Source organism: Martes martes (assembly GCF_963455335.1).
Source record: "Martes martes genome assembly, chromosome: 6".
NCBI lineage: Eukaryota > Metazoa > Chordata > Mammalia > Carnivora > Mustelidae > Martes > Martes martes.
The window spans coordinates 55,216,486-55,360,664 of record NC_137893.1 but is presented as its reverse complement, the minus strand read 5'-3'; the positions used below and the strand labels follow the sequence as shown (position 1 = coordinate 55,360,664).

The 144,179-nt window shown below is 40.7% G+C and overlaps 1 protein-coding gene across 1 annotated transcript; it reads left to right on the top strand.

Annotated features, from left to right (window-relative positions):
• Positions 1-41,739: 41,739 nt before the first annotated feature.
• Positions 41,740-94,415, top strand: SAMD5 (sterile alpha motif domain containing 5; the record flags this gene model as incomplete). Its single annotated transcript, XM_080805790.1, has 2 exons — positions 41,740-42,195; positions 94,353-94,415. 2 exons carry the CDS (start codon positions 41,740-41,742, stop codon positions 94,413-94,415), a joined length of 519 nt encoding a protein of 172 aa, XP_080661916.1.
• Positions 94,416-144,179: the final 49,764 nt, after the last annotated feature.

The window sequence follows — 144,179 nt, the reverse complement described above, 5'->3', positions numbered from 1 at the left end:
GTGACCTAGACCAGACTCACAGAGACTCAACTTCTTGGATTCCACAGTCTTCTGGCAGGACCCCTATGTCACCTCTGTCAGTGTGTGCCCTGCTGGCCTAAGTGGTGAGAAATGAAGTCTCTGCTCCCCACGGCACCCACCCCAGGCCTAAGGAGGATGGAAGGCAGCCTCTGGCATCACTTGGGTTTTGCACATGCCTTGTGAGTCAACATTCTCATTGTAAAGGCCCATTGTTCATGATTTTAAAAAGGAAGAAGTCTGTGCTTAGTTCCACTTTTGGAAGTAGAAAGTGTATCTTTAATCAGGCTAAAAATAAATGTGCAGGTCTGATCTACAGAGGCTTGCTAACAGTAGTCATGAGGAGGCCACATTTTCACATGGGCTTGAATGAAATAGACCAAAGGGTTAAAAAAAAAGTCAGAATCATCTGGAATCTGACAATATTCTTCAAGGCCTTTTTTTAGGTCTTATTCACATTTGTTTGGCTTTTTTGTAGTTCCTGTTTCCCCCAACTAATAGTTTTAGAACACCACTTTTATTTTGACCTTTGTAATTTCCTGAAGCTTGGTAGGGCCCAGTCCTTTGATATGTAAAATGGGATCCTAAAGGCGGGAGGTGGGAAGTGAAACCTGGCCTTGTTCAGTGTTCAAAGACCAAGAGTCTGCAGGAAAAGACTTCCTAAATACCTGGAGTTTTCCCTTTAGGCCTTTGGGGGGAGGAGTCAGGAGGGGGTGGGGATTTTGGAAGGAAATGGAACATTTAACCTCTCTCTATGTAAATGTTCTGCTCCTCCTCAAACTTTCCCTTGCCATTTTATTTTATTTTTAAGATTTTGTTTATTTGAGAGAGAAAGTACAAGAAGGGGGATCAGCGGAAGGAGAGGGAGAAGCCGACTCTCCGCTGAGCAGAGTCCAATGTGGGACTCCATCCCAAAACCCTGGGTTCATGACCTGAGCCAAAGGCAGATGCTTAACCAACTTAGCCACCCAGGCATCTCATAAGAGACTCTCCACTCTAGGACACAAACTGAGGGTTGCTGGAGGAGAAGTGAGTGAGGGGATGGGGTAACTTGTCAATGGGTATTAAGGAGAGAAAGTGATGTGATGAGCACTAGGTATTCTATGCAACTAATAAATTATTGAATACAACATCTGAAACTAAAAGTATACAAATAAATACAATAAAAAATAAAAACCTAAAAAAATACAACTTTCACATAGGGTTGGGTGCTCGAAAACTCCTTTTTAATAAAGATGAGTGATAACAAGGATTAGCGCTAAAAACTGGAAAGACATTCAAATTAACAAGATGTGCTTGCAATTTCAAAAACCTGACCACATTTAATTTACTTATATATTCAACCTACTTATATCAGAGTCCCACCCTTTGGGAGTTCCTGGGCTGTCTGTTGCCCTCCACATGAACTCCCAGCACCCCCCACCCCAGATGCACCCACTGCCTGGGAGATGTGCCCCTGAGGAACAGACACCCGCTCTAGAGTACTGACACAGCCTCCTGGTTTCTGGATCATTAAGAAATCATTAGTGAGGAGGGATTGCCGGTTTAAATTAGAATGACACTGATAGATCTATAATTAGTAGAAATGAAAATTGTTAATTAAACATGTATCTTATTTCCCCCTGGTGTGATCTCTATTTGCCACTTGGTTTCAACCAAAAATGAAACCATTTGATTTTTCTCAACCCAAAACAAACATTTAAAAAAATAGAAAAAAAAAAAAAAAAAGCCTAACTTTCTAAGGCTTAAACTTTGTCCCCTCAGAGCTCATTTTGAAATTAGACTATAGTGTGTGGATTCTGAAAAAAATTTTTTAAATATTTTGCTGCCAATTGTTATGGGCTGAATTGTGTCCACTCAAAATCCATAAAGGGCCAAAAACCAGGGGTGAAAAAAAAAACACAGTTGGGATAGGCTCAGCAAATTGCATTTATCACAGCAGACAGAGGAAGCTCACAATTTCAACTTGATCTATCAGTAAAGTGACCCATAATATTTTGCATAATTGCTTCTGATATTGAAAGGGGTTCAGTTACTAATTACTCCAGGAAAGAGGTACGACAAGTGGGTATTCTATCCATTACCATGCCTGGCCCCAGCACACTCTTGTCTATACCCTCCTACACCCCCATGACTGTTCTTGAATCCCTTGATCTTTTCACTGGATCTGAACCTTTGCATCCTCAGACTTCAGTATTGAGATCGGGCTCTGCAGCAACACAATGCTTATGTGTATTTTTTGTAGTTAATTCTACGCTGAATTGTCAAGAGCTGTCTGAATAAATCATAGACCAGAAGCTTTTCTCTCAATAATAAAAATGCTGGTCAGACAATATATTCAGCGATAGCTATAAAAAGCTTCATAAAATGAAGACATCCTGAGGTCAAATAGAAATTGTGTTTTTCAGAATAAGCACTCAGAGATCTCTGTGCTGAGATTCAGGCTTTCTGAGAAAGGTGACTAGGATGTAGGACCATCCATTAAACTCATTAAATTAAATCCAAACCTCTTTGGCTCAGTCGGCTCTGAATGGGTAGCTTTGATTGCTTTCCAGAAACTCTTGGCACTCACTTAGTAATATAATAAGCGAGATTTTTTTTTGGATGACTTTCGTATTGCTTCTAAGAGAAATTTTCAAATATTTTCCCCCAACAACAACAAAAGCCCATTTCTGGAAGGTTCCCAGCTTATTTATTTTCTTGTTTGCTGTCTACAGTCTCACGTTTACATGGAGCAAAACCAGTCTCCTCATAGGTTCCAGAACTTGGGATTTCAAAGTTTCATATAAGGATATATAATCCGATTATTTCATCTGGGGTCAACGGCAAATTACTTCGTATAAATAATGGTTTCCTAATTTTGATAAGCTTTCAATTTCACAATGAGCTTTTGTATGCATTATCTCACTTAAGTTTTACAACAAACCCTCAATGTGAGTCGCTTTAACACCATTTCAGGGCTGAGGAAAACGAAACTCAGACAGGTTGGGAAATTTGCTCCAGACTAGAGTCTGCAAATGTCCAAATAGACCTACACCCACTGGATTTGTACCCATTTCATCGCCACAACATCACCATTGTCTCCTGACATTTCATCTCAAGAGAAATTATAGCTCCTGAATTTAGAATGAGCTGATCCACTTCACCTCGCCCAATGGAAATCTCTCTGGTTTCTGGATTAGGCACAAACTAAACCTACTATCTTCTTTCTAATTTCTCTGTCTCCTCTTTCCTTTGAATCATATCATTTTTCCCTGGCATTTTCATGTTTACTCCTGCTCTTCAGAAAGTCTCTACAACAACATAAACGAGTTACATCTGGATCTTACCAAACAGAGCAGTGGGCTGAGCCTAGGACACTCATCTTCTGGTTTGGGGAAGCACTTTGTGAAGATTAAAAGGGGAGAGGAGGGGCACCTGACTGGCTCAGAGGGTTCAGCCTCTGCCTTTGGCTCAGGTCATGATCTCAGGGTCCAGGGATCGAGCCCTGCATCGGGGTCTCTGCTCGGCAGGGAGCCTGTTTCCCCCTCTCTCTCTGCCTGCCTCTCTGCCTACTTGTGATCTCTCTCTCTGTGTCAAATAAATAAATAAAATCTTAAAATAAATAAATAAATAAATAAAGGGGAGAGGAGCCTGTATGGCGCAGTGGGCTTCAGACTCTTGGTTTAGGCTCAGGTCCTGATCTCAGTGTTAATAGGATCATTGGGAGATCGAGCCCCATGAGATTTTCCCTCTCCTTCTGCCTCTCCTGCTCACGCACTCTCTCTCTCTCTCTCTTTCTCAAATAAGTAAATAAACCTTTAGAAAGAGAAAAAAAAAAAAAAAAAGCAGAGGCGCCTGGGTGGCTCGCTCAGTGGGTTAAGCCTCTGCCGTCGGCTCAGGTCATGATCTCAGGATCCTGGGATTGAGCCCCTCATTAGGCTCTCTGCTCAGCGGGGAGCCTGCTTCCCTCTCTCTCTGCCTGTCTCTGCCTGCTTGTAATCTCTCTTTCTCTGTCAAATAAATAAATAAAATCTTAAAAAAAAAAAAAGGCAAGGTAAGGAAAATCTATTTAGAGAAAACAACTTTTCTTTATCTAAACTCTTCCCCCGAAACTCCTTTTCAAAAAAGAATTTAGATTTTAAGTTCCTTGCGTAGAAGTTTGCTTTGTTTCTTTTTCTCCAAAGGACACAGTGACATGGTCCAGTGACTCATCAGCAGTATATTAATACAGTCTGTGCTTTTACTATCCTTGATAGTTTAGTGTATTCCAAACAGATCATCTGCATCAGAATGACCTGGAATGTTTGTTTTAAGTGCAATTCTTGGGCTCAATTCAAGACTTAAAAAATCAAAATATCTAGGTGAGCAGCTGGGGAATCTGCATTATAAACACAGACCTGGGGGATCCTCAGGTCTGAGAAGTGCTGTGGAAGGAACTCAGGCCCCCCATACAAGCTGCAGCCACCAGCATTCTCCTCGAGCTGGGACATCATGGCACTGAGACTCCCACCTTCTGAGAAAGGTGCCTGGGATGGTGGACCATCCATTAAACTCATTACAGTTGGGCAGACCTCAGTGGGATTATAGTACGAACCCAAAAGGCAGTTAAGGAAACTGAAGCCCACGGGGAATAAGTGACTAAGGAAAAGTCCTTTTCAATATTATTCACGGTTCCAAACAAAACAATGAATCAAGGGTTTCTGTTGTCTTTAAATCTCTGTGGGCCTGAAGCACTCCTCCAAGGAGATCTACCCCCCCTCAACCTCCAAACTCAAAATATGAAGTCTCCCTCTTTTAAAAACAACCGTAAATGTTTCATGGTATTGAGAAAAGTTCATCAGCCCCAAATACAATGGATTAAAGAGCTCTGATGGTCAAGGTGACCTTGGAGGCCAGTGGAATACTCCTTGTAGACTAGTTCTCAAATTTTGGGGGATAGAAACGGCTTAATCTGTTCACCTAGAAGTGTTCGGGTAACGGTACTGACAAGAAATGGAGTTGTAAAGTGGAACCATGATGGGATAATTTACAAAATCTCAATAATCAAAAATTCCCAATGTTCATGTCATCGTTGTAGCATAGAAGCATCTCTGGGAAGAAAAGGACTCAATGAGAATGAGTTGCAAAGTCAGCCTACGGGTCCTTCCTCCACAGTGAGACTGAAGGCTTCTTGGTTACCTGTCCTTATTCGGGAGCATCTAGTGGTTTGATTGCACATTTGTGTAGGTCTTCTACAACAGTGCTTTCCAGCATTTCACTTGGCATTGCTGGGGTATATAATATGGGTACGCTGAATGTTTAAAAAAACTACCTACTTGTTTTCCAAAGTGGCTGTGATATTTGGCATTTTTCTCAGAAATGTGGAGAGAGTTCAGCTGGTCCCCATCTTTGTCAGCACTTGGGGCTGTCAGTCATCTATAATTATAGCCATTCCAGTAGGTGTGTGATGCTACCTCCTTTTTACTTTAATTTGCATGTCCCTAATCACTAATGAGGTTGAATAAGTTTTTATGTGCCAAATTGCCATTTGTATCTCTTCTGTGATGAAGTCATATTTACCCTGTGTTTTGTGGTAATCAGCAAGCAGATTCTGTGTCAGTTTTGCTAGATCTATAGCTAAAGTTTTCTTTTTTGTTCTTTGGAGCTATTGTAAATGGTACTTTATTTACTTATTTTTAAAGATTTTATTTACTTATTTGTCAGAGAGACAGAAAGAGAGAGAGAAGCACAAGGAGGGGGAGCAGAGGCAGAGGGAGACGCAGGCTCCCTGCTGAGCAAGGAGCCAGACACGGGACTGGATCCCAAGACCCTGAGATCATGACCTGAGCTGAAGGCAGATGCTTAACCGACTGAGCCATCCAGGCATGCTGTAAATGACACTCTAAAAAAGTTTTTGACACATTGGACCCAATAGATTCAACAGAAATATGATTCAGTTGTGTGTGTTGACCTTGTATCCTATCTTGTGACTTGCTGATCTCCCATATTAGTATTAGTATTAGAAGTGTTTTTGTAGATTCACTGGAGTTTTTTTCTATGTAGGTAATCATGCTTTCTGCAGTTAGAGATGGTTTTATTTCTTCATTTCTAATGACTATTCTGCATAGGTATCTATCTGTCTATCTATCTTCTGTCTATCCGTCCATATTTTTTCTCATTGAGCTGGTGGACTTCCAGTACCATGGTCAATAGGAATGGCAAGAGTGTACATCCTTGCCTTTTTCTTGATCTTGGTTATTTTTTTCAGTTTAAAAAGTTCAGCTTGGTTCTTCTTTATATTTTCTGTTTCTTTGCCGAGGCTTTCTATGTTTCCATTTGTTTCCAGAATTTTCATAATTGCTGGCTAGAATATTTGCTTAGTAGCTGCTCAAGTCCTTGTCATATCCTTCCAACATCTGTGTCATCCCAGCATTGGCATCTGTTGATTCTCCTTCCCTGTGAAAGTTGAAACTGTCCTGGTTCTTCATATACTGAGTAACTTTAGGTTGTGCCCTGGACATTTTAATATTATCTTATAAGACTTTGGGTCTCATTTAAATCCTATGGAGAGTGTGGCCATTTTTGTGGTAGTGGGCGGTTGACTTGGTTAGGTTCAGGTGACAAGGTCCAATCTGTCTCTGAGGGGTGAGTTCCAAAGGCAGCTCTATCTTCAAAGCTCTTACAGTTCTATTCACATCCATCTTAGATGTATGCCACCTTACTGTCAGTTTGGGAAGTGAGCATGATTGAATGAAGTGAAGAAAAATAAATAAATATGGCTCTACTCCTTCTGCTCTCTGAGACAGAATTAGAAGCTTTCTCCTGGAGTTCTCCATCTGAGGCTCAGTTCCCGATTCTAGGTTTCATGCTGCATTGCATTCAGGCTGGAAGGTACCAGCAGAAAAAAAGTTATAAACTGTTAGATGGTAATACCCTGAGTTCTGTGTTTTTCTCCAATACACCTGGCACCCTTTACTTTTTGGAGTCCTCAAATGGATTCTTCGTGTAGGTGTTTCGGTGGCATTTAGTGCAGGACAGAGAGTGGCATGTGCTTCCTTCAACCCGCTTGGAGCTGGATCTTCTTTGCCTTTCCACATCCACTGGATTTTTAAAACAACTTTATCGATAAATAAGTTGCATACTGTAAAATTCACCTAGTTAAAGTGTACAGTCCAATGGTTTATATATATTTAGAGTTTGCAACCACCATCGATTTTATAACATTTTTATCATCCCCCCAAATGAACCCATGCCCATTAGCAATCATTTCCTATTTCCTTCAATCTCTCCATCCCTAGTCCTAGGCAATGACTGATTTACTTTCTGTATCTGCAAGTTTTCCTGTTCTAAGTATTTTATAAGAATAGAATCATACAGGGGCACCTGGGTGGCTCAGTGGGTTGAAGCCTCTGCTGTTGGCTCGGGTCATGGTCCCAGGGTCCTGGGATCGAGCCCCACATCGGGCTCTCTGCTCAGCGGGAAGCCTGCTTTCCTTCCTCTCGCTCTGCCTGCCTCTCTGCCTACTTGTGATCTCTGTCTGTCAAATAAATAAATAAAATCTTAAAAAAAAAAAAGAATAGAATCATACAATATGGTCTTCTGTTATTGGCTTCCTTCATTAGCATCATGTTTTTCAGAAGTCATCCATGTCATAGCACATATCAGTGCATCATCCTATGAGTGCTGCGTAATTTTCCATTGTATGGATATAACCCATTTTATTTATTCATTCATTAGTGATAGACATTTGGGTTTCCACTTATTGGCTCTTATAGATAATGCTGCTATGAATATTCTTATACAATTTTTGCTGTGAACATGTTTTCATTTCTCTTGGTTATGTACCAATGAGTGGAATTGTTAGGTTGTATGGTAACTGGATGTTAATATTTTAAGGAACTTCCAAACTCATTTCCAAAGCAAGTGCATTATTTTTCAATGTCATCAGCACTGTATTAAGTGTTTGGTTTTCTCCACATTCTCACCAACACTTGTTATAATCTACTTTTTTAAAAAATACGTAGCCATTGTATTGGGTATGGAGCTGTATATCATTGTTTTGATTTCCATTCCCTTGGTGGCTAATGTTTTTATGGAAGATCTTTTCAAGTGCTAATTGGCCATCATACACCTTCTTTTGAAGAAATGCCTATTTAAATCTTTTGCCCATTGTCATTTGTCTTTTTATTACCGAGTTGTGAGTATTCTTTATATATTCTAGATACAAGTCTCTTGTCAGATAAATGATTAGCAAATATATTTTTCCCATTTTTTGTTGTCTTTTCATTCTGTGGTATCTTTGAAGCAAAAAAATTAATTTTGATGAACATATCTATTTTTTCCAACTTATCCAACTTATTTATTGTTTTCTTTGGTTAGTTATACTTTTAATGTCATATGTAAGAAACCATTACCTAAACTAAGGTCATGAAACGTTTACACCTATGTTTCATTCTAAGACTTGTATAGTTTTAGCTTTTACATTAAGGTGGTTAAACAATTTTGAGTTAATTTTTGTGTGTGGTATAAAGCAGGGGTCTAATATCCCTTGGCATTGGATATTCATTTGTCATTTATGCATTCATTCATTCATCCATAACTATTTGTTGAGAAGGCTATTCTTTCTCCACTTTCTAAAACACCTTGGCATCCTTGCTAAATGTAAATGTGAAGATTTCTTTCTGGACTCTTTAGTCCATTGATCTCTGTGTCCATCCTTATGTCAGTCCCACCATCTTTATTAATATAGCTTTGTAATAAGTTTGAAATCAGAAAATGATATTTCTCCAATGTTGTTCTTTTTTTTTTTCAGGCCTATTCTAGGTTCCTTGCATGTATCTACCAAATTTAAGATCATCTTGTTAATTCCTACAAAGAAGCCAGCCATAATTATAATTGTGTTGAGTCTGTAGATCAGTTTGGGGAATATTGCCATCTTAACAACTTCTGAACAATGTACATGGGACATCTTTTCATTCATTCAGGTCTTCTTTAACTTCTTTAAACAATCTTTTATAGTTTTCAGAGTAAAAATTTTATACTTCTTTTATTAAATTTATTACTATTTTTTCTTTTGCTATCCCAAATATGACCTTTTTTCTTAATTACATTTTTGCATTGTTTCTTTGTGTCCATTGAATTTTAACTTCAAGCACTATATTTCTAATTCTTAGAAGTCCTGTTTGTATCTTTTTTCATATTGGCCTAGATATTCATGATTTGATATATATACCTTTTAATGTTTTAACCTTAATTCTAGTTAGTTAACATACAGTGTTATATTAGATTCAGGTGTACAATATAGTGATTCAACACTTCCATATACCACCTAGTGCTCATCACAAGTGTGCTCCTTAATCCCCATCACCTATTTCACCCATTCCCCCCAACCCATTTCCCCTCTGGTAATTACCAGTTTTTTCTCTATAGTTAGGAGTCTGTTTCTTGATTTCTCTCTCTGTCTCTCTCTCTTTCTCTCTCTCTTTCTTTGCCCTTCCCTTTGCCCATTTGCTTTGTTTCTTTCTTAAATTCCACATATGAGTGAAACCATATGATATTTGTCTTTCTCTAACTTATTTCACTTAGCATTATATTGTCTAGCTCCACTCATGTTGCAAAAAGCAAGATTTCATTTTTTTTATGACTGAATCATATTCTATTATATCGAATCATATTCCATTATAGATATACACCACTTCTTTCTCCATTCATCAATCAGTGGACTCTTGGGCTGTTTCCATATCTTGGCTATTGTAAATAATGCTGCAATAAACATAGGGGTGCATGTATCCTTTGAATTAGGGTTCTTATATTCTTTGGGTAAATACCAAATAGTGTGATTGCTGGATCATAAGGTAGTTCTCTTTGTAACTTTTTGAGGAACTTCCATACTGTCTTCCACAGTGGCTACACCAGTTTGCATTCCCACCAACAGTACACAACTGTTCCTTTTTCTCCACATCCGCGCCAACACCTGTTGTTTCTTGTGCTATTGTTTTTGCCATTCTGACAGGTGTGTAATATATTTTTTAACACAAAAAATTGTCAGATCCAGAACAATCAGATACAGAACTTACTCTGTATCTGATTATTCAATATCTGAAGTCTCCAGGTTATGTTTTCTCCCCTCATTCTATTCTATGTCTCTCTCATGAAGATTTCTTTCTTCCTTTACTTACTTCTTGATTTCATTTGCAGAAATGGTGTAAGGCTTAGATTGGAGGTGGTCATGTGTTTGCTTGTGCCAGATCCTGTGATCACTTGGATCTGAATTTTCAGATGTACTTTTACCACACTGGGAGTATGCATTCCTGTTCCCACCTATCTGAATGTTAGGGATTTTCTGGGGGACATCTGTGTTTTCTCTGTCACTCAGCCAAATTTGAGATAAATTTGAGGTAAATTTGCTAGATATTTGAGATAAATTTGCTAACTCTCTCCCTTCACATGGGGATAATTTTCTATTTTCTCCGATTACTGAGATCATCAACCTTTGTAAGCTGTCACTTTATATGTGGGTCAACTGTCCAACTCTCCACTCCGCTCAAGCTTCAGATTTTGTATGTGGATCTTTGAATCACAAGTTCTTATCCCCCAGGGATGGCAAATACCATGGACAAACACCATTCCAGAATTTACATGCCTCTTTAAAATGTGTACTTTCTTATCATTTTGCCCTTACTATTAGTAGTTTTCTTCCCACTCAACCATGTGTTATAAAATATTTCAAACAAAATTATTCAGCAATTTTCATTTCTTCCGAAAATTTCATCAACAATATTGCTTGCAATGGAACTTAATTAACGTCTTTTTAATTTCACTCCAACTGAAGTTAAAAGGTGTGGAATTTGATCCTGGTTCTAGCAGCATGACCTTTGGTAAGTCTTTTCGTTTTCTCTGTTCTTTAGTGACTCCATTTGTGAAAAATGAGGAGATTGGACTAAATTATTTTTATGGAAGCTTTCAGCTGTAGAAGTCCATGACTCTTATGTGCAATAATTCCTAATTGTACAGGAACTTCGATAGTTATTAATCATATTCAGGGAGTTCTTTCATATCAGTGAGGATGAGATAGTTCTACTCAAAAGTGTAGTTTTTCTCTGACCTGAGTGACTTATTCATTTTCTCTCAGATAGTGGGAGTGCTTTTAGTGGGGCCTGTACACCTGATTGATTAGTATCATAATTCTACTTTAAAATTTAAGAGTTAGACAAAATGTACCAAAGTAAAATTTTGTTATTTTTCTTCACGTGGATTTTAATAGTAGCCAGAAAAGGTAAAATAACAATATCATACCCTTGAAAGTAAGATATTTCAAAACTGTACTAATCTTGTAGTTGTGTTTTTGTTTTGTCTTTAAGATACGGTTTGGATTTTCTTTAAAAAATTCTTCTAAAATTTCTGATAAAACTCAGGGATAACTATGTTTTTAGCAGATTCAATATTTTCAAAGGCTTTCAATAAAACAAGCCATAAATTGGCAGCAGGTATCAAAAAGGAAAAGTCCTCTGAAGCAAACATTCTGTTTACTGCTGAGAACCCATGAATCACAGAGAGCAACATAACCTAAAAGTGTGTTTTCTTTCTGCTATTTCAAGTTGCAGGAGCAAATCTGTGGCCTTAAAGTAATGGAATGCACTGAGATAGTACAAAAATACATTATTCAGTTCCTTGCTACATAATGTGATTTAAATTGTTTTTCATTCCATTATCCTCGGGCTCTTGGGCACTTAAGTTGAGGCAGATTTATGAGTATTTCATAATTAACAAGTGTTCCTCTCTGACAAAGAAAGTAATTTGGTGGAGGGTGGGAGTCCTTGCTCTCTGTCCCTGCTAAGCTTCTCCTTCAACACCTTTGTTTCCTACCAGTCTAAGACTCCATTAACTTTAAAAGCAAATTAGAATCTAGCTTCTTTAACGGTTCTCACTTTGCTCAAATCAAAAGGCATTTAATTAGTTTGGTTCTAGGATATATTAGTACAATCACAGCATTTAATATAAATAGTTTAACACGATGGTCTAATACTATGAAGCATCAGTGAAAGACTTTGAAGCTGAATTATGGCCAATGCCCAAAGGACATCCTGGACAAAGTCTATGACTCTATTCTAAATTTGTAAGACTGTCATCCATATATAAAGCCTTAAAAGACACATTTCACCATGTTGGGAGGCAGTGAGTCCCTTGACAAAAGTAAAAGTTTGAAAGTTCTTTTTTCCAAAATGATTTTGGCAGAGCCTGTCTGTTCTCAACAAATATGAGGGGCTCTGGAAGGAAAGTAACTGATCTACTTTTCTGGCCCTGCCTCCAACACGCCCACCACTACAGGCCTTGAGGACTCCTTCCTGCTGTTGGCAGGGCCATGCCTGTTTCACTGAGCTACTCAAGAGTCGGCACAATCTTCAAAATTGAGGATGAGAAATAGGAGGTCTTCTGGCCTTCCCGATGTTGACGTGCTCTGTTCCCACACCCCACAATCACTTGAGGGGAAGTGACGTGGACATTTCCTAAATTATATCCCTCTTTGCCCAGATTTGGAAAGCACAATGTACATTCTACTGTATATTTCCCAGGATGGTTTAGTGAAACCAGAAACCAAGAAAAGAAAGTATAGTTGACCCTTGAACAAAACAACTTTGAACTACTGCAGGTCCACTCATATGCAGATTTTTTCAATAAATACAGAACACTACTGTACATGTATTTTCTCTTCCTTATGATTTTCTTAATCCTTTGGATTTGACAGTGAAAGTCACTGGTGACCATTCAAAAATGTAGAGAGAAAGATGTTTGACTGCAAGGAGCTGAGGAAAGATGAAGAAGTGGAGATCATGTGCAAAGATAATGGATAAGTTTGCTGTATAGAATAATAGGAAATCATGAGTTACCTACAGAGGGCCATGGGGTCAAGGAAGTGTTCTTAAGAAGGGAAATAGCAGAGAAGTGTGTGTGCAGATGAGAACAATCTTGTGGAGATGGGGAGACTGATACGGGAGGGAGAATGGACAGTTGCAAGGTCAAAATCACGGACAAAGTGGAGGACAGGGATACTATTGCTTCCATGGAAAAGTGGGTGGAGTGCCAGGCATGACTACTTCTCCCACTGAACTAGAGGGGCGGGTAGGTAGTTGGGTACATTTTGTTGTGTGAGGAGGTTCTCAGCTAATTGTATTAATTCACAAAGAATTAATGAGAGCAAGGAACACACCTATACTACTTTAAACTTTAGTACTTGAGGCTTATAAGAGAAAAAGCAGCCACTACTTAAGAAGGAGAAATTAATTTATAGTATAGATTAATATATTATTATAGATTAATATGATATAATATTAAATAAATAATTGGTTACTATCATTGACAAGAGCTCTTTTTCTATATGCAAAGGACTAGGGGCAAAGAAATGAATGAATCTGAGATAACACAGTAAAATAAATTAAGTAGTGTTTGAGGGTTAATATTTTAGGGAGGTTGCTTTTGCTGACCACAGAGAAAAATAGCAAGATGGTAAAATCAATTCAATCCAGAAATTTTAGGGAGCCATATGAAAAAATATATTCAAATGTTACTGAAAGTGACTAAAAGAAAAAGTGAGATAAACATATTCTATTCCTGAATTACAAGACTGATTTTAAGCAATCATATTCAGAAATCTTACTTTTTAAGGGAATTTAACAAAATGATTATAACATGCATTGGGAAGAATAGATAGGCTTGATTAAAATTTTCATTCAAAAAGAGGCCAGATTTTAAGCATCTTGAAAGATTATGAAAATTAAGTTGGTGTTGTATTGGCATAGGAAGAGATAAACTGAGAAATGGAACAAAAAAGAATGTAGAAACAGACCCCTAGATTTGAAAGTGTGGCATCACAAACTAGTGGAGAACGAACTGGCTAGTTATTTATTTTGAAATTCATATTCCCACTTCATAACATACTATAAATAAATTAAAGATGAACTAAAGAATCAGATCTAAAAAAATCAAACCATATAAAAATTAGAAAAGATTCTTTACCTGATTAGCTCATCTTTGATTAGTAAATCACTTCCTAATCTTAAAGCAAAGAAGGAGAATGAAAGATTTGAGAACATAAAATGTTAAATTTTCTGTTTAAAAAAATTAGAAACATATTTAAAAGACAAATGGAGAAACACTATTATAAACAGAGTACTCATTAAAATCAGTAAGAAAATAGTAAGTCCCGATAAGTAAATGAACCAAGTATATGAAAAGAAAGTTTACCATGAAAAAACACAAATTATTATAAAATAGCTGAAAAAAAAACTTTAGTAAAGAAATGAAAATGAAAATAACACTGATAAGCTAATTTCAGTTGTCAAAACAGGAAAAAAATCTTTATATGACTGATAACTTGGTAAGACACATATAGCTTTGGTGAAAGGGAAGTTGGTAGAATCTTCATGGAAAGTAATTACAATAGTACATATTGATGACCACTTTAGCAATGGATTGCCTCTTCCTGGAACCTGACCTAAGAAAAGGTAAACAAAGAGGAACATATAAAAATGTTCATTGGATGCCTGTTTATACTAGTGAAAAAAATTTTTATATGTACATATAAATGGGAAGGAAATGTGTCAAAGTGTTAACAGCTGTTATCCACAGTTGATGAGATTATGAATAAGTACTATTTTCTTCTTCATTATCTAATTTTCTAAATTTTCAACATGAATATAAATTTCTCTTAAACTCAAGAAAAAATACTTTTTAGATAGTTGAATGTGTCAAAAGCCCCATCAAACATGTGAAGATATCATTTCTCATGATAATCATCTAAATATAGTTTGATTAAGGAAAAGGATATTCTTATATGTGGTTGGAAGCACAGTATAGCCAAAAAAGACAACTGTCTGTAAGATTTTCTATTTTCTAGATTCACCATTTTAAGATAAGACTATTTATTCTCAGACCTAGTGTATAATTTTAAAAATTTAAAAATAAAATTTACAGGCCATATCTATTTATTTTTTTTAAAGGAATGGTATACCTCTCTCCTAGACCTACAAGCATTACATATGGAGCCACAATTCACTCAAGTGAGTGAACTGCACGTTTACAAAAATTGCATTAGAGGGGCGCCTGGGTGGCTCAGGGGTTTAAGCCTCTGCCTTCAGCTTGGGTCGTGATCTCAGGGTCCTGGGATTGAGCCCCGCATCGGGCTCTCTGCTCAGCAGGAGCCTGCTTCCCCTTCTCTCTGTCTGCCTAGCTCTGATTTCTCTCTGTCAAATAAATAAAATCTTTTAAAAAAAAAAAATTGCATTAGATGTATGAACTATGATCAAATAAGATTCCTCGTGGTAAATTAAGTGTATAAGCCAAATGTTTAAGAATACTTCTTTTTATATCTTAAGTGTAATAATTCTACCAGATGCAGGTTGTCCAGCTTTAAATTCGTAATTAGAATCTAGTCAAGCCGATGACAGAATAGATGTGTAGAATACAAATGTCCAATTTATCCTTGTATATAATTAATTTATGATATTCTCTGCTTTGCAAATTTTGAAAGAAGCCTCTGTATATCTCAAAAACTTATTTCTATTATAAACATTTTCACAAAAAACGTAATGATTTTATATTTAATTTAATTTTCATTATTATCTCCTAGAACAACTGTTTTTTCCCTGAAATATTAAAGAAGAAAGATGTTATATTGGGAATATAACTTACTTCAACAGCAGGACCTGCTACTTTATTTTTTATAAGGTATTTATTTTCTTGTATTTTTAAAAATTCACATGACATCAATTCATAGGAATGAAATATTTTTACATCCTCAAAGCACTGGGTATAATTTTTAAAGATCTGGTTGTGTCCCAATTCATAACATGCATCCATTATTTTTCTGAGCCTTGGTTTCAGGTATGATAACCAAAAACAAAGCAAAATCTTTCTAATGTTAAAAAGCACCTGAAATATTTCATCAGACTGTTATAAAGAAATAACACAATAGATTAGATTGTGACATTATTAAGACTGCTTCACAACCAACCGTGTGAGGGTCTCCCTGAACTGTAAGCTCTTTCTTACGCCCCTTGTAGTAACCATGGTCAATTTTGGGGTGATCGGGAAGTTCTTCAGCCCAGCAGCTCTCCTGTCCCCCATGGCTCCCTACAAATGCTCATAGTACATGGAGGGGCCATTTTAACCGGTTCCTCTAGTTTTTATTTTATTTTGACCTTGCCTTTTTTGTTTGCTTGTTTGTTTTACGATTTATTTATTTATTAGAGAGACAGAGATAGAGAAAGGGACAGAGGGAGAGAGAGAAACTCCAAGCAGGCTCTGTGCCGAACATGGGGTGTGATCTCGTGACCCTGAGATCACAGCCTGAGCCAAAATCAAGAGTCGAAGGCTGAACTGCCTGAGCTACCAAGGTGCCCCTTGACCTTTATTTGGATACATACTAACTGCTGGTTTACTTACTGCATCTCAACCTCTTTCTTTAATTAAAAAGATTATGGAAGATGGACTCTAGGCAAAGTCTTACGCCATGTCTCTGGCACGGGTGCCTCAGGGATATTTTTAAAAATCCATTTATTTCAGGTGCTCTGATAATTTTTGATCAAGGACCAATTAATATGTTCACCTGTTGTGGTGAAAAAACCATAGAATTTAGAGTTGTGAGACGTGGGGTTGATAATCCTTTGTCTGTCACTTAATAGTTAAGTGACTATGAATGACCACAGCCTCTCCAAGCCCTGGTTTCCACATCCTTAAAGCGATAAAAATAATCATTTCAAGCTTGTAATGAATGAGGTGCATAAGAGATAAAGTTCTCAATGTGCTTTCTACAGTGAAATACTAACGGTAGTACTATTTTAAGACTAATGTTTCTGACTTTGTCTTCCTTTTCCTCACAGTGTCTCTGAGGCTTTCCACATCTATAATTGAATCTGCTGTTTTTCTCTTTGTTAATATTCTAAGTTTATGCAAAAACCTAAATGCCACCATGCTCGGGAGCCCACACATTAGTACCCCATTCTTTCCCAGTTTATCTATAGGGGACAGGCACTGTTCTAGGCAGAGGAGCGTGCAATGTAGCACACGAGACTTCAAACAATGGGTGGACTGAGATAAATTAGCAAAGTGCTCAGAAGAACAAGTAAGGATGAGACCAATTTTCATTTTATTGCAAAGTTCTTTGAGGCTGTTATAATCATTCTGCTATAAATCTGCAAACACAGTAGACAGTGAATGTTTCAAAATAAAATAACCCAGAGGAACAGCCCAAGGGAGCCAGATAACTTAAATAGAGGTCTTTAAAAATCTTAATAAGTGTCTTAGAATTCCGCTGTGTATGTGTTTCCAAATAACTAGAGTAATGTATATCATTCCAGGGATGCACATAATGAAAAGATTTTCTTTACCAAAATTTGGCAAAAATGATGCAGACTCTTGTAGATGAGCTTGCTAGGTCTAGAAGTGCCTTGTGGATTTTTCCACCTTTACTGTCTTTACTGATCTTTTTAAGAACATCTCCCACTATGTATCATTTGTTCATTCATTCCAAGAATACTCATTAAACACCCACCCTGTGCCAAGCAGTCTAGGCAATGAGCAGTGCACAAACTCCCCACGCCATCAACGCTCTCGTTGGATCGACATTAAATCTTATGTGTGATGATAGTAAGTTCTTGGGAGAAAAATAGAAGCCAGGGAAGGAGCAAATAGAGGGAGAAGGTTTATCTTCTTGATCAGCAATTAATTTTTTAATTTTCAATAAACCTTGCTACAAATAGTTGTTTCATGAATAAGGAAAAATAGGGGTGCCTGGGTGGCTCAGTCATTAAGCTTCTGCCTTTGGCTCAGGTCACGATCCCAGGACCCTGGGTTCAAACCCTGCTAGTGGCTTCCTGCTCCACGGGAAGCCTGCTTCACCCTCTTCCACTCGCCCTGCTTGTGTTCCCTCTCTCGCTGTGTCTCTCTCTGTCAGATAAATAAATAACACTTTAAAAAATGAATAAGGAAAAATAGATTACTTCAATTTCTTTTTTTTTTTTTTCCCACTTCTGGCAAGACTGTGCTTATCTTTACGTAGTGACTCAACACTTCTATACATCACCCCGGGCTCATCACAGCAAGTGGCATCCTTGCTACCCATCACCTATTTCACCCATCCCCCACCCTTCTCCCCTGTGGTCACCAGCAGTTTGTTTTCTATAATTAAAAATCTGGGGCGCCTGGATGGCTCAGTCATTAAGCATCTGCCTTTGGCTCAGGCCATGATCCCAGGGTCCTGGGATCGAGTCCCACATCGGGCTCCCTGCTTGGTGGGAGGCCTGCTTCTCCCTCTCCTACTCCCTCTGCTGTGTTCCCTCTCTCGCTGTGTCTCTCTCTGTCAAGTAAATAAATAAAATCTTTTAAAAAAAAAATCTGTTTTTCAGGTTGACTCTCTCTCTTTTTCTTTCCCTTTGCTCATTTTTTTTGTTTGTTTCTTAAATTCCACATATGAGTGCCATCATACAGTATTTGTCTTTCTCTGACTGACTGATTTCACTTAGCAGTATACTCTCTACCTCCATCCCTGTTGTTGTAAATGGCAAGAGTTCATTCTTTTTTATGGCTGAATTATGTGTATATATACACCACTTCTTTCTCCATCAATGAGACACGTGGGTTGCTTCCATATCTTGGCTATTGTAGATAATGCTGCTTTAGCACAGGGGTACATGAACCCCTTTGGCTTAGTGTTTTTGTTTTCTTTGGGTAAATACCTAGTAGTGTGATTGCAGGATCATAGGATATTTCTGTTTTTAACTTTTTGAGGAAACTCCATACTGGTTTTCCACTGTGGTTCACCAACAGTGCACAAGGGTTCCTTTTTCTCTGCATCTTCATCAGCACTTGTTGTTTCTTATGTTTTTTATTTTAGCCGTTGTGACAGGTGTGAGGTGATATCTCATTGTAGTTTTTGATTTGCATTTCCCTAATGATGAGTGATGTTGAGCATCTTTTCATATGTCTGCTGGCTATCTGGATGTCTTCTCTGGAGAAATATCTGTTCTTGTCTTCTGCCCATTTTTTAATTGGATTATTTGTTTTTGGGTATTGAGTTGTATCAGTTCTTTATATATTTCGGATATTGACCCTTTGTCAGGTATGTGATTTGCAAATATCTTCTCCTGCTCTGTAGGTTACCCTTCAGTTTTGTTGACTTCTTCCTTCACTGTTGACTTTTTCCTTCACTGCAAAAGATTTTTATTTTGACCTAATCCCAATAGTTTACTTTTGCTTTGGTTTCCCTTGCCTCAGGGGACCTATCTAGGAAAAAACTTGCTACAGCCAATGTCAGAAAAACTACTGCCTATGCTCTCTTCTAGGATTTTTATGGTTTCAGGAATCACATTTAGGTTTTTTTTTTTTTTAAGATTTTATTTATTTATTTGACAGACAGAGATCACAAGTAGGCAGAGAGGCAGGTAAAGAGAGAGAGGAAGGGAAGCAGGTTCCCTGCCGAGCAGAAAGCCCGATGTGGGGCTCGATCCCAGGACCCTGGGATCATGACCCAAGCCGAAGGCAGAGGCTTTAACCCCCTGAGCCACCTAGGTACCCCCACATTTAGGTTTTTAATCCATTTTGCATTTATTAATGTGTAGAGTGTAAGAAAGTGGTCCAGTTTCATTCTTTTGCATGTGGCTGTCCGGTTTTCCCAACACCATTTGTTAAAGAGACTGTCTTTTCCTCACTGGATATTCTTTTCTACTTCGTTGAAGACTAGCTGATCATATACTTGTGGATTTTTTTGCCAGTATCATACTGTTTTGATTACTACAGCATGTGTTATAACTTAAAGTCCAGATATTATAAACCTTGCTTTTATTTTTCAAGATTGTTTTTGCTATTTGGGGTCTTTTTGTGGTTCCATACAAATTTCAGGATTGTTTGTTGTAGTTCTGTGAAAGAGGCCATTGATATTTTGGTAGGGATCATGTTAAATGTGTAGATAGCTTTGGGGAGTGTAGACATTTTAACAATATTTGTTTTTCTAATCTATGAGCATGGAATGTCTTTCCATTTCTTTGTATCTTCCTCAATTTCTTTAATCAGTGTTTTGCAGTTTTCAGAGTACAGGTCTTTCACCTCTTTGGTTGGGTTTATTTCTAGGTGTCTTATCAATTTTGGTGCACTTGTAAATGAATGGGATTGTTTTCTTAATTGCTCTTTCTGCTGCTTTTCCTTATTAGTGCATAGAAATGCAACAGACTTCTGTATATTGATTTTGTATCCTGTGACTTGACTGAATTCTTTTATCTGTTTTTTAAATCAGTTTCACCAGTTTTTTGGTGGCATCTTTTGAGTTTCCTGTATGTAGCATCATGTCATCTATGAATAGTGAATGTTTTGCTTTTTCCTTACCAATTCATATGGATTTTTTTTCTCTTTACTGTTATTGTTGTCTGATTGCCGTTGATAGGACTTCCAGTACAAGAGAGTAGACATCCTTGTCTTGTTTCTGACCTTAGGGGAAAAGCTTTCAGTTTGTTGCCATTGAATATGATGTTCGCTGTGGGTTTCTTATATATGGCCTTTATTATGTTGAGGTACGTTATCTCTAAATCTACTTTGTCAAGTGTTTATTTTTTTTAAATATTATTTATTTATTTGAGAGAAAGCTCGTGCATGCAAAAGCAAGGGGAGTAGCAGAGGGAGAAGGAGAAGCAGTATCACTGCTGCTGACACTGATGCTGATGTAGGACTCAATCCCAGGACCCTGGTATCATGACCTGAGCTAAAGGCAGATGCTTAACCAACTGAGCCACCCATGCACCCCTTGAGGGTTTTTGTCATGAATGGATTTTATACTTTGTCAAATGTTTTTCCTGAGGCTATTGAAATGACCATAGAGTTCTTATCCTTTCCCTTATTGATGTGACACATCATGTTGATTGATTTGCCCTATTGAGCCACCCTTGTAACCCAGGAATAAATCCCACTTGATCATGGTGAATACTGGTTTGCTAGTATTTTGCTGAGGATTTTTGAATCTGTGTTCATCAGGGATATTGACCTGTAGTTCTCTCTCTCTCTCTCTCTCTCTCTCGTGTGTGTGTGTGTGTGTGTGTGTGTGTGTGTGTGTGTGTTATCTATACTGGTTTTGGTATCAGGGTATTACTGGCCTCATAGAATGAATTTGCAGTTTTCCTTCCTTTTCTATTTTTGGAATAGTTTGAGAAAAATTAGTGTTAATTCTTCTTTAAATGTTTGGTAGAATTCACCTATGAAGCCATCTGGTCCTGGATTTTGTTTGTTAGAAGTTTTTTGATTACTGATTCAGTTTCTTTTTTGGATATTGGTCTGTTCAAATTTTCTATTTATTCATGCTTCTGTTTTGGTGGTTTGTATGTTTCTCGGAATTTATCCATTTCTTCTAGGTTGTCCACCTTGTTCGCATATAGTTTTCCCAATCTTCTCGTATAATTGTTTGTATTTCTGTGGTATTGGTTGTTGTTTCCCTTCTCTCATTTGTGATTTTATTTGAATCTTTTCTCTTTTTTTCTTGATAATTCTGGCTAGAAGTTTATCAATTTTATTGATTTTTTTCAAAGAAGCAGCCCCTGGTTTCATTGACCCATTCTTCCCCCCCCCCCCCCCGCCGGTTTCTGTATCTTTTTTTTTTTTCCTCTAATCTTTATTCTTTCCTTTCTCCCGCTGGTTTTAGGTTTTGTTTGTTTGTGTTTTTTTTTTTTCTACCTCCTTTAGGTGTAAGATTAGGTTGTTTTTGAGATATTTCTTACTTCTTGTATAGGCCTGTGTTGCTATAAACTTTGATTTTAGAACCACTTTTACAGCATTCCAAAGGTTTTGGACTGTTGTGTGTTCATTGTCATTTGTTTCCATGTACTTTTTAGTTTCTTCTTTAATATCCTGGTTGACCCATTCATTGTTCAGCAGTGTGTTATTTAACCTCCAGGCATCTGTGGTTTTTCTAGACTTTTTCTTGTGGTTGCTTTCTAGTTTCATAGCTTCGTGCTCTGCAAAGATGCATAGTATGACTTCATTTTTTTTTTTTTAATTTGTTGAACCTTTCTTTGTGGCCTAACATGTGATCTATTCTGGAGAATATTGCACGTGCACTTGAGAAGAATGCCATTTTAGGATGGAATGTTCTGACTATATCTATCAAGTCCATCTGGTTCAGTGTGTCATTCAAAGCCATTGTTTCCTTGTTGATTTTCTGTTTGGATGATCTGTCCTTTGACATAAGTTGGGTGTTATAGTCCCCTACTATTATTGTATTATTATTGATTAGCTCTTTTATGTTTTTATTAACCATTTTTCGTATTTGGTTAATGACTTAAATTTCTTACCCAATCTAAGTTTCTGCTGTTAGTACTGCCATAATAGAGAGAAAAGTTAGCATTTATTGCGATAAGTAGTATCATTTAGGTCCAAGTTTGCTATTTTGCTTTATATATTGGAAGAATTTTCTTTCTGTTCAAATTTTTAAACTTAGCTTTTTTCAGGTGTAATTTATAACCAATGACATTCACTCACCAGAATTGTCTAGTTCTACAGATTTCATTATACATGAACCATCCTTAAACCTGCACCATGATTGAGATATAGAACATTTCTCTCACCACAAAAGTGCCTCCTTCTTCCTTTGCAGTCAAGCTCTGATCCTCTCCCAGGCCCAGCCCACCACTGACATGCCCTGCATCATGATTTTGCCTTTTGTACAATTTCATATAAATGGCTCAAAAAAGCAAGGGAAAGAGGCTGGCTCTGGGCTTTTATTGTGGTTGTTGGGTGGGGGGCTGTTGTGAGAACTCTTGCCGGAGGGCAGGGGTTTGTGTGGTTTAAATCTCATGCTGGATCCAAAGGAGGGAGCACCTGCTGTTACTGACCAGCTTGCCAGGATGTGGCTCACAAAGGAAGGAAAGGTGAGGCCTAAAAGCTGTGGGCAAACATCAGAACTGGAGCCTGACTATTATTAGAGTTACAAATTCAGTTTTAGAGGAGTAGGGCCCTCTAAAGGTTTGGAAGCTTTCCTATGGAAGGCAATATCAGAGATAATATGATTATTAAGAAAGGAGAATTTCTTTTTCATTTAGTATTTATTGTTTGTGTCTGCTCATAAATACACTGTAATTGTAAAAAATGGAAAAAATATAGGAAAGTATAAAACAGAAATTAAAGTTCACTTACAACCTCATCATCCTAAAGTAGTCTCAGTTAATAGGTTAATGCTTTTGCTGTCCCTTCCTCTATGGATTACTTTAATAACTAGAAAAAATAAATTATCAAATAAATGAAAACATGAATGTTTTTCTGGTGTACCTTTCAGTACGCTTATCCTTTTCTCATCAAAGTCTTGGTATAGTCGTTATTTTCAAACTTTTTAATAGAAAAATTAACATTGTTTTTTTAAAGATTTATTTATTTATTTTAGAGGGAGAGAGTGTGCATCTGCATGTGAGCAGAGGGAGGGGCAGAGGGAGAGGAAGAGAGAGAGGGAGAGAAGCAGACTCCACACTGAGCACAGAGCCTGGCACAGGACTCCATCTCATGACCCTGAGATCATGACCTGAGCTGAAGTCAAGAGTTGGTTGTTTAATGACCTGAGCCACCCAGGTGCCTCAAAAAGTTAGTATTTCTATTCAATTTTGCTTACTGTCTCTGGTGATGCTTTTATCCTATTTTCTTGTTTTTATAAACATGGCAGATCTGAACCTACTATATTTTTTATAAGTTTACAAATTTAGAAGTGTGTTTCTTTGTTAGAAAAGTGTTCATTTTACCACATCTCTTTTCATTTTGCTGTCAAGAAACTGCTGGGATTCCAATTTGACCTTTCCCATTTGGTGCTCAGAATCAACAAAGGACCGAAAAGTTCTACACAGCACCCCAAGGAATACACTGTGCATTTGGATATCCACAGTCTCTCACCACTTTCATCTTTCAGGTGCATCAAGAACTTGTCAGATTTGAAGGGAAAACCACAAACTTTCATGTTTCAAAGATTTCAAACAGGCTTAGTGATGATGCTTCTAACGGCTGACAGAGTAGCCTCTATTTATCCCTGTTAATTCTACCCTTTTCAAATTCCTTCCTGGTATACCTCAAAGTATTTTCATTGCCATCACTCAGGGGAAAATAGGAAAAAAGAGTTCTATCACATCTTGTCTGTCACCTATCCTTCCTTCATACTGTTTTGCTGTATCCTGCTTAGTGAATATCAAGTCACACAGTTCAACTATAAAATGAATGAAGTTAACTCTACCATAAGAACAAAAGCAGACATGGTCTTGGGTATCGCAAAGAGATGTCAAATATGCAAGGACTCTGGTTCTCAGGGTGGTTCCCTGTAAATCCCCATGTGGCTTTTCAGATGCAGGCTGATGGTGGTCATGGAAACTCTGTGACATGTTGCCCCTTCATACACATCAGACACATCTGTCCCAAGTACACAGTATAAGTGTATGCAGACTGATGGTTTTTTTTAAAGAGGGAAATTATGGACTCTGTGGAATCATAGAGCTGAGTGTATTTGGATACTTATGTAGCACACAAAGCCTAAAACTTTTATTATTGTCCCTATACAGAAAAATTTGTTAATTCCTGCCCTGGTCATCCATGTTCCCATAGAGAGAACTGTTGATGTCAATATTTGTTAAAAATTGGTGGTTAATATGACATTACAAGTAAATTTTTGATTGTTATGGACTCATAAAATAATACGATTATACACACTACAAAAATGTCTAGGAACAGGGAATATCATTCCAGGGCAGGACGTTGAAATTACATGGTACAAAAAATGAAGCTGGTAACTTTGGAAGAAGGCACGTAGGCTTGATGTTTAACTTATTCTTAAGGCCTCCTGTACCTAGACTGTATTGTGAGAAAAATAAGCATAAATTCTATATACCATTGGGGTAATACACAAATAAGTGTAAAGTCATCACTAGATGTTGAGTGACCTTGACTTTGTGCTCTGTATACAAAGATATGTATGAAATAATATTCACCAACATTTATGGAACTCTTACTATGTGCCAAATGCTATTCTAAGTACTTTATCTGATTTATCTAATTTAATTCCAGAGTAACCCTATGAAATGGGGACTATAAGCATTATCTCATCTTAAAAAGGAAACCCCATGGCTTCAAGAGGTTCAATAACTTGCCCGAGGCCACGCAACCGTAGAGATACATGGAAACCAGGCAGTGTAACTAAAAGCGCAGAGGCTTAACGGATCTGTATACCACTTCCCCAGAGATTCCAGTCCTGTGGGATAAGGGCTCTGAGCCGGGCCCCATAGTAAAACACCGTGGTATGGGCAAGGGTTTGCCAGAGAGCTGAGTCTGGAAAGACAAGATTTGATGGTAACGGAAAGACGCATTTCAACCTTCTCAAGTAATCCTCAGCTTTAGCCCTGAAGATTTTGGGGCCACAGACTTACCTCTACCAAGTCTCTGAACAAATCCTGTTCCAATTGGAAGGTACCTTAGGCTATAGTAGGCTCCCTCTCTCCACTCTCTCTGTCCTGAGCCTGTATTAAAGATGCCTCTTCCTCCTCCCACTTCTCCAGTGAGCCTTCCATTCTGGAGAGCACTGCAACCCTACTTCCTTGCTTTGTGTCTCCATTATATGCTGTTGGACCTCGCAGCTTCTTACCTTCCTCCCCTCCCAATATGAATAACAGGTTGCTCCCAAGGCCCTATCATCACAAATAACATTGCAAGGGACATCCTTCCAGACCTCTGTGAGAGTTTTTTTGGGGATACACACACTGGAGTAGAAATGCCGAATGTTTAAACTGATCTGTGCCCTGCCTCCCAGCAAGGCATGAGGACTTCTATATACCAATTAATAGCAATATATAGTCTAGGTTTCATACTTGACACTTTATTTACTTGGTGAGGTAATACTTGGCATTTCCCCGCTGATTCCTCACCTTGTCTAAAGTGTGTCCAGGCCTCAAGCCACGAGTGAGAGAGCTCATCCTCACCTCTGGCTGCAGGCCCAGCTGCTCAGCGTGGAACTGGCTAGGCCCCTGTAGCTCTTCTTTCTTACAATCAGCTGAGCACTTATTTATTATATTAATGTCAGCATTTAAGCCTCTGTGCTCACCATAGTGCAACAAGGCCTCCAAGGTAGTGAGTGAGTATCTTTTATGCCCCTAGGGCTTTTCATCACCCCTGGCATAGGGATACTTAGTACAAGGTTGTTGACTCAAATAACAGAAGAGAGGACAAAGAACTAACTTGCAGGGGCGCCTGGGTGGCTCAGTGGGTCAAGCCTCTGCCTTCAGCTCAGGTCATGATCTCAGGGTCCTGGGATCGAGCCCCGCATCGGGCTCTCTGCTCAGCGGGAGCCTGCTTCCCCCTGTCCCTCTCTGCCTGCCTGTCTGCCTACTTGTGATCTCTCTCTGTGTCAAATAAATAAATAAAAACTTAAAAAAAAAAAAGAACTACCTTGCAAAGATGACTCTCTTTGTAGCAGATGGAATTCAAGATCAATTTAATTGGTAGTGGGAGGTAGGTACTCTTGTCCTTCAGGGGAATCTAGAACTTTGGATTTGAAGCAAAAGAGATAGGGACACCTGCGTGGCTCAGTCGGTTAAGTGTCTACCTTCGGCTCAGGTTGTGCTCTCAGGGTCCTAGGATTGAGCCCCGTGTGGTCCTCCCTCCCACTTGTGCTCTCTCTTGCTCTCTCTTGCCCTCAAATAAGAAAATAAGATCTTAAGAAAAAAATAAAGCAAAAGAGATAATTTGGGGATGGAGGTGAGGATCAGTGAACTGCATGGGATAGAAGTATATTGAGTGGGCAATGGAGCACAGGTTTATTTGGGAATCAGGGAAGGGTGGTGGCTGCCAAACAGGGGCCAGAGGGGAGGCTCAGTGAGGGCCACCAGTGGAAGGGAATCAGTGCAGTGTTATCAAAGCCACAGCGGTGCCCTTTAGGGCAGGCAGTGGGCTCAAAATGAGACTAAGCAGGGGCTGCTGGGTCTAAGAATTCATATTTCACCAATATCTTTGATAAAGTTCGTTAATTTGTACTAATATTAAGAAACATATGACATGTTCCCCTACTTATCTACAGAGAATATTCTGAACTTCCTTTTGTCTTAACTATTGTACGACACTTGAGATAGCTATATAAAGGAGAAATTTGGAATGCAATATTATTACAGGGAAAATGGAATTTTACTAAAAGCAGTCATGTTAAAATAATTGGCTTATAGATTACTCTGTATTTTGTGAGGCCCTTAAAAAAAAAAAACCATTAACTAGTTCCCTGTTTCATAATAGCACATTAGAGTTTCTTTGAAAATATAGGAGATCTGTGTTTTTTAATTTAATTTAATTTTATTTTTTTCAGTCTTCTAGAATTCATTGTTTATGCACCACACCCAGGGTTTTAAAGAAAGGCACTGTGCCATCTTTCTAGCACAGGCTACTATTGACACCACTGGCCTCACAGAAATCTGCCCTTACCTGAAATCTAGGAAGTAGAAGATAATTTATTGTTACATACTTATCATCTAGTATTCTCCTCATAGACTTTCCAGGTTTTAATGGACACGCTGAGATTTTTGTCAAAAAAATTTAAACACTTTCTCCGTTAATCTCATAGAACTTGTTGGAGAACGTAGTTTTTTCAAAGATCCTAAATTTCAGTGTCTTTGGAAAAAGCCTACTTTATAGCCTTATATTTTATAAATCTTTCATGGTATTTTTTTGTAAGTTATTCCCCTTCTACCTTTCAAAAGCATAATCTTTCAGACTTTTCTGGAAATAAAAAAATTGCCTTAAGTCATTTTCACTATTTCTAGGTATAGAATGAAATTAATGCAGTAGAATTTAAAGAAGAAACTCTTCCTTTCATGTAGCTTTGCTGCTCACTTCTTTTATTTCCTTTGTGCCTGAAATTTATGTCTCGTTGTGCTCACAGTGACTTGTAAATCGTCTTTACTCATCTACCCCACTAATCTCAGGCCTTGGAAAAAGATTTTTGAGTCCCGTGATTTCCTTTCCTGCAGTACTTTCAGGATGGGAGGTTATATTAAGGAATTTCAGTGAGAATGTGAGTTGGGTTATCTGGAATTCTATCAAGTATATCATCTTTTCCTCGTCTCTCTAACATCAAGGCTAATACTTCTTTTACTGATACAGTAACTGATGCTCATAGTTATAACCCCAAGGTACCACATTGGCTTATGAATCAGGAAGGTTGCGGGGATGGTTGTAGTAGATATTTTATTTATAATAATCCACTAAAAATTTATAATCCTACACCACAAAGTTTTTTATTAGTCAGATCATTTGATTAGATCAATTCTTTCTTGCTTTATACCAGATAACAGAAAGACGGTCAAACTTCTAAATTTGATTGTCCCAGTTTCTCTTATATGTAAAGCCCGTCTTGCATTTCACTCTGTGTTTTTCTTTAAGTCTGGGTTTGGGCAAAGCAAACCCCCAGCAGCTCCGCACCTGCGCCTAAGCATCTCCACCCAGCTGAAGGAGAACGTGCAATCCTGCTGACTGGTTTCGTTACATTTATGACCATCGGGCTCCAATAGGACCCCGGGATGGCTGACCTCCCTGTGATATTTCTCTGGTCATTTCATGCTCCCGAGCTCTAGCCTGACTGAGTCTACAGCATTTCTTAGCTCCCGTGCCTTCCTCCTCTTTTTCATCAGATGACCTTGCTTTCTGTCATCAGAGTAGAACTTTCACCTCCCCTCATCACCAATTCTACTCACCTCCCTGCCTCTGTTCCCACAGATGCTGCTTTCACACCTGTAACAAATAAAGTGAACCAGCTGGGCTCCCGCCCGAGGTCAGACTCTTCGCTCGTGGATTCCTTTCCCTCCCCCTCAGCCACCCAAGGGCTCTGTTCCAGCATCACCTGCTTCCCTCTTGCTGGACCATTTTCTCCATAGCCCCGCATGTAGCAATGTCTTCTGTCACGAGCAAGACCGTCCTTTACCAGGTATCCCGCTCTAGCCCTAGCCCCATTTGTCAGCTCCCTTACAGTTACACTCCTGAAGCCACTGTTTACCTTGCCACCTCCACTTTCTTCCCTCAGTCTCTCCAGAGCCCACTCTGGCTGACACGGTTCCCAAGAAGCCAGAAACCAGCCTCCCAGCCTGCACTTGGTTTTGGTGCCCACCTCTCTGGATCCCTCAGCCACAGAGCACACTGTCACTCAGTCTCTTCTTGCAGTGGCTTTATTCACAGCTCCCAGAGCCCCACCTAATGCTTCTCTCCTGTGGCTCCTCAGAGTCCCTTCCAGATTCTCCAGGTTGGGGGGCCCTCAATGTTCATCCTCGGCTTTCATTAATCCAGTCTCATTTCCTCTTATGACTTTAAATACCTACTACATGCCGAAATATCCTGTTTGCTTGGCTTCCCTGCTGTTCTCCCCCAGCTACAGACCCCCCCTTGACAACTCCAGTTCGATGTGTTAGGCCTCTAAAACTCCATGTGTCCAGATGAAGAGTCTTGCTTCCTCTCCACCACCACGCCCAGACTCACGGCTCTCTCTGTCTTCTCCATTTCAGAATGTGGCTTCTCATTCTCTTAGTTGCTCATGTCAAAAATTTAGGAGTCAACCGTGGTTCCTCTCTTTTTTGTCCACATCCACCAAGTGCTACTAGCATATCACAGATTCTAAACACTTCTGACCATGTTTGCCCTGGTGGTGGCCCAGCCCAAGATCTTCCCGGACCCCTTGAAGTAGCTTCCTGCATGGCCTCACCTCCTCTGCTCTTGTTCCCTGTGGTCTCTACTCCACGGGGCAGCCGGAGTGGTCTTATTAAACCACTAATCAGCTCAAGGTCCCCTGGTCAGAACCCTCCACTGGCTCTCCATCACATTTGGAACAAGCTCCGATATCCTTATTGTGATTTGGTCCTATCTCCTTTCCTATTCCAATGGCCACCACTCTCCCCCACTTTCACTTTGCTCTAGTACGCAGACCTTCTTAATTCTCCCCAAATGCAGTATGCTTGACTGCCTCAGTACCTTTGCGTTTGTGGTGCCCTCTACTCTGAACACTCATGCCTCCAGGTATTTCAAGATATTTTTTTCTTCCTTTCTGTATTTTTCTTCTTATTATTTATCTTCATCTGAAATATAGAGCTACCGATTGAAGCTTCATGAGGACAGACACTCTGTTTCTCTTGGGCACTGCTGTATCTCCAAGTTTAGAACAGTGCTTGATTAAGAAATATTAAATGACAAAAAAAGTAGCATCATAAGGTATTTTTCTAATTTTTAAACTCTAGTTCTGCCCTGCTGGTACACCGAACATGGACTGTATATAAAACTCCTTTCAATAGTTCTGGTTGTGGCCCTCGACACATCTAACATCTACATAATATCTCTGATCTCTGTCGTTGTCATTGTCAACCTTACCCTCTGAGAGATGGTAAGTGTTGTGTTTTAACTGCAATAGCCATTTTGTGTCAGTTTTCAGGGTTGCAGTTCTTCCCATAGGACAGTGTGGAGTTTGCATCACCTATGTGATTTTGTTTTTGTTTTTTGTTTAATTTGTTATTATGGACACTTGAAAAAATGTAAAATAGAAAAGAAAATAATACAATGAGCCAAATTTACTATCAACCCAGCATCAACAATGAACTCACGGCTAGTCTTTTTTCATGTATTATCATCTCTTACCTCTCCAGATTATTCCGAAGCCAGTTCCAGGCTGAATATCAATTCATCTCTATAGATTGTCTACATTTAAAAACAAAAGGAAGGGACACCTGGGTGGCTCAGTTGGTTGGGCGGCTGCCTTCGGCTCAGGTCATGATCCCAGCGTCCTGGGATCGAGTCCCACATCGGGCTCCTTGCTCAGCAGGGAGCCTGCTTCTCCCTCTGCCTCTGCCTACCACTCTGTCTGCCTGTGCTCGCTCACTCTCTCTCTAACAAATAAATTAATTAAAAAAAAAAAAAAAGGAAAACACACATAACTACAATACTGCTTCCACACCTAAAATTATCAATAATTTCTTAATATCAACACATTTTTAGTCCGTGTTCACATTTTTCTCATTTTCATGTAACAATTCTTAACTGTGTTTATTTGAATCAGGTTCCAGAAAAAAAAATCCATATTTTAAAATTGGTTGGTCTGTGTCTTATTTCTCATGGCAAATCCTCTCTTTCTCTTTCTGTCTTTCTCTCTCTCTCAGTTCTTCTCCCCACCCCAACCCTACCCTGCCATTTTTGTTCAAGGAAACTTGTCTTTTTTTTCCTGTAGAGTCTCCCTCAGCCTGAATTTTGCTGATTGCATCTCCCACATTTTCGTCTGGTACATTTCTTATAAATTGGTAGATGTAGAGGCTCTGATCAGAATCAGGCCCCATATCACTTTTGATAAGACTACTTCATAGATAGTGTCTACTTCCAATAAGAAGTAATAATAATGTCTGAATGTCACTCTTTCTGTGATGCTGTCAGCCATTGACATTACAGAGCTTCTGTTTATGTGGATTTTACCTACTGATACGTCACATTAGAAATTAAAATTAAGAAAACTTTAAAACAGTAATTTTTAAAAATAACAATAATAAACCTTTACATGCTAGCACAAGTAATATAATTTCAAGGGAAATAACTATATTTTCCAAGATAAAAAATTCATAAGAAAGAGAGCATTGTTTTACATTTTTGCAGATTTCTTTAATGTCTAGTTTAAAGAAATAGAAGACAGTATTCTTCTATCTGCTTCTGTATTCAATCTGTTGCAATATGTTCCTTTAGTTGAAGCACATAAAAAAAATCTAACATCACAAAGATGTGTTGTTGGAAGTCAAAGGATTATTTCAATACCCTTTTCAGATAGTTGTAGATGTTCTTCTTGGATACTATACCAAAACTTGACAAATGGCCATTTTCCAAATGTTAGTTACAGTATGAAATCTAAAACCATGTCAATGAGATTTTCATATTCTGTTATATTAAAATCCATTGGTTTATCTTGTTCTTTTCATAGATCTCTTATCATGCATGATTTTATGATAATATTTGGAAAATACTGAGTCACTGATATATGTAGATCTTCTAAATGTGGGCATATTTCATTATTCAATATCAAAAAAATTTATTAATAACCATTGATGTTGGTTTTTAAAAGTCTTTAAGTGTTGGGAAGCTGTCAAGCTTATAATGGCCAACTCAAGTTTCCCAAATTTAAATTGTTATTGAAAAGCTTGAATCTTACCACTGGCAACAGAGTCATTGTTTTGACAACCACCTGTCTTTCCTTAAAGTGAAAATCGTGTTCCATGAAGCAAGTGGCTAGTTCAGCTGGCAACTCAAATTATCACACAGGTGGTTTTTAAGGTGATAACTGTCAGAGATAGTATTGAGCCCAAGTACTTTAAGTATATTTCCCATTTATTACATGGGATACTTCTTTTAAATACTCAAAGTCAAGATTTAACACAATTAATTTTTATGCTTCATTAGGACATTTTTAAATGAAACTGGCTTATTTTCTTCTTTTAATGTGTGGTCATAGAAAATGCATGACTATTAGTAGTAGAGTTGGTGCCACTTCCTTGATAGGTAGGTGCTGAGGCACCAATAGTTATGTCCACTGTTATGTTTGGTACCAGCAGTGTAAATATGAAGTTAGTGAAAAAGGCCAATAATGTTTTTATATTACCATGAAAATAATTGTGAATTTTTGGTGCCCCTAAAAAAGTCTCAGGGAATCTTTGAAATTTACTGGTGAATATATTACTTTATTTGTAGTTACATTGGTGATATTCTAAATTTTCAAGCAGAACACTAGATTCATTCCCTTTTTGTACCAGTTTTTAAAACAATGAAGTGCTTTTCTAACATCCTCTAAAGGCTATCAATTAGGGTTTTATTAAAATATAATAGAAACTTATGAATTTAAACATATTTGATCAGTTTCAATTCATTACACTTATGATCATGATTGATAATGCTGGAATTATCTGGTACGAGCTTATTGAGTTAGTTGCTGAGTCCTTTTGGCATGTCTAGCATTCTTTGATAGATACTTGCCTTCTGATATGACAAAACTCTCCAGAATAATCTTGATCATTTCCTTCCCAAATCTGGAGTCAGGCTTTTGTTGTTGCTTTGTTTCATTTTGATTTTCATGCATTTCTTTAAAGAAACATTGTTCTTTTTAGTGAGAAACAGTATTAGAAAATACAGCTTAGGTTTTAGAGGTCTCATTACTATAGGGTCAGGTTTTTTCTAAACTGTTTTGTATACAGAGCTAAGAATTTTTTTTTTTTAAGATAAAATACACCATGAGTTCATATTGACATTGTAGATTAAAATTTAGGACCACAGAGTTCTTTGGGTTTGGTTTTTTGCTTTTTTTAAAAAATTTATTGATCTTATAACTCATTCTCCTTTCAGTTGTGCCAAAAATATTGGATCTCAACACCAGAAATTACTTATTTGATTTATGCCACATTATATACATAACAATCTCTGCATAATAATTCAAATACTACCAACAACAGTCTCCTAACGGAAAATAATTTCCTATCTGTCGCTGTTCTTTTTTCCAGGGTAATCCCATCAGATGTGTATGGTCAAATTACTACTTTAAAAAGACTCCTGTATAGCTCCTGTCTATGTAGTTATGCCACTTTATATATAAAACAAACAATTTCATTTATTTTGTTTATTTCTAATTTGGGGAAGTTACCTTTCAAAATTTAATTTTATGATGATGTTTCATGGTTTCACAGTCAAATCTATGAAACAAAATTATTTACAGTCCAAGTCCTATCCCCATCCCTTCCACATTTTTCATCCATCCATCTCTAACTGGGTAACCGTTTCTGAAATTATAGGGCATATACTCATACTGCCTCTTCCTTAAATAAAGAGTAGCATGCTATAAGTACTTTCCTCCAACTTGCTTTTTTTTTTCCTTCCCCAAATAGTGATATATCCTGGAGATCACTCCATGCTAATGCATGGAGATAAACTTCATTCCTTTTCACAGTTGCCAACTATTTCATTGTGTTAGCTTATTCCATAGCTTATTCTGTCAGTCCCTTATTGATGGACATTTGGGCTGGCTCTAATACTTAGCTAATGAAAGGAGTGTGGAAATGAATAGTCTTGTCTGTACTTAATTAAAAATATTTTTTCGCTAATATTATTTTTGGGACAGATTCATTAAAGTAGGATTGCTAAATTGAAGGGTAAAAAGAACATGAGATTTGCTGGATATTGCTAAATCCCCCTCTATCGTTTTTTGTTTTTGTTTTTGTTTTGTTTTTTCTCATCTCTCCACCCAGCATTATATCCTCCACTTTGAGATGCTGACAGTGGAACTCAGCTCACCACATTTCTGCTGTCCCAATAAGCACCCTGTTCAGTTTTGGTAACAGTGTGGTAGAAACAGACTACATGGCAGGAAAAAGGAGATCCTCTTCCTGTCAGGTCACCCCCAAACAGTTTTTCATCCAGTAAGGGTAGGATACACCTTCTAACTTTCTATACTCCTAGAAACCTCTCTGAGTTTTCCACTCCAGCCAGTCTCCAACCAAACCTTGGCTCTGTGGGGCATCCTTTGAACTGCTGCAGTCCCTATACCAACCAGAAAGTGCCCTTTCCTCAAATGTCTGATCCTAGCTCACAGGGTCCTTTCTCCTAACAAATCAGGTAGCACACTTTCACACCTTTCTCCTAACCAATCAGGCAGCATAACTTTCTCAGGCTTCTGGGTCCCAGCTCAGCAAGGCTCCCTTCCAAGTTTCTGCATTCTATCAATCCCAACCTGTTTCCTCGGTTCCTCAACTTTCAGGGATAATAGCTACTTCCTGGAATTACTACATTATGATACTGCAGGATATACTTTTTGTCTTTTAGATTCAATACTTGGTTAACAGTTCTCTTTTAATTAGATAATGTGAACTTTATTTTTCTGAGTCCGACTAGCATAGAAGCCTTATCATCTTGCATTTTTACTCTCAATCCGTGAGAATGTTTCTTTCTCTATAGCTTGGCAACAGAGTGTGCTGCTAAACTTTCAGATTTTTGCTCATCTGTTAGGTAAGCCATGGTTTCTCAGTATAGTTTGAATGTGCTTTTCTTTTATTTGGGGAAGGTGGAGAATAGGTCAAATGGATATCCATCTGCATTATTACTCAGAACTATCTGTCCCACTTTCTCATAGGTCTTCTGACTTTTTCTTCTCTATTTTTAGATGCTTTTTTGATATTAACTCTATCCGTCCTTGATTGTCATATATGTTATAAATATTTTCCTACAGGGTGTCATTTGTCTTTTTATTTTGCTAATGACAGTTGATTTTTAAATTTTTATTTTATTTGTTTGCCATGCATTTTTTATAATTATGTAATCAAAGCTATCAATTTTTTCCCTGTCACTTCTGGAAATTGAAGCAAAATTAAGAGTCTTTCCTATGCCTGGGTTATAGAGGAATATACTTATGTTTTCTTTTAATAAGTATATCGTTTCATTTTTAAGTTTCTGGTCCACTTGGAATTTATCCTGGTGTACAATATAAAGAATGTTTCATTTATACTTTTTTGGGGGGCAGATCCCTGAAGACCCCCTTTCTTTGCCCATGATTCTAGCAAGTTCTTCGAGGTCAGAAGACCCTAAGAGCATGCTGCTAAGACCATGACCATCCAAGGGGGTCTGGGCTCACTCAGACAAGATAGCTGAACAACCCCAAGGGAGAGTCTGAAATTTGACTTTGGTGAAACTGATATAATTTAAAGTTTTAAACTTGTAGTCAGAACATGTACTATTACTGGATTTGCCAACCATCCTTTTAGGAATGGGGTTTTGTTATTCTAAGGATCTGATGCGCCACTCAGCATTCATAAATAAAAGTCTAAGATTCCTACATATATCACAAATGATCTCAAAAGTCAGAATTTCAAAACTGCAATGCACACTACCTATCTCCAAATCTGGAAAAGTGACAAGAAGTTCTAGCTGTGTGCCAATGTCTTCTAAGTAAAGGATTTAAGTGTTTCAGAGTATATATTCCGAAACCAAAAACTTTTTTTAATATTTTATTTTTCAGTGATCTCTACACTCAAACTCACAACCCCAAGATCAGGAGTCACATGCTCTACCAACTAAGCCAGCTAGGTGCCCGCCCCCCATGGCAAATTTAAACAAAATAAGAAGGGATAACGATTTTTTAAAAACCACACGGAATTCTTTTGCCTCAGAAGAGATGAAATACAACCTCTCAGTCATCAGGAGCCAAGTAGATCTCAGGAAGTAGTCTCCATCAAATTGTTTGCCCCAGCTCCTGAATGGAAGCCAACTGTTAGATGGGAACAACTTATATTTATTCAATTTGCACACCCGGTCATACATTCATTGTTGTGATTACATAAAGAAGTTGCATTTGTCTGAAATAACTTTTATTAATATAATTTCACTTGTATGAGATTCTCCAACCTAACTCTAAGGTAATTTTGCTAACTTGGATTAAAAAAAGAAGAAGAAGAAAGAAAGTCCTAAGAGCTGTATATTGCTACTTAACAAAATACTCCACCTATCATTTTTACCTTAGGAGACACTGGACTAATGCTTTCCCCCTCTTTGTGGGTGCATTAAAAAAAAAATAGACCATTTGGGGATTACCAGAGATTAGAGGATAAGAATTTTTAAAAATGAATCTCATTTTATTGTCTACCACTATTAGCTTCTTGCTTGGCTCTCTTTTGGTGAGTGACCTCCTGGTCTCTGACTTCTTGAACATTTTTTTCTTTTTGATCCTTTGTTCCTTTCTTAGAGAAAGAAAGGGCCTGTTATAATAGAAATGAGTAATCCAGTGGTATCCTGCTGCTACTCCCTACTGCTCCTTGTCTCTCCTTCTTGCATATACGTGTTGTCACACACAGTATAATGTATACAGCTCAGACATTTTAACAGACACCTCCACCCAGCCTGTCCCTAATGCAGTTGCCAACCCAATGCCTCACTTCCAGCCGCTGGAGAACAGATGGCCTGTTACATCACTCAAGCGTATTGTTCTCATTTCTCCCTATAGCATATGTTCCTTCTAGATGCTTTTTAGCTCATAGTTGGGGAGAGGCAAAACATACCCTGCATTTTGAGATTAATATTATATATCCTTGACTTTTACAAAGATAGACACCCTAGGAACTGACGTTTAATAGATGTTAATGGAATTTAATTTTTACACACCCTACGTAAGAACATTTATCTTTGAAATAAAATGCTATGAAACCTTCCGTGGTACTAAGAAAATTTCAAAACACATTATTTTTCACTCTATATCCTTAAATCAAGCTACAGAGTTTGAGCAAAGTGGAAAAGCTGTTTCTTGATATTTAGAATTTAAAACATGAATATAATTATCATTAATTTATTACACTGAGAGTATCAATGGGCATTTTGCCAGAGTTATTACCAGCACAAAACAATTCTAAAGTGGTGCCTAAAAAAAACTTTTTTCACAACCTACTTTTCCATTGATTTTCATTAGGCAAGAAGTTCTTTCTGCAGTAAATAGATGAATAAATAAATAAATCTGGCTCCAAACATATTAAATAATAAACAGCATGATAAATGTTGCATAAATTTTTATGTAAGAAAAAAAAAACTCTAATAAAGCAATACCACTCAGAAGTACTTGTAAAATTATAGGTACTTGACAGTGCGTGTTGAGTAAATTAATTTGTTCTAAGGCTATGCCTAGGAGCATAATAGCCACTTGTTTTTATAAGTACATTTTTGTCTGGATGTGAAATATAGTTCAATTTTAGATTTTGGTTAATGTTATGATTCATAGAGTTTAGATAATTAAAGATATTAGAAAATATCACCTTTGTAATCTTCCTAATTCATGAATGAATATATAAAAAACTATCCATTTATCCTCTACATATTTAAAATGCTGAAACCTCTCCAGTTCCAATTAATGAAGAAACCCCTCCTCTTTTTCCTTCAGTGACTGGCACTGGAATGCCAACCTAATAAACATTTGATGAGTAAATGAATGGTTTTGACAGAAGCCAGGCACTTACAGAAAAAATGAGGTAATAGGGCAACCTTGCAGGGAACATACGAGGAAACAGATCCTGTTCTTGTCCTGGTTCTGTCACGGGCTAGCTGTGTGGTCTTAGGTGAGCAACTTGACCCTCTTGAGCCTTGATCTCTTCTGTGTAAATGTGGATGTCTGAGATAATCTTGAAGGGCCTCCTACTTTTCAAACCCTAGTTTGAAATCTTAAAATTAGCCAATCATTCTTGCCAGTTTGACTTTGGACTTTAGCCATAGGTAGAGACACATTTAGGCTATAAAACCTCAGCATTTGAAATCACATTAGTAGCCTCTAGAACTAACTCTCTTTAGGTTCACTGGGCTATGGCAGCAGTAGAAAGACAGGAGGCTGGGTGGCTCTGTAGGTTAAGGGTGTGCCTTCAGCTCAGGTCATGATCTCAGGGTCTTGGGATCCAGTCCCACACTGGGCTTTCTGCTCAGCAGGGAGTCTGCTTCTTTTCCCTCTGTGCTCTCCCTCTCTTTTTCAATAAATAAATAAAGTCTTGGGGAAAAAAAAAAGACAGAAGCCTGAGGGTTCACACATAAAAGATGTGAGCAAGTGTAGAAGACAATAGAAGTAGAAGGATATCTACAGAAAGCATCATAGTTCACAAGTCTTCAGATAGCAGGTTTTCTCTAGAGGTAACAGTAAGTTTTATTTATGTCTGATTAACAACTGATTAATTTATAAAAGGTTTCCCTTCTGAAGAGAGCACCAGAATGCTTTATTTCCTAATTGGATGGTGACTTAACCCATAAATAAAAGAGAATCACTGCTGCTTATTGGGGAGACAGTTTGACATGGCAGGTTTGTTCTTGTCTCCATCCTGATTTACTGTATGACCTTGGGCCAGTCATTTATCTTCCCCCAAACCAGTTTCACTAATTATAAGATGGAAATAAAAATACTTGCTGCCTTCACAGAGGATTAATGAGACAAGGTGAATGTCTAAGCTCCCTGGGGGAAAGGCTGTATATAAGTAAGCAGATAACGGCTAAGCAGAAGTGCAGGGCTTTCCACAAAACTTGGGAAAGAAAAAATCCACGATAAAACCCCGGGGCTTTAAGTTCCCTAGTCTACAAGAAAGGGGGCTCTCCTCTTAGAAACGGTCCAATTTTTTTCTCCAGCATGCCCTGGAGCCTGGGAAGGTCAGTTGCCAGGAGACAGGCGCTGAATTTATTCCTTTAGAGTTCTAACCCTTGCTCCTTTGTGAACAGAGACATCCTGGGAGGCAAATTAGTGTTCTGCTTCCTCAATTTCTTCTTCTGTAAAATACCGGTTATAATACTTAGTCACAGACAAGGAAACGCAAGCATGGATGCCTGACATACACTGAGTTCTAAGTAATTATTTCCTAGGTCTTCAGCAGCAGAATTCAAACTGCTGGAATATTTTCCTCCTAAAAATCAAAGGCTCTGATGAAAGAGAGTTGGGGAATAAAGGTAGACATGATGTAACATTTGTGATTTGAAAGGGACTCAGGGAACTAATATAAAGCTTTGATTCAGCTCACTTATGGTGAATAAAATGTTTGGACAACGCCTTAAAATTCGCGTGTGCGACCGCCAGGGGGCACTGTGAGTCTGCTTTGGCGTTGGAGAGGCAACAGCAGCGCGGGGCCGAAAGGGCTGGACGCTTCTAGCATCCCAGCACCCTGGAGAAACACACCCCCTGGTTCGGGCTCGGGAAGGCGTGGCCTTGATGACCCAGCGTGGGGTGGGGGTTGACAGCTCTACGCTCGGGTTCCCCTCCGACTCCGCAACAGGTTTTTGCTGGCAGGTTCTTCCTGGCGGTTAGCGTTCCGAATGTGGGATCCGCTAGTGCCTGAGCTTGAGAACCCAGACACCCTTCCTCTACCACTCCCAAACTGTGGGGGACATTTGGGGTGTGCCTCTGCGTCGGGTGCAGGCGAAAGAGTCAAAGCTGTCTTTTGGTTCTTCAAGAGATCTGTGTCCCTAAAGGGGTTAAGCCCTTCTGATTCAGGAAAAGAGGACCTCCTCTCCCTAAAACAAAACAAAACAAACAAAAAGCCAAAAGCGCGGTTTTGGAAAGGACTCTGAAATCACCGGTTGTCCGTCTCCAAGGTCCGGGCCCCGGGATGGCACTCCCCACCGGGATTCCTTCAGGGACAGCGCCCAGTTTAGGTCCTGAGAGACCTCAGGTGCGAAGTTGAATCGCCCTTCTGCGAAAAGAAGACAGTGAACTTGCCCCACCGAGTACCTGGACCAAAATGATCTTAGCCCAAGAGGTCAGATGATTAAGGAAATTTAGGCGATGCACTCTATCTGTTCCACCTGCCGCTCGGGTCCCCACGCCCAGGCGTTTGCCCAGGCAGCAGCAAGACAGGCGAATTGGGTTGATTCTGTTTCCTAGAGAGAAAGTGCCGCGGGTGGAGATGTCCGAGCGTCTCTAAAGCGAGGGGATGGTAGCGTATCAATGTCCCCGCGATCCCGGGCGGGAGGAATGAGCTCTTCTCCCCAGGCTCCGGGATGGAGCGCCTAGAAGCGACCCTGGGGACAGCTGCCCGGGGAGCCCGGGCAGAATTCCCTGTGGGCGGACCGGAGTGGAAGCACAGTGGAGACTAGGGTCAAAGAACCTGGCAGATAGTACGGTGGGGGGGGGGGGTGGCGGCGGGCGGAATGCGCCTGCCGAGGGGAAAGTACGACCCATCCCAAACTTTCACAGACTCCGAGAGCCGAGGAAAGGCGAGCCAGGTAGAAGCACTAGCTTCTTCCGCCGCCCCGCGCGCCCAGCTGCAGTGAGAAGGGCGGCACGCAGCGCGGGCTGGACGCGGGCGGCCCCCTGGTTGCGCCCACCCGCCGGGCTAACGTGCTACCGCGCGGGGCTCTGGGCCGGCGTCCACGGAAGAGACCAGACCGCTCCCGCCTGCGCCCCGGCTCCGAGGAAGGGGAGTGTAGCTCGGCTTGGGCGAGGAGAAGGGAAACTTGGCCTCGCAGCCTCGCCCGACCAGGTCGGGCGGCGGGGACGTGCCCTTGGGCGGCGGGCGAGCCCGCCTGCTGAAGTCGGAGAGGCTCGGGAAGAAGTGAGCGCAGAGCTGTCCACGAGCTGGGGAAATCGGCTTAAAAAGAAATGTACAAAGCGATCCAAGGCCGCCGCGGGAGCCCGGCAGCTTAGAAGCCACCCCCCGCGCACCAGGAGGACGGCAGCGACTCGCCCTCGCGAAGACGAGGCGCTCCTGGGCGGCCGCGGGTCTGCGCGGAAGAGCCGCCTCCCCAGCGTGGGGCGCGCATTCAGACGCCGGCGGCGGCCAGAAGCCGAGATGCGGCGCGGGGCTCCCGGCCCGTCCCGGGCCAGCAAACTCGCGGGCGGCCCCGCGCGCCGCTGACCCCGCGCGAGTCCGAGGGCTGTGCCGGCCCCGCCCGCCTCCGCCCCCTCCCGCGCCCGCCGCGCGCCCCTCCCCGCGGCGGCAGCGGCGGCGGCGGCGCATCCAGGGGCGGTGCGGAGCTGCTCGCCCAGCCACCAGTGCCTGCGAGCTCCAGGCTGCTTGGGGAATTCACTTTGCCGCTTGGACGCTTCTCCCTCCTAGGGCTTCTCCTGGTGGCTCTCCGGCTTCGACCCTCCCCTTTTCCTTTAGACGGAAAACTTCGCTGCTGTTTCTTTTTCCCCTTGGAGGACAGGATTAAAAGTTCCCAGAACTGGTGCCGCCCGTGCCGCTCGGGCGCTGGAACAGCTCTTGCCCGTGGGGTTCCGGTGCCACCATGTGCACCAACATAGTTTACGAGTGGCTGAAAGCGCTGCAGCTCCCGCAGTACGCCGAGTCCTTCGTGGATAACGGCTACGATGATCTGGAGGTGTGCAAGCAGATCGGGGACCCGGACCTGGACGCCATCGGGGTGCTGGCGCCCGCGCACCGCCGCCGCATCCTGGAGGCCGTGCGCCGGCTGCGGGAGCAGGACGCCGCCGCCGCCGGCCTCTACTTCACGCTCGAGCCGCAGCCGCCGCCCGCGCCGCCCGCCGTTGCCGTCCCCGTCGGCCGCCGGGGGGAGCCGTGCGGCGGCCCGGCCCCGGGCCCCCGCGGGGACCTCCGCGGCCAGACGACCGCCCCCCGCAGCAGGGAGCTGGTGAGCTACCCCAAACTGAAGCTGAAGATCATGATCAGGGATAAGCTCGTCCGCGACGGCATCCACCTGAGCAAGCCCCCGTACTCCCGCAAGGTAAGGAGGCGCCGCCCGGACCGCGCGGGGCGCGCGGCGGGAGGGGACACAGCCCAGCCGCTGCAGCCCATTCCAGGTGACGACGGGGAGGCCAGGATGCTTGGGGGTACTTGGGATCTTGTCTCTTTCTGTGTTCGCTCTTTATGCTTTCTTTCCTGGTGTCACCAGCGGCTGGTCAGGCAAGATCCCACACCCAGGAGTCAGTTCTAAACTAGGACCAAGACTCCGCTTAATGTCTGGTGCTCTACTGTGGAGAACTGGACGAGCGGCCCTACTCCAGGAGCAAAGGGCAACTCCAGATACCACACGCCCCTCCGTGTCCCCCGTAGCAGTGTTTAGGTCTGAAGGGTACTGGAACGGTTAGTACTACAGGCGTTCCCTATCTTTTTGAGAAACTTCAAAGGGAAATTGGCAAAGTCTTTGAAAGTGGGAAATCAGACCGTGTTGCTCTCAGTTCCATACAGTCGAATGCCTTCACTGCTGCAAATCTGAAAAGTGAACCACTGACATGGACATTCTGGGGGAAGAGTTAAGTGTCAGTCCATTGGGATAGTTTCTTCAACTTAAATACAGGGAGGGAATCCGCGCTGAAGACATTGGACGTACTGGGGCCAGGGAGGGAATCCGCGCTGAAGACATTGGACGTACTGGGGCCAGTGAGGGGATACTGCTGAGCTCTTTGCTGGGTCACCAGTTTAGTTGACTCTTAATCCAGATGAGACGAAGGAGGCACAACTATTCTAGAAAGTCTTAGTGGACTCCCCTTTGGGAGGAGAGCGCACAGCCCAAGGAAATGAGGCTTTCTGTGGCCAGTGAGGAATCCCTGGGGAGGAATCACAGGGAAGGAGCTGGGGAGTTTATGGAAACTACTGAAATATGGACTTGGGCGTAGAATAATTAAGTAACAGAAAGTCCCGTTTTCATGTAAGAGCTGTCCCTCCAGATAAGTGTTTAGGTTTCTGGAGTCGTCCAAGTAGAGAGTCCTGCCTTGAAAGGGAGAACTAGGCAGCACAGGTAATCCCCAAGCCTGCTTGGAGTTTCCCAGGAAAAGGAGCCCCTCAGCTGGAAAGCATATAGAGAAGCCCAGGGGGAAAGGTGGTGAAGAAAGCTACAGCTGGGGGTGGGGGAGGGGGAGAACAGCTGTGAACACAGCACCTGGACAGGGAAATTCGGATTATCGAAATGTTTTGTGCTCATCTTAGTCACCTGAGTTGCCTTATATTCTTAATTAATGGTCAGAATGTTTGGATTTAAGGAAGGGAAGTGAAAACTTTCTAAAAAGTGGTTAGGGGAGATAAAAATGAAGGGTTTAATATTGTCCATATGTTATCTTGCAAGAAAGGTAAGCAATTCAGATATCGTGCTTGAGAGTATAAATTTGTTTTATAAAAATAAATAGGGCAGGTCTGAAGGACAGTTTGCCTCAAGTTAAACACACATTTTCAGTTACCCGCTCTGTGTTACTGATGTGTGGCCCAAATGGGAATAAAGCACACTTTTCCCAAGCAGGCAGCGTTAGTTACGTCTGGTGTGGATAGGCGGGCTGGATCATTAGTATAAGGCTCATTCCTGGAGATAGCAGGTCAGAGGAGTTCAGCCCGGTCCCACTCTTGTGATTTGCTTCCCAGGAAGTGAATTGGGTGTGAGCTGAGAAAATGTGAGCATGTGGGCACACGGTAAGGGCTCAGGTCAAGTTCTGTCCAGAAAGGGCTACTGAGAATAAGGTGTGTCCCTAGGGCTTGCTTATTTTTCAGGAACAGAGCTGTGATGAGGCAAGAGGGCAGAGGAGAGGGTGGGCTGGAGCGGAGAGTGGTGTTCAGGAAGTATCATGTTTTGGTTCTGGTACTTAAAAACACAGGCATAGATAGCAAACTTTAGAAGCTGAGAAAGATTCTTGTATGGACATGAAATGTGTGGGTGTAGGCTTCGGACTGTACCTGCCTGCTTAGATCAGCGTGTGATATGGTAGTGCGTTTGAGCAAGTGCGATTTACACAAGAAGATTTCACCTTGTGTCGTAATACTGTTTTCTTTCTGTGTAAATGATTACTTCAGTCAACTTCTATATAAATCCTATAACAATGTTTGATAATAAAGGTACACCTCATTCACTTCCCGTACACATTTAATTCTGGGTCTTGAACAGATGAAAGAATAGAGTGGGGGCAGAAGTGGTTTTGTACCTCCATTGGTATTCCGCCTGTGAATAAAAAAAAAAACAACAAAAAACAAACAAACAAAAAAACCAGAGATGGCAAATTAAATTGTAAAAAAAAAGAAAAAAAAGTTCTATTCCTGTAGTTTTCTATATCTGTTATAAGAAAAACCCAGTTTGTTTCAAGAAAAACACAGAATAGGAACTGAAATATAATTACTGTATCCCAAACTGAGCATTCAGGTGTACAATGCCAGATCATGTTGGTCATTCTGAATTTGTTGCTTATGTGTGCATTGCCTCTAAAGTTTCAGGTTTTAAATTATTTGAGAATTGTCTTCTGATGCAGCTTGTTTCTGTGTAGATAGTGCCAGGACTTTTCTTTAAAATGTGATCCACATTATATATCTCTGGGTTCCTTGGCTCTGTCATGATCAGAATGTGTAGCTGTTCATTACATGCATTTGGGATTCTGCTTACTTGAGCAAGCCTCATGTTGCCTTTATAGTCATTTGCATCATCAATTCCTGTGATTTGTGTGTGTGTGTCTGTGAGATTATTGGATGGCTTGAAAGTGGGTTTATACCCTGGATGGTCAAGGCAGGAATAGCAAATCTTTATAGAGGAAAGTAAATTGAGGAGTTTTCCTAAGAATGACCAGAAAGGGCTTTAGGACTGTAGAATTTGCTTCAGGAAGAGTTGAGGTTTGGGGTGTTGTGCTGCTGGCCTGGCCTCATCTTACCAGGTGCTGCCACTCTCCCCTCTTAGGTGAGTTGCAGTGTAAGTAAAAGGTAAGTTTCTCTTTGTTTTCCAAAGACAGTAATTAAAATCTAAGTTCAAAGTAAGTTCTCCTTTGTTTTTCCAAAGAAAGTAATTAAAATGTAAGTTCAAAGTAAGTTCCCCTTTGTTTTCCAAAGCAAGTCTGCAGCTTTGGAAAAGCAGGAGCCTGGAAAGAACTCTGCTTGAAATAAAAAAGCAGTAGACAAGTCCCTTTTCTATCCTGTGTATAGCTTCTGTGACTGCTGTGATTGCTGCCTTAGTGGGATGGGGATATAGGGTATATAGGAGATATATATATATATATATATATATATATATATATGATATAGGATATAGGGTAGGAATTAGATAGAGCTCTGTGCGTATGATCTCAGTTCTTCACCAGGCTTCCCTACAAGCCTCAAGGCTCAAGGTTGCTGTGCTTGGCAGGATGCAGAAACCCCACCCTCACGGAACTTGGGGTGAAGCAGGGAAGACCTACAGTGGAATGAACAGTCATGCTGTGTGATGATTGTTTCTGTGGGGAGGGCATGATGCTGTGGGCAGGTGCATCTAACTTCATTTACAGGGAGGTGGGTCGGAGCAGGCTTTCCAGAACTGGCATTTAGTCAGAGAACCGAAGGTTAGGAAAGTTTGGCCCTAGAAAGAGCAGGGTTCTAAGATAGAACAGTATGTGCAAAGGCCAGGAAGGCAGGAAGTTTAGCGGGCAACAGGAATTGAAGGGAACTCAGCCTGCCTGGAGCACAGAATGGTTGGAGGAAAAAGCAAGGGTTGGAAAGACACTTAGTGGCTGGTCCTGGATGGCCTTGACCCCCTGTTTAGGAATTTGGAGTGTATCTTGAGAGGGAGCTATTGGTGGATCCTGAGCAGAGGCAGGGCGAACAGTTATGCTGATGAAGAGTCCGGGGAGATTTGCAGGTGGCCTGGGCTGGGGGAGTGACAGTCGGGGAGGAGCAGCAGAGGTAATTGAGAGGTAGAATGGACAGAACTTGATGACGGTTTGGATGCCAGGGGTGTGAGGGGAAAGCTCGGGGTGACATGCAGATTTCTGGCTAAGGATTGCAATGCTATTCCCCGACGAGGTAGAGGACCCGAAAGAAGAGCACATTTGGGGAGAAAGATGTTGCCTCCGGAGTATGTTCACTCCCTTAGAAATCCACTTGTGTTCCACCTGTTTGTCCTCCCCAGAACCCCTGGCAACCACTGATCTTTCTACTGTTTCGGCAGTTTTGTCTTTCCTGAAACATCCACAGTTGGAAGCATACAGTATGTAGTTCTTTCCCTTGGTAATGTGACTTACTGGTCCTGCGTGTCTCCTTCTGGCTCAACAGCTCATTTCTCTGAGTCTGAATAGCATCCCATTCTCTGGATGTACCATGACAACCTTCTAACGAAGTCTGGCTGAGAACACAGACCTAAGGCTACGGCTGGAGAAGAAAGGAGACTAAGTCAACGGAAGGGTTTTGCGGAGTTACTTTTTCGAAGGATGAGAGGAGCTCAACACTCCTGTCTGAGTGTTGGTGGCGGAGAGCCAGAGACAGGGAGATGTCCCAGAGGCCAAGGTCTTGGAGGAGGTGGGAGGGAATCGTGCCCAAAGCACTAGAAGGAGGTGGATTTGCTTCTAGCGGGGAGGGATGCCTCCTCCATAGTAGGAAGGAGCAGAGGAAGGATGGCTGAGGTGGGGGTGACTTTGAGGAGCCCTCGTGTGTCTCTTTGACCATCTGATACCAGTGAGTGGGGAGGTGGAAGGATTAGAGGTTTATGGAGAAGGTTGTGCTCATATACAAATATTGGGTGCTATGATCTGGTGCGTATGGCTATGCCTAAGCATAAACATTAAGCAGTAGTGCTTCTAGGATATACGTAAGCCCACGTATATAGATGGTGTCCTCGTTGTTCTCGTTTACAGGGTGCGGGCGGCAGGCTACGCATGAGGCTGTATCAAGCCCTGGGCCGTGTGGCAGTGCCAGGAAACGCGGTGGGGTAGGTGGGAATACTGCAGGGCTCTAAAGGTGTTCTGTTTACTAGCAGACTTGGAAAAGCAGAAAGCAGGTCTTCGGGTGGATAGTGGATGGGGCAGGCTTCTCCACTTCTTCACATGAAACATACCTCCTTGGCATGCATTACCCGTTAACACTGTTTGAGTTAGTATAACCTTATTTAATAATGCCGTAAGAGCGTTAGGCTTCATTCCCACCTCCACGTGAATCTAATTACTTAACAGGACTCCCGTGGTAATAGGTCTGTTAATGGGTGTTTGGGGAACAGGGCCCAGGACGAAGGAATATGGAGACAGAGGTGGCATGAGGGCTTCTGTGTCTGTGCCAAGGTGAGGATATAGAAGTGTGTAGAAAGACAGAAGTTGGGGAAGAAAACTTTGGAGTTTCACCTTGGGTCCTGGCAGAGCTGAAATGACAATAAATATTCCTCTCCCAGAATTCCTCTGCCTTCATGATGTTGTCAGGGACAGATGGGAAGCTGGCAAAGTTCAGTTCTCCCAACTCAAATCAGTATCCTCAAGTATCCTCAGCCTGGGCAAATGAAGATCCTTCTAGGCTTTTGTGATTCTTAGTCCCTCATTGGAACATGGTGAAAAGGAAGGGCTCGGAAGGAGGCGGCTTTCCTCACGCTGTTTGTAGTTGACTTTTTGGAGAGTTTCTAACATTCAGACTCTTAGTCAGCCAGTCATCCGTCTGTCCATCCGTCACCTTCAGGAACGCTGAGCACCCTGTTCCCATGTTGGTTCACGGCCTCCAGAGTCCCCAGGTGAAATTGGAAACCGGCCCCTGTCCACAGAGGGCAGAGAGAGACCAGAGAGAAAGGCAGACCAGACCAGGTCAGCAGCTGGCAGGTTTGATAAACAAGGAACTGACGTGAAAGGCTTGTCTGGGGCAGATGCACAGTGAGGAGTTCTCTGGAGCTTTTGGACCTAACAGTCAGAATCTTTTTTTTTTTTTTTAAATTTTGCTGATTTTTTTTTTAAATTGTGTTATGTTAGTCACTGTACAGTGCATCATTAGTTTTTGATGTAGTGTTTCACAATTCAGTGTTTGCCTGTAACACCCAGTGCTCCGTGCAATCCATGCCCTCCCTAATACCCATCACTGGGCTCACCCATCCCCCCACACTCCTCCCCTCCAAAACCCTCAGTTTGTTTCCTGGAGTCCACAGTCTCTCATGGTTCATCTCCCACTCTGATTTCCACCCCCTTCATTTTTCCCTTCCTTCTACTAATGTCCTCCATGCTATTCCTTATGTTCCACAAATAAATGAAACCATATGGTAATTGACTTTCTCTGCTTGACTTATTTCACTCAGCATAATCTCCTCCAGTCCTATCCATGTTGATGCAAAAGTTGGGGATTCATCCTTTTTGATGGCTGAGTAATATTCCATTCTGTATAGGGACCACGTCTTCTTTTTTTTTTTAATTAAAAAGTTTTTTTTATTTCTTTTCAGCGTAACAGAGTTCATTGTTTTTGCAGCACACCCAGTGCTCCATGCAATACGTACCCTCCTTAATACCCACCACCTGGCTCCCCCAACCTCCCACCCCCTGCCCCTTCAAAACCCTCAGATTGTTTTTCAGAGTCCATAGTCTCTCATGGTTCACCTCCCCTTCTCCCTTCTCCTCTCTGTCTCCTTATGTCCTCCATGTTATTTGTTATGCTCCACAAATAAGTGAAACCATATGATAATTGACTCTCTCTGCTTGACTTATTTCACTCAGCATAATCTCTTCCAGTCCCGTTCATGTTGCTACAAAAGTTGGGTATTCATCCTTTCTGATGGAGGCATAATACTCCATAGTGTATATGGACCACATCTTCCTTATCCATTCGTCCGTTGAAGGGCATCTTGGTTCTTTCCACAGTTTGGCAACCGTGGCCATTGTTGCTGTAAACATTGGGGTACAGATGGCCCTTCTTTTCACTACATCTATATCTTTGGGGTAAATACCCAGTAGTGCAATTGCAGGGTCATAGGGAAGCTCTGTTTTTAATTTCTTGAGGAAGCTCCACACTGTTCTCCAAAGTGGCTACACCAACTTGCATTCCCACCAACAGTGTAAGAGGGTTCCCCTTTCTCCACATCCTCTCCAACACACGTTGTTTCCTGTCTTGCTAATTTTGACCATTCTAACTGGTGTAAGGTGATATCTCAATGGGACCACATCTTCTTTATCCATTCGTCCATTGAAGGGCATCTCGGCTTTTTCTACAGTTTGGCCATTGTGGACATTGCTGCTATGAACATTGGGGTACATATGGCCCTTCTTTTCTTTGGGGTAAATACCCAGTAGTGCAATTACCAGCTCGTAGGGCAGCTCTATTTTTAATTATTTGAGGAACCTCCACACTGTTTTCCAAAGTGACTGCATCAACTTGCATTCCAACCAACAGTGCAGGAGGGTTCCCCTTTCAACATTTGTTGTTTCTTGCCTTGTCAATTTTTGCCATTCTAACTGGTGAAAGTGGTATCTCAGTGTGGTTTTGATTTGTATTTCCCTGATGACTAGTGAAGTTGAACATTTTTTCATATGTCTGTTAGCCATTTGTATGTCTTCTTTGGAGAAGTGTCTGTTCATGTCTTCTGCCCATTTTTTGACATGATTATCTGTTTTGTGTGTGTTGGGTTTGAGGAGTTTTTTATAGACCTTGGATATCAGCCCTTTGTCTGTAGTGTCATTTTCGAATATCTTCTCCCATTCTGTGGGTTGCCTCTTTGTTTCGTTGACTATTTCCTTTGCTGTGCAGAAGCTTTTGATCTTAATGAAGTCCCAAAAGTTCATTTTCGCTTATGTTTCCCCTGCGCTTGGAGCCGTATCTTGAAAGAAGTTGCTGTGGCTGCCAGAATCTTAAAGGTCTCTAGAGAGGTTTTAACCGGGTATAGTCCCGTACGTCATTCAGATGATCTCAGTACCACTTTAAGCTCTCAAGATTGTGTTCTTGAAGTGCCTCCCAGCATGGGAACAGTGGGAGTAATGCTCATTCTAAAGATGGGGAGGAGGTGAGGAGACTCCGATGGCTGGGGTCCAGCTCTTGGGTCAACTCGTGATCATGTTCCCTCACTGACCTTCAACAGCTAGGCCCTAGGTTATTGCAGTGAACCAGGCCGACAAATGAGACGGATGAACTGGACAGACGTGGTTCATTCTTATAGCTAATGGATGTGCATGTGGGGGGCCTAACCCAGTATCTGATGTGTGGGAGGAGTGCCGTATAAAAGTTGAATGTAGGACATGAAGGCCATCTGGCTGCAACATGTCACCCCATTGATCGCCGGGGTTGGTTCGACTGCTCTGGATGGCTAGGTGGGTGTCCCCTGCCCCCTCACTGCTCCACAGGCCTCCCTCCCAAAGCTGCCAGCACTTGGCCAAAAGAACTATCTTCCCTGATAGAGGGGGACCGTTCTTTGGTCAAGGTATACAAAATGTTGCGTTCCCCTGCTACAAGCTCCGAAAAAGCTCTCAAGGAGAGCTTTTTTTGGTAGGAGAACATAGGGTAGGTCAAGCTTCAAAGATGCCAATTGCATCCAAATGAGGCCCTGCGCAAGGCAGACTGCCCTTGGAAACAAACAAAACGGTTGAACGTTGTTTCTATAAATGCCGAGGGTTGGTGAATTTTGCATTTGTGTTTGTTTCAAGTGTTAAAAAAAGATCAACTTCCATCAAAACTTGAAGTTTATCCGTGATGAAATTTAAAATCAAAGTATGTTTATTAAGTATTTTCGAAGAACTGGGAATGAAAATGCTAGTTGGGCAGGTTATTTAAAAAGCAAACCTCTGAGGGGCACCTGGGTGGCTCGGTGGGTTAAGCCTCTGCCTTCGGCTCAGGTCATGATCTCAGTGTCCTGGGATCGATCTCCGCGTCGAGCTCTCTGCTGGGCTGGGAACCTGCTCCCCACCCCCCCACCCCCGCCTGCCTCTCTGCCAAATAAGTAAATAAAATCTTAAAAAAAAAAAAAAAAAAGCAAACCTCTGAGGGCACATGGATGGCTCAATCAGTAAAGCAGCTGCTTTCAGTCCAGGTCATGGTCCCACAGTCCTGGGATGGAGGCCTGCATAGGGTTTTCTGCTCAGCAGGGAATCTGTTCCTCCCTCCTGCTCAAGTTTGCTCTCTCTCCCTCCCCCTTTCTCTCTGTCAAATAAATAAATAAGTGAAATCTTAAAGGGGGGAAAAGAAAAGCAGACCTCTGAAGCAGGGCCATGACTGCAGAATTTAAGAAGGTGTTCATCATGGGGGGTGTGCAAGTCTGGGCCCTGCTGGTGGGCCTGCTGCCCTTAAAGAAATAAATCTGTCATCATGAAATACCAGGTATTTGTGGGCGTTGCCGGCAGCCCTCCAATCACACGCGAGCAGTCACTTCCCACGCTTCAGACCCGTCTGTAGCAGCACTGGGCTGTGGGCCCAAACGTGCCAAGCTCCACCACGGGCCCACATGCTTTCTGTGCGTTATGGCAGTTCGGGGTGCTCCTCCAGGTGGGAGAGCTCTGTACTTCAGACAAGTCCTCTCTGTCGACACTGTACCGCGGGGGTGAAGAGCCCAGGCTCCGAACCAGACTGCGGGGTCCGGTCCCAGCTCTGCTCCGTGCTCGGACACTTCAGCCCCTCTGCAGAAAGTGGACAACGCTAGTGACTGCTTTAGGAGGGCCTTATGGAAGTGAGATGAACTGAGGACTTATTAGGCTATAATTTGTATCAGCTCCTGGGGGCTGCTGTCATCAAGTACCACAAAGTAGGTCTATAGAAGGACAGAAACGTATTCTCTCACAGTTCTGGAGGCTACAAATTCAAGGTCAAGGTGTTGGTAGGGTCTTGCTCCAAAATCCCAAGGGTCTGCACTGCGATTTACCTATAGGGGCCACCAAAACCTGCAAAGGCCTTTTCTGTATCTGCAGCTGCTCCTTCAAGCACCCCAGGGTCTGCTGGGGGAGATGGCCCAGGACGTGGCAGCACAGCTGTTACTAGAGCCTTCTCTGGTTCCAGCCGCACTCAAAACCAGCAGCTTTCCTAGTGTCTCGGTCAGTGGGCCTGGGTAGTGCATCCCAATGAGGGATAGGGTGCCTCCAAAGTCCAAAGAAGCCAGTTTAGGCCTTGTGGCTCTTTTTGGTTTTGAGGGGTGGGGCAGATGCAACAACTTATCCTCACTTAGGAAAGGATACCTCGGGGCGCCTGAGTAGCTCAGTGGGTTAAAGCCTCTGCCTTCAGCTCAGGTCATGATCACAGGGTCCTGGGATGGAGCCCCGCATCGGGCTCTCTGCTCAGTAGGGAGCCTGCTTCCTCCTCTCTCTCTCTGCCTGCCTCTCCTCCTACTTGTGATCTCTGTCGAATGAATAAATAAAATCTTTAAAAAAAAAAAAAAAAAGAAAGAAAAGGGCACCTGGGTGGTTCAGTGGATTCAGCCTCTGCCTTCGGCTTGGGTCCTGATCTCAGGGTCCTGGGATCGAGCCCTGCATCGGGCTCTCTGCTCAACGGGGAGCCTACTTCCCCCTCTCTCTCTGCCTACTTGTGATCTCTGCCTGTCAAATAAATTAAAAAAAAAATCTTTAAAAAAAAAAAAAAGAAAGGATATCTCAATATGCGCCCCCCGCCCCCAGGGCCCCTGAAAATTTCATCTGGGTAGGAGGACCTTCAGTTTGTGTCAGTTTGTCACACTTTCTGACATGCAAATTTCTTATGATTAAGTCTAGAGTAGTCACTACTTCTTGTTCCCCAGGTCCAAGCAGCATACTGTTGTCAATGTAATGGACCCGTGGAAGGGAAAGGTGACTCAGAACCCTGCGAACTAAATTGTGGCATAGGCTGGAGACTCTATACACCTGCTGGAGGTAGGACAGAGAAGGTAGACTGCTGGCCTTGCTTGGTACATACTGAGATACTGAGAAAGTAGCACTGGCCCGATGCGTAACCTGGCTCATGGTAAGCGCTCACCCGCGTGAGCTCCTGTTTCACCAGCTCTAACCTCGCTCAGATGGTTCAGCTTCCATCCCAGTGCTCTTACGTCAGCTGTGTATGGAAAATCCATTGGCTCAGGTTTCATTCCTGATGAAAGGCGTGTTTGATACTTAATCATGACAGATTTTTTAAAAGATTTTATTTATTTATTTGACAGAGAGAGAGAGCACACAAGCAGGGGGAGGGGCAGAGGAAGAGGGAGAAGCAGGCCCCCTACTGAGCAGGGAACCTGCTGCGGAGCTCAATCCCAGGGTCCTGGGATCCTGACCTGAGCCGAAAGCAGATGCTCAACCGACTGAGTCTGAACCCAGGTGCCCTAGTCTAGTCAGTGGCAGATTTTTTTTTCCCCCCCAGTGGCAGATTTTTATTACAAATGATGCCTAGTCATTTACTGCCTGAGGATACAATAATGAAAATAATTTTTAAAAATAAAAAAATTAAAAATATACACACTTCAGAATTTAGACTTTCAAAATTTAGAATGTAATCTTAAAAACAGTCACCTGGTAGAGCACAGGATTTCCATTACTCAAAACATTTCTGAAGGTCTAGTGCCTGTAGAGCACTTTTTAGAACATAGTCGGTGGGGGCAAGCCTTCATTCTTCTGAGGAGGATCTGGTCGGGGGTACACATCTAAAGTGATTTGGAATCAAATCTGAGAATTGTGAGTCATGACAGTCAATAAAATATGGAATGGAAGACAGAATCTGAAAAAATGAATTGTTTTGGTATGACTTCTAAAGTGGTTTTAAATTTTGTGATATTTATAATTCTTTTCCTACTTTTGAATTCTTAAAAATATGCTCTTACTGTGTATCCATGTCATAAGTACGGAATACCTCAACAAAACACAAGTCAATTCCCTACATATCTGCAACAAGCAAGGCATTAGTTATGGACTCTCCCAACAGATAATTAGTGTAAAGGTGCTTATGGTCCTATAGGGGAGAAGTTAAGTAAACTGTGCATAGACATGAGTAAATTGCAGCACTCTCTCAGTTAATCTTGATTTGGGTAATCTCTTGGTGTTCTTACAGCTTTTCCTGCTGTTTTTAGAAAGCTTTGCTATTTTCTGTCATCTCAAGTCTTAACAGAAGTTAGAGTTCTCATTTCCCCTCTCACTCTTGAGTGCAAAAAAAGATGCTTCAGGCAGGGATACCAGTGTTAAGAATGTCTTCATGGGCATGCCTGGGTGGCTCAGTCGGTTAAGCATCTGCCTTCGGCTCAGGTCATGATCCCGGGGTCCTGAAATGGAGTCCCACATCGGGTTCCAAGCTCAGGAGGGGTTTGCTTCTCCCTCTGCCTTCTGTTCCCCCTGTTTGTGCGCTCACTCTCTCTCTGACAAATAAATAAATAAAATCATTTAAAAAAAAAAAAAGCCCTCATGAATCTTGTATGTGATCTTAGGTTGTCGCCTAAGGTATACTATGACAAAGAAGAGTTAAGTTTTAAAAATACCATTCTTTTTAGATTTTTTAGAATGCTCAGATTTCAGTTCACTGGAAGTATGTTCTGAAATGAGTTTTCTTAAAGTAAGGTAAGTCAGATGACGTAGACTTGACCAGAGCCGGTCGTCGAAATAGAGAAGGATATCCTAAGGTATTTGGAAGAACATTGCCTATAGGGAGGGAAAATTCCCCAGGAACCATGATAGTCATAGCCTCTCAAGGTTTTAGCCTGTTTAGAGTTAGAAGCAGCATTGAGTCCTTGGCTTATTATTGCTACTGTCTGAGTTTGAGTTGTTGGTTTTTTAATGGTTATTTTCTAAGTTTTATGAAAAAGAATGTTATTTCAGATCAACTGCCGATTCAGACTTGGGAAGCCTGAGAAGGGTAAGGAGGAAATTCTCCTTTTCAGTCAATGCAAAAACTATTAAGGGTAAATAATTGTGGATCATGCCAAAAGGCATTAAGGATACAATCTGTCTTACATAGAGACTAAGTGACATCTAATAGTTTAAAGAGATTTCATTACTGCTGCTAATTGAAATAAATGGTCTGATGAGTTCCAAAAACCTTACTGTTAGGTTTCCATAAAGTTATAAATACAAACAGAATAAGACCTACTTCATTTGGAACATGTCTGAAAGATAAGGAGAACAATTGATATGCATTTTTTGTTTACCCAAATCATAACAAACAGCAATTCCAAGTTTTAAGATGTTTTCCCTAGAACTCAGAACTCTATAATAAGACTAGAGGGATACCTACTGTATTTGACACAGAGTGTATAATTTTAATACCCACACCTAGAGACAAAATCATTTTAAGTAGTGGCCATGAGATAAAATAAAACAAATACTTTCTTTATTTCTTCTTAAGTTTTAAAGCAATTGACCATTAAAATAAGGAGTACATTTTAATTTTAAAGTATTCCAACCTTACAGTAAATGTATTTTATCTATGACATAAAATTTGCACTTAACCAAACTAAAGTATTATACTTTACAGTTTGTGCTGTCTCACTGTTTTTGAATTTTCAACACAAATAAAAACTCAAAGTGGTCGCAAAAGAATAATAAAATTGAAGTACTTCAAATTTTCTTTGTTTTATGCAAGTCATGGTTCTTTTCATTGTTGATTTCAAACTTACTGTTTACTTTGGGGATATATAATAGTACTATAAGAAAGATTTGACAATTTTCACAAACTTATTCTAGGACTCTTGTAAACCAAGTCGGTGGGTTGGTGCCAACTGTGTAACCAAGAGTTCTCTGAACTAACTCTTATGCAGAACATAGCGCTTACTAAAGGACAGGTAAGGGGTGCCTGGGTGGCTCAGTCGCTTAATCGTCTGCCTTCGGCTCGGGTCATGATCCCAGGGTCCTGGGATAGAGCCCCTCATCGGGCTCTCCGCTCAGCGGGGAGCCTGCTCTCCCCGCCCCCCCCGCACCCGCCTGCCTCTCTGCCTACTTGTGATCTCTGTCAAATAAATAAATAAAATCTTTAAAAAAATAAAAATAAAAATAAAAGGACAGGTAATAACAAGATGCTAATTAGAAGTGAATGCACATACCATTAAAACTCAGCAGTAAGGAACTGCAGCATTTACAATTTCGACCAAAGTTTTTTTTAGGGAGCAGTGTTTTACCACTCATATTGTTTAGAATTGTCTGGAGGGCATGTTTATAATTAAAAGGTTTATTTTGTTTTGGGGGACCTCCTTACTGTCTGCAACTGGGGTGAGCTCTTTCCTCTGCCCTGCCCTGGAAGACATAAGGAAATGTGATCATTTTAGTTTAAGAGAAACTATTTCTTCTGTAAAGCGGTGCTGGTGTCTCTCTCATAGGGTTGTAGAATGAATGAAATGGGATAATTTCTATCAAGTTATTTTGTAAGTTTTAAAACAACTTTCTAGATTTAGGGTGTTCTTATTGATAGGGGATATGTCTTTATGTTTATCAAAACTTTGAAAACATTTCTATTTTTTAAAAGATTTTATTTATTTATTTGACAGACAGAGATCCCAAGTAGGCAGAGAGGCAGGCAGAGAGAGAGGAGGAAGCAGGCTCCCCACTGAGCAGAGAGTCCGATGTGGGGCTCGATCCCAGGACCCTGAGATCATGACCTGAGCTGAAGGCAGAGGCTTAAACCACTGAGCCACCCAGGTGCCCCTTGAAAACATTTCTGATTGAAAATCAATCATACTGAATTGAGACTACTTGGAGAACACTGAAGCAGATCTAGAAGAAATTGAAAATGGTCTACATTACAATGTCTAATGCTACAGTGTATTTTTTAAAAAATAATTTAGATATAAGAATATTTGTCTTGTACATGGGCACAAATCTCGTAGTACACTGTTAGTGAATGAGGGGAAGGCGGTTCTATGTTTCAGGTATCATTTGAAAAATGGTTTTAATACAGACATAGTCTGTCTTAGTTTAGCACCATAATTTAATTTCTAATCATTTCTTATTGGGTTGAAACCTTACCCATATTATTATTGATTATTATCATTTTTTATCATTTGAAAATGTCATGTTTGAGAAATAATATTTTGTCATTCTTTGAATTAGATTTCTTAGATTACCAGGTTGCATAATTTAATATTTGTGGCTTTTAATATTTATAATTATGTGTTGCCTGTTCATGGTGCTTACCTGTTTTCTTCTGTGGTCTCAGACTACTCCCAGTTGCTTTGCAGGAACTCTTTATATATTAAAGAAAATAATCATGATTCCATAGAGGTTGCAGAGATTTTTCCCAGAATGTGGTTTACCTTATAGTTTTATGGGGTTTTTTTTGTATGCACCAAATTTTAAAACTCATATATAGTCTACCTTAGCAATAATTTTAGCAATTTCTTTCAGACTGGAGGAATAAAAAAGTATGAACTCAGATAGAATTGAGTTTGAATTATTTTTTACCATTTACTTGGACAACTTATTTAATCTTTCTAAACCTGAGTTGTCTCATCTATAAAATGAGTATAATATTACCTACTTCTTTATCTTATGGTTATTACATTCTTCTCAGGATGAAGACCTTATCTTAAATTGTTAGTTCACACCCTTACCAATCTGTTGAGGCTAAATGTTCTTTTTTAATTTCAAAAAGCTCTTTAAATCCCCACAACAGATGTAATTTGTTTCCCTGCTATCACCATCAAGAATATTTGGTCAATTTATCATTAGCTTTTTAGGTTTTCCTTTTTTTAAAATAGAGAAATATAGTTAATTCTATTTTTATGATCATTTTTATCCTTATAAATCCCTTTCTTGAGTACAAAATCAGTTCATAATTGCCTATTTCTCCCATTATTCTTTTGTTGTTTGTTTCATTTCTGCATTGTGCTCTCTCTCACCCACCTGAAATTTATTTTGGCACATGGCATAGGGCAGAGAGCTCTAATGCTCTACATAATCATACATAGATGACAGTTATATCATGTGCTTTTCAGGAATTCCAGCTTTCTGTGTTCTCATTGTACTCCAAGATTTAATGGAAATGCTGCAAGTATTTTGCTGTTACTCTGCCCCAGGTTATCAGTCTAAGATACTCCTTATGGTGTTAAAAATTCATCTTCGTTTTTTCTAATTGGGTGGAAATTTTTACTGGGAATAGGTATCTGATTCTAGTAAATATCTTTTCAACAACTTAGAAGTAATGGAGAGCACTTTTCTTACTGGGCTTAATGTCGTGATGCAGTATTACCTTAAGAGATTTCCTGTTGGGGTGCCTGGGTGGCTCAGTGGGTTGAGCCTCTGCCTTAGGCTCAGGTCATGATTTCAGGGTCCTGGGATCAAGCCCTGCATCCAGCTCTCTGATCAGCAGGGAGCCTGTTTTGCTCTTTCTCTACCTGTCTCTGCCTGCTTGTGATCTCTCTCTCTGTCAATTAAATAAATAAATAAATAAATCTTAAAAAAAAAAACAAAAAACAAAAGAGAGAGAGTGATTTCCTAAGAGTATACCATCCTTCCATTGCTAGGAAGATGAAACAAATCAGGAAGCGATGGTTCCTGAAGCATCCAGAGTTTGAGAGGAGGGATATATCCTCTTATCGCAGGTTATTCTGACATTGTTTTACATTCTGTATCTTTTCTCTCATGCACAATGGTTGACATTTACCTCCAGTTTGGTAACCCCTCCGACGGTAATTGTCATGACATTATTACAGTTGACTCTGTGCCCGGAGCTTTGTGGGAGCTGTGGTCCCCAGCTACATAAGCACAGGAGGCGGCCGCAGTGGGAGATGTGGGAAGAGCACTGCAGCCTTGTGGCTCAGAAGGTCACAGCCCCGTAGTTGTGGGTAGCTACTTCGTCTTCTGGTTTGGGGAGACATTTTGTATTTGAACCACAAGGTAGAGACTTTGAGGAGGGTGGGGGGGGTGGGATTTAACTCAAATCCCTAAGGATTTTACTGTTTTTGAAGAGTTCTCCCCCTTGTCTACTCACCGGCGCCCCCGCCCTGCCCCAAGGCACCTGCTCCCTTCCCACCTGCCTCCCTACCCACACCCCACCAGGCCTTTTAGCGGAAAATACAAACGAAGGCTGCTTGCCAGATGTCATGTGAAATTGACAAAGTTATAAAAGAAATTGATGCGGCATTCCTTTTAATTTGAGTCTTTGACTTTGCGTAGGAACAACAGCTCCGTGTGGGAAACAGATACAATGGAAAGATGAAATAGGAAATACTGTCCTTGATTTCACTTAAACATTCTTTGACAGGTCAAATAGAAAGATTTTTTTAAAAGGTCATTGAAGCAAGAATTTACAGTGGGGTACAGGAATGTTACGTTTCTGGAGACCGTACCTATATCAGGTGCTGAATTCAGCTGGGTTTGCAGAAATGGCTGCACCCAGAGCTTCCCAGGCTAGCCATCAATCTCGAAATAAAGATAGAGCCACTTTAAAGCAACCATGTATCAACACAGAATGGAACACTGCTACGTTATGAACCACTCCTCTGGGAAATTCTTGATTGACAAAAGTAGCGCTGCATTAAGTAGTAGCAATATTTTCATGGCCAGAAAGTAGTAAAGCTATAGATAATCTTTATGAAGAGAAAATATTTTCCATAAAGAGCTGCGACACAATCTCAAGACTTGCTTCCTACGGTACCCTGCTCAGGTGAAAAGTAGCTCTACCTAAATGTGAAAGAAAAAAACTGATAATTTGAGAAGTTGTTAATTGCTTCCAAGGTTGGTGTTCTAGTCAGTGTCATTTATAAGGCAGCTCAAGAAAAGATGATATTAGGTGCCATCTGGGATCACACAAATCCACTGTCTCTCTGGCTTGATTAGGCTTATATAGTGGGAGAAAATTCAAGATATGCATAATGCTTCCATTAGAGATTAGAGTTGTGCCAGAGGGTCTGCAAAGCAATTTTACTCTTTTGAGATCTACTTCATTACAGAGAGCTGTGGAGAGTTGGAGGTAGGTCAGGGGCATTAACTTGGAGTTTTATTGTGGTGTCATTTTAAATCAGAGTTTTACTGCCACTGGCACAGCAGTTTGGACCAGTGTATTTATCTCTGTTAATGTGACCCCTTGTATTGATATACTTATCTTGAAAATGGTGGTGAACCAAATCTTCTGATCTTTTTCTGACCATTTATTAAAACATTGGGATAGTAACATGCTTTGACTATTGAGCCATATTAGTCCCTCTCTCTGAGAGGAGGTACAACATTCTCTGTCACCCCCAGTATTGCTCTTTTGAGATGAACATGCTAAATTATATTAAAAATGTTTTGTGAGGAAAGAGGGAGAGTGATGTTCTTTTGGAAGCAGGCAGACTGAAAATGCAAGAGCTCCTGGGGCAGTGAACTCAGTTCGTACTCCAAAAACCTTATCATTGTGCTTTGAGTTCATTAATTACGAAAATTAGATTTATTCTTAATCCAGCCATATGGTCATTAGTTACGGATATTTTGATTTTACTCTTCACATCTGGAGGGGACTTCTCTTCTTACTTGACCCTCCTCCCTCATTCTCCCCGTGGAGTTTAGAAAGCTAAAATATAATCTCCCATGCTAACTTACGTGTTCAGTCAGACTTCCCCAAGTTAGGATAAGCTTCTTGCTGTTGGTAACTTTTTCAGATAGAACATAAGGAAACAGCTTTGAAATATGCAGATAATAATAATAACTGATCATGGTCAGTATTTATGATTTGTTGAGTGCTTTACCATAGCATTTCATTCAGTCCTCATGACAGCCCCCTGTGGTCATGTTTTCGTCATCCCTGATTTACAGGTGGGAAAATGAGGCCTAAAGAGCTTATGTAACTTGTCCAAACTCACACAGTGAGCGCATCTTATCTGGGAACCAGGTGTACTGACCCCAGAGCCCATGCTCATTATCACTGTGCCATTCTGACTCCAACCTTGCTTTGGGGATTTGGCAGCTGTTTTTCAGTTGCTGAAAAACAGCTGTGGGGTAGAGAGTGGGTATGTCTTGAAATTTTTTAATTACTTTTTATTTTTTGTAAAGATTTTATCTATGTACTTGAGAGAGAGTGAGAGGGAGAGCATGAGAGGGGAGAAGGTCAGAGGGAGAAACAGACTCCTCACTTAGCAGGGAGCCCGATGTGGGACTCGATCCCGGGACTCCAAGATCATGACCCGAGGTGAAGGCAGTCGCTTAACCAACTGAGCCACCCAGGCGTCCAAGATTTTTTATTTTTTTTTTTTAAACTTAATAACATTGTATTTAGTGTAGATTTCAAAGACATTATGCTAGAATGAATCCATGTTTTATATACGACTTAAGTCAAAGAGAATTCCTTCATTCTTTCAACATGTATTACAAATAATCATCAGCAGAAGGAGACTGGAAAGGTCATATGTAGATTAAATCACACCAACTTGCGGGAAAAAAGTTCCTGTTAAGCTTGAGCATCCAGTGTCTTGTCCCGTCTTCTGTTAACATGACGACCATCAGCTGTGTGTGATTGCTGCTGTGTGTGAACAAATATTGGTTCTCTTTGGTTCAGCTCTTCAGGAGTTTTTGCCATTTTAATGTCTTTGCTAAATCCGTACCTTGGAATTTTAGTTTAAATAACTTCTTAATATCTAAGGTTTGCTTTATTTAAGATAGAGGGGAGAATAATATAGGAATCAGGCATTTAACTGAGCAGTTCTTTTCTTACACAGAATACTTCTAGAAGCTAATTGGAGTTGCTTCCTTAGCCTCCAGCAGTTTTTCAGTACCCATAATGGCATATTTGGTGTTTGAGGTAAGATTTAGAAACAGTTGAAAGTCATTTTGGTAGATGGGATAGCTCATGTGTAGTCCTGTTTTTAGTACCACATTGCAAACAATCAAATAAAAATAAAACAAAAATGTGGTTACAAAGTGATAAGGCTGGTTTTCTTAGAAATGGGCATTTCCAGGGGGAAATGGTTCATTAATATTTTGATCATGTAGGTGGTTTCACTGTTGTAATAAGCATAGTCTCCCCAAAAAAAGTACTTTCAGAGATACTTTTTTGGCAAATAAGTCTCGATTTGTTTGCTTAAAAAAAAAAAAAAGACTACTTAACCCTCTGTAATAAATACCCCCTTTGAATAATGGTGTTATTTTGCTATTAAAATTAAGAATAAATATTTGAAATTCAGTGGCTACCAGTTATAAACCCAGGAAACACATTCCCTTCTAGGCCTTAATTGTGAGAAGGGGAGTAAGCCTGTTTTGAAGAATTAATTGCCATATTGTACAGTTCCAGTAAGGCGGAGGCCCATGTTACATCTATGAGCATACTGTGGGTTTTAGTGGAGCTGTGTCTACGGTATCTTCAGATCATCTGAGAAAAGTCACATGCTGAATAGCGGCTTCATTGTGTTAGGAAGAAAGGAAAGGGGAGTTTCAACATAATGAGAAAGTATTTGGTTATCCTGTTATGTTCTATAGAATCAGTAATTACTACAGGATCGTTGTTTTAAATGATCTTGAACTCTGTAATTCTCCTTTCACACAGAGTGTAGAAAGCCATAAGAAGACATTTCTCCCACTTTAACCTTGAGAAAAGGATGGATGACCTATAATATCTTGCGTTTTTTCATCCCATCAAAGACCTGAGGTCTAAAAGGAGGCAGGTGATCTAAATTCCAAGGAGAGAAGGGACACATCATTGTTTTATCTTTGGCAGAGCCCAGGAGAGGAAGGGTTAACAGCCATTAAAGCAAAAATAAGGAAAACAACTAAAATTTTTGTGAATTTTTAAAGGCCAAGTATGGGCTGGAGTGACCATTTCAAATTTTCAGGAACCCCAGACATAGAGGGTCTGTATCCACTTCTTGACTCTTGACCACAGGCCTCCATTAGATGCTTATGAGGAGATTAGAAGTGCAGTAGGAAACCAGAGAGAGCCCCTCAGTGGCACAGACTGACTCATGATAACAACTACCTTTGGGAGATAGGCAGAGTCTGCTAGTGTCCTGGAACATTTATCATAGGACATAGAGGCCATCACAGACAGAGGCAGGCAAGAAACCTGCCCAAACACCTGGACTGAGGCAAAGATCGACAGTTATTGGGATAGCTGTAGAAAAACATGCTCTTGCTCCCTGCATTGACACTAGATAAATTCCATCTGTACCAGGGGAAGGGTAGGAAATCACTCGTGCCTGAGATCCGAACTGATACACACAGTGATCTGCCATAACTGGGTGGGTTGGGGGGCGTGTTTGAACCCAACACCCACCAACAATGCTGGGTAGAGACTGGCTGTCATTCATGCTTGAATGAGGTAAGAATGCCGAGGTAATCTTACTGCTGAAGCTCAGGTCCATGGGGGTCTATCAAAGACAGAGGCTGTAGCAGAATAAAGAAAACCTCTCTGACAGGACTATGAGACTTCCATGGAGTAACAATCCAAAGCTGGGGGAAGGACATGGCCCCTGGGAGAGACCCCCTCTGTGCTATAAGCATGGAGGCGGAACACTAAGAAAAACCGTCTGTCACTCCAGGCTTCACACAAAACACAAGGTGGCTGGTATCCCCTGCTTGAAGAATTCATGGCCTTTGCTGAACTGAAGGTTACTATAGCAACTGCAAAATCCAAAGCTACCTCAACTACTTTTATTTTGGCACAACCACTCACAAAGACAGCCTGACAGAATAAGAGATATGTCCTTTCCAGAAGTAAATTCAGTTTACCTCAGTCTTGACTGTTCATTGACCATTATGGTCTTTTGCATTTAATAAAAAAATTACAAGACATGCAAAAGAAAAAGGAAAGAAAAAATGACCTACCAAGAGAAAAAGCAGCCCATAGAACGAGACCCAAAAATGGCTAGGATATTGAAACTACCAGATAGAAACTTAAACAATGGCTATGAATTATAAAGTATAGTCTGCTAATGTGAGATGTTAATAATAGGGGAACTGGGGGATTATAAGGGACTCCTCTGTACTGTTTTTTCAATTAAATCTAAAAGTGTTTTGAAAAATGAAGTCAATTTAAAAATTATATTGTTAAAGGATACATTGAAAATATATTGTTAAGGAAATAAAAGGTCAAGCCAGAGACAGGGAGAAAGACTTTGCTAAAGCACTGATAAAAGACTGATAAATAAAATATATAAAGAACTTTTACAATTTAATAGTAAGAAAAAAACCAGGTCCACAGGAAAATGGGCATTTGGACCTTCAAAGAAGATTCATGGATTTCAGTTATGCACATGACACCCACTATCATTAGTCATTAGAGAAAATAAATTAAAACCACAATGAGATATCATTAGAATCACTAGAATTAAAAAGCCTGTTAAAACCAAGTACTGTTAAGAATATAAAGCAAGTGGAACTCTCACACATTTCTGGTGTGGTTGCAGATGATCCAACCACTTTGGAAAACAGTTTGGGACCGTCTCATAAAGGTGAACCTAAATTTACCAGGCAACCGCTCATAGCTGTCTACCCAAGAGATACTAAAATAGATGTCGCTACAAAGACTTGATGTGTATATACATAGCAGTTTTGCTTAAAACAGCCCCAAACTAGAAACAACTCAAACCTCCATCTACTTGTGAATGGAAAAACATTGTCAAATATCCCTCCTACGAAACACTATTAAGCAAAGAAAAAAGGAACAAATCACTGCTACTTACCTAATGTGGATATACCTCAAAAGCATTTTGCAAAATGAAAGAAGCCAAACACAAAAGAATACATGGAGTATGAGTCCAGTTGTATGATATTCTAGACTGCAGAGTGGGATTGCAGAAGGGCGGGTAGAAAATTTTTGAGATGAAAATGTTGTATATCTTAATTGTGGTTATGGTTACATGAATATATACATTTGTCAAAACTCATTGAGCTGCATAGATAAAACCAGCACATTATCTTGTACAAATTATATCAACAAACCCATTCAAAATATGGTATGAAACCCTAGAAGAACATATAATAGGCTTTCAGAAAATGATTGAAATGGAATTTTAAAAACTTTGACCATCTCGGATAATGCCGTCATCTTTGAGTGATCTTGAATAAGTTACTTCACTTATTAGTGCTTTATTTTCCTTATCTCTAAAATGAGATACCAGTCCCACATCTTGGTTTAATTTTTTTGAGAAGATGAATTAAACACGACACATAAAGGGCTTCAAAAAATTTCCAGAATTTACGAAGTACTCAAATGATGCTCTCCATGATGATGTTGATGTTGCTTTAGCTTCTGTGTGTATGAGCTCAGGCTGAGATGCCTGAGCTCCGTGAGTTGCAGAAGAACTGAACTAAAAACTTCGATGATTGTTAGTATTTTAGTTTAAAATTGATGTTTGCTTGTACCATTGCATAGAATCACTTTCGCAATCATTCAAAGTTCAAATTTAAAAAAAAGTGTTTTGTTTTGTTTTTAATTTTTTATTGAGCACTCTCTGTATGTCAGACAGTGTGTTAGGTGGTGAAATTACCTTAAATAAGATTCAGTCTGGGTCCTCAGGAACTTTTTGTGAAAACAGACCAATCAGTAGGGGATTACAATGCATTGACTGTGATAAACTCCATGAGGAGGTGTGGGAGCCTGTTCTGTGTCTGTGGCATGGGCATCTAATCTGGAAGGGGGAAAGATTTTATGGGGGAGGTGATGATGTGGCTGAACGCTAAGGAGTGTGTGTTGGAGGCAAGTTGGCTATCACTTTGGCCTGGTGGGAGTGGGAATACACTTTTTAAAGTCCATGGAACACTAAAACAGAAGGAAATAAAAAAACAACCCTCAAGAAGCCCGCTGAATCTATGTAAATAGTATTTAATCTCTTAACAATTGATATGCAAAGTACAGGTAGCTAAAGGTTCCAAGGGATATGACTCTAACTTTTTCTCATTTGTGACTTGGCGTTGTTGTTAGTCACAGTGGAAAGGTCAAACTTAAACCACGGCTATCAACCTCCTACAGAGAGCTGTTAAGATTTTAATTGAGGTGTGAGCCCTGGTGGTAGGTTCCTATGGAGGCAAAATCAGCCAATGTCTGTGTCAGTCTGATGAAGACAGAAACATCCGCCAGCCTATGTGAGAGAGAAGCACTGGTGATTCTCAGAATGTGTGCTCCATGAATTGTGCTTCTTGGCAGGATCTGCTTGTTGATATGCTTATCTGCAGGTGGAAGAAGACAGGATGGAGAAAGCGAGCATGCCTTCTGGAGAGCTGGGTGGTTTTATGATGGCGATAAGGCATCAGTCTCTAAACCAATCTTCTAAGTTCCTAACGAGCAGATACAGGTCCAGCCTTCTGGCTGTTATCCTTGGATATGCCACAGAGACCACCCCTGGCTGCTTTTTGACATTTGGTTTGTGTCACCTACACACCACGCTCTTCAGATGGCCTGCTAGAATTGAATTCCTGGGGTAGAGTTCAAGCAGGCTTGTTGCAATTCAGCTGAAAAGCATGAACAATTGCAGAGGGAATGGGGGACAGTGTTTTGCAGAGAAAACATTGTAAACTTAGAAATGCTTAGGCTCAGGGGCACCTGGGTGGCTCAGTCAGTTAAGCATCCACCTTCAGCTCCAGTCATGATCCTGGGGTCCAGAGATCGAGCCCCGAGTCTGACTCCCTGCTCAGTGGGGAGCCTGCTTCTCCCTGTCTCTCTGCCCCTACCTTCCACTTGTGTTCTCTTTCTCTTTCTCTCAAATAAATAAAAATCTTTAAAAAATATATTTAGGCTTAGATTTGGAGAGTTTCATATTTTTGTTTAGTTCTACACCTTAGCATATTACTGCTTATTCTTAATTAATATTACTAATCACATTCAGCAGATACTTATTAACCACAAATGTTAGGTGTTACATAGGGAATTCAAAGATAACTGAAGTTTAATTGTGTCCTGATGGAATTTATAATCTGGAGGGAGATCTTTATCAGTTTCAGTATCTGTATCTAGCCACATGGGTGCGCATACACATACGTTCAGAGATCCATACATAATAAATATGTAATTAACTAAGTATACAGAACATTTCAATGTGATGTGAATGCCAGAGTGAGATATAGACAGAATTCTATGGGAACACCAATGAGAAAATTGCTCGTTTTGATTGGGGGTTTCGAGGAACTTTGGAGAACAGCGGGAATTAGAGGGATCAGTAGGGTTTCACTAGGCAGAGCCACAGTGCGGACTAGGAACTGGAAGCTGAGGGAACTGGATTGAGTTCTGTAAGGATCTTGTCTATTTTTTTTTTTTTATCTTGTCTATTTTTATAAACTTTTATATATTCAGTACCTTGCTGCAAGAATTTGTTGATCGAATGAATGCAGGATGCAGCATAAGCAAGTCTCAGAGTCAAGAAAGTACATGCTGTAGATTGGTGAGTGACCCATCGTGGGTGGTGGTAGGTTGGGGGCCAGTGGTTATATGGTGTAGGGTGAAGCATTGGGTGGGTCTGAACTGTTGAGAAAAGTCCCTGTAGTGCTAGGGGTTTAGAATTTTACTCCACTCCCTGGGACCTGTCAGATATACTTGACCTGGAGAGTTACTTAAACCTACTCACTTTACCGGGGCGCCTGGGTGGCTCAGCGGGTTAAAGCCTCTGCCTTCGGCTCGGGTCATGATTCCAGGGTCCTGGGATCGAGCCCTGCATCGGGCTCTCTGCTCCGTGGAGAGCCTGCTTTCTCCTCTCTGCCTGCCTCTCTGCCTGCTTGTGATCTCTGTCTGTCAAATAAATAAATTAAAAAAAAAAAATCTTTAAACCTACTCACTTTACCAAGCTCCTTCATACTTTTACTCTTCTTTGAATTCTTTCTGGTTCTCTCCTCATGAGTTCCTAATCTTTTTTTCCACAGATAACCCCACTGATTGTGTCCTACCCAACTCACTGTCTTCTGGCTTTGGTTTGTAAAACTTTGGTGTGTGGCTCCAGTGGTAACCAATTTTCCTGATCAAGAGCATGTACTCAGGAACAGGGTATCCTGAAAAAGGGTAAATGTGGATTTACTTGCTGACCGTATTAGTTTGCTAGGGTGGCCATAACAAAATTCCATAGTCTAGGTGGAGTAAGCTAAAGAAATTTATTTTCTCACAGTTCTGGAGGCTGGAATTCTGAGATCAGGCTATCAGCACATTTGGTTTCTTGAGGTCCCTCTTCTCAGTTACGGATGACCATTCTCTTGGTGTGTACTCACATGGTTGCCCCTCAGTCTGTGCAGTCTGTGTCCTAATCTCCTAATTTCTTCTTATAAGGATGCTAGACCTATTGTTTTTGGACCTACCCATATGGCTTTATTTTACGGTAAGTACTATTTAAAGGCCTTATCTCCAATGTAGTCACGTTCTGAGGCACTGGGTCTTAAGATCTCAACCTATTAATTTTGGAGGGGACACAATTCAGCCCATTACAGTGACCTAAAGAGTTAATTTCATGATATATCACCTGGCGGGAAGTCACGATGTTGGGTTTTAAGCCAATGGGGGTTACATATGGTTGGAATCTGAGCTTGAATCTAAGACTTAAGGAGGCTAATTGCTCCGAAGTTGATGAAACTAGATTGTTGCCTAGTGAAGGTGGTCCCTTCTGAAGACCCCAGTCCCTACCAAATCCAGAAGCAGTCTATGTTATACTAGTATGAAGTAAGTTTGGAAATGATGAACACAAAGCCATAGCATAGTTGCATGACATCCACTAGAGAATAACTAAACAAGTATGGTTGATGGGATTTCCTGCTCTCCAGTCAGATGTCCCCGGCTCTGTCACTTTCGGTGTGTATGACCTCAGGCAGATGGCTTAACCCTTCTCTGCCACTCTCTGCTTACCTATAAATCAAAGATAATAATGTGTTCTACCTCATGGATTGTTCTGAGGATCAAGGAAGAAAATCCACAGTACACAATATATAGTAAATGCTCAGTAACTTAATGAATCTAATATGTATTCAGTGTTGTCTATTAAAGACAAAATGGTAGATCAGCTCACAGTCATGTTAGCTATAGAACTGTAGCAAAGTATTAGTCTTTGGTAGTTATGTTGATGCAAATTGAAGAAATATTTTTCCTCAAGTTGTCAATCCTATATTCCAGGTGTTTTAAAAATGTCATAACGATTCTTGTAGTTTATTTGATAAGCTATTCTATAGCCTTGTCAAATCAAGTGTACTTTTTATTCTTGCTAGTACCCCATAATATTCAAGAATACTTTCCTCAGCCTTAATCCAACAATTTGGTGAATACCAATTTAATTTAATAATTAGCAGAACAACCAGTGAGATGCAGACCTTGCAGACAAGAGCCTTGCTGTGAATGCTGAGAGTGACCAAGAAGAGGCAAACAGTAGGCGGACCAAGGGTCTGGGTGGAGGTGAGGTCTTAGTGAGGTGCAGGCCAGCCCAGTGGCTCCCCAAAACAGAGAAGCATCAGGTTCTGGTTTTGGAGCCTGGGAGTTTGGCATAATCAGCCTTCTTTGCGGTTTCTGCTATGTGATGTCTTAATCTGTTATTCTGAGAACTACAAAGTCATGGTGCACAGATCCAAGTTAATCCAAGTTAACCTCTGAACTTGGCCTACTTTCATCCAGAATTAGTCTTATTTAAAATTGTAAACTGTCTTGACTACAGCACACTAAATAGTGCTCTGTTTATAAAACATAGGCCTTTTTTCTTTTCCTGCTGTAGATCATTTCTGGCTTGAGAAGTCTATACAAGAAAACCAGAATATATATTTCAATTATCCCAGACATTTAAACTTTGGAGGATTTAAAAATAATTTTCTTTCTTTCTTTCCTTTGCTTTTCTTTTTCTTTTCTTCCTTCCTCCTTCCCTCCCTTTCTTTCTTCTTTCTTTCTTTCTTCCTCTCTCTCTTTCTTTCTCTCTTTTTTCTTTCCTTCCTTCCTTCCTTCCTTCAATGGTAGAGCTCAAAGAGGATCTTGAGGCTCTAAAATGCTCAATTCATTTTGTTCTAATGTCTTAGAAAAACACTTTAATACTTGTTTATATGAATTAAGTTCTGTCCCCATGTGAGATCCACACTAAAGTCATGATAGTATAATATAATTTATATAGATCATATAAATTATAAAATATATAAAGATCATATAAATTATAGAAGTGAATTTGGCCAAGGATTTATGATATTCTGCCTGAAATCGCAGGTATTATAATCTTGAACTATTAGCAGGATAATTGCTGCTTTAAGTCTTCTTTGTTCCTTAGATGTGAGGGCAGGCCCATGTCGTCTTCATCTCTTCAGTCCCAAGGCCAGATACCATGCCTGATACTTGACAGACACCCCGTGAGTGTCGCACTGAGCAGAATGTATACTAAGAGGATACTCGTGTCCATTTTCTTCTTGCTCGTTAGTGTGAACGAACGTATTAACCAACATTCATGTCACAACTGTTCTCATTGTCATAGAGGTTGGCTTTTAATACAAGAGTTCAGCCCAAATCAATAAAAGCACTCTGTGGGAATCGGGTGGAGATATGGAATTCACAATAAGGGGTATTCTATAGTTTATTATATATTTTTTGTCAATTGTGTGTTACATACCCTTTATATCAGTAAAATTTATAAATATATGAACATGTATATGTGCATATACCACTGCCGCCCCCCCCCCCCCGCAGTGAGTCAGCTTTCAAATATTTAGCACTGCCCCACTTATTATTATAGTTACTTCTAGGATTTTGGGTCATAAAGGTTAACTTTCATTCTCCTGAGCTGAAATTCAAGGGAGTGGTCTTATTTTACTCTCCTTGCTGTAGGCATCTGCAGTAGAGCCTGGCCCCAGGACTGGTTAGGCCTCGGACAGGGAAGGAGTCTAGCAGCCCCGCCAGAGGCAAGTCGGTCACATTCATGGCTCAGATGCCAGTGTGGGAGCCCACATCAAGCCACGGAGTCCAGCAGTGGAGCCAGGTCTTCTGGAGATGAGGGTTATAAAACTGAGGGAGCCCTGTTTAAGGAACAGAGTATGCAGTAAGGCGAAAGGCCTGGGAAAAGCCCAGGTAAGCCCTGAGGCTTCAAATTCATGGCAGACCTGCCTTTGATCAAGGAAACAGAGCATTTAAGAGATCAAACAAGCTTGCAGACTAAGATGGGAAGACAGACCAGCAGGATTCTCAAGAAGAATGGAGCTTGAGGGAGTCACAGTGAACCCAGCAGGAAGAAGGGCCCTGTATTACAGAAACAGAACCAGTAGGGTGGGGGTGGCGTGCCTGGAAAGAGAAAGGAAGGAGAGAGATTGGTTGATTTTCAGAAATAGGTTTACACAACTTCAGGGGCTGGCAAGTCTGAAATCAGCAGGGCAGGCCAGTAGGCTGGAGACCCAGGGAAGAGGTGATATTGAAGTTTTGACTCTGAAGGCTGTCCAGAGGTGGAATCCTTCCCTTCTTCCCTCTTCAATATATGCTCTTCAGGCCTTCAACTGATTGGATAAGGCCCACCCACGGGATGCAGGATAATCTGCTTTATTGAAAATCTGATTTAAATGTTAATCACATGTAAAAAAGTACTTTCACAGCAACATCTCCACTGTTTTTGACCAACAACCTGAGCACTATAGTCAAGCCAAGTTGATACATAGAATGAACCATCAGAAGCCCAAGGACACGTTCTTGGCCTAGCCCAGGACAAAGGGAGCTCCCAGAATGGAGGAAAAGGACTGCAGTCAGGTCCCTGCTCTGCTATTTGTACTTTAATTTTGGGTCCTGGGGGGAGATGAGCCCCTTTAGTTTTCTAGCCTGTGTTTTCTGTTGTGCAAAATGAGAGCCTTTGCAGAGACATGCATGTCAGAGGTATAAAGACTGGAGTCTTCAGTTGTTGTTTTCTGTAGATATGTTTTTTGAGGCAGAATCTCACAAGGAATCTCAAACTTGAAAACAGAAAGAGTTTGTCTGAGTGACTGGTGAGGATAAGGATAACCACTCCCAGTAGGTGTGAGAATCTCTGATTTTGATTCTAACCCTGTTCTCCCATCTGGGTTTTCTTTAAGCCTATGAACCAGTGTCCCAAGATCATAGAATGACCAAAGCAAGATTTGAAGTCACATTCCTTCTGGCTGAAAATTCTTTTTATCTATTGAAAGGTATAGTTTGCCCTTGTTTGCATTGCTTTGCAATTTAAAATTTAAAACACCTGCATTTTAACATCTAGAAACATTTTAACATCTAGTTTCAAATGAGAGCTCATGGCAGACAAGCCTGCTCTGGAGAAAGTACTCATGCAGTAAAATTTGAATTAAAGACATTAATTGAACTGATATGGAAGTGAGAATATTTTAATTTTTAAAAGTTACTCTTTGAATCTTTGTATTAGTGTTTGTGTGTCTGATTTCTTTGGAGCCAAATTGGGTCTAACAATACAGAATACACAATACACAATAGTTAGGTCTACGTAACTTGAGAAAGCACACTTAGTTCTGAAATTATGCAAGTGTTAAGTAGTTAGAATTATGGACAGGTTTTTGTTTTTTTTTTTTTTAAATACTTTGACACAAAGGTATGGTCTCTGTTGAACTTATAATTGACAAGGAAAGACAGAAATTTGTGAAATAGTAAATGCATAAATTAAAAGAGAGCTTAAGGCAGCAAAGATGAGGGATTGGATGGTCGTTAAATGAACTATGTTTAGGGGGAGCGTCTGACTGTTAATTGGTAGAGCATGTGACTCTTGATCTCGGGTCATGAGTTCAAGCCCCATGTTGGGTGCGGAGATAACTTAAAACATAAAATAAAAAAAATCTGTAGAATAAGGAGAATGAATTCTTTAGGAGGGGTGATTTGGGTATTTCTAACAGAAAGGATGGAGTCGGGTGTAGATATGAGTGGGGAGGAGCCGCAGAGACAGCCTGCAGAGTATAAAATATAAGCACACATGCAGAGTGGGATAGGACTGTTCAAAGGAGCAAAATCCTCTCTTTTTAAAAGGAATAGAAAAAGTATTTAAAATTCAGATGCTTAAAGGAGATTAAGGCCCTTAAGATTCCAGCATACTGTGAATAGAAAATTATAAGACGTATCATTTACAAAAAGACTCCCTATGGTGGTACAACCTTATTGAAAGAAAATTGTTGGTTTTGCAGGGCTGAAAGATCTATGGTGGACATCAGGCAAATTAGTAAGAGGCAAAATATAGAAAATTTGCTTTTAATAGGATGATTACATTGCGTGCTTAGCCAGGTGATATAGACAGTAAATACCTACATACCTACATTCATGTGAATGCGAGTATGTAGGGAATATAGAAGAAGCAGTTATTACATCGTTAGCCATTAACCTTACAAGGTAAGTTATGTGCATAATATTTTCACCCCTCACAATGGCTCCTGGTCATCCTGTGTTCATTTCTCATAGGCACACAGATAATGTTGCCATTATTACCCTTTCATGAATTTAGTGACATACCTTTGTCATTTTTAGTAAGGAGATTAATGCTGGGGTCTGTAATAGTTCCTGTTGTCCCATCGGGGGAGACTTTCATTGGCTGGAGGTGGGTGTGACACGAATTAACATTTTTTGTGGAAGGTATATTTTATTTTCCCTTTTTTTTTGTTGTTTTGCATATTATGGTTTGCTTGAGAAATGTAAAATCCTGAATGAATAAGAAACCATCCACAAGAGTTTTGCTTCAGAACTGACTTCCCAGATTTGGCAGGATAAAATGTTCTTACTTATTGCTCTAGATAAAGCAAACGCTTTCAAAGTTAATTCTGAATAGCTGAAATTCTTTGGCAACAAAATAATTCTGAATAGTAGTAGAAAATTTATGGATTTCAATTAGAGTTTGTAGGGTATCATAATTCCAGTTTTATATTCCATGCAGTTCAGTGTTTTGGATTTTTAATGGGGCCAGTGCAGTAATAATAAAAGTGATTCAAAATGCACCCAGTAATTACAGAGATTTGCCGTTGCCTTTGCATTAGAAATGATGATGATTTATGCTCAGTGAAATTGTGGTCTGTGGTTCTGTTTAGGATATTCTTGCTATTAAGCCGCTTATTAGTTATGGTCAGTGATTTAAAGCCTCAGAACTATATTAGAGGGTTGTAAAATTATTTATTCTTTAATAGATAATAGTAAATTTGAAACAGACGTTAGGTTAATTATAATCTTGTACATTAAAGAATATGTATTAGCCCTTTGTCACTTCCTAGGTCTTTGGAAAATTCATTTCAAGTAAGTGGAGAAATGGGTGATTGGGTTGGGCAGCCTGGCGTATTCACCTCTGCTTCCTGGTTTATAAATAGTTAACACTTTCCTGAGTGTTCGGGAAGATAATTTTTACTTCTCATTGTGTTGCTTGTGTTCATTTTAAACTCATCCTTGCTCCTGGTTCACATTGCAGAAATCAGGCTGAAAAGATCAAAGAGGTAGACCCCTCTCCTGACTGGGGGGTGGAAGCCATGGGAGACCAGGAGGGAGTTAAGGATGAGCTCACTTTCACTTGGCATTGCAAGGAGTTCCTCATTGTTTCTATTGCTACTCCGTTATTCCTATCCTTAATAATTCTTCTATATGTGTACATTTACATGTGGGTATACACACATGTCTATACACACACACACACATACATTTATACAAAAGATCAGGATTTATATGCTTCACATTATAGTTTTCTGTAAGACAGAAATCATCCAGTGTAAATATCAGATGTGTCAGAATTTCTTGTTACAGTGATTAAATATGATATTCAAATTCCTGTGTTAACATTCTTGTGTAATGCTTGAGTGTTATACCAAATCAGGAAAAAGTGTAAGATAAGGAGACTCCATCTAGACCTGTTAAATCAAATCAAATGAGAAAATACACGTGTAGTCTTCAGGCTAAGTTAAGACAGTAGGCCTCTCCTTATCTGCGGCTTTGCTCTCTGCGGCTTCGGTTAGACACGGTTAACTGCGGTCTGGGGGTGGATGGTCCGCTTTCTGCGGTAGCTTCAGGAGGTTAGTAGCAACTTAACGCCTCACTTGGCCTCATCATGCTTTAGCCTCTCACTTCATCACAAGAAGGGTGAGCACAGCAGAATAAGGTACTAAGGGGGGTGGAGGGAGACCACATTCACATAATGGATAGAGGGACTGGGGTATTATGAAGCTATGGTGTGATAAGAAAATGCCCTCCCCTCCAAATCTCAAAACCTGAATAGAACCAGTACTTACTCCTGGCTCCTGCAAAGTCCAGTGTATGTTGGTGGAGGCTTTTCTCCATCCAGTGATTCCGAGACCCAGGCTCCCTCCGTCTACGGACCTGTCACCTCAACATAGGGCCTCTTTAGGGACAAGAGAACTGGATGTTGACTCACGATATTTTTTTTTAAAGTGTGGCCTGGAGATGACTTGTGTCATCTCTGCTTCCATCCTACTGTCAGCAATGCCATCAAATGCCCCCCACCTATTTGTAGGGGAGGCTGAGCACCATGGAAAATAAGAGGGTATTAGATGAACACTCAGCATTTCCCTGGTTGCGGCATGTAAATGCTTTTGAACTGTTTGCATGTGATCATGTGAATTTATAATTGGAAGAATGCCATAAAGTCATGGCAAGGATGTCATGGTAAACAGTGTCAGAATCTCCCCTCTCTTTCCCCCTCCCCGCCACGTGCTAAGAATTAGAAAGAAGGTCAGTTGGTTGTATCCAGATCCCTGTCACCTGTGGCTTGGTGCTTTCTAGTTTATCCTAGGTGCTCTACCGCTTTCCATCCTTGAGGGTAATTGGTGGCCCAGCACTAGTCTAACATGGCAACTGGGCAGGTAAATGATACAGTGTTTCCCATTGGTCTGCTCTGCTTTGGGTTCTGGTTTTCCATCACTGACCCTTCTCTCTTCTCCCAGAGAATCCCCTTCCTTTCAGTAGAATGAACTGCACCCATCCTGAAGGCTGGACGGGTCATGCAGCTGTATATCAGTAGAACACTTCAGCTGATAAATCTGGAAATTACTGTCCTATTGCTACATGACAGATTACCACAAACTTAAAGGCTAAAAATAACACTCCTCTATTATCCCAGAGTTCTGTATGGCAGCCTTCTTGGCAAGCCGCACTGGGTTCTCTGCTCAGGATCTTGTAAGGCTGGTCAAGGTAGCAGCAAGTCTGGGTTCTTCTCTGGAACATTTGGGGAAGAATCTAAGTTTAATTAAGTTGTTGAGAGAATTCAGTTCCTTGCAGTGGTAGATCCAAGGTCCCTGGGGTTTTTTGCTGTCCGTGAAGCGTGGACCACTTGGCATCGAAAGGCTAAGTGCATTTACTCTCCGGTCGCCTCTCCATCTTCCAAGCCAGCGGTGGTGGCTTGGGGCCTTTTTGTGCTCTCAATCTCTCTGACTTCCTGTCTTCTAGCCAGAAACACACTATGCTTTGGTGAAAACACTATGATTAGATTAGGCCAACCAGAAGCATCTGACTCTTGTCTTGCAATGTAACCTAATCATGGGAGCGACCTCTCATGTCTGCACGGGGTCCACCCATACTTGGAGGGGAGAGCCTTGGACAAAGGCAAGGGCCATCGAAGTCATGCTTAGAATTCTGTGTCCTCTATGCGTTTAGGCCAAGAGGGGTTAGAAAGGACGTTTTTGTTTAACAGAACCTGTATTTTTGCCCAACTGCTGTTTTGAAAGGTAAGAAATCTTTCTACAACAAAAGCTAGCTGTGGGTAGGGGAAGGGGTGACTGGGATTTGTGAGAAGAGTGGGTGAATTTTCTTTCAAAGGCTTTGTGATATACAGAAAATACTTAAAAAGAAACTTAATTTAGATAATGGGCATATAAAAAGGGCACTTGGTTGATTTTTAAATTAAGAACTATAATCATGAAATTTTATTTAATAAATACAACAAGAAGAAAATAGAGTAACGGCCAATTAAGTGAGAGCTTTGGTGGGGAATGGGAAGTGGAGAGAAAGCACAGAAGGTAAAATTCATTCAAGGATCTTAATAGAGTAACAATAGCCCTTATGGGATAATGCTGCTAACTACTTCTAAAAACCATGTTGCGATTTGCCGTAAATGATTTCATAATTTTCTTACATATTACCTGCTCCAAGAGAACATCATTTAAGAGCTTGGCACCCCACCCCTCACTACCATGTCACCGCTTTACTCTGTTTACACATGTCACGATTTGTAATTATTTTGGTTATTTGTATGTCTAATTGTCTATCCCCTGCACTCCGTACCCCCTCCCTAAAGGGCACACTCTGTGAGGGACGGGGGCGGGGACATTGGCTGCTTCAGATTTCCCAGCCCAGTGGCTAGAACCGTGCCAGGCCCGTGGTGGGCACTCAGTGAGCGTGGACTGAATAAATACAGGAATGCAATGGTTTGCCACCCTTTCCTCATTGGTCTGTGAGGCGGATCGAGTTAGGTGAAGGCCTGGAGGGTTACATTTTTCATTCCCAAATACGGGCTCCCTTTACTTCAGTGAGGCCTGTCTAAACTTCTCCCTCTTTGTCATTTCATCTGACACAATTCTGATGCTTCCTAAGTGTCTGCCAAGAGCTTGACGTCTCTGGTCAGCAGGTTGGTAGAAAAGCACTCTGTAGGATGGGTAGGCCGGTAATACTTATCCATAAAGTAAGCTGGACTTTGTCTTGTCAGTGTAGTGCTAACCTAGCTATTTAAAATTGTCTCATTGGGGGCGCCTGGGTGGCTCAGTGGGTTAAAGCCTTCAGCCCAGGTCATGATCCCAGGGTCCTGGGATCGAGCTCCGCATCGGGCTCTCTGCTCAGCGGGGAGCCTGCTTCCTCCTCTCTCTCTGCCTGCCTCTCTGCCTACTTGTGACCTCTGCCTGTCAGATAAATAAATAAAATCTTTAAAAAAATAAAATAAAATAAAATTGTCTCATTGTTCAGGCTAGGTTGTTTAATTTTGGGGGAAAAAGGTATTTTGTGAAATACATATACTCTTCAGGTAACTTGAATATAAAGTTAAAATCATAATGTTTTCTACCAACTTTGCCCAGAAAAGGGAATATGGGGGATCGAAGCCTAGTCTCTGCTCGGTCACTAACCTGCTCAGAAGTCACTTCATTGGTGATTTCTGAGAGCTGACCCATCTCAGCATCTATAAAATGAAAAATAAAGTATGGCATAAGAAGTCGAGGATTTCTAATGTTTCCCTGTGAGGAATCACCCATCCTCCCCCCTCCCCCGCCCCGCCATTGTAAAAGATCTGCTTTAGTTGATTGGGACTTAGTATTTCTAAATACTGGCTGGCCGTACACTCAAAGGAAAGACCGTACTGTAAAAGAATTTGCACAGGGTTCCCTGAAGTGATTTCCTCCTCCTGCCGCTGGCTTTTCTCCCTGAAAATGAAGGCAGAGTATGAGAGATTGTATCACTCTACACTAAGTCATCCCTCCAGCATTGCTCCCCTCTACCTGCTGCCACCCAGGAGTATCCCGTTTTCCGCCCTCTGAATGAGCACTGGTACATGGCCTGTTTGGGTCAATGATGGAGGAGTAGAAGGTCTCTTCCAGGCAGAACTTTACAGAAATGTGCATGGTTCACACATTTAATCTTTCCTCCCAAGTCACAGTGACTGGCCGTGTTCCTGATGGAGACTGTTGGGTCGGCTCTGGTCCTGGCGTGAAGAACATGGCACAGAACCATAGCAACCCCACACTGGATTTGTAGCATGACTGAAAAACAAACGTTTGTTGTTGTAAGCCATTGACATTGTGGGATCATTTGTTACGGTAGGCACAACGGCCCCACCAAACTGGTACACATGCCTGATACTTGTGTATAGCCGGTTCCCGCCATCTCCGCCTGAGTTCATGTTCCAGTCACTGCTAAGCAAGCAGTTGTGCCCAGGCTTCCACTAGCAGCATGTAGGTGAAGCCTGAGTATCTTTCCTTATGTCCAGGGCCTCCTCTGGTTTTGTCGTGCTCTGCTGTGGGAGCGGACTTGGGACTCACGTGTGGTAACAGGAATTGCAGGGAAATGAACACCCACGAGGCAAACCTTGACAGATGCCAGTAAACTCCGAGGGATGAATGTTTCCCTCTTTCTTCTCAATATGCATGACTCTGGGATGCATTTCCATTGCAGGATTGAACCTAAGTGGCCAGCTCCATGGTGAATCCTGCTGTAGGCTTTCCTTCCTTTATTTCCCTTTTCCTGGCCTTTACTTCTACTATCCGGAATCACATTCCCAAATAAACTGCCTGCTCACAAGCCTTTGTCTCAGGCTCTGTTTGGTGGGGGAAGAGGGCTTCTCACCCATCAACCTTCATTTAATCGAACCAATCAGAACACTCTCCACCATTAAGTAATTCAGCGGTATAAAGGATTATACTGTGTATTTCTAGAAACTTACGAGGCACAAACACTTTGTTACCCAGCCTGGAAGTAATTGTTAGATTTGCTGACCCAAAAATAAGACTTTCCCCTCCAAGATTAACCTCTTTTTATTAGTTCTCGGTCTGTCCCAGTGCCAAAACACACAGGTCTTGGCTGGGAAGTTTCCATGGTTTTTGAGGTTCCTTGATTTTGTGGAATAGCGTGTTGTGAGGCAAATGTTTAAGTGTTAAAGCAGAACTAAGGTTTGGGTTTCTCTGTTGTTCTCTGGTGCCTTGTTGCCATTCAGCCTGGATTCAGTCCCCTGGCAGTGCCCTGTGGAGCGTTTGTCTGGCATCATGGGAAATATCACCTTGTTTAGGAATCAAACAAGCCAGGTTCCCATAGCACATCGGTTCTGTTCCTCCTCTGCCTCCTCATCAGTCTATTCCTTAGAAATCTTAAAATCGCAGCATGATAGAACCAGAGGCTATCTTAAAATCATCTAACCAAATACCTCTTTCATAGGTCAGAAAGCAAGTCCATAGAGGTTAAGGAAAATGATCCATTTTGGTGGGGCGGGGAGTGGAGGGAGGATATAATTTTGCCTGTTAAGAAGATACCATTCTTTTTTTGACATAATTAAATTCTTGATTGTGTTGCTCTTAAATGAACCATGAAAATCTAAGCACTTACAATGCAAGTGTGATTTTTAACTAAGGCTTTTTTTCCCCTCCGATCTGAATGTTAAGGTGGCAGATGCATAACTAATCTTAGCTGAATCTATATTAAGGAATCAGCAAGGTGTCTTTATTTAACTTTCATGATCTGTGAATATAATGTAGTGTTAAATAGCATGATTTTGCACATTATGTCCTAAAATAAAAACAATTCCTCCTTTAAAGTGATAGTAAAATGCAGCAATGTGAAAGGTTATTTTCCATTTGGCCTCAAAGAGAATGAGAGGCACACAAGAAAAGAAGGTGTTCCTAAACATGATTTCAGCAGATATGTATGTCTATTTTTTTTTTTTTTTTTTTAAAGATTTTTTATTTATTTAACAGACAGATCACAAGTAGGCAGAGAGGCAGGCAGAGAGAGAAGGGAGGAAGCAGGCTCCCTGCTGAGCAGAGAGCCCGATACGGGGCTCGATCCCAGGACCCTGGGATCATGACCTGAGCCGAAGGCAGCGGCTTTAACCCACTGAGCCACCCAGGGGCCCCTGTATGTCTATTTTAAAAACTGTTTTATCTAGGGGACAAAATTCAGCACTTGGACTTGCCTTCTGGGTCATGCAGGGGAAACTCCTATCAGCAGAAGGGAAGGGGGAGTACTAAAATCCCTTGTTATCCTGGTTTTGAATTTTCTGAGGAATATCCAATGCATTGAGCCTCTGTGTTTTTGCTTGGGGATGTTTCCATGGAACTGTATTAGTTCCAGGAAATTTGGGTCCTTTCTATTATCTCTGGAAACAGACACGGTTCCTGCAGAAACTACATGGGATTATCTGTTTCTCTGTTGAACGTCTTTGCTACAGTGGGTTGGATTCCTGAAGGAGTAAACAGTGAAAAATTCTAAGGCCCAACTGCGGAAGGTTGTGTGGAGAGTAAAGCAAGCTATTCTGATTTCAGACATAAAAATGTTGCCCTTTTCCCTTCTTGAAATACTGCTCTATAGTCTTGCCTGGCATATGGTAACCAAGACAAGAAATTTGCGACTACCAGTGTTATGCTAAAGTTGGGTTTCTGGGGTTTGACTTTTTTTGGTTAACCAATTTTCATTTTAATATATCTGAATGTTTTCAAGAATGCAATTCTAGTTTCTGATGATTCTAAATGGGGCGTGATCCAAAGAACGCAGACCCTTGAGGAATTAATACAAGAGTCTTGGGACCTCTTTGGGTACCAGACATTCTCAGGGGATCTCTACATAAATAGTATGTTCTGTTTAAATGTGTGTGAAGGTGTTGTTAAATTCTTGGTCACTTTTAAAGCAATATTTTTTCTCAATCAAAGGGCAGTAGGAAAGTAAGAAAACTATAACAGTAAGATTATTTTTTATTCGCATGCTCTTTTTTATTCACATGCTATATATGTGTGGGGGATTATGTTTTTAAAATAATTAAAGATGTCTTTATGCTTGAACAAGCCAAGAACTACTACTCTGGTAGTTATGTTCTATAGGGCATGCTTCACAAAGCTAAATGAAATATTTAAAAGTTAATGGCTAGACAGTGCTTAAAGCATACACATTATTCATGATTTATTCTAATAACGTTTGTGGATGACTAACTTAATGCCGCCACACATCCATTTTGGTTTTTTCCCTGAAGATGTGCCTCAGTATCTGTGCCTCCTTGGGGGTGGGTTTATAGAACTCGGTGATTGAAAGGAGAAATTGAGTTCCATGACTTTTATGGAGTGGGTGTTAGAAAAAACACCCAGACACTTATATGGGCTTACAGCCTGCCAGATACTGTTCTGAAATTGTCTTAAAATATTAGTTTGCATATAAGCTTACTCTGAGATGGTGGGACTACTGTTGTTCCCATTTTGTAGATGGGAAATTGAAGGCTGGAATGGTTAGGTTCTGTACCCAAGGCCACCCATACAGGAAGTAGTTAACTGGGGTTTCATTCCAGGTTCAGACTCTGGTCCGGCACTATTTCCCACCCCTCCCCCACCCACTACCACAGAGGCTATCCCTTCTTTCCTGGAAGAAGGGGGTAGGTGGCTCCTGAGGAGTAGCCGAAGGGCAGGCTGGTTTGGTTTGAGGTAGGATACCCTCATGTGTTGTCCATTCCTCATCCCTAACCCTCAGCATCACACACGTGCACACACACACACACACACACAGCCACCTGGGCTTTCTGGACACAGTGATCTTAGGGCTACCTTGTACTGTAACTGTGAGGTCCTTTGATCTGGGCTTTGTTCCCAAACCTTCTGGAACCATCACTTCAAACAACAAATATGTTGTGGTAAAAGACCTCCAGCGTGTGACGGAACTCAGTCCTGTTGCCGTGTTTTGCTGCGTCAGGGAACCCATGGATATGTGTCTTCAGAGTTCATCTGGACAAGGCCAGCATCTTGAGGATTATTCTGATGACGTTCTAAGTCCTGGTCCTTTAAAGTGATCAGTGGAGGGTCACAGAGACTCCGCCTGATGGCATCAGCGCCTGTGGCCTTTGTGAGACATTTGAAAGCGCCCCTCCTTTCCCTTGCCCAAACCAGAGGGGAGGTGGAACGGTAGCAGACAGCCCAGATGCCCCGGACAGCCCTTCGTGCTGGAGGCCACTGAACATGCAAATACGCTTTGCGAGGAATTGCTAAAGAGGATGATGGCTGTTGCCTTGCTTCTCTGCCCATTCCAATTTGGCAGGTGAGGCGAAGGCCAAGTGGAGCACGCTTCAGTGTTCGGGAAGCCGGGATGGGGTGCCAGGAGACCACAGTTATTTCGATGCAGCAGGCTGGCTGTGTTCACGATTGCCCCAGTCACTTCAAAAGCTCTTGTGGTGAAAGCTGGCGGGCGCAGTCCCCTAGAGATGTGTCGTCCTGTCCCCCCTCCCCCCACACCGCCTCTGCCTCTGACCAGCTATCTTGGCAATCTCTCTCACCAGACAGGAGAGGAAAGTCAACTTGCTTTCATGGCAGGAAGGCTCCAGTCTTTCCAGTTTCATGGGGCCAAGGCTGGTGTGGAGCCAGGAGGGTAAATACAGCTCAGTTATTAGGAAGGAGCTTTTATTTCCAAGGGTGGAATTCTGTTCTGGACTGCTGAGCTGGTCAGAGATTTGCCGGTGCTGAGTTTGTGACATCTACCTTGCCTCTTGCATCTGCAGGTGGTATGGAGCATTGGTTCCCAAAGTGTGCCCCACAGGCCCCAGGGGTTCTCCGAGATCCTTTTAGGGGTCTGAGAGGTCATAATTATCTCATAGCAACACTGTGACCATCTTTGTCCTTTTTCACCTTGTATCAGGAGCACAAAAGCAAGAGTGAATAAAAATGCTGGCTCATTAGTGCCAATCAAGGCAGGGACACCAAACCGTGTTATTAGGGTTTATTGTGTTCCTTGCCTATACATGCCCAGAAAAGCCCTTTTCCTTAAAATATCTTTGATGAAGCCATAGAAATTAGCAAGTTTATTAAATCACAATCTCTGAGTACATTTTTTGAAAAAAATATTCTGTGTAACAAAAGGAGAATTGTTTGATGGCAGGGTGCCCCAAAATAGCAGCGTGTTGGCATATTAATTACTTTGAATTAAAGTTCCATAAGAAACAGCTGATGCAAGAAGGATGCTCTCTGAGTGTCCTTTGTCTCTCTGAAAGCAGAAAATAAATCTCCATGTGAATGGTCCCCTCTGTGTGCCAGAAGGAATGGAGCCATCCTTATCACCAGAGATTGGGAGTTGAAGGCCAAGAGGCTCTATAAACAAGCCTTGTTACTTCTTTCCTAAATTTCTACCTTAAGCCTGAACTTCTTTGCCTTGTCAGTTCTTTACACGTTTATTGCTTCTTTGTCTAAAAGGTATAAAAGCTGCCTGCTTTTGTTACTTCTTTGGATCTCATATCTTTGGGGCCTTCATACAAAATTAAGTTAAATTAGTTTTTCTCTTGTTAGTCTCATCTTTTATTACAGGGGTTTTCTTAGCCAAGAACCTAGAGGGTAGGAGGAAATTTATTTTCTTTCTCCTCCATACCTGTAAAGGCTTCTTCTGCAAATGGAAGTCTGTGTGAACCTTGTCTCTTTGCAAACCACGTCTACTGTTGTTGGAGTTGCTAGCCTAACCTGCTGCTTTATTCATTGGACATCATTTTCAGTTGAAAGAGTAGCTAAGAAACAAACCATGGTTATTTAGATTTTGGTAAATAGCAGATATAGTCACACAGTGAGTGAAGAGTATTTGTTGTTAATGGTAAAATTTGAATATTCAAATAAGAGTTCCATTTTGGAAAACCTGTTTCTGTCACTGTGAGATTAACAGTTTTCCAATACTTGAAAGCTTTTTTTTTTTTTAAAGATTTTATTTATTTATTTGACAGAGATCACAAGTAGGCAGAGAGGCAGGCAGAGAGAGAGAGGAAGGGAAGCAGGCTCCTTGCCAAGCAGAGAGCCCGATGCGGGGCTCCATCCCAGGACCCTGGGATCATGACCTGAGCTGAAGGCAGAGGCTTTAACCCACTGAGCCACCCAGGCGCCACCACTTGAAAGCTTTTTTTGATGAAATGGGCAATCACATTAACAAATTTACTTTTTTGATATCAAATAATGCTATGTGTTAAGGTTTAGAAGATCAGCATAACCCAGGAACCCGCCATTTTCCAAATGACCAGTACATGATGTGGGAAAATCATATATGGGAAGAGGTCCATTAACAATAAATAGACCAGGGATGTTAACATAGTAGACAGAGTATGAAAGATTCATTGATGTGGTTTCAGGTTTCACAATGCAACCGACTTTTAAGAAGTTGCTTGACAACTATCTGTTGTCGAGTTTTGGCATGTTATCAAAAATAATACCTACACTTATCTATCTAAAACTATGAAAATAATCTTCCTTTTTCTGATGACACATCTCTGTGGGGCTAGATTTTGTTCAGATACTTCACCTATAAAAACATTGCTGCAGATCGAATGTGGAAGATGTAAGAATCCAGTAGTTTGTTCCACCAGCTATTTTTTTTAATTAATTTATTTATTTATTTGACAGACAGAAATCACAAGTAGGCAGAGAGGCAGGCAGAGAGAGAGGGGGAGGCAGGCTCCCTGCTGAGCAGAGAGCCCCATGCGGGGCTCCATCCCAGGACCCTGAGATCAGGACCTGAGCCGAAGGCAGAGGCTTAACCCACTGAGCCAACCAGGCGCCTGTTCCACCAGCTATTAAAGAAATATGCCAGAATGCAAAATAATGCCATGGTTCTTATTAATTTGGAGGGAGGGGAATGTATTTTTTTGTAAAAATCTTACTTAGGTTAACATGTAATGCATTTTCTATTTTTATTTTTAAATGAATTAAATATTTTAAACATGTCTCAGTTGTTATCTCAAGTACAATAAACATCAATAGTTATAACCCACAGAAACAAAAGCTCTTTGGAATCCTCAGTGTTTTTTAAAAATGCAAATGGATCCCAGAACCAAATGTTTTGAGAACTGCTAATATAGAGTATTTTAGGGTTTTCCAGCTGGAGAGATCCTGTCAGACGAGTCAAAAAAAGTCTCCTAGGTTAGGAATAGTGATTGTTTCATTATATATCTTTAAATGTATTGATGAAAATTATTTACATATTTTCCTCTTTAAAATGAAAACCTCGAGAGATCAAATATACTTACCTTGCACATTAAACTCTCATTCGTCAATAACTTAGAACAGAAAAATATGGGCAATTATATTCAATTTGAACTTATTAGAAATATAAATATCCACATACATAGTGTGTTATTAGTAGAGAAACGGTTGCAAATAGCCACTGAAACCTTCTCTTGTCCTGTAATTTAAAACAAATCATAAATATTCAAATAAATAATAAATAAGCCTTGGACATTAAGCAAAAGAAAAGCAAGCATTCCAGATTCTGATTATTTTCTATTTTTGATGCTGTAGCAAATCATGGTTAAATCTGTCTGATTTTTTTTATATACACGGAGTCCATGTATAAACATAGTGTATAGTTTTTAATGTATTTTTTATAAGTCCTGTTTTTCTGACATAATTAATTTAAATACTTTGCATCATTTATCTAATATGAAGAGGCAAAATTTTCCTTATATATTATGAATGACATTAAATATAATATCTAAGTAAGCATTCTGCACAGATTTTCATGTTCTGAATAAAAATACCTTTTGCCTAAAGTCACATTTGCATGTAATGCCAAAAACAAGGAAGTGATTAAAAATATTCCTGAGAGCATTTGAGAAATTACATATTTCTGTGAAAGGGTTCTCTATTAGTTTCTGAGGGCTCTGTGACAAAGTGCCACAGATGGAGTGGCTAAAATCAACAGAAGTTTATTCCCACCTTATTCTGGAGTCCAGAAGTCTGCCATCAAGGTCTTGCTGGAGCCATGCTCCCCACAGAGCCTCGAGGAGAGAATCCTTCCTGGCCCCTTCTAGCTCTGGGTGGCTCAAGGCTTTTCGTGACCTGGTTTATGGCTTCGTGTATCTCTGTTCTCTGCCTCTGTCTTCACACGAGCTTCTCCTTTGTGATGTCTCTCTGCTTACTGTCCTCATCTTATAAGGACACAGTGACCGGATGTAGGGCCCACCCTAAATCCAGGATGATTTTATCTTGAAAGCCTGAACGTCCTATAGAAGCCCTATTTCTCAGTTCACATTCTGAGTGATGTGAACTTTGGGGAACGCTATTCATTTATTACACATTTCCAATCGAAAGTGCTGGGGAGTTCAGACATACTTTGATAAGGGTAGGCTTTGCTGCTGGACAGACCCTGTCTGCCACTGATGAGCCCTTTGACCCCATCAGGTTATCTACACTGTGGAGCCTCAGATCCCTCATCTGTAAAGCTGGGTCCATGTCAGGCATCACACGGGCTTATGGTGAGAAGTAATGGAGATCATGCATAGATACACAGAATTCTCAGCACAGTGCCTGGCACAGAGGAAGGTCACTAAATAAATAGAAGTATTTGCTCACTATTGTTAGGCCAGGAAGGTAATAATAATAATCATAATATTTACTGTAAACTTACTGTTAAGGGCAACTATATTGGTGATAATTATAATAAGGTTAGCGGCTTAGTGCTAATGGTGTCTTCAAAGACCATCAGTACCTAATCACGGATGATTTTACTGTGACACCGTAGATAAGAAAGAGAGATGGAGATGAAAACCCTTAAGTGAGCAGCCCGTGAGTTTGGTTAGAAACAGACATTACTGTAGAACAAACGTGTTCTCCAAAATTGCTATGTTGAAATCTAATACCCAGTATGATGGTATTTGGAGGTGGGGCCTTTGGGAGGTGGTTGGGTGATGAGGATAAAGCACCAAGATGGGATGGACGCCTTTATAAAAGGTCCCCCAGAAAGCTCCCTCATCCCTTCTGCCATGTGAGGCCATGGCAAGAAGAAGGTGTCTCTGAACCAAGAGGGCCTTCACCAGACACTGAATCTGTGGGTGCCTTGACCTTGGACTTCCCAGCCTCCAGAAATGTGAGAAATTTCTTTTGTTTATGAACCACCCAGTCTCTGGTATTCTGTTTTATCAGTCCACATGGACTGAGACAGTCATCAACAGGACTTTCATCAAGAGATGCACCAAAGCGGTGCCTGGGTGGCTTAGTCAGTTAAGCCTCTGCCTTCAGCTCAAGTCATGATCCCAGGGTCCTGGGTTCCAGCCCCACATCGGGCCCTCTGCTCAGCGGGGAGTCTGCTTCCCCCTCTCTCTCTGCTTGCAGCTCCCCCTGCTTGTGCTCTCCCCCCGCCCCCATCAGATGAATAAATAAATCTAAAATAAAACAAAACAAAAGAAAAAAACCCACCAAATGTGTTAGGAAGACCTGCATTAGAGGACAGAACATTGATACGCAGCACATCCTAGCATTTATCCTTATTTCTGTTCTGGATTTGTATCAGTCATTTCTAGGCCTGTGTCCTGATCACTATTTGGGGTGGTATTTGGAGACTTTGAAGCGTAAACAGAACTCTAAAAGCCCATTTTACTCTAATTCCATGTATAGTCAAATGCAGTGCAGCTGTCATGGTGACCTCGTGTCACAGTCCCCCTGGTGGCTGTCTCAGACTTCTTCCCTCTCCTTAAAGCCCTACCGTGCCCCTCTCACCCCTCGCTGTGCAGATAGCCTCGTGCTTCCTGAGAACTAGCAGTTCCTTGCACATGAGTTCCTTCCCTTTCTCTCCTTCGCATCAGAATGTCCTGGCATCTTTGCCCATCTGTTCTTTCCCTCTCTTTCTGATGAGGAATGACCCCTCTCCCCTCTAAGAATAATCCCTCCCCTGGGTAGATACTCTTATCCCAAGTAATAATTTTGATCCCATGATTACCCTTTTGTTTTCTGGCATTTGGTCTCTCTCCGTGGAATCCTTGCACTCAGTCTGTAAATATACCTTAGGTCCCTCTTTGTTCTTAAAAACACTGTCCCCTCCAGCTACCATTTCTCCTTCTTTAACTCTACTGTTCAACTTCTTCAAAGTGCAGTGACCTAGCCTCAGCTGCATGTTGTGACAGCTGTTAATTATTATAAAATTATTGAAAGAACAATACAGAACTCCCAATAGCTAAATCTTGATAATTTCTTCCTGGTAGAGATAAAATATTGCTCTAACTCTAGGCAGTGAGGAGGTCTAGGGCCTCTGAGCCTTGTCTCCTGGAGTTTGCTACCACTCAGACCACAACCCTGTGTGGTGTTCTCAGTGTGGGGGAATTTCACATATTCAGAATATTCAATGATGAGTCTCACAGAGTGATTTTTAGAAATCGGGAATTTACATAGCTAGTCTGTTGGGAAAATTATAAAATCAGTTAATGCCCTGAGGCTAGTATAAACAAAGACACTTTTGTGTTTTAACCTCTGAATTTGTTCCTGAGAGTTTGCTGAATAACAAGCGGGTAGGAAAATTTCCAGCCTCCCCGGTATACTTTCCATTTGCTGAAAACCTGCAGATAAGTCCTGAGTGAAGTTTAGAACCCATGTGGGTCGAGAGGAGGGGGTGAGAAGCGTGCTTGTGCGGTTTATTTTCGCCTACTGGATTTTTTTTTTCAGGAACTGGATAGTAAATCGGTACTTCGCAAGGACACACCACAGATGAAGACAGATAGGAGAACTGCACAGAAGAGTTTATATAGCATCGGGGATTTGTGTTAAAAGTAAACAGACAAACAAAACAAAAAAACAAAAAAAAAAACCAACAAAAAACGCCCAATATACATAGATCATTCTGGATTAGGTCAAACATTTTTTAGTCTTGGACAAAAAGTCCGTGGGAAATCTGCCCTGTACGATTCCTCTAGCAGAAAAAGAACATGGAAGCCAGTTAATTTTATAAGATAAGAGGGCATCCTCCAGCTTATTGGGGTCTGGGAAGTGGCTTTGGCCTTCCCTAGGGGACCCTCAGAAGCCTTTTGAGGAACTGAAAGGTGACCATTACTGGTAGAGTGGATATATATCGATATATGCGAATATATTTCGATATATCCGATATATTTCGATATATATCAAAGTTTTTCTCTGTTGTATAGGCAAAGGAAAATATGCTCCCAGCTGACTTGCTAGACTAGTATTTTCCATAGGAACTTAGTTTACTGAGAAATTATACATAAAAATTATACTGTGGATGATTCAATCAATCAGCAGTAGTATATATATTCCCACTGGAGATACAAAGAAGTATGCAATGCGTTTCTGTGCTTGGAGAAGTTTAGAGTTAAAATGAAGCTGGATTTAAGCCCCCCTCTTCTAAGCCAATTCTAACCATCCTGGGTTCCATAATGAGAGGCAATGTGTTGGGGCCGCATGTTGGTAAACTTAGCTTGAGAAAGTCATGACATAAAAAAACCTTTCTGTCTTGTCACCCGACCACCCACAGATTCAACTTTGTCCCTCTTGTGTCATTCAGAAGGAGAGAAGGTAGTATTTGTACCATGAATCTTAATTTTTCCTTATGAGATGGTTGTCCCCTGCCCTTGTAAGGAATTATATGGGATATTAATGTATACTCACTAGTTGTGGGTGTTTATCCCAGCAACCAAATGCAGAGATTTTCTGTCTCTTGATTCTGCATTTACAATGGAGCGCTATCCTTTAGAATAATAACACAACAGAGAAATAATTCTTTTTTTTTTTTTTTAAGATTTTTATTTATTTATTTGTCAGAGAGAGAGAGAGAGTGAGCACAGGCAGACAGAGTGGCAGAGAGAGAAGCAGGCTCCCGGCGGAGCAAGGAGCCCGATGTGGGACTCGTTCCCAGGATGCTGGGATCATGACCTGAGCCGAAGGCAGCCGCTTAACCAACTGAGCCACCCAGGCATCCCCAGAGAAGTAATTCTTATACAGGATAGCCTTCATATAACTCTGATGGTTTTAGTTAGTGGGGAAAAATCCCAAGCTAAAAAGAGTAACAGACTTGAAATCAGTTAAAATTCAGAATAATCACCTGAGGAAAAGAAATGTAATCTCATAAATCTTCATTTTTAACCACAGGACAATAGTCTCTTTATTCATTCAATAAATTTTGCTGCCCCTCTCTGTTTCTCACATTGGAACTCTAACATAGATTAGAATTGGCAAATATCTGTGAAATGAAAGAATTTCCCCACTTCCCTTCCCCTTTCCCATAATAGGACAAATATAACTGAGCAAGTCACAGTTCAGTTCAAGAATTAGGTTTGTGTAGCCCTAATACAAGGACTCTGCTTGACACAGTTTTTATTTTATTTTATTTCTTTTGAGTCTTCCAAAATTCATTGTTTATGCACAGCACCCAATGTCTTGATCAAAGACAGGTAGGGGGAGAATGAGGCCACCGAGCTAAGAAACCTTTTTTTTTTTTTTTAAACAGTATTTCCCTAGAAATAGGGAGATATAATTTGGCACATTACCAAAAAACAAAACAAAACAAACAAAAAAAAAAAAACCAAAACAAACAAACAAACAAAAACCCAAAAAAACAAAAGAAAAACAAAAAAACCCAAACTACTGGCCTTCATTATTCACAAGAGCAAGACTCCAGGAGCACTGATAGAACCAAAAATATAACCTGCTATTTATTGTACCTGAGGTTGGCTTTCATGATTTCAAGAAAGGACCAGAGTTGAGATAATGCCATGCATGATTTTTTTTGTCAACCTAGTACTGTATCCAAAGAAGCCTTTTGATAGATGCATATAAGCAGATTATTAGAGAGCTTCTCTCTTGGTAGGCATATCCCAGATAATTTAGAGGAGGAAAGGAAGTATGAAAAAAGCATGGTGAGGTGAGAGCAGCTCTGTGGAATGAGGCCAGCCTGGTGGTGCCTGTCTGCCCCTAAGACTTAAACTTACAGCTGTTCTCTCCCTAAAGCCAGCCAGAACTTTAAAAACCTGTTCATTTCTATTCCACACGAAGAGTGGGATCTATCAGGCGACGTTCCTTTGCGATCATGTGGCCATGTGCACTGGGCTCATTTCTGCTCTCCGAGACTGTTCTCGCATCGTGAAAACTCTCCGTGACCCAACTGCAGAGAGCCTGTTTGTCTGCCTCCCACCTTCTCCTCCAAAGAACGGAAAATAGACAAATGCAAGGCTGGGCTTGTTTAATGAACGTGATTTGTTTTTGTTGAGCCAAAAGCACAGGAGGTTTCGCAGGCCGTCAGCTTGATGCTAGATTTGTGAGTGATTCTGCGGTCCGCATCTTTAGAGGGGTTTAGTACGGAGGTGTCTGTACTTGCTGGTGATAACCTGTCCGAAGGCATTTTCTTTACTTTCAGAGATTCCTAGAATAAAAATGACCTTTTAAAGGTAGATGAGACCATCTTTCTGATGTCCAGAGCTCTATCTAGCATGGGCAGGCATCTGAGAATCTTCCGTTTTAATAAGATTGTCCTTATGATGTGGCTTTTTCCTTCCCTCTGTGACTCTCCCTTGATCCTGGCTGTGGTCCTCCTGCCATCTCAGAAACCCGTAATACTGTGACCTGAGGCGCTTTCTGCTTTCTCTCTCTCTCCCTCTTTTGTTTTTTTTCAGTGCCTTCTCTTGCACTGTACTGACTAATACAGTTTTTGGTGGAATGCCTTTTCATTCATTCACCTGGTTCAGCATTAGAAACTGAACTGACTTGAGGTGCCTGTGTGGCTCAGTCGGTGAAGTGTCTGACTCTTGATTTTGGCTCAGGTCATGACCTCAGGGTCACGGGATGGAGCCCTGCATCAGGCTCTGCGCTCAGCATAGAGTCTTCTTGGGATTCTCTCTCTCTCTCTCTCTCCCTTTGCCCCTCCCCTGCTCGTATGCCCTTTCTGTTTCTCTCAAATAAATAAATAAATAAATCTTTAAAAAAAAAAAAAAAAAAGGAGTCTTGCCTTCTTTATATTAGGGTGACTTCCCTCCTCTACAAACTTGCCCTTGTTCCCCGCTGAAAAGTTAGTTTGTCAAAACAGAATGAACATTACTTTTCCACAGTTTGTAACTGAAGGTGATTTTAATAGAGGCACTACCTTAGATATGAGTCTATTTGAGTGACTATTTGAATTTAGTAATTAGTAGTACGATATTATTACTTAATAATATAAAAAAAAAGACTCATAAAGATCTTGATTCCCTGGAGAATAGATAGTAACACTTTTTCCTCAGCATGGATATTAACACTTTTTCTCCATTTAGATGTAATTGTTGGATGATATTATCCAAACTAATTAATAATGACATATTAGTTAACATATTGCCATCAGCAGGTGGCTATTTGAGCAGGGGTGAAAATGGCATGTGCTAAAACAAATTGGTGTACCCTAGAGAAATGTGCAGAATTATTTTTTTAAAAAGATTGTCTTTTAATGGTGTCTGCAATGTGGTTTTGTTTTTTTTTTTGTTTTTTTTCCCCCCACTTAACACAGCTTTAAGAGATGAAACTGGGGGTAAGACTGGAGAGATAGTGACTGGAAACACAAAACAAAAGACAGCAAAATGGATTCAACCTTTACCAAAAGCTTTCGAATTGGAAAACAAAATGAAACAAGTCAACAGTGGAGTCCAAGTGACACAGTCCGCCTGTCAGATCAGAAATCACACAGAAGACTCAGGGCCCCTCCTTCTGCTGTTGCGCTCTCTTGCTTTCTCCCTCCCCTCTGTCTATTCTGGATCTGTCAGGGGATTTGGGGCAAATGGCAACATATGGGCAGGAAACTGTAATCTGTGGCTGGCTTTCAGTTTCTGAGGCATCACCGTGACAGCGAAGGGGTTAAAACTGTCAACACCTATCAGAGCTCGGCGATAATTAGTGTAATAGCAGGCCCAGAACATTGGCACAGATGACCACACCACAACAGATGAATTCTACCAGGGTCCTGCTTCGTGGGGAGTCATTCTTCCTTTCTTCCAGCTCGTGCGCAACTATGCTTTTTAAATGCCTATGTGAAGAAAGTTGCTGTTTATGCATACAGATGATTCTAGTTAAAGATGATTGTGAATCTTTTTTATTTCAGAAAGTGCTCTTTGAATTAGTGCTTACAGATAAATCTGTACCCTCTGAGCACAAGATAGGTGGCCTGTAAAATGTCTCCAAGTGTGTCGATGCTTGCTCTGTTAACCAAGGATGCTCGGATGTCATAGGGAGGGGTGTGATTTAGGGAGACAAACTGTTGCAAGATATACTTTTCATTAATACATATATTTTTTACTTTCTTGTTCTTACAAGAGCCATAAAGGAAAAGCAGAACCTTTTAAACAAGACAGGTTGGAAAAGAATAAAATACATTTTTCATTTAGTAACTTCAAGGAGAAAATGGATAGATAAAAAACAGAGACTTAGGGGCGCCTGGGTGGCTCAGTGGGTTAAAGCCTCTGCCTTCGGCTCAGGTCATGATCCCAGCATCCTGGGATCGAGCCCCTCATCAGGCTCTCTGCTCAGCAGGGAGCCTGCTTCCTCCCTTCTCTCTCTGCCTGCCTCTCTGCCTACTTGTGATCTGTCTGTCAAATAAATAAATAAAATCTTTAAAAAAAAAAAAAAACAAAAAACAGAGACTTAAAGCTATTTTTTCAGGGATGCCTGGGTGGCTCAGTTGGTTAAGCGTCTGCCTTCAGCTAAGAGCATGATCCCAGGGTCCTGGGATCGAGTCCTGCACTGGCTTCCTTCCTCAGCGGGAGCCTGCTTCTCCTTCTGCCTGCCACTCCTCCTGCTTGTGCTCGCCCTCTCTGTCTCTCTCTCTCTGACAAATAAAGTCTTTAAAAATGCTGTTTTTTCAGAAGTCCATGTGGTAACCAGAAAGGGGCAATTGTAACTTAAAAATAGGAGCAGCAGTTGGTAGAGCATGTGACTCTTGATCTCGGGGTCCTGAGTTCAAGCCCCACACTGGGGGGTCAAGTTTACTTTAAAAAAAAAAAAAAATAGGAGCAGGAACCCATGATGGACTAGGGGAAGAATGGGTAAAGGAGAAACCTCAATAACCCCGATATGTTCAAATCCACAGGTCCCAATGGCTGGCATCCTAGAGTACTTAATGAATTGGCCGAAGTCATCACAGAACCGCTAGATATCATTTTTGAGAACTCGTGGAGGACACATGAGGTGCCTGAAGACTGGAAATGGGCATATTTAGAAACTTCTTTCAAAAAGGGAAATGGATGATGACCCTGGAAATACTCAACAGCTTAACTTTTTGCTTGGAAAAATTCTGGAATAATCAACTTAGTACACTGGGTAACTAACTTATAATAGCTAGAAACAAGGCAGTAAAAACATCATACATGAAGAGGTACCGAATTTGGTTTTGAGATCAGGTCTTGTGCCTGTTTTGGGGATCCTCCCCTCCATTCTCTGAATTCTTGATGGCTGAGGCGTTTGGGTGATAACTAATTTTAAGTGAAATTCAAGACAAAAAGCAGATTTCTGGCATTGGCTCATCATTACGTCATTTCCATATGAGCCTTTAACTTGAGAATTAGGGCCTTTACTTTTATATTTTAGCATACATCTTTTTTTTTTTTTTCTGCTCCATATAGGACTGTGTTTTCATGGGTTGAGATATTTTATATGATTCTCTATAGAATAGCTTTGTGACAGAACTCTTATTTTAAGGTGCTTTTCATAGTTATTTCGTGTATAGGTAGGATCATAGAGCTGATGAATTGAGGAACATCGGCAAGGGGAAAGAGTTTGTTCTGACTTCGAGTGTTTAATATAACCTGAAGTGTAGTGTTAGGACCAGGAATGGTATCTTGCTCTCACAGACAACTGAGCAAGATCAGCTGTGTAACTTGATCTCTAGTTTTCCTCACTCCTTGGGGACTGTCATGGCCATTGCTGTGCTCCATCCACCCTCCCTCCACCCCAATCAGGTTTCTGATGTCAGGCCCATGGGGGCAGGGAGGTCGGATGTGGCAGCCATTAGGAGCCCTGCATAACAACAGCCCAAAAGGAGAGTAGAATAGAGTGCGGGAAGGACATCAAGACACATCTGGAGTCTTTCTAATTCTTACTGTGCCTGCCTTTGGCTGTGGGTAGTTTTATTTCCTGCTTAGAAAATGCAGCCATGTTGATGGGACCAAAAAAGTAATTGAAAGGAAATTATCAAAGAAGGCCCAGGTATGCCATGGGCTCAGGGGGTAGGGGGTGGGGCACGGCTAGGCAGCTTCAGAGAGCCCAGGAGCCATTAGTCCTGTTACCAAATCTTTCCTGCACTGCTTGGAAGTACACACGATCTGCTAAAGTCTACCTCAGTATTGTGAAGCTCAAGAGTAGGAAACTCCCAAAGGAGAAGCATCTCATGTTCATTTTCTTCCTGGTGTGTGCTAGTCTCTAGGTGAGCAGTTTAGGTCTCCAAGGTCTTTAGAAATATAAAGTTTCCATAGTTTACCTACTTCTAGAGATTAATTTTGATACCGTAAAATCAGTCTCATTCTTAAATGCAAATGCAAGGAAATGAAGCTTGCAAGCATGTGTAAATGGTCCTTTAAACTGGATGTAGCTTGCAGATAAGTAAAGATTAGACTCTAATCAACCTTTCATATTTTTTTTAAAATTTTTTAATTTTTTTCAAGTGAACCAGAGTCTTTCAGATTTCCAGGCTGGATCTTTCTTTCTTTTAAAGATTTTATTTATTTATTTGACAGAGATCACAAGTAGGCAGAGAGAGAGGAAGGGAAGCAGGCTCCCCGCTGAGCAGAGAACCCCACGTGGGGCTTGATCCCAGGACTCTGGGATCATGACCTGAGCCAAAGACAGAGGCTTTAACCCACTGAGCCACCCAGGAGCCCCTGGGCTGGATTTTTCTTAAGGAGTGGGGGGTCTGGATAGATTACAGATATAAATTATTGTGATAATAAATGGCTTCCTGTTCAAGACCCCATTTCCAGGTGCAGCATCTGTGGCAGATTTATTTCACAGATGTGTATTTACATGCATTTGTTGAACTGTTGCTAGAAAGAACCCAATATCTGAAAAATCTATTATTTTCACCATTGGCATTATAATGCAATTTACTGTAACCAAGAAAAGGGACTCTGGTCATTTCAAGTTTTATTTTGTATTTGTGTAATACCTAAGTGCAGTTAGCTTGCTGAATTTTGGATCTCTTGATGTCTGCTATTGGAATTTGAAAATAATGATCTTTTAACTAAATTAAGAGTCACAATCTAGAATGCTGAGTCAGCCAATGGACTTGAAAGACTTCTTACCTAAAGCCAGGGAGAGAAAGCTTTAAGCAGAGAAGTATTAAAGGAGCCCCTCAGTTCCTTTTGCATCAAATCAAGGTCAGGCAAGAGTTAGAAGATTAGAGAAAGGAAGTAGTCTTACCACAAATTGTATCTGAAGACAATTACTGTTAGGATGAGTAATTTTTTTATAGCATTTTAAATTTTATCTAACATTCACGATATCCTTAATAGGAAAAGGTAAATGAAGTTTCTAAGGGACAAATTCATTATCAGAACTAGAGGAGCATCTTGATTTGTATTTCCTAGAACATCAAGGACATTAAGTAGAGACTTTTACTTCACAACACTGAGGAATTTGGAGGAGTATAGTAAAATTTTTGTTCAGTTCATCTTTTAACAGAATTTTGGGGCTGAGGAAAGAAAGATTTTATTTACATAAGATATCTCTTGGTTCAGGAAATGCAAGGCCTCCTTCCCACCAAAGGAATTGAAGCAAATTAGAATAGCTGTACTCAAGTGATTTCTTTGTCCCGAGAAACTTACAGCATCTTGGTGGTGTAAAATCAACCAAAAACAGTAAGCCTTGAGTTTTGACTTTGGAGCTCCTCGGATCTTAGTTCAGATTTTGGAATCATGTTGATTGCCTCTTCAGGTGATGAATCTGTTTAGAATATAAACTACAGTGTAGCATGGGGAGTGGTCTTAAACAATTGTTGAGTTCGTCAAAAGCTTTTTATCCTTGTCCAAAAAACAGGGAAAATAAACACCTCCTATAGTTCTACATCAAGCTACATCAAACAGCTGCAGAGTTCCTGGCCTGGTGCTTGACACTTAGTAGGTGCTGAGCACCTTTCTCCCTTCCCTTCTTTCCCGTGACCTTCCCTCTTTCCTCCTATATGAAAGAGATTACCTTAAAACTGACATCAAAACTCAAGCATAAATTGACCTGTCCTTATTGCTGCCTTCAACCCACTAAATAAAGCCCCATTGCTTTCTTTTAGAAAGGAGAGAAAGGTTACAGTGGCCACTCACAGCAGGAGTTCACTGAATGTTTATTGATTGAATGAAAGGAATGTGATTTTTAAAAACAATGAGCAAATGTGTAAGGCCAGCACTTTTCAAGGCTAGGGAAGTAATCACATAGACATATATGAAGGTATTTCTTCAACTTTCTTTTTTATAGGTTTGGGTTTATAAATTCAGTGTACTGATAGTGAGAAGCATATGTGTATTTTCATCTGATTTTATGATTATGATTTACAAATTCGGAGTGCAAGTCGGCATTCCCCCGTAGGTTCTTCTGGGAAAAATCCAGCCAAGATACCAAGCAGATGCTGCACAGTCTTCTATGTGAAGAGAAACCAGATGTACCAGGGGCTAGGAAGCACCTGCCAGAAAACTGAGATGAGCGTATCTGGATTGTTCTCTGTGAAGAGTCTGAGCACCATAAACAGGTTCCTTGCACAGGCATTGATGAATAACAAAAAGAGAAGTTAAAGAAAATGACATTTTTAGACAAAATATTAGATTTATGTAACTTTTTACATGTAATATTAAATTAGGTATCAAAGCATCATGTTCAGACAGATAGGAGATTTCTGAATCTCAAAAGTAAATAAAGGATGAAGAGTAAAATAATATGTCTGGAGACATATATAAGACATGAGCCACAGTCTAACCTGAAATTGTCAGTTCTCTATTCAAACCAAGGGCCAAGTCTGGGCCGGACTTAGAATTCAGTCAACTCACAACTTGTACTTTGAGTAAAGCTATAATAGATGCTGTATTAAACATAGTAAGTTGTGTAGAGCAGAGCAAGTCAGCAAGATTTACTGGTTTGGAATTTTCTCATTTTACTCTTAGCAATCAAAGTGGTCGTCGGTTAGGTATTCCTACATCAGATATTTTACACTACCAGATTCTTTGGAAAATACTCTTTAGCGTCATATTATTATCTCTAAGGATATAAAATCAAATTTCTATGCCATGATCACTGTTTTAGATATGTCCGTGAAAGGCAAAACAAACAAACAAAAAAAACACAACCCCCCCCAAAATAACACAGTAGTTCAAAAAAATGAGTAACTTTTCTTTTTCCTACCAACATAGATATTTTCCTTTAAATTGTTTAAATGCCTGGCAATGAAGTTTTGTTTTTTTATTACTGCTGTTAAAAGATAACTTTTAGAAGAAAATGGGAGGTTAAATTCCAAATTAAGAGCTGGGTGGTGTGGGGTTTTTTTTTGTTTTTTTTTTTGTTTTTTTTTTTTTTTTGGACAATTTGGCCAACATTTCTTCCATTGGAACAAAAGAAAGTAAGCCAGCTTTTCAACATTAAGATGAAAAGTGTCTTTTATAGATGCATTCTGCATCATGCCCTTTGTCAGATGAATTTTCCTTTATTACTCCAAAAATAAAATGCTGAATTGAGTATCTTGAGAGCAAAGTGGTGTAGTAATTGGGGCAAATGGTATAAATTCTATTGCAGTTGTTGCCTGTTCTCTAAGCTTTACAATTTTCTGAGATAATCTTTGGGTTCCTAGAGATATTATTCATGGAAAAGTTCTGCCTTACAGAAATGTGTGCATAGGTCCAAATAATCGTGTCTACATCCAAGTAGCTGAGCACAGATTCATTCTAAATAAAAGCTGCACTTTGGTTTTTGTAAATGTAATCGCAACTGACACTTTTTTCTCCCCCTTTCGTTAATTGTTTTTAAAAGGGACTATATGAGAAGGCTCTATTAAAAGCTTACTTGGAACACCATTCTGAACCACGGATTGTATGCCCATGCAGCGCCGTGATTTGCAAACATATGTCCGCCCTTCAATAAATGTTATGGTTTACACAGCGGTTCCGCCTTGGCCTCTTTTGTGATTGTTTTCCATTCCGATGAATGGCATAGAGTGTGTGTGTTGTTGAAATTGACGATGTATAAATGTTTGCAGTAAAGGAGCATTATGGTTAGCATGGGAAATCAGAGTTCCAACTTGAAAGAAAGGAAAAAGCAAGGCTCCTCACACTCGGTGCAAATGCAAATAAATCATTATGATGTGTGCTTGGATGCTTTTGTGTGATTGTTACATGTGTCTTTGCTGTGGCTTTCTCCCCCCCTCCCCACTTCTGACTAAAAAGTACCCCCGAGGGTGATAGGCTGTAATTTTGTGCCAGTAATTTCTGCTCACCAGAGCGGAAGGTGGGGTGGCGGGACATATTAGCTGATAGGCGGGGTCACATGTGGAGTTTTTGCTGTGGCTCCTGCAGCCTTTAATACGTGGTTGTGATTTGTCCACAGATAAGCAACATCTCGGGGGGTCACTAGATCTGGAGGCTATTAGACTCGAATCCCGGCCTCACTGCTTGCTGGCTTCAGGACCTTGAGCAAATGGAATAAATAAATAGAGACCTTAGCACAATCATTAGCCCAGACTAAGCAACCTCCAAACCTTAATTCAAAAAAGTTTTGTAGTAATGTTATGGGTTCTCCATACATGACATCACGTATGACATGTTTGGTGATGACGAGCGGCTGTTTTTATTCCCACCAAATGCAAGGGGAGCAGAAAGTAAATTTAAAGCAAGAGAGATATAGAGTAAATATTAGGAAGAAATATGTAAAAATGAGGATTTTAGAAGTGAAAAGTTACCCAGGGAGAACATAATCTGATTCAGAAATTGTGTAGTGAAGACACGGAGCAGGCAAGAGTTTGTGCCGTGCCCACAGTCACACGCTGGATTGTGACCGACCCTCTAAATCCCGGCGTTTTGTCTCAGATTCCAGGAAGTATACCTAACGGGATCTGTGGCATCTTCAAAAGAGACCTGTCTTTCTAGTCTGGACTTAATTTCAACTTAGAGCCATGGTTTTTGAATCACAGCCTCAGAATGCTGATTCACACCCTCAAACTCCGCACAGCCCGGGGGCTCTGCGCGAGCCCCCAGCGCGGTACAAAAATCTCATCCCTCAGCTCGAAAATCTGATGCTTCAAATCTTCCTTGATCTATCAGGCATATTTAGAAAAGTCAAAGATATTAGCAGGAAGCACCAAAAAAAAATTTTTTTTTAAATGGGAAGTTGCATTCATGAAGTAAACATCTCAAGAAAGGAGTGTTTGATAAGGAATGGGATGGTTTATATCATTAATAAAATCACGTCACATAAGGCAACTTTGAAAGTCTTTCATCTGAATCTGGAAAATGAATACCTTCTAGTCTCATTCCAGGCCATATGCTGTTCCACTGAGGATTCTGTAATTTAAAAGAGGACTCTTGAACAATTTTAAATGAAAAACTAACCTTTTTCCCCTCCTTGAGTTACCCCGAGGACAGAGTGTATTCGTGTAATTATGAACACTTTTTTGGCCAAGCTCCTCCACTTTAAAATATATCCATGTACCATTAACAGGATGTCTGTGCAACGTCATCTGTTTCTCGGTTGAATAACGAGCACCAGTTGTGAACTGTATATACTCAGGGCACATTCTTTTACGTCTGTTGAGCTCCATCAATTGAACTTCAACTTCATTTTGTAAATTAATCAATGCACATAACCACATTGACAAAAATAGCCATTTTTTAAAAGATTTTATTAATTTGAAAGAGAGAGACAGAGTGAGAGAGAGCATGAGAGGGAAGATCAGAGAGAGAAGCAGACTCCCCATGGAGCTGGGAGCCTGATGCGGGACTCGATTCCTGCACTCTGGGGTTATGACCCGAGCTGAAGACAGTCGCTTAACCGACTGAGCCACCCAGGTGTCCCAAAAAATAGCCATTTTGAGTGAAGAATACACGCTGAATTTTTTCTGAATTCTGACTACACCTCAGAAGCCCTCACGGCAGGCATGGCTTTCCTGGTGAGTGGCTGTCCAGTCACGCACTTCCACACCTTCGCTGCTGTCCTGTCTGTGACAGTGGCCAGTGAGCAGCATTGCCTAGACACACCTGCGAAGGGCTTGGGCAACCATATCTGAGTAATATCACCTTCTCCGGGAGAAAGTTCCAGAGTGCTGTGGTCTGGTTTTTACTGTGACTCGCACAAGGCTGTGAGCCCATGTGGTCTGCCCCCACTCAGGGGGCAGTGACTGTCCTTCCCTAGTCGCTGGTGCATTTTCTGGCATTCCGTGGTTGCAGGCGCTCTGTAATATAGTTGAATGAGTGAAGGACTAAATGAACTTTCTCACAAGCCTGAGGAAACCGAACCCTGAAGTTGTGTGAGTTGGCCGTAGCAGGGCATTTCCTGGTTTTAGAGAACCCCGAGGAACACTGCGGTCTTTGTGTGGGGAGGCGGGCATGCCTTTCACCTCAAAGCCCTGCCAACCAGGTTTCTTTTGATCAGAAGTTCACCTTGGACATGGTTGTGTTGTGAGTCAGGTCCTATGACTTTCCTGTAGTCTTTCATGTAAAATGATAAATGCAAATATTTTTTAAAATAAAAGTATACATACTTACGTCAGTTTTCCAGGAATACGTTGAATGTTGTCATTTGTGAAGGCACATGAAAATACTAAAATGACACACTTATTTGAATTAGAGTCTTCTTTTGGCCATATTTTCCTCATCTGAATTGTGAGAGAGGGATATCATCTATTCCTGCAATTAAGGCTAATAAAATAGCAATCAATTCCTGCAATTAAAACTAATCAAACAATGATTAATGTATTTATGGCATACATGCTAGTGGATGGTAATGCTGCCAGACAAGATACAAACATATTTGAATACCCTCCCTACGCAAACATTAACTTATCTTTTAGATTGCACTTTAGACCTGCTCCCTTTTAGATATTTTTAACATAAATATGTGAACCCATGATTTTGTCCCTGGAAATACTTATACTTTCTAATCAGTGCAATGACAAAAAAAAAAAAAGAGAGAGAGAGAGAGAGAGAGTGGAGAAATGAAGAAGTGTCTCTCCAAGGCGTTCAGAGCTGGGTTGGAATCCCACAGGGCTGCCGAGTGTTGCCGTGAAGTCTTGACCTAAGAGGAGACTAGCAAACATGCGATGATTACATGCCTTGTCTTTCTTTAGTTCTGCTGATATGCATGCCTTATGTGGAAGGGAGGGAAGAACATGAATGGTCTGGAATCACTCCCCAAATCCAGGATGCAAATCCCAAGCCCCAGCAGCTGGCTGAATGACCTTAGACAGTTTACTAAATCCTTTCCAGTCTGTTTCACCACCAGAATATCACTTTTCAGAATATCACTGTTGCCCCCTCGAAGAAGTCTTATGGAACTTGAACATGCTAACAAGTAAGATAACCCACAGAGGGTCTTGTGTTGGAGCAACAGGAGTTCTTCCCACATATCAGCCAGGCAGCGTGGGCAGGGTAGAAGGGGAGAGATGGGACAGAGGGGACAGGTTAGGACTCATGAGCTTGAATTGTTTTCAAGATATGTTAGGAAAAAAGCCAACACTCCTGAATGGATTACAAAACAACAACGTTAAAAAGTAGAGTTGCAAAAAAAAAAAAAAAAAAAAAAGAGTAGAGTTGCCAGCACTTAAAAGGACATTTAATGTGTGCCCAGGACAGTTCAAGGTACTTTACACGTATTTTTCTCATTTAATCTTCAAAATAACTCTGCGAGGAAGAGGCCATCATTCTTCCCATTCTACAGATGAAGAAACTGAGGGGACGATGGGCTTTGTTGATTGACCCAACGCCACGCAGCCATTAATTCCAGCCATTAAGTTGGAATTTGAATTTCAGCAGTGTAACTTTAAGCCTGTCCTCTTTATTTTTTTTTAAGATTTTATTTATTTGAGAGAGAAAGAGCAGGAGGGGGGTAGTGAGAGAAGCAGACTGTCCGCTGAGCAGGAGCCTGTTTTAGGTTTCCTCCCAGAACCGTAAGGTCACGACCTGAGCTAAAGGCAGAGCCACCTACTGAGCCACCCTGGTTCCCCAAGCCTGTTCTCTTAACTTGTATTTGTTTTATGAGGCCAAATTCAATATGGGACCAAACATAAGGACCACAAATTAAGAAGTAGGAGAGGGCATATTGACAAGAGTAGTGTTTGTCCTAAAGCAGGGTGTTTGAGAGGTCAGCAGACCAGGTGAAGAAGGTCTGAAATACATTGCCTTCCATCAAGTCTAAGAGACCCTAGAGGGGAAGCCCACCAGTGAGCAAGAAGAATGCTTCCAGTTCAGCTCTAATGTAATATGCTTTTCAATTAGGATTCTTGTTTTCAGCATCTCAAAAGAATGATCTTAGACATATTTATACACAGGTGTTAATGATTTATCACTCAGACATGCATAAAAGTAAAAGAACACTAAGTAAACATGAGGTAATCCTATGACTTGTTTCAGGCAGCGTCTTCTGGATCACTTTCCACTCAGGTCCCTCCCATCCCTGCTTCCGTGGTCCCTAAGATGTCACCCTCTGGCCAGCAGGAGTCCTGCCAATGCAGCGGTCCCAGAGCGCCTTGTCATCTCTGCATGTCATCCAGACCATTCTATGAGTTTGGATGCTGGCATTTTCTGGGTCTTACCTGAAGTCGTCTGCAGGCTTTCAGGCAGGAACTCATTCTTTTCTCGTGATGTGGTTTGCTCATTGCGAAGCTGTGGGCCCACGGCTCAGCCATCTTGCCACCAGGCAACCACATGGGCACCTGCGCAACCATACTGCTAGCTGTCAGTCAAAATCAACTATCGTTCTCCACCCTGGTTTCGCGTGTGTTTAAATGTAAAAATGTGTGCATTCAAGTCCATGAGATACACTTGCCTGTCCAGTTACAAGGGAGTTGGGAACCCCATCTCATCTTACCTCCTGTTTTTCTACGTTGTTGATAATTTTGTGGTGGTGATTTTGTGTCTAACAACCTCTAACATCATTAAACAATGATTTAAATATTATTTTATAGAATTTAGCACCTTACCCCAGAAAACAATAATAATTTATTTTGGTATTTTAGTTAAAAAAATTTATATTTGAGTATATAATTGACTCACGGTGTTATTAGTTTCAGGTGATTCAACATAGTGATTCACTTTCTCTATATGTGTGCAGTGCTCACCACAATTGTAGCTGCCATCTGTCACCATATAATGGTGTTATAATATCATTAACTATATTCCTTATTCTCTGCCTTTATTCCTGTGACTTATTCATATCTCTCACTCTCCTCCAACTGTTTTTCTCATTCCCCTACCCCCTTCCTTCTGATAGTCATCAGTTTGTTCTCTGTACTGATAGGTCTGATTCTGCTTTTTATTTGTTTATTCATTTGTTTTGTTGTTTAGATTCTACATATGGCTGAAATCATATGGTATTTGTCTTTCTCAGTATGACTTATTTCATTTAGCATAATATCCTCTAAGTCTGTCCATATTGTTGTGAATGTCAAGATCTCATTTTTATTCCTGTGTAATATTCCTGTATGTGTATGTGTGTGTGCACACATGCTTGCACAGGTGTGCACGTGTTAGGTATTTTAGTTTTTAATAATGATGCCTGATCGCAGAGCACTGGTATACCCCCCCACTGTTGGAAGCAAGAGGTAATTGTCACCAGTGCTTTAGGGTAATAGAAACTCTATATTGTAATTAGAATTCCAAGTGTCAGTTCAAAATTTATTATTTGGCCTCTAAGCATTGGAATCCTTGTTAAGGTATTTGAAGTTTCTAAATGTCTTCAGGAGTTGAGGCTCCCATTCCTTGTGCTTAGAGTATGTGTGGGATAGCAGAAAAAGTGTGGGGCCTTCAGACCAGGAAGAGGGAAACTCTTAACTCCTCACTGCTAGATGGCTTTGGTAAAAACAAACAAACAAACAAACCAAAAAAACAAACAAACAAACAAACAAACAAAAAAACCCCTACATTCACAAGTTAGAGCAAGCTTTATAGATATTTCTTATAAGCTTCATAACAACCCAGTGAAGTAATTATTGTTACTACTGCATTTTACCAGTAAGGAACCAAGGCTTAAAGTATAAAGACCTTATAAGTTCACGTCACCTCTGTTATCCTAGGGGTGTTTATAATTTTATAATTGTAAAAGGTAGACTTGCTCTGGGTATCAGTGATATCCTAGATATAGCATATTGGATAGATCAGGTGCTGGAAATGGAAACTAATTTTTATCACACTGATCTTAAATTGCTTTCTCCTTCCATTCTCTAAAGAATATTAAATTGCCAGTTGAAATTGCCTTATAAATTCCAAGAAGAAAATAACATTTTGGAATTTTTGAAGCCCTCCCATCTCCAATCAATATCGGTTACACAAATTGATTCTCCCTATTTTGTCTTAAGCGATTGATAATGTTTAAAAGTTTGTTTTTTTTTTTTAATTAGAAAAACCAGTAGGCAGCTTTATACCAATGCCTAATATCTCCTACCCCAGGAATATTCTCCATGATGACTAAACTGAAGGAATTTAGTGGCCAAATATTTTTTTAGTGGGCCTCTGGGTGAGACAACCTAATATCTTCTGTACTTTTAAGAATCATAACCATCCAGTTGGATGCATACCAAACCATAACTTCTAATAGTCTGATATGAATAAAATCCCAGTGTCCAAATTAGAAATATATCCTTTGGAAGAGTATTTCATTGCTTTTACCAAATACAAAAGGTAATACTTATATACATGTTAAGACAAAGAAGTTCATTCAATAATTTGCTGGATATAATTGATTATGGTATAGTTTTGAGACACATTAGAATTGCTTTCTCAAATTGTGGAGTCCTTCCTTACTCCCTCCCTTCTTTCCTTCCTTCCTTCCTTCTTTCCCTCTTTCTTTCTTGGAAATGACAACAAAATGAATTGACTATATCTCTTTTAGCCCACAAGTCCTATTCATCTGCTTTTATTTTTCCGTGCTTTAATCTCCTTCCAAGTACATTCCACGAATAAGCAAATATATTTTCTGAAAATCTTGGCAATTGCCTGGATTCGGGAGGTATGAGGAAAGGGTTGGCAAAAAAGTGACTTTTGAGTGCAAAATCCATACTTACACTTAAAATCCCCAGAGACATCATTGATATAAACTAAAGCAACTATTTTCAGTAAAGAAAATAGCCAGGTTGTATGTAATTTTGATGAATGAGTTAAAAAATAAGCATGTAATAACTGAATATATATATAAATCTAGTAGTTAGTGTTTTTATATCATAAACCATAGTGTAACCTCAACAAATAATTAGAAAAAAATAAACCAATGGAGGCTATATTCTAGCATTAAGTACACTATTACAGAAATCCAATTGACCAGAATAATAGCTCTGTTAAATGCAGTGTTAGGAATAAGGCTTTGCCTTTAACTGTGTCATACAATTGGGAGAAGTGGAAACACTTGTACAAAGTGTGCTCCATGGAGTAAATTTATGTACAAACAAGAGAATAAGACATGAAAGAGCTGTGTAATGTCAGACATTTATTACCCCATTGCTTTATAAGATTTTATTTTTTAAGTAATCTTTATACCCAGTGTGGGCTTCGAACTTACAACCCTGAGATCGAGAGTTTCATGCTCTGCTGACAGCCAGTCAGGCACACCAAGTTTTTAAAATCTTTTCTTTGGATCTTTCAAGATTTTATTTATTTATTTGACAGAGAGGGAGAGAGAGAGAGATAATGAGAAGGGGGAGGGGCAGACTCCCCAATGAGCAGGGAGTTTGATGTGGGGTTCAATCCCAGGATCCCGAGACCTTTGGATCTTTTGACTCTAGTTAATAGTTGCTTAAGGTTTAAATTTTTATTTATTTATTTTTTTTTTAAGAGAGAGAGAGTGAGTGGGGTGGGGGAGGGACAAAGAGAGACAGAGAATCCCAAGCAGCCTTCACACTCATATGGAATCAGACACGGGGCTTGATCCCAGCACCTTGAGATCATTATCTGAGTGGAAATCAACAGTCAGATGCTTAACCAGCAAAGCCACCCATGTACCCCACAGTTTAATTATTTTGATACTATGCTGCTTAGTTGTGCTGTTAGCATAATGTTTTGGGTGTTTTTAATACATAATTCATGTAGCTTCATAAATAGTAAATAATACTGAATGATAACTATACTGTATGCATTTCCATTCTCAGTTTCCCAAAGAATGCTTTTAAATTAGGAGGGTAACTTGCTCTGGGCAATATTCCTCTTTGCTCACCTTGGAGATGCTGAGGGATCTTTTAAAGCATATCAGTTATAAAAAATTATATGAGAATAAATGTATAATAAAGAATGAGTTTATTCTTTGCATGATTCAAAAATACTTCTGAAGAATTATCTAGTTATAAAAAAAGCATCGAGTCTAATCTTTCCCTTGATGGTGAAGTTGGTTATAGTACACATGGCAAATGATAGAATATTAATGGTTTGTAGCCTACATTTTGTAGTAAAAATGCTACCAAAAGTTGGGGAGTTAATAATCATAGGAAAACATATAGCAGAGATTAAAAACTATTTGTGGGTAATAATCATTCATATCTTATATATAGCATCAAGAATAATGTTTGCAAAATGAAAACAAACCAGTCCATACTTACAACAGATGATAGCACAGTGCATCACTGGAAAGGAAGGAGTTGGATATGGGTTTGAATTGCTTTCTAGCACTTAAATCATGTGGTCTTGGGCAATTTACCTCACCTATCTGAGGCTTACATGAACTATTTGTGTAGTGCTTTGCATACTGTAACTGCCCAATAAATGGCTGCATTTGTCATCAATTCATTTTCATGTTTCATGCTATTAAGACTGTGTGATGGGCCAAGGCCCAATGAACTTCTAAATGATCCAGTTTGAGAAGAAATTATTGGGCAGTGTGCCTTGCAGGTACTGTACTGGGCTCCCAGGGCACCCAAGGAGGAATGAACAAAAGAACAAAAGATTTACCATGTGGAGGAGGAGAAGGATGTGCAGAGAACCCAAGCTCTATCAAAACGCAGTGACACTACTGCCAACCAAATCCCTAGTACTCATGGCAGAAGTATGGAGAAGACACATAGAATGTTGGTGAACGATCTTCCAAGATGGGTGGATTGTGGTTATGGGGTGCTGGGAGTGGACTGAAGGAGGGAGGGATTCCCAGATAGGGGATCCACATGAACAAAGGCCTCAAGGGATAGAATTGCGTGATATTTTGTGGCAGAAGGACATTGGCCAATGACTGTGGAATCTAGGATGAGTAGGTGGATAAGAGGGAAGATACATCTCTTATAGCCTGGAAACAGGCCTCTGATTCTTAAATTATATTAAGAGGACATACTTAATTTTATAGGCTGGGCATTATTAAACTTTTCCTTTTCTCGAGGTATATGAGTAATGGCATTTGCTTGCCCAAAGTATTTTCAGGTGACAGATGCATATAGAATCCTTACTTGTGCCCGATACCGTTCTAAGTGCTGGGAAAAACTAGACCTCAATCCTGCCATTGTGGGGATGGCATTTCTAATGAAATATAGATGTGGGCTGCTTAGTTCTGTCTGCTACTTTCTCTTTCGTTCAAGAAGACCCATCAGGACGCGAATCCGTGATAGTCTGGTTATGATAGAAGAGCCGAATGCATAAAATTGCCAGTCACACACACACTGCCTCCTTAGGTACACTTGTCAGCAGATGATCTGTATACTCAAAATCACTATGTATGTGACTACTGAGCATTTGGAATGTGGCTAGTGCAACTGAAGAATGCAATTTTAAATTGCATTTAATTAAATTAGTTTTAATTTAAATATGTTTGTTTTTAAAGATTTTATTTATTTATTTGAGAGAGAGAGGGAGAGAGAGACAGAGATAGTGACAGAACATGAGTGGGGAGGAGACAGAGAAGCACGCTCGCTACTGAGTAGGGAGCCCTACACGGGGCTTGATCCCAGGACCCTGGGATCATGACCTGAGCCGAAGGGAGATGCTTAACCAACTGAGCCACCCAGGCACCACAATTTAAATAGATATTTTAGCTAGTGTTAATATATTAGCACAAATTTAGATGTTCACAAAAAATATCCAATTTTGTATTCTTTTTTCTTCATAACATATATCTGGCAAATTCTTACATTCAATTTTTCTACTTTTTAAAGTATCTTTTTTTGGCAGCAAATCTATGTTTTTTATTTATTTAATTTTTTTTGTTTTTGTTTTTTGGGGTTTTTTTTTTTTTTTTTTTGATTCTCACCTAAATCTAGGAGCGAGAAAGTGGCAAACTGATCATGCTTGGTCTCCATATGGCTTTCTAGTTACAGCAGGTGGGCAGGAAAGAGATGCCATCTCGAGGGTAAAGCTCCCCTCTGGCTTTTTTTAATTTAAGCTACCTCTTGCCATTGCCTAGTCAAGGAAAAGAACAGTTTCTTCTCCTTCTCTCTCCAAACAGGCTGTGTGAGGATAAGAACTGCAAGAGAGAAGAGGTAGCGCTGTTTAGACAGAAGTGTACCCTGAAAAGTAATATGGCTCCCCATCACTGACTCCAGGTTGTTAATGGATGTGGAGTGAAGGAAGGGAGGGGTCACGTACGACCTGATGGTCAGCCCCAGGCATGGTGCGCTCATTCATGAGTGTACACAAGAGAAGGGATCTGTTTGCTGGGAAAGGGAGGAGATAAGCTCCGTTTTGGCCACTTTGAGTGTGAGGTCTTCATGGTGAAAGTGTGGTTAGAAGTGGGCTATGTGTCTGCACCCTTGGAGAATGATCTGTTCCAGAGGCAAATATTTGGGGGTAATTGGCATGTGTATTTTACAGTCACAGGAATGGATAAGATAGTTCAGGGAGAGCAGAAAGAGAGAAAAGAGGAAAGGATGCGTGATAGAACATAGCCATTGCATCAACATTTATGTGATGGGTGAGGAATAGGAGCTTTGAGCAAGGTAGGAGGAAAAATCCAAGAGAAGACATTCACCAAAAACAGAAGAAGAGACAATTCAATGAAAAAGAATATTTGATAGTGTCCTGTGCTGCAGAAAGGTGAAGGGAAGGTAAGAAATGAAGAATATCCAGTAGATTAAGCCCCGTGACATGGAAGGCACAGACTCTGGGGAGAAGAGGTGATATGACTTTGATGGCTGGGTGGAAGGTGAGGAAAAGAGACCGTGAGTAGCATCAACCTCTTAGAAAAGCGTGGCCATGGAGGGAAGGGAGCTGGAGTAACTACAGCTGGAGAAGGCGAGAGACGGGTGGAGAGGTTTGTGGATTCTGTTTTGAAGGTTAGGTTGGATTTGGATCAAGCTGAGGAGTCCACAGAGAGTGCTGGAAGACCGAATGCAAGAAACAGAGTGAGGAGATCATCCAGAGATGGCGCTCCTGAGAAGGTGTGTGTGTGGGGGGCGGGGGGGTCCAAAACAGGTGGAGGGGAGACATTGACCTTGGGCAGAGAGAGGGATGCCTTTCAGTTTAAGATGGAATGGACTAGTGTGCCCAAAGTTTAAGTTAATGGACTCAGCAGTTGGTGGCTGGGACAGGTCCTCATTGCCGGCTTTGCCAAACCTACTTTTATCTCAAAAGTTCTATATTTTTCTCAAGTGACCTTTATGTGAGGATAGAGCTGATATAAATATGCTCCTAAAAAGAGTCACAGTGCACATCAGCTGTGCTTCCGAAATTGACACCATGCTTTGGGAAAGTTGCCCTGTCCCTGGCTCCCGGCAGGACTTCCAGCGGCAAAGCAGCTTTGAAGCCCTTGAACAGAGAGGAACTTGGGGTGTCCCTCTTGGTGAAATTAAAAGCAGGAAGCAAGCACAGTCATTGTTTTGGTTTTTCCTTTCTGCAGTTTGCATTGCAAGTGCGTGGTTTTAATTTTTAAAAATCTATGAAAACACCTCCGTGCGTTTCTAAAGTGCAGAAGCCCTACCCTGGGAGTGAGGCTGTGGGCTGGGTCAGCATTGCGTCCAGAGGCGAAGTGTTAGGAGAACCTGTTTGGGGTGAAAAGGGTCCAGAGAGCTTGCCTGACTGCCTTGGTTTACAACTGAAACCCAGTCTTTGCAGGTGCTGAAAAACACACTTTCTTCAGGCCTTTGAGGCTTGTTGGGATCTGGGTGGCATGGGCCTCTGAGATCTTGTTATGCAAAAGGAACATAGGACTAAACAATGAAATACCTAATGATTTCTTAAAGTCACATAGCCTTTCATTAAATAGGAACAGGATGTATAAAATACATATCTAGTTTTAAACATAAACATTTCATTTCATGGCTGTTCCCCCAATATGAAACTGAGCAGCTGTTTCTCCAGATGTCACATCAGGGCTCTGAGGGAATAGTTGCTAAATCCAATACCATAGTTAGCTAGATATTGAAAGAAATACTACAAGATGTCTCTAGTCTAATCAGCAAGGCTCAGTGAACTAAAATTTAAACACACGGCACGGAATTAATGTGAGAATTTGGATTATAATCTCAACAAGGGAAATGTAATTGTTATGATTTTGAGCTTACCACGTTCTAATTTTTATTATTTAAAACCTATTAAGGATCCAGGACAAGAAACTCTCTTTGTTTTTCCTACAATCAGTTGTCATCGTGACAGCCAATTGTTTTGAGAGAGAAAGTACAACATTATTATTTATGAGAAAGAGCTGACACACGCAATCCATATATTTAGATGACTCTAATATGCCTGGGCCGGCATATTAAATCATATGCATAACTACTTGAAAGATAGATCCAGAAGGTTATAGGTAATTTTATGCAGGAAACATCAGCCCTATACTGAAATGAAAAAGTGCTCAAAAGCTAGTTCATAACCTATTGCTATTCTACACCATAGAGTGGTAAAATGAAGAGCAGGAGAAATTTATGGAAGGTTCTCCTGCTCTTGAATGAATTCCCTGATAATCGTGTTAAAAAATGGAATTAAAACACACACACACACACACACACACACACACACACACAGAGAAACACATACACACACACACGCAAATAGCCATTTACCTGGAAAAAAATATATTTAGGAGGGAAAAGCCTATTGATTCTTTTGACAAATGAAAAATAAGTCTCTGGAATATTCTAAAAGTCTTTAAAATACTCTAAAATACTTCAGAGAGTATGTAAAAATATATTTGTAGTCTATACATGTAGGAACATACTGAAAGGTCAGATGGCCACATGTTAGCATTTCGAATCTCTGATTGGTATGGTTATGGGCATTTTTATTATTTTTCTTTTATTGATGACTATCAGCACTGAAGATGTATTGCTTCCATGATCACTAAAACACAACCCACCAAAAAAAACCCCAAGTGTTTCATGCCCATTTATGGAGTGTTCATAATCATCCTTCAGACATTTGTAAGGAAGGATTTCCTTTTGTTTCTCAAAGAACTGTCATTTGTCTTTACATTATATTGGTAAAGGAATTATTTAATCTCTCTAATTGGATCCTCTGTTTCTTTCATTCTCTGCTGCTCATGTTCTTTGTGTTAGGATGCCCAAGACCTTAGTGCTAGTCCTGGACAGTGCTCACTTAGACTAACCTGCCCTGAGCCTATGTCCTCCACCTGCATTTCCAGCAGCCAAGGCTGCTCCTCACAGTGGCGGCTCTGGGCATTCCTGGCCAAATCCTTTCTCCTTATTGTTGGGTAATGAAACATAGGGATCAGGCCAGGCAGTGTAGGAACATGGTTTGGGTGCCATTCATCCCCCTGATTCTACATAACATCTTATCATTGATGAATTAATATATGCATTACAGTTATATACATATTCTGTGAGTGTTAAATATACCCTCTTGGAACAAGTGAAAGAACACACATAATTTGCTTTAAAGTGTTTCATGCCGTAATTAGATTAGCTCTGCGAGTGCCTAGCAAAGTGTAACTTGTTTATTTTCCTTTCCTTATAGCAGACTTGATATCAGCTGTAAAACCTTTATCAGAAAATGTGACCCAGGGGCACCTCAGTGGCTCAGTCGGTTAAGTGACCAGGTCAGGTCAGCTCAGGTCATGATCTCAGGGTCGTAGGATCAGGCCACCATGGGCTCTACGTCAGCAGTAAGTCTGAGACTATCTCTTTTCCTCTCCCTCTGCTGTTCCCACCCCCTCATGCCCTCTCTCTCTCTTTCTCGCTCTCTAAAATAAATAAATCTTTGAAAAACAAAAAGAAAGAAAACGTGATGGAAAGCAGGAGCTTGAGACAAAATTGTTGTTGATTTCACAAAAGTGGCTCTTGGTAGAAGTAAATATAACCGATCAGTGGTTTTTAATATATCAAAGTTACATAAATGTAGGGTTCTATTACAAGTATTTGGGGCTTCTCAAAATTACTCCCATCTGTGTTTGCTCAACATGGTTTGTCCCCAACCTCTGATGCCTCAGCCACTTGAAAGAGCCACGCTTATTTATGGGAGGTGTATGAAAGGTTGAGGACCATTGATGGTGATATAAGAATCTGGAGAATGTCATGGCAACTAGATGGAGGACCTATTAATGGAGAGGGATGGAGGCCAGTAGAGGCTTTTTAACCATTGACGGTTTCAAATGAAAAGCTATAGACATAACTCCAAAGGCCACTGTAAATATTATCAGAGGGAATAGAGGCAGGAGGGATAGGGCTGATGGAGTTATAGCATGAACCTTTTCCCAGTGATTGTTAAGTCAAAAAACAGGCCCCCAAAGTCAATAATTAATCTCACCAAAGAGAATAAGATTTTGCTCTTAAGGGCTGTGATGGGCTCACTACTGCCTCTTAGAAACTTTCCGTAACAGGCAAGAACTCCTACTAATGAGGGGGCAATGAGGTACTCCTGTTTAGTGGGAGCATTAAGTCTCTCAGGCCACTAGGAATTCATTTAATAAATTACTACTCTAGCGTAAGAAATCGCTCTCTAATGGCCTGAAAAAAATGTTCCAGAAGAGTAGCAATTTACTCTCGTCTTTGCAGGGAGAACCGGCCCCATATACAGGCTTAAGAACGTGCCATTTCTTTGTCATATAAAGGATTCTTATTTGGGGGCTTTGTGATTTTCTAAAGAGCTTTGATTTTCTTAAATCCTAGTGCCATCTCAGGTTGAGAGAGAAAGTATATACATATGTTCACACCACGAGGGCTAAAAACAGCTAGGGAAAAAGTAGAAATTCAGTGTTGACATAAATCCTGTTGGAAAGACGGCAAAAAGATAAGAGTTGTAATTTAAATCAAATTTTCTTGGTGTCTCAGTTCGGAACGATGTGATCATGACAAAAAGGAATGGGTCACATCAAGGAATGGGGTAGCTCAGAGCTGAAACGGCAGTCGTCCTTATGGATGGCCATCACATAGTGCCATGATTAATTAAGGTATCTGCCAGTCATATGGGCTTGAGTCATTGCTTCAGAAAGGGCAGAAAGCCTCTATATTTACATAGGGATCATCCGCTCATATTCAGAGTGCTGTCACTGCTTCTCTTGGCAGCCTCTGACTTGTTGGCAAAATGTCTTCAATTATGGGCAAACTGCCTAGTCTCATATCATCACAAACCAATTTGTCAGGATGTGTGTATTTGGAAGGCTTTGGAAACAAATATTTTACTTATTTTTAAAGGGTGGGGGGAACCCTGTGTACATACAATCAAAAATACCAAATTTTATGAAATTTCACTCTTAGATATTTAGTAAAAATGCTTATGCCTTCCACAAGGCAAACAAACTAGAGAAGAAATATCTGTGTTAATGTTGATGTTAAATAGCTCTGTGGATGTTTACAGAGGGATTGTAGAATAGAGAGACTAAAGTATTTCTGCCTGAACCCCGCATTGAAACTCATCCACATTACCAGGGTCTTTCTTCAAGCATTACCTCAGTGTCTTTTTAAAAAAAATCATTGTTTCCTCTCTACCATGTGATAATAAAGGGGGTTAAAGGGTTAACTATGATAATTTCTATTATGATAATATAAAGGTATAAATGATGTAAAGATAAATATAACCATACAGGGAGTATGGAGAAGATCCTACGGCAGCAAAAATAAAACAAAGGCCAATGAATGAAATAAAAGCTGAAATGAAGAAATACATTAACATTCTTCCGTTTTTCTTGCTCCTCGCCTTTCTCTTTCCCTGACATGCTGTAGGAAAAATTCTAGAATTATGGGAACCAGTAAACAATTATTAGGACATAAATTGTGTTGACGTTAATTCCGTTGCTCCTCATCTATGGTTTTGTATGTTATTTTAAGCTTTGAAGAAAACAGCTGCTTTCCTGCAAAGTTGATTGTAAAGTGAATGCCACTAAAACAAATGTGATTTTCCTATTAGATTTGCTTACAGAGTTTTAGAGTATTTGTTTATTTGTGTGTTTACTTGTTTAATCCTTGTCTTCCCTGCTAGATTGTGAACTTCAAAAGGATAAGGCCCATGACTTTTTCACCACTATATTCCCAGCACTTGCAACAACAGTAGAATTCTTTTTTTTTTTTTTTAAGATTTATTTATTTGAGAGGGAGCAAGCACGCAGGAAGAGAGAATCTCAAGCAGACTCCGTGCTGAGTGTGGAGCCCAACACAGGGCTTGGTCCCATGACCCCGAGACCATGACTTGCGTCAAAACCGAGAGTCAGCTGCTCTACCGATTGAGCCACTGAGGCACCCCAACAGCTGTAAAATTATTAAAATATTCTAGAAGTATTTTCTCAGTGATTCTTTAAGACCTGCTCTTCAGAAAAAGTATCGTCCAGTATAATACGTCTAACGGTTCATAAAATAATTATTTCTATAAGAGATCTATACTCACGTCCCAATGAATGTATTAGCAAACCAACAGGGATGCTCCTGCGGACCACTGAATTTGCCATCAAGTTATATTTTTCCTTTTGCAGCATTTCAGGAGTTGGTAGGACTTCCCTTCCACTGTCTCACAGTTTGCCCTTCCCAGTCTGCTAGAGGGATTACTTTTTGTGTTCTTTAAGCTCCTAGAACTTATCCCCCCTCCTCTGTTTCATCTCTAAGTTTTTAATAACAAATCGAGCTGGACTGTGAGGATTCAATTCCTTGAAGGATGCTCTACAACCTGGAAACGTCCCATGTTTGAAGCTTTGCATTTTTCTAAGTGAATGTGGATCTGCTGTTCCTACTCTTTGAATTCAAACCTCCTAGATAGACTTCTTACAATGAGAGATACTTACTTTTAAATGAGCTTACAAAACAGAAGCAAAGAAATTAAGATGAAATAAACAATAGTGTGGAGCATTACAGGTAGAATGATGAGAGGCAAAGACCAGGATAGAGTTGCTTTAAATTTCCCTCATTTTTTATTCTTTTTTTTTTAAATTATGTTCAGTTAGCCAACATATAGTACATCATTAGTTTTTGAAAAGGAATCACTGTATACTAATTAACAAATCTTGGTAGGAGCCCAAAACGTAGATATGTCTCTTAATTTGTTTTCAAGCATTTTAGATAAATGTACAATATGAATAATATTGGCTGGTTTCACACAATCATTTCAGTTCCCTGAAAAAAAAGTTTCTTGCTCTGTGATGTGAATTTGAAGTAGATTTTGGAGGCTTCCTAAAACCTAGTTTTTTCAAGATAATATTATACTTCCCTTACTTGTAAGGATCACTTAACTTAAAGAAAATGGTGTGTATTTTCCCCCATGTGTCTTTTTATTCATTTCAACTATTAAGTCAATGCGCAGAAATGTAGGCATGATTTTATCAGAGCCCTATTGCATGACGGGACCTTCCATGCTGTGCCTGCTATCCTGGCATTAATAGCACCCATTTCACTTTCAAAAGTTTGGACGGTAACTTACATGGTCAATCGATCTAGAAGGACTTTCAGAACACCCGCCTCATACTTTGTACACTGCCCACTTTCCCCCACCTCGGCTTCTCAAACAACAAGCTTTCCTTCCTCATATATGCCACGGACACCAATATAGCATGGCCATTATATCGTGAGACATAAAGGATTGGGAGCTGGAGCCAAGTGTCCTGGGTCCAGACCCACTCTGGCTACTTGCTGGCTCTGTGAGCCTCTTTGCTGACTATGTCAGTGTCCCCATCTCTACATGGGCTATCAATAACTCTTCTTGGGGCGCCTGGGTGGCTCAGTGGGTTAAAGCCTCTGCCTTCGGCTCGGGTCATGATCTCAGGGTCCTGGGATCGAGCCCCGCATGGGCTCTCTGCTCCGCAGGGAGCCTGCTTCCTCCTCTCTCTCTGCCTGCCTCTCTGCCTAGTTGTGATTTCTCTCTGTCAAATAAATAAGATATTAAAAAAAATAATAACTCTTCTTAAAAAGGCAGTAAAGGGTAGCAGTTGCAAGTCTGGACTTCGATGCCCAGCCGCCTGGGAGTGAGTTCCATCTCTGCGACAACTTAGGGCCATCGGCGCTTTAAACAAGCTGATGCATGAAAAAGTTCTTCAAATAAAAGTCTGGCACATGGAGAATGGGAAGGGAATTTTGGAGGTGATGATAATGTATGTCTTTCTAATAATGTTTATTATGGAAGTGCAGTTGACATGCGATGTTGTATTAGTTTCAGACACACAACATAGTGACTCAATGATCCCATACAAAATAAACAAATAAAAGCCTGGTGCATGGAAAGTGCTCAGTACGTGTTAGTAACTGTTTATTAGCACTCTGGAAATTAAACATGGTATCAGTGCAAGCATCTGACTTAACACACAATCGGTGCTCAATAAATGAGATCTCGTAATATTACTTGATACTGGTCTGGCACATCTCTGGTTTCTGTCCGTGCCTAATGCCAGCACTAATATATGCATCCTAGATATTTTAAATATGTGCATACATATGTATGTGTGTATGGGCCCAGAATTAGACACTCTGAGCAGATATTGCTTTATATCTGCAAATAGATGGTTCAGAGCTGCCAAGCTGCAGTTAAAACATCTAGCAAAATGCCAGCACATTTCGAATAAGATGCAAATATGAAATTCACTTGCTCTTAGGGGTGTATAAAGGCTTTGCTAAATTAGAAATGCAGAGAAGGGAGGGTTTATTTATCCTGTTTATTTGAAGTCAGAGCCAGAATCATGATAGTTTAATCGTCCTGAATATTTTGCTGGGTTTTTCCAGGAGAGAGCAATTGTATTTATCTCTTTAACGGCCTATAGCTGTTTCCACATATGAACGGGGAGAAATGTTATTTCCTTAGCATTCCTGGAAATGGTGTAACTCCAGTGGAATATAAGCTCCTTTGGGGAATGACGGACCAGACTATCCTGTGACCCTCCCATGCTGGGTGTGGGCCTTGCACCTGTCAGCGCTAGTGAGTGTTTGCTGAATTGAGGGGGGTCACACCCCGCTGGAGGGGGTCAGTCACTGGTGGATTTCAGTTCCCTCTCTTTCTTTCCACTTCTTGTTAACTAGGGACAAAGATTAGTAATAAGTTTTCTTGGGGCACCTGGGTGGCTCAGCTAGTTGAATAGCCAACTCATGGTTTTGGCTCAGGTCATGATCTCAGAGTCCTGGGATCGAGCCCCATGTCAGGCTCCGTGCTCAGTGGGGCGTCTGCTTGAGGATTCTCTCTCTCCTCTCCCTCTGCCCCCACCTCAAATAAATAAAAAAATAAATCTTTTAAAAAAATGACGTTTTCTTGACCTCACTAAGTGACACTTTAAGCAACACGTTCAGCTTTTCTTCGTGCCAGCTTACATTTTATGTCTTGCAACATAAGGATCAACATTCTAGCACACATTAACTTCAGTCATATGCCATGTGCGGCTCAGTTTTCCTTTGAAATGGGGATTTTTTTTTTTTTTTCATCTCCAACTTTTATTTATTTATTTATTTATTTATTTATTTATTTATTTTTCATCTTGAACTTTTAAACTGGAAGCAGAGGAGTACTTTCATTTTTTTTTACTCTGTATACTTTTTAAAAAATTTTTAAATGGGGAAAAGAAATTAGGAACAAAGATTAAAAAGTGCATAAGCAAATTCTGTGAAGTGGCCAAAACCCTTCCACTCTTCTTAGTCACCTGATCTGACACACTGATCTCCCACCCCTGCCTATACTCCCTACCAGAAGCTGCAGTGCAAGAGGATTCCTAAAGATGTAGACCAGCTGTAGAAATTTAAATGCGCTGCGCTTTAGTCTTGAGGGTTCCTAGTTTTAATGCATTTTTTTTTTCTTTTTTGCTCAGTAAATCTGTATTTTTTTTTTTTCAGCGTAACAGTATTCATTGTTTTTTCACCACACCCAGTGCTCCATGCAATCTGTGCCCTCCCTAATACCCACCACCTGGTTCCCCCACCCTCCCACCCCGCCCCTTCAAAACCCTCAGGTTGTTTTTCAGAGTCCATAGTCTCTCATGGTTCACCTCCCCTTCCAATTTCCCTCAACTCCCTTCTCCTCTCCATCTACCCTTGTCCTCTATATTATTTGTTATGCTCCACCAATAAGTGAAACCATATGATACTTGACTTTCTCTGTTTGACTTATTTCACTCAACATAATCTCTTCCAGTCCTGTCCATGTTGCTACAAAAGTTGGGTATTCGTCCTTTCTGATGGAGGCATAATACTCCATAGTGTATATGGACCACATCTTCCTTATCCATTCATCCGTTGAAGGGCATCTTGGTTCTTTCCACAGTTTGGCGACCGTGGCCATTGCTGCTATAAACATTGGGGTACAGATGGCCCTTCTTTTCACTACATCTGTATCTTTGGGGTAAATACCCAGCAGTGCAATTGCAGGGTCATAGGGAAGCTCTATTTTTAATTTCCTGAGGAATCTCCACACTGTTCTCCAAAGTGGCTGCACCAGTTTGCATTCCCACCAACAGTGTAAGAGGGTTCCCCTTTCTCCACATCCTCTCCAACACACGTTGTTTCCTGTCTTGCTAATTTTGGCCATTCTAACTGGTGTAAGGTGGTATCTCAATGTGGTTTTGATTTGAATCTCCCTGATGGCTAGTGATGATGAACATTTTTTCATGTGTCTGGTAGCCATTTGTATGTCTTCATTGGAGAAGTGTCTGTTCATATCTTCTGCCCATTTTTTGATATGATTATCTGTTTTGTGTGTGTTGAGTTTGAGGAGTTCTTTATAGATCCTGGATATCAACCTTTTATCTGTACTGTCATTTGCAAATATCTTCTCCCATTCCGTGGGTTGCCTCTTTGTTTTGTTGACTGTTTCTTTTGCTGTGCAGAAGCTTTTTATCTTGATGAAGTCCCAGAAGTTCATCTTTGCCTTTATTTCCTTCGCCTTTGGAGACATATCTTGAAAGAAGTTGCTATGGCTGATATCAAAGAGGTTACTCCCTATGTTCTCCTCGAGGATTCTGATGTGAAATGGGGATTTTTATTAACTTAGAAATAGGAGATTCTCACTAATTTGGCTTACTGTATTTAGAATAAAGATATAAAGATTACTGTGACATTTTTGGAAAATGACAAGCTGTGGCAAGCATTAACACCCACATTTATAGGTTCCCTCTTCTTCCTGAGGCAACACATGCTCCAGACCTCAGAGAAGGGGTCTTCTGTCTAAAAAGTCTCTTTGAGGGGTGCCTGGGTGGCTCAGTGGGTTAAGCCTCTACCTTTGGCTCAGGTCATGATCTCAGGGTCCTGGGATCGAGCCCTGTATTGGGAGCTCTGCTCAGTGGGGAGCCTCTTCCCTTCCTCTCTCTCTGCCTGCCTCTCTGCCTACTTGTGATCTCTCTCTCTCTCTCTCTCTCTCTCTCTCTGTCAAATAAATAAATAAATTAATAAATAAGATCTTTAAAAAGTCTCTTTGATTTCTTCCTGTCCTATGGAGGTCAGCCATAGGGCCATTGGGAAAAGCGGGTCGGAAGTAGAACCGGAAAGTAGTAGAGGTTTCCTTTCTGTTTAGGTCCCGGAGAGCCTCGCCTGTTTATTCAAGGAGATGTCCAAGATGTCCAGATATTTTTCAAACAAAGACCAACCTTGGCTGATACAAATATGTCCTCTCCTCCAGTTGCTTGTTTCGCTCTTGTTTAAAGGGAGAATACTCCCCCCACACCTCCCCCATACAAATGCAGAGGCATCGACAATAGGGAAGCAGAGGGTTAGGAAGCAGTTTCCCAGGCTGCATGGGAAATGGAAGAGAGGCACCTGACGTGGTCTCAGGCATTCAAGGATGGTTCCTAGAGGAGGCAGCATGCCGGTTAAATTACCAGCCCCTCCAGAATCAGGAGATTGGTTCCTGATGATTTAAAGAATGGAGTCCAGATACTTTAAGCTATACTCAATCATTCCCCATCCATATTTCTAGACCTTTTTCTTACTCTGCCCCTACCCAACTTTCCATGCCTATCACCATTCCCCTTGGTTTCCAAACATTTGGGGTCCCATCGACATCTGCCTTCCTCTTCTCTGACTCATAAAGTCCTCGCCTTCACTCAGGTCTAAGATTGCCCATCTATAACGTGTAGAGCAAACAAGGTTATCACTCCCATTTTCTTTTCTCAGATAGACTGGGAGCTCCTAGAAGACTGGATACATGTGTTGATAATACCCAGTACTATGGGTACGAAGTGACATTGATGATGATGAACTTGAGTTAGTTGCAAGGCCCTGAGCAAAATGCTTACCTTTTCTGCACATCAGAGTGCTCATCTGGAAAGCGGAGATAATAATGTCCACACTGGAAGGTTCCTTGAGGAACAAGAGAGAGAGAACGTGTGGCGAATGTCCACCTGGTGTCTGCCATCAAGTGGGCACTCAGGGGTGGCTGTGATAGCTGTTGGCAGGATTTGTTGTTTCGCACCCTGTATTCAGGGTCTGTGGCACCGAGCCGGTGCTGACATCTTGAACCTCCTTCAGGCAGAGGTAGAACCACAGCCTCCTGAAGTCAGATGAGACCTTCAATACCATGTGGCCTGGACAGTTTTTTTTTTTTTTAAAATTACATAGTGGAGTCTTGGGAGTCTATCTGGAGAGTAAGGGTCTGGGGTGTTTTGTGTTGGTGTCCACGTGCCAGGTCGAGGAGAGTGACTTTGCTGGGTCATGCCAGACATTAGTGGCCAGGACTGAATTTAGCTGGACTGAACCTCCTTTCGATTGAGGGAACAAAAAAGGCCTTGTATACAAAAAATAATTATTTAAGGGTGCCTATATTGGTACCATAAAATGTTTGGTCAGTTCCTGTGTTATATTCTTCATAGTTAATATGTTTGACATTAGCTAATAGCTAATTCCCAGCTTTGCACAGAGGTGCTGGGTACCAGGTGTTTGCAGTGGGCTAAATGCAGCCCTTTTCAGGCCACTTGTATCGGAAGGTTTTTCACAGACACTGACATGACTTGAACAGGGATTTCAAAATAATTGCAAAATCACGATAGACATTGGACCCCACTGTTCTCTCTTCTCTGTAAGCATCTCTCACGTTTACTTTCCTTCTCCAAGTCTCAAGTCGGAGAGAACGCATCCATTGCAGGCGGTCTACTTAGTCCTTATGCACACTGGTTCCCAGGAAGAGGGTAAAAAGCAACAGGAACAGAAGAGTAAAGTACAAACATGAGCGCTTCCATTTCCGATCCTTAATTAGTCCGTTCATGCATCGTCTCAGCACTTTGATCTTTTTTTCTTCCCTTTCTTGCTCATTTTTGCTCATTTCTTTGCTTGTTAAGACTCCATCGGAGGTTAGACAAGAGCAATAAGAGGGGAATGCAATAGTCACTTTTCCTCTTTATTAACAGCTCCTATAAAAAATTTGGTGGCTGAGAAGATTGAAGGTAAAATGAGATTATAATGACATTTATAGCTAATGCCACTGACTTTAATTATGCCACGTTCTGAGCAGCAGAGATCATGAGACTGAGTTTATTTGACAAGTTTTCATCTAATCTAGTATGTTACAAAAGCAGGTATTGACAAATAGCCATTTCCCTTTTAAGGTATATAATTAAATACATTTTGTAACATTATGATGATGACCAGTTCGTTTTTAATAGTGAAAGCAGAAAAGATACTAGGTGGGAAGATGGGGTGGGGGGGATTCTGAGCCCATCCAAACTACAGCCTTATCTCCGGACACGTAACTGTAAACACTGTCCACGAACAACTGGTGAACTAGAGGTGGTCACCACCTGATGCGTCTCCCAACTTTGGCCATGCAAGGGGTTCAGTCCGATGGTGTTCAGGTAATTCAGGAGCTTGAAACACCGTCTGAAGCCTCAGAGGAAAACGGAAGTAACTTCAGTGTCCTTTTGTCAAGTATCAGGCTATGCTTTCCTTAGGAGTTGGTGATGTGTGCTCCTTAAATGTGACAATTCCGTTTACCAGAATATCTACTCAGCTGGTCTGTCCGTCCTCCACCCCCAGTGGGGAAACAGAACTTATTCTGCTGGCCAAAAGCTCCAGAAGAAAAGCTTAGTGAAGCTATTAATTTTATATGGTAGAGGGGCGCCTGGGTGGTTCAGTGGGTTAAAGCCTCTGCCTTCGGCTCAGGTCATGATCCCAGGGTTCTGGGATCGAGCCCCGCATTGGGCTCTCTGCTCGGCAGGGAGCCTGCTTCCCTTCCTCTCTCTCTCTGCCTGCCTCTCTGCCTACTTGTGATCTCTGTCTGTCAAATAAATTAAAAAAAAAAAGTCTTAAAAATTTTTTTTATATGGTAGAATAATTTCCATTAACTGCCTCAGAACTTTCTCCACCTCGGAAGACCACCGTGTAATGTCATCTTGAGAGTCTAGCTCTGAGACTCACTCCATCTTGAGCAGCACCTTAAAATGTTCCCAATATATCTGGAATGCTTACATACACTGTGAAACCTACTTTTCATACTATGACAATAATAAGCATTGCAATTATTAGCACAGTGCAAACAAAAAGCTTTATGGGCAAGAAATAACTTAACGTTCACATGAGGTAGGTACTATTATTTCCCCCATTTAACTGTTTGCAGCTTGGAATAACTTTCCCGAGAGTCGGTGAGTGGGGTCCAGACTCTAAAGCAGGTCTCCAGCATAGCCTTTATCCCCTTGCTGTTCTGCTTCCTGGGCCAAGTGCCCCCCACTTCCCACCCATCTTTAGTAGCGGGGGGCTTCACTACTGAGTCTTATTTTGTAAGCAATTCATCCATACTCTCCATGCCCCTGTTTTCTTACCCAGAAAGTGACAACCGCCTTTCAGATAGTTCGGTATTATTCTTATTTTTTATCATCATGACGTGGGTGAACGTGACATAGACTTCTGGCTGTTTGGCTTTTGCTGGCCAGGGATATTGAATGCAAGTATATCTGGACTGTATCTGGTTTACACTGTGTGTGCCGCTGTGACCCCTTCCTTCTGTGTTTGCCAGATTCCCAGTTACGTAAGATACTTGAGGCCATGTAAAAATAACTCAAAGTTAATCTAAAGAACTAGATCACTTTAGTATATCTTATATCTTCATTAACCTTTTCCTTCTTGTTAGGATCATGTATTTGATTTTTTTCTCGGTATGGTTTTTTTGGAGTGGCCCCTCCGCTTTGTCAAACAACATGGTTGTTTGACAACAACATCACGTGGTTGGATTTTCATGACTGTGTCAGTATGTTTAGTACTATATACTTTCTTCTAAAATGTTTTCAACTTTTTAAACCTAATATGCTTTGAAAAAATTGATTAAAAGGCATATTTTCTGGTTGGCTATTATTTTAAACTACTGGCATTTAATTGTGGCAATAATGGTGACACTGGAAACATTTTGGCTTGTGTGTGTATTCAAGTGGTAATTGGAGACTAATGTCCATTTTCTAAATGCAAATTTTCCAGAAAAATGGAATTATTATTTGCTGCTAAGAATGTCACCTAAAAATTCTATTTAAATATTGAGTTATCAAACACTCCTCCAATGTTTCTCTTTCCCCAATTATTAATGAGCTGCTATTCAAAACTCCTTAAATTTACAAAAATGATTTATAAACATCATTTAGATTTACTATGGTCACTTATATTTCATTAAAATAATATTTCTTTACAAGTATGATTTTTTTTGTTTACTTGCCAGACATGCCATTTACTAATATTGGTACATTTCTGCTTTATCTCTTAGGTCCTATGGCAGAAGGACCATGCCTTTATTTCATTTTGAAAAATGTCATGTGGACCAGTCATATCAGCTGGTGGTGATCTTTCTTTAATTTATTAAGAGCCTTATTTCTGGGAAATAACTCACTTTTTGTTTCCATATCCTTCAAGTTTCAAGTAAATACCATGTGAAGACTTTCTTCTTTGTGCCATAAGGACTGGTGGGGCTGGTTTTTGATGGTGGTGGTGAGGGGTGGAGGTGAGGGGGTGACAGGGGTGACCCAACCAAAAAATCACCTGGATTCCTGATGTCACTTAGCATCCTGGGTGCCACTGTCTAGTTAGCTGGTAATAATTGGACAGGGATATTTGTCATACAGATGGTTCTTTACAAAATCAGCATTCTCTCAGCTGTAAGGTTGTTGATTTTTAGGATTAATTAGTAGGGTTATTAATCCAAACAATTAAATTCTCTCCTAAGAGTACAGCCGTCTGATTAATTAATCTATTAATTAATCAGTGGCTTCTCCAGATGTCTGTTGAGATACTGTCCCTTGAGCACTTCTGAGATGTGTTTTCAGACCATGAATTAATCCCTTTCACTTATTCAACTTTACAGTAAAAGGAGACTATTTATTAAGAGAGCTTGTTGTGGGTTTGCTGTGAGCAAAAATCTATTTGTAATTATTTCAGGTTATCCTTCTCACTCACGTATGTGACACACTTCTGTGTCATGAATTGATAACGTTTGATAAAATCTTAATAGCTTCTCAGATGCATTTCCTCTCACCGTTCTGGAAAGTGTACTTACAAAATTAAACATTTCAGCTCTAAAGAGAAGAGTCATCACATTCTAAAACATGATTTATTTATTTCAATAAAGCAAGAAAATTATACCAGTATTTCTGGTCATATAAATTTCATGACCTGTTCAAGAGCCACTGTTTTCAAAAGGCAAAACTTTGTGTGGCAAACTCTTTCTTCCTGCATCTTGCTTCAGACTCGTGTGGTACTCTAGCTCCCCTGGACAAGTCCTTCGGTGGTGATATTTGGGAACCCCAAGGAAGTCATTGTCTAGTAGGTTAAGAAGTGATTTTCTCCTCTGGGCATGGCTGAATTCTTCTGTCATCTGGTCACCTAAATACTGCCGACATAGAACCACCTTCTCTCTCCCCTACAGGCCACCCAGCACCTCAGCCCTACTTAGCCTGTCCTTCTTTTGGTAGCTGTCGCCTTCCTGGAGCCATATTATTTTGGCTGGATTATGCCAAGCTCTTCAACACAGCCTCTCCACTCCACTAATACAATAGAGTCCTTGAGGTGATGAAGCTGCAAGGTATTCTTTTGAAAAGTGAGAAGAATGATTCTCTCTCCCCAGTCTTGTGTGTGTGTGCCAACATAATATAGCGGAACACAGCATCAGTTTTATAATCAGAAAGACCTGAATTTGAATCATTCATCAAGAGGATGATGATGATAATACTGACTTCAGAGAGTAGTTCTGAGCTACTGCATTTGAAAGACTGAATGTAATCCAGTCTTCTCCTTCAGAAACCCAGCCCTTGGATCTCCTAGCAGAGTTAAGAACACTTCTGTACATCAGATGTATACATCCATTCATTCACTCTTCAGTTGGTACTTAATATGCATTCATTATGTGTCCAACACTGTGCTGACTTACATCTCGAAGGTGCGTTCCAGGCACAATAGGATGGAGAAGAAAATGGGAGAGAAGAAAAAGCTCAGAGCAACAGTTGAGGCTGTGGACCCATTTGAACTCACCAACATGATTGTCTGTAAATTAAAAAGACAAGAGTTGAGAATGAATCTCTGGGGAAGAGAGACCATTAAAGGGAGAGCAGAAGGATAGTTGTCAGTACTGAACATGGAGGAGGTGTGATCAGTGGAGTGGGAGGAGAATCAGGAGAGGAAGAAGAGCCACAGTAGGTGGTGTCATAGAAGACAATGGAGGAGATACAAGGAGGAAGTGGACAATGTGACAAATGGGTCTAAGTATCTCTTGGCTTGGGCAAGGCTAAGACATCGGTGACCTTGATGGAGTCATGACGCAAGGAATGCCAAATTGCCATTGCTGGGGAGTGAAGAGGAAGGAGAAAAAATAGATTTCTTGAAAGAAGCATGGATTTGAAGGGAATAAGGCAGTAAATGAGGCAAGAAGGGTTAGGACAAGTTCATTTTTTAAAATAGAGGAGACTGAACATGTTGTGATATGTTCCAGATAGTTTTACTTGCCAAAACAATTTAAAATTTGCAATGAAATGAGGTTTCAAAAACTATAAAAATGGAAGTTAATCTGTCACTTCAATTTTAATTATTAAAGTAAGGCATAAATTCTAGTCTAATATAGCTCTAGTGTTTGTCAGAATTGGAGGAGAGATGCATCATTTTGATTTTTTTTTAAATTCTCTTTTTCCAGATTAAACCTGACATTTTGACTAGTGAAATACTTTGGGGGGAAAAGAACCAATCCAGACACTTTCTTTTTTTTTTTTTTTTTTTAAAGATTTTATTTATTTATTTGACAGAGGTCACAAGTAGGCAGAGAGGCAGACAGAGAAGAGGAAGCAGGCTCCCTGCTGAGCAGAGAGCCCGATGCGGGGCTCGATCCCAGGACCCTGGGATCATGACCTGAGCCGAAGGCAGAGGCTTTAACCCACTGAGCCACCCAGGCGCCCCAATCCAGACACTTTCTTGTGAACATCTTTGATGCCTCAACATTCAGTTCAGTGGTTTCCTTCCTGAGCAAGCTTTCAAAGCAATGAGAACCAGACCCACTGTCAGATCACATTTCAGTCAGTTTCTCTCGTCACAGGAAATATGTAAAAATGAGCACATCTTTGCCTGACTGCTTGGTTAAACTAAAAATCCCACCACATACATCAAGCTGGGCCTGGGCTATTTCTTTCAGTCATTTGTTTAAAGGCCTTATTTCCATGTATTTTTACTGGACTGGCCTGATCTGTGAGGCAACAGTAGATGATGAACAATCTTTCCCCCTGCTTGGGTTTTTTTGAAGTCTTCTATTTTTCAGAGGAAGAGCCACTCCTATTAGCAGAGAGTGGAGGCAAACTGACAAGGGGATATGGACTCTTCCTCTTCACAGTGTGGCCAGAAGTGGTGCTACAGAGTCACCTCTGGGGTCCTTGAGCCCCTCCCTTATGGTGGAGAGAGCCCAGGGGAATGGCCCCTCTTGGACGCTCCATCTAGCAGAGGACTATAATGAGTTTTGCAGCGATTCTCCATGATCCTTCCTTTCTAGCTCTCTCTGCTTTCCCTCCAGCCCTGCTTTGCAGAGTTCATGTATAAGTCAGTGTCCTCCTGCATGGGAATGAACCAAGAGTCTATAGTTGGCGATGCCAAACTTTTCTTTCTTTCTTTCTTTCTTTTTCTTGGATTCAGACAAATTCTCTATTCCTTGATAGATAGAGGAAGTAACTGAACAGAACTGAGAGATGATTAGCTCCCCATTTCCTTCTTTTTGGAGTGTTTCACTTGGGATTCCTCCAGCATCCCATCCCTTCCTCCCCCCACACCCCCCATCTAGCTCAAAGCACTCCCTGCCCTCAGGTTTGTCTCTCTTTCTCTTTAATTTCAACATTAGGTGAATAAACATATCTATTCTCGGAGTACATTACATTCCCCCACTTCCCCTCTCCTCATTTAGAATCTTATGTTTTGACATGATTTATCATGGGTTGTCACCCCTGATGATTAGAAAAGGCACTAATGAGATGGAGCTTGTCAAGACTTGATCACAGGGTCTCTACGTTCTGTGGGATGGTAATAGGACACCTTAGAGAGACTTGGAGAAAGCAGAAAGTGTGAGAACAAGTTATGGATTCTTGTGGATGAGGGCAGAGGTGAGGTGAGGTTCCTCCAAATCAAAATTCCTTAAGGAAATCAAATACTACCATAGCAACTCTCTTGTTGACTATGTAAGCAGTGTACCAAGTGATTAAAGTGAAATGCTAAAACTTTGAAGATGCTATTCACAAGACCAGAATTTTCAATAATAGAGGTGGGTGTTTCTTGCTGTAAAGATTGTTTTATTTGTGTGACAGACATAATGTGAAAAACCAACAGATCAATTAGCTTTCCATGGGTTTTGTGTGGAATGCTTGAGCTGACCCCACGACAGACAAGATTGAATTTACGGACTCCTCCAACAGGATGTCTTGTTTGAGATCCAACTCTTATTCTGGATCATTGTAGTGTAGCTAGCAAATTGGCAGCAGTTCATTAGGAAATGAATATCCAAAAATAAACACATCGGGAAATCCATCAGCTTTCTGCCATATGAATTTATAGATTATAGATTTACAATATCGTACATAAACTGAATGCCATAAATTAGAAATCTTCTGTTGGTCTGCAATGCAACTATTTCATTTAGATGTTTAGATAATCAGGTTCTTTTTATATCCAGGACAACTTCTCTAACTCAGGTAGGAACTTACTTTAATGTAAGGTTTGCATTCAACTGTAACTTGTAATTTATTATTTAAAAAAAAAACAACAAACCATTGGACACATGTCTGTTTAACACTGTTTTTAGAGAGTTAGAACTTCAGTACATCCAAGGACACACTCCAAACCTTCACAATTGAACACCTGTCCACATTTTATGGACACAAACATACCTTGGATTATAATCCTCAATCCTTGTCATGAATCAGAAAACTCATTAGGAAGGTATACAGTTTTTTTTTTTAATAAATAATTAAGCCAAAGCATTAGTTTTGTCTTGCATTACTGTTATCCCGGGTTCATATGGTACTAAAGGATTAATCATGGTCTGCTGCTGGTCGACTGGTAGATTTGACACAGCTAACTCCACCGTGAATGCGATTATGCATTTCAGAATTTTCATGAAGAAGCAGCTGCCAGAAGGAACATGTGCTGGGAGTGTTCATATTTTATGAAAACTATCTTGGTCCATTGCCTCCTTCCCTTGAATTAGCACTCAATTATCCTAAAGGAAGAGGCTGAAGACTCAGCAGAGCTGGAAGATAACCTCCAATCTCGTTAGCCCAGCAGCAGCTGCCCGAATTTGCTCGCACCAATTTGCAGCACCTTGTTTCATTTCATTTGTAAAAGACACACATGTATTTTACATTTTTAAAATGTCTTAGCACAGATTGAGTGCTACATAACAGCCTGAAAACTGGTAAAAATCTCTCACTTAGGAAACATCGTTCATACCCATTTGAGATTGGACAGGCTAAAGGCTACATGCTCGCTCTCTCTCTTTTTGTCCCTTAACTTCTGGACTGAAAAGGATGACAGGGTTGAGTCAGTACCATTAATTCTGTAGTGTTTTTTTTTTTTTTTTTAAATTATACTAACCTGGGGCGCCTGGGTGGCTCAATGGGTTCAGCCTCTGCCTTCAGCTCGGGTCATGGTCTCAGGGTCCTGGGATTGAGCCCCGCATCGGGCTCTCTGCTCGGCAGGGAGCCTGCTTCCCTTTCTCTCTCTCTGCCTGCTTCTCTGTCTACTTGTGATTCCTGTCAAATAAATAAATAAAATATTTAAAAAATAATAATAAATTATACTAACCTATTTCTTTAAAAAAAAACTATGGAGATAGTCAATTGGTCATATTCAGGAGGTGTGTCTTTACTATGTTTGAAGGGATTCTTGTGGAAACAAGCGTAATCACAAAAAATTGTCATCCAATAGAATAAGAGTAGTTCCAGAATAAGGTAGGTTATTAGATAATTTAAAACAGAGAAAGAGAAGAGAAATATTTGGCCACGGATACTGAAACAAAATGGCATGGCTGGGGCTATGGGGGGGGGGGGCGCTCTGAAATCACGTGATTGAGCAGAACTACTGGAATAAAAGGCTACATTATCTGAGGCTGATAAACATCAACCAGGATTAATGTAATGGAAATACATTTTCTAAGTATGAAACAAGTTATGGTGCTATAATTTTAAAGTCACATAAAGGTAAAGATGAAATTGAAAGATAAGACTGCTTAAGTTCAAGATTCACATTCTTTAAAAAAGAAACTGATCTTGTGTTTCTTCCTGGGGATTACATCAGATATGTTAACTGATTTCTAGGTTATTACAACAGAAATTAAATTGAATTTTAGGGAGGAAAAAATCGCAGCTCATTAATAAAACAGAGTCTCTTGTCAGCGTAATTTTAGGCCCACTGACACATGACCCAGGCAAGTGTGATATTTTTAGCGCCCTATACATTCTTTTGTGCATGGAGGTCTATATATAGATGTTAATATAAGTTAGTATTGACAAACAGAGAGATATTGTTCATCTGATTTCTGGTTTTTGCTTGTCTTTTTTAATTAGAGTCACAAATTCCCCAAAGGCAATCCTGACTTTAAAGCTACAGCAATCGAGGGGCACCTGGGTGGTTCAGTCAGTTCAGTGTCTGCCTTCAGCTCAGGTCATGATCTCCGGGTCCTAGAATTGAGCTCCCCATCAGGCTCCCTATTCAGTGGGGAGTCTGCTCTCTCCTCTGCCTCTCCCCAGGCTTCTGTTCTCTCTTTCTCTCTCTCAAATAAATAAATAAATAAAATCTTTTAAAAAAATTAAAAACCCTACAGGAATCCAAATCAAGACCCCAAAGATCTGCACTCCCATGTTCATTGCCACATTATTCACAATAGCCAAGATATGGAAACAACCTCACTGTCCGTCAGTGGATGAAGAGATAAAATGTGGTAGATATACCAAATGGAATATTATTCAGCCTTAAAAAGGGGGTAAATTCTACAGTATGTGACAAAATGGATGAAGCTGGAGGACATCATGCTAGGTGAACTGGGTTGATCCCAGAAGGTCAAACACTGCACGATTCCACTCATGTGTGGTATCTAAGAGAGTCTCGTACCCATGGAAGCATAGATTAGAGCAGTGGTTGCTGGAGCTGGACAGAGAGGGAAGTGGTAGCTGCTAATCCATGGGTATAAAATTTCAGTCGTGCAAAATGAAGTTCTAGAGATCTGTTGTTCAACATCATAATTATAGTTAAGAATAGTGTGTTGTAAACTTTAAACTTTGTTGAAAGGATAGGACTCAGATTCAATGTTCTTACTACAATTAAAAAAAAAAAATCCTGTAGGAGTCAGTGTTTCAGATTTGCTCTATTTAGAAACTGACAATAATATGTAGATGGAGTTGAGGGAAATGAACGCTCTCATACCTGCATGGCTCTCATACCCACATGGTGCCTCCATTGCTGTCCTCTTTAAGCTTTGGGGACCTAGCAGGAGTATGTGACTTGCTGTGTCACAAAACTAGTTATGTGGAAGCCAGGTCTGGGATACAGGTTTCCCAATTCCCTGGCCAATATCTTTGTACTAAGCTGTTGTACCAAGATTTCTGGTAAATTGACACTTAGCATATTTAAGAATGGAGCAAACCCATTTGAAAGATAAACCACCTTGCTGGGAGGTGAAGGTTTCGATAAATAAATTTAATAAATCTAATAAATAAATAAATAAATAAATAAAAATAAAAATAATATGGACTCACTGTTTTTTTTTTTTTTTTTTTTTTTTTTTACTACCCGATGTTTCGATCTCTGCATCTCAATTTTGGGCTTGTGGTAGTGCTTAGATCATTTTAAATATTGCCTTTAATTCTTCCCACTATAAAGACCTGGCAGTTTCTGGTGAATATAGTTTAAAAAGATGGGGCACCTGGGTGGCTCAGTGGGTTAAAGACTCTGCCTTCAACTCGGGTCATGATCCCGGGGTCCTGGTATCAAGCTCCGCATCGGGCTCTCTGCTCAGCAGGGAGACTCCTTCCCCCCTCTCTCTCTGCCTGCCTCTCTGCCTGCTTGTGGTTTCTGACTGTCAAATAAATAAATAAAATCTTGAAAGAAAAAAAAAAGACAACTGAAGAGTTCAGCAGTTGGTATGAGATTGTGAGGAAATTATGCCCTCCCCCCGCCAAGTAAATCTGAGCCAAGAGATAGTTTCCCTGTTAGGTTAAGTGCTATGTAATTACAAAATTATTTTCAAGAAGAGGGGAGAGACAGTTGTCAGATTTGGCGAGTTTGGAAACACAGGAGTCTGTGCCAGAGTATTAGATGGGGACCCAATTTCAATTCTGGTTTTCAAGAAGGGAACTAGTTTTGACTCATCTTGCCTTAAAGTGCCAAGGATCCTTTACTCAGCTTGTTTGGAAGAATTCTTTTGATCCTCTGACATGTTGACTTAATTAAGCCTCAGCATCATGGAATTTGTGAACCAAGGGTGCCAAATTAACCGGATGAATTCACCTAGTATGTAATTGGCTTAAGGATAGCTTCCCATGTAGGTCTACAATAACTTTTGTCCACATCAGGCTATACCTTATTGGAAGACTAGAGCATGGAGAGTAGAATAGTTATTTAAATAAGCAAACAAACAAATAAATAAATAATGAAGAACTTAACATGTTTTGCTGGAAGACCTTCTGAAGCTCTAAAGTGTAGTCCATGATTTATATCTTAGTGTGGGATAAAATCAGAGCCTTGACTGCCAAACTATGGTCTGGTTGTGTTTCTGCATCTGAGATTTCTCTGATACTATCTTGCTGTCACTCTCAGTACTAGGTCAATGTCCTGCTGTTATTGCTGTTTTTAGCACCATTTTTAATTTTATAAAATGTATTGGTAAGAATGGATGGTGAAGAATCTGTAAGTAATCCTTCTGCTTTTAATCCTACTCTGGAAACCAAAAAAATCATGTAAGGTACTTGAACTAGAAATATTGTCAGATTTTTTCTTTAAAAAAAATTTTTTTTAAAGATTTTATTTATTTATTTGACAGAGAGAGAGAGAGATCACAAGTAGGCAGAGAGGCCAGCAGAGAGAGAGGGGGAAGCAGGCTCCCTGCTAAGCAGAGAGCCTGATGCGGGGCTCGATTCCAGGATCCCGAGATCATGACCTGAGCCGAAGGCAGAGGCTTAACCCACTGAGCCACCCAGGTGCCCCCAAATTTTTTTAAATTAACATATAATGTATTATTTGTTTCAGGGGTAGAGGTCTGTGATTCATCAGTCTTACACAATTCACAGCGCTCACCATAGCACATACCTCCCCAGTGTCCATCACCTAGACACACCATCCCTGTTTCTTGAGATTAAGAGTCTCTTAGGGTTTGTCTCCCTCTCTGGTTTCGTTGTTTCATTTTTTTTCCTCCCTTCCCCAATGATCCTCTGTCTTGCTTCTCAAATTCCTCATATCAGTGAGATCATATTATATTTATCTTTGTCTGATTGACTTATTTCACTCAGCGTAATACCCTCTAGTTCCATCCACATTGTTGCAAATGGCAAGATTTCATTTTTTGATGGCTGCATAATATTCCGTTATATATGTCTATATATACACACACCACATCTTCTTTATCCATTCTTCTGTTGATGGACATCTAGGCTCTTGCCATAGTTTGGCTATTGTGGACATTGCTGCTATAAACATTAGGGTGCATATACCTCTTCGGATCACTACATTCGAATCTTTAGGGTAAATATCCACTACTATGATTGCTGGTCATAGGGTAGCTCTATTTTCAACTTTTTGAGGAACCTCCATACTGTTTTCCAGAGTGGCTGCACCAGCTTGCATTCCCACCAACAGTGTAAGAAGGTTTCCTTTTCTCCACATCCTCACCATTACCTGTCATTTCTTAACTTGGTAATTTTAGCCATTCTGACTGGTGTGTGGTGGTATCTCACTGGGGTTTTGACTTGTATTTCCCTGATGCTGAGTGATGTTGAGAGCTTTTTCATGTGTCTGTTGACCATTTGGATGTCTTCTTTGCAGAACTATCTGTTCATGTCCTCTGCCCATTTCTTGATTGGATTATTTGTTCTTTGGGTGTTGAATTTGGTAAGTTCTCTATAGATTTTGGATACTAGCCCTTTATCTGAGATGTCATTTGCAAGTATCTTCTCCCATTCTGTCAGTTGTCTTGGTTTTGTTGACTCACCAGATTTTTTCTTAACAAAGCAACTTATAGAAAGCAGGGTGAACATGAAGGATGTTTTATAAAATATTAACTCATTTTTAAAAATCTGTTAAAATTTCATTAAAATCAACCAGGTTCCCCTTTATGTTTTCTTAAATTCAAGAGAATTTATAGTAATTAGATTGCAACACTTTGCAAATTTATCAAGCAATAATCTAAGACAGAATGATGAGTTGAACCCCCAAAGTAAAAAAAAGTAATCATTAAGATTGTATCTGGTTCTGGGCAAACATACTTTAAAAGGGGGAAAAAAAAATTCTCTTTTGAATAGAGAAACCAAAATGGTAAAGGGAAGAAAATTTTTTTACCATAAGGAATGTTTGAGGCAAAAGAATGTTTATCATGGAGAAACCTCGAGTCTAAGGCTCGAGGCTGTGTCTTCCACATAGTGCATACACAGCTCATACTTGTTGAATGTCTGAATGAATCACAGGTCTCAAATACTAGGGGTATTTTTCTGTGAAAGAGAAATTAGATTCTGTTTGGTCTCACAGGTGGAATTATGACCCACTTTGCTGAATATAAGAAAGAACTTTCTACCTCCCAACTATTTAAAGGAGGATGGACAACCTCTAGGCTGGGTTGCTGCCTGGCACAAACTGGATGAGTCTTTGGTGTGGGTGCTTTGGGGAGACTCAAGCAATGTATGGAAGGTTAAGTCAGGTGACTTTAGTGGCTCCTTTTGATTCTGACATGTTGTAAAATAATATTTTTTTGTTTTTTGTTTTTTCTTGATTCCTACTCCATATCCTCATTCTGTTATTTAATAGTGCCCCTGGATTTATTAAATCAAGACCAAAGCCTTGAGTCAGAGAAGGCAGGCTTGAGGTCCAAGGTGGGTCTTCCATCACAAAACTCTGTGTATTTGTGGCATGAGGGGAATATGTTGACATTGTGGTAGTTTTTAGTATTATTAACTCTAATGGAATTTTGAAATTTCTTTTGAAAATAGAAACCAGGGCCACCTGGGTGGCTCAGTGGGTTGAAGCCTCTGCCTTCGGCTCAGGTCATGATCCCAGGGTCCCGGGATCGAGCCCCACATCGGGCTCTCTGCTCCGCAGGGAGCCTGCTCCCCCCTCTCTCTCTGCCTGCCTCTCTGCCTACTTATGATCTCTGTCTGTCAAATAAATAAATAAAATCTTAAAAAGAAAAAGAAAAGAAAAGCAATTACTTCTTAAAGAAAGCTTGTTTTCCTATATCAAATGGGTGAGAGCTATCTTTAACAACTATTGATTTTTAAACCTCTCATTATGAGTTTCACAATGTTTCCCCAAAATTCATATGCTGAAGTCCTAATCCCCTGTATCTCTGAATGTGACCTTATTTGGAAATAGGGGTTTACAGAATGAGGGGTCCTTTGGGTAGGTTCAGTCCAATATGACTGGCATCCTTATAAAAAGGGGAAATTTGGAGACAGACACACATTCAGGGGGAATGTTGCATGAACATGAGGATGGCCATCTACAAGCCAAGGAGAGGGGCCAGAAACAGATCCTTCCCCCACAGTGTGCAGAAGGAACCTATGATGTCAACACCTCAATCTTGACCTTCTAGCCTCCAGAACTGTGAGACAATAAATCTCAGGCCACTCAGTTTGTGTTACTTTGTTATGGCAGCCCTAGCAAATCAATACACTCTTTAAAAGACTTTGCATATCTATCAGGTTTGCTAAAAGGAGAACATATTTAGAAGATCAGAGGAAACATTTACCTCATATAAAACACTTATTTTCTTTTGTGCACCTGGGCTTAATTTTCCTAACAGTCCAGTTCAAGTCCACACACCTTGTGTCTCTTGTCACTTTCATTAAACAGTTGGGAGACAAGCCATCAACAAAGCATGAAGATCCCACGTTATGTTGTCTGCTGTGCTCTGTAAACGGTGAACATAATTTTCTCACTTATGAGATACTTTCCATGCTGGGCACATACCTCTTGTTACACATTTTACATTGCACGTGTTCCGGATTTCCATTTCCATTTATATGTGGAAAATATTTGGGCTGACTGATAAACACACAGGGAAAGGAAGGAAATGGATAATTTACCTGAAGCATTTAGCCCATCTCAACTTTTATTATTCTGAGCTACCTCATTGGAGTAAAAAGAGGAGAAAATTGTCCCCTTTAAACAGAGACTTTATTCAAGACATGACTGGCTTTGGTGCAATGACTACACTCCTGGGAGCAGTTGGCGGGCCGGGCAATGTTGTGTGTAAGCAGACCTCCAGGGATATGATTCGTAGCCGTCTCTCTCCCCGCCACCATCTGTTGTGTAATATATTTTCTGCAAAATCGTATTCAAGCGTGGAATTGAAATTTGTATCATTACCAGTAGTTTACTATGAGTAAGACACTTGCTGGACATGTCAAAGAATATCAGAATAGCTATGAAATTCAAATCACCTGCTAGTCCTTTCTATCAGACCTGTACATACTCTCTTAGGGAATCAGGGTCAGCCTCCGTCTTAAAAGATTGACCAATGTTCTTGAATCAGTGATCCCAGTGAGGGTTTGGCCTTTGTTTCCCTCATTGTTGCAGAAGGTTTGACCAGGGTTTTGGGTTGGGCCCAGAAGGACGGTCTGGGATGGGTGACCTACTGGAGAGGGACTGAGTTAGGAAGAGCCAGTGATGGTCAATAAAAGCCAGAGTTCTTTGTAAGGAAGCAAGACTAGTTCTGGGAGGGGCTGGATACATTCTCCTCGATGGGAAGTGAGAGAAGAGGGAGATAATGGATTAGAGTGGAAGCTGGTCAGAAATAACCAGGGTGAGGGCGGGGCAACTGTTGTGACCTCCAGTGGGGTTTTCTGTAATGCAAAATAGGAAGGGTGCTTTGGACAACTCTGAAGATTTGGAATTGAGCCAGATAGTCCTCAGCTTTCCTGCTGGTTGAAATCTTGAGTTAATTTATCAGACTCCCTGAAGTCACCTGAAGTAGTACAGTCTTATTATAAGGACTTACGGCAGGAATCTCACCTGGGTCACCTAGAGCTCTGGGAAGAGTCAGACAGTTGAGCCCCATGGAGCTGAAAACGTCACCAGGGGAAGAGATACTTATCATCAGGCCCTGAGACAGCTGGAACTTCTGTCTTCCCATAGCGTCAGCACAACAGGTACCTCTGATCCCGTTTTCCTGTGTCTGCCTTTTGGCTTTTACTCCCAACACCAATTGCTTATCTATCACCGTTTGTCCCAAGTTCACACTCTCACAAAGCAAGGGTAGTATTGGTTTAGTTGGTTGGACAATGACCTAAGTGCTACAGGGCTGAGCCAGTGACAAGACTCAGCGCTCTTTCCTCTTTTCCGAAGACATTGCATTTAAAGTCTCAGCTTTTCTTGAAAGTTCATTATGTCCTGTAATCTGCTCCCCACCTCCCTGCATGCCCTAAAGTGGCCAGAAAGTGCACAGAGAGGATGTCTAGTTAATGGTTCCTGTTCTGTGAATCCATAGCTTTCCTTCCTTACTGAGCTCCGATTGTCCTATATGCCTTCTTGTAAGGCATATGTGGGGAGAACAGTGTGACTCCTGGTCAAGCCCTTGGGCACTTACCTTGTTTCCCACCATCAATTAATCTTGACCCCTAACAGCCCTCTTGGACTGACACACTTGAGTCACTGATCTTCTCTTCCTGATTCCCTATTCAAGACCCACATCAGCCATTGTCTTGGCAGAAGGATAATGAAATTTATGGGAACTCAGTAGCCTGATACGCCATTAAATGTGTTTCACATGGATTAATTTACATAAGAATAGAACAACTGAACATACAAGGTCCAGAAAGCAAGGGGAAGGAGATTAAGAGAAACAGTGGGGGAGCTGGAAGGAATAAGGAAGCGGGAAGAAGAAGAGCTAGAGGAGGAGGGGGAAGGATGGAGACGGCAGAGGAAAAAAGAGGTGGCAGAAGAGGAAAAAAGGGAAAGAACATCTTGAGAACAGGTCTTTGCCAAATAAACATTTTTCTCAATCAGCCATCCCTGGCTACACCCATTTACACTCATCCACTGAGTGACCATCCATCTCGTCTCCTTTCCTTCTCCTGGCAATCGCTCTATGGAATGGGGGTACCATGCCAAAGGAAGCAGACTGGGACATGCTCGAAGGAAACCATGAACAGGAGAGGGACTGCTGGGAAGATCAAGAAACGGGAGTTGGAGAAGATGGCATTGACCGAGCTCCACTGGGATGGGAGGGTCGGCCAAGCAAATGGGGGGCGTCTGAGACTAACAAGACAGCCTGTAAAATGATATGCAGATCAAATAAGAAACTATTGATTCAGGCAACAATGCAGAAGAATTGCAGCAACATTGTGCTGAGTTCAAGAAGCCAGACAGGAGGAGCAGGAGACATGCTTATGACCCTGTTTCTAGGGAGACGAAGAGGAAATAAAAAAGAATCTATGGTTTTAGAAGCTGGAAAGTGAGCACCTAGGATTAGAAGGTAGTTTTGTGTGGGAAGGGGCATGAGAGAATTTTCTAGAATTGTGTGTTTGTTCTATGCCAGTTTGGAGAGTGAGTAAATGAGAGTGTACACAAGTCAAGATTCATCAAGGTGCACACCCCTGATTATAAAAAATATACTGCAATTGGAAAAAAAAAAAAAAAAAAAAAAAAGCTCGGGTGCTTGGGTGTCCCAGTCAGCTAAGCGGCTGACTCTTGATTTTGACTCAGGTCTTGATCTCAGTATCCTGGGATTGAGCCCCGCCCCCCCCTCCCCGGTCAGGCTCCTCTCTCAGTGGGGAGTCTGCTTGGGGATTTCTCCCTCTCTCTCCCCCTTTGCTCCTCCCCCCAATTCCTGCTCTCTCTCAAATAAATAAATAAAAGCTATATATATTTTAAAAAGTAAAAAGCTAAGCAGAAGAAAGTATACATGCAAAACAGTATATTTAAAATACCAACACAGACAAACAAAGCCTCCTAGACACTAACTGTGATTTTACAATTTATATTTCTGCTTTTTTAAAGCTTGTTGAAATTTAAAATTAGGCTCTATTAACACCATGTGAATACATTATAGGTCTGATTTTAAGATGAGATTTAATAAATGTGTACTTTTAAATATGTATTAACTTAAAAATAGATCACAGGTACTGCTTGTTTCATGCCTTTTTGGCGTCTGTTTTCTATGATGGGAAAAAGCATTGATTTTTATTTATATTAAAAATTAGTAAAATTAAAAAAAACTGAGATTTTATTTATTTGAGGGGAAAAGTACCCACTATTTTATTCATGACTGTGAACTTGTTTCTAAAAGCCCTCAAGAAATAGCTGAAGAATTTGCTATGCATACTCTACTAGCAAAATAAATGTTTAGATCTTTGAAATATGCTTGAAGTGAGTGTTCGTATAAACATACCTTCCTTAACTGAGTGATATGAAAATATTGGCTGAAACGATTCATATTTTTTTGTGAGCCAGAATGCATGCATGAGTATTGTTTGAGTAAGTAAATTATGTTAACTACCGTTTGAAATATACCAAAAGGCATCAACAGTTTCTTTACAGTAACTTTCCTATTCTGGACCAGAGGTCAGGACTTTCATCTTGGCTTTTATGTTGTTAAGAGAAAATGCTACAGGGGGCCCAGGAAGTTGGTCACAGGATGGAGTTAAGTTCAGGCACTACAAACCGGGAGGCTGGATGGCCTCAGGCTTTTGCAGAACCTTTCTGGGGCTCAGTACCCTCATCTGTAGAAGCCTATCTAGTCTCATCTGCTTCGATGTGTAGCCATGTGAAGAGTGAATGATTGGACACTGAAAGCCCAAGGTCTGGCGTGTAATAGTTGCTCAGTTAATGCTTCCCTCCTTCTCCCTCCTTTCCTGGGGATTCTCTGGTCACTGCGATCCTTCTGTTAGGTGGTAGCACCTTTACATAGTTCTGTTCACTTGCTAGATGGTAATTTCACAAGAAGAAGAGAGGGAGTGATCTTTAGTTCAGATCCTTTCACCCTTGTTCTCGGTCTTAAGAAATACATTCTAGTTGGACAGAGCAGGTTGAAATTAGGGGATAAAAGTGACTGGCCTGTGAATTTGAACTATTGGGATCTGCCTGGTTGAGGCTCTTTTCTACGTGTGGATCTCTCTGTTTCCCGATAGTCTTTCTCTAGGTGAATCTTACACCTGCTGCAAAAAGATGCGATCCTCAGGATGGGAGATTTGCACAGGCTTATGGAAACCTGAAGGAGTATTAAGAAAAATTAATGGTGTGTCTTGAGGAGCACGTGGGAAATAGGAGTTCAGGAAGAGCAGGATCTCTTGGGAAAGTTGTGTGCTCTGCCCTGGTCGCCGTGCCACCCGGCCCCACGGGACTGCAGAGATGCCTGGGAAAAGCAACTTTTCTGATTCATTGGCCTTTGGAATTGGTTTGTGGCTTATCAACTCAACTTAGAACATAATTATGTCATTTTCCTCTTCTCAAATGTGGCATCCTCTCGAATCTAAGCTGCAGGGATAGCTTTATGAAATGAAATTGCTCCGTAGTGCTTTAAATGGAAATTGCCACATCAGCTACATGGCCGTGTCTATTCTGGAAGCTAATTGAAATTGCTCTGGCGGATGCCGGAAACAAATGCTGGGTTACATTAGCTTATGGGGGTCACTTTCTCCGTTGTGTCACATGTTAAACTGGTCACACGGGCCTGGATTCTAAGAAAGAGCACAGGGCTGAGAGAAAGGGGATTTGGCCCCTGCTTTCCATCCGGTCCACACTTCCGGGGGGCGTTCCAGTTCTGTGATGGGCATGTGCCCGTTACATAACAATACAGTACCCGTGACCCTTCACCCACCACCCAGGTTTGTTGACGTAAGTTCAATGAGAGAGTATGTAAAAGACAAAACTTACTGGGCATGTGAGTCATTCAACTTTGAATATTGATTTTGTCATTATATCCATATTTATTTAGTCTTTCACTCAACAAACATGTAGCGAGTGCCTGATACTGGTTACATTTTATTGAATGCTTAGAATAGGCCAGAACTCTCTTTTTATGTTTTAACTGCTTTAATCCTCACGGTAGCCCTCTAATCTCTGTTTTATGGGTAAGAAGATGGATATAACCGACGCTTCTGAGCGCTCTGAATGTGCTGGGCATGGCTGGATGTCAGGAGCACACAGATTGATAAGATGCAGCGGAAATGCAATGACTTCAAAGTCCAGTTGAAGGTGGAGTCAGACCAGAGAACAGAGACGCTGGCCTCTGTTTAAGCCTGAAGGTGGACAAATGGCTGAGTGCTGGGGAAGCCCTGTGGAGGGATGCTTGGTAGCACTTCAGACTGTGTGGTCGGAGGTGGAACAGATTCCAAGATGATGGGAGGGGGATGGGATTAACTGGAGCCTGGGGCATAGACTGGAAAGCTGGCCTGGAAGCAAGCTGGACCTACAGAGTTTCGGTTAAGATATCAGAAGTCAATGTAAAGCAAGTTATCAGGAACTGAACACACAGAGCAAGGTGAGGTCAGAGACTTGGGGAGACAGTCCACCCCAAACAGCCAGCTGCTCAATCCTCAATAGAAGCCCATGATCTAGTCATCTTTAGGTCCTGTAGAAGCTTGGAACCAATTATCCACTCGACCAGTGTAGGGCATCTCCTGAGTACAGAAAGGATATTTAAAGAAACCATCCAAGCTTGTTCTTGGGAGCATTGAATTTTTCACTAGGTCCTTTGAACAATACACATCTATCTATGAGATTCATCTCTGTAGGATTGTGTTCCCTTGGTACATTCGGATGGTTCACTGATGTTTTTAAGTCACTTCGTCTTTTGAGGAAAGTGTGTTTCTACCTAGGAAGTTAAAACTCCTAGCAAAACAAACGAACAACAAAACAAAACAAAACAAACCAGTAAAATGAGAGATAGGCTTTCAAACCATTCAGAAATAACATTGTCTCCATCCTTATTCAAAAGAAATAGGAAATAGAAACTCTAAAATGAAAAAAATAATAGAAAAACACCACGTACTTGATTTGAAGGACTTAAGTAGAACACTGAGTTTATACTGAATTTCCTAATGGCCAAGCTAAAGAAGGAATTGCATCGGGTTATTTAGTTCGGATATCCTGACAGAAAGAAGCACACACTTTGATCTGGAGAGAAACTTTCCTGACCTCTATACATGACAGATGTGTTACTCCTAAGGAAATAGTTAAGATGTTCCTTGTTACTCCTAAAGTCATAAATTAATACAAGAAGAGATTCTTCACTTGTCTTTAAAGAAATGCATTGGAGGGGGAATTTGTACCTTTTATGCTTAACTGTGATTTCTAAGAGTGAGAAGAATCGCCCCTTCCGAAATTCTTGAGAAACACAGCTAACAGTTGGGAGAAACCTGTTGGCAGCATCAGGAGGTAGAGGTGGTCTCAAAAGTGTTTGGAACAGACGTTATGATCCAGTGTCTAGAGAGGCCTGTCTCCTATAGCAGAGCTAGGCTGCCTGGAAATGGGAGGTGCCATCTAGTGGCGATTACCCCTAAATGACTGACACCCAGGTCCTTAGGATGCCACAGACCCTTGCAGCTGTGCCCCATGGGTCTATTACAGAAGTTCTCGTCAAGTCTGAGTAGGCTGAGGGAAGCTTCAGCTGGGTTCTTTGCTGGTTAATGGTCTAGTGATACATTAGTACCATTTGAGTTGTTATGGATTCTATATGAAGTATAAGGTATGTAATCAAAATCAGAGGAATCTTGGTGTTTCGTACTTGGAACCACATACAATGCTTACCGCAAAGAACAAGGATCTTAAAAAAAAAAAGAACGAGGACCCTGGTCTTCCTCTTTGCCAGACAGCCCC